Source organism: Dermacentor andersoni, chromosome 1 (genome assembly GCF_023375885.2).
Source record: "Dermacentor andersoni chromosome 1, qqDerAnde1_hic_scaffold, whole genome shotgun sequence".
Classification (NCBI taxonomy): domain Eukaryota; kingdom Metazoa; phylum Arthropoda; class Arachnida; order Ixodida; family Ixodidae; genus Dermacentor; species Dermacentor andersoni.
This window is the reverse complement of record NC_092814.1, coordinates 317,630,975-317,775,153: the sequence shown is the minus strand read 5'-3', so window position 1 is coordinate 317,775,153 and position 144,179 is coordinate 317,630,975. Positions and strand designations below refer to the sequence as shown.

The following is a 144,179-nucleotide window of genomic DNA, read 5'->3' as shown; positions in this document are numbered from 1 at the left end:
TCTCCTCCACGGTCGAGAAGTGAATAAAATGCTGGATGCTATGCTTCCTCATGATTCCAGCGATTCCGAGACTTACGTCGCAGATTTTACAGAGCGCGCCGAAGAAGCAAGACAGCTCGCGCGCGTTCGCATAACTAGCCAGCAAGACCGTGATGCCCGACGTTACAATCAACAACATCGATGCGTCGTCAACCAGTTCGGCCAAAGAGTCTGGGTTTGGGCTCCAGTACGCCGCCGAGGCCTCGCGTAGAAACTTTTGCGCCGATACTTCGGACCGTACAAGGTTCTACAACGCCTTAGCGACGTCAACTATGAAGTCGTTCCTGACAGCCCATCCTGCTCGAGGCGCCGTCAGGACCTGCCTGAGACTGTGCACGTGGTGCGCATGAAACCTTATTTTTCTGAATGACATGGACACTCTCTGGTTTGCTGGACACCGGATGCTACCCGCCGAGCATCGGGACGATGCTCCTTCTGGAGTGGGGCAAATGCCGCGACGCCATCTGTGCCCAACCACGCTGACGATGAAGACAATGACCTTGTGTGTGTAAGCGAGGCGCTACACACACTATTCATTCACACGATGTTCATTTGTTCTTTCTTGTAGAGTTCAAGTTTGGCAAGTTGGAAAGACCCTTCAGTACCCGTATGCCAGTGTTCGATGAGTTGTCTTTTTTGTGCGCTGCTGGTAATTCATACCGTACAATACCTTGGAGAGAAGTACAGCATCTGTGATTTTCCATAGTATCCGCTCGTCCGCCCTTCATGATTTTGATATTATTATTTTCACCAGGTGTAGAATTTGCGTCCACACGTGGCATAATTGTTTCACCCATGTGGTGAGTGTGCCGTGTTGGTCTTGTACTAGCTGGAGATTCGGAGATGTTGACTTGCGGGTATATTTGTTCAACTATGTGAAGCACAACGTGCAATATGGGTAGTTCTTGATTCTAGTCTTCACGTCGATGTAGGCTAACATCAGAAATCGAGAGGCCAGACTGGCTAAGAAAGTTTGAAATGTTGTCGCGAGCTTGTTGCATCGTTCTTGATTTGTTTCCCATAGACTGTAGTACTCGATAGACTGTAGCACTTCTTGCAGTATGCATGTGTTGTTGGTGAGGGTGGGCATACAACTCTCAAATGTACATCTAACTCTAACCTGGAATTTTCTGTCTTTCAAAAAGTTACGGTTCAACTTAGGTGCTCCACCACAAATTTTCTTGCTCATCGTTCCTCCTATTAAAGTAGCATGAGGTACTGTATTAAAAGCCTATTCACTCTCTTCATTCTTTCATAAGCCGTATTACACAATGCCCTCTAATAAAACTTCTGCTGCTTATGACCCACTCATATCTGCCAGAAGGGACAACTCGTGAAAAATGTTTTGTTTTTTCTATGTGCATGATGCAGTATGAGCATTCATGTCTTTTGACATTTATACATCTGTAGAACCAGCTATCCGATAGAGTACTTACTACGCCTGATAATGCTTATTTGTGCAGGGCTGTTGAACAATACATATGGACGCAATGAATGTTTTCCGCGTTCGAATTATCAGGAAAGATGCTTGTTTTGCAATTGCGCCCTTTCCTTTCAGTTGGTGTTATTATTTTTTGTTGCATTTTACATATGTATGCTCCCCTTATGCAACAGCCTTTGGAAGTTTATGGGTTCATTCAATAAAGGATGATGAACTAAATTTAAGTGCAAGAGCTTTTTTTTTACCCATGGAGTCCCATCGAAATGGGAGTATTGACCTGCATCATTTGCCAAGCATTGGCTCCCAGTACATTAAAATTTAAAAAATGCGACTGCTACGGTTGGCAATTAAACCCCTCACCTTAAGTTAGCAGCAGAATGCCGTAGCCACAGTGGCAGGCAAATAAATTGAAGAGCAATTTCGTTGTCGACAGATTTGTTTTTTTCTTGGCTGTATGTAGGTAAAAATTACAATAAATGATCACGACGTCGCAAAAAACTATTTCTGGCCCTTTATTTAATAAATGGCATATTGTGTATAGTCTAAATGCAGAAATTTCTTTTAAAATCGCAGGGTAAAATGTTCTAAGTAGCATGGTACTTTATTACTTATAAATGTAGTAATCACAGAAGATATCGCTATATCGGTTAACACGCCGATAAATGTGATCACAAACTTATTAGAAACTGCTATTAGAAATATGTAAGACATGGATGTTTCTGCACCCTTGACTAGCTGTGAACGTGCGAGTACCGTCTTCACTTAAAAGATTCACAGAAAGGAATGCAACTGGCTGACTTCACTCCGCAGTTTCGATTTACTTTTCTTTAACGTGTCGTCTTCTACCCTTTCATTTACATAAGAACCGGTTATTTGCCTGCTTTTCGCATTGATGCCCGAGTTTTACACGACGGTGCAGGAGGGTGCGTTGTCAATATGCCACTACAGCAAGTCAATAATGTCATGTAACTGTGTAGCTAAATTACCTTTCCAAGCAAGGGTTAATACAGAGGCAGTAAGGATTCAGTAAGTAACATATTCAAGGTTTATTGGTTTCTGTGCAGAAAAAAAAAGTTCATCATCTGAGGAGAGATACAACTTAACCTGCATGACATATTCTAAAACAAATTGACGACACTGCTTATTCAAGCCACGGAGTTATTGGTATCGTAGGAAATCCATTACGATAGCCTGCACATTTGGCCTGTCAAATTTAATAAGTGAGGTAAGATAACCTTTCAATATGCATCGGAAAATTTACACGTGAAAACCGACAAGGAAACGGTCCCACGTTCAGCGCAGTGTTGGAACATCAGATACTTTGCTGTCATGACATTTGCCCTTGTCGAGGTTTCAATTATTGACACTGCTCCGTAGGCGCGATTTTTGTATGCTGCTCACCAAAAGAAAACTGTGACAACCCCAAAAGACCCTGGCATCTCGTGGGCATCGAGCAATTCTTCTATTGACAACTCGCAAAGGTGTACGAAGCAAACGTGAACACGCACTGCATTTCCTACGTAGCGTGTCAACGAACGTATAGAAATGGGAGAACGCAATACGCAGTACAAGTAATTTATTCTTCCTTCGCGTACGTACCATATTCGGCAATCCGCGTTTCCGCGCATTGCGCTTGTTTGGGGAAACGTCATTTCGCAAAACAAACCGCGAAATAGCTCTTGGCGCAATTTCGATGGAAAATCGCAGCGATCGCTACGGCGCTACGACCAACGGGTTGGTCGCAGCCGAAAACAGGGTGGTTGGTACTGCGTCTGCGATTTCCGTTCCATGCGACCGAAATCGCACTTCCGGCTTTAGAAGCCAGCCTGACACCGCTTGACAGGGCGACAAGACGGGAACTTACTCCGCTCTCCTGACTGCTCGGATCCGACGCCACCTCCATTCTTGCTCGTAGGGTTCAGAAGGAAAGACGTAGAAGGATTTATCTTCCGTCATCCCGACGAAGTTGTGGCTTTTGTATGCGCAATAGTACCGTCGGCCTCCTTTTGTTTTCCTTCGAAGTTCAGCGCCCGCTTCGCCTCTACCAGTAGTCATTTTCGTTAGTTGGATCAGCTGCACTGTGCGCGTTATAACCGCCAGGGCAGCGCTGCATGCGCCGTTAAAATAAAGCCCCTCAATTTTTCGAAAGTAGCGCCATTCTTAGATCTTTCCGCCACCCCGCTCACCCTGGCGCGTCCTCCTCCACGCCTCCTGTCGCCCCAGCTTCCTCCGCTCCCCCATTGGCCAATCTGTGTCACGTGGAAGCAGGCGCCGCGCTTTTGTATATTTTTAGAGCGCAGCTCTTTGGCGTCCGTTCCTGGGTTTCGCGTCGTCGTCGGCGTTGTCGTCGGCCTCGTAACCAGCTCCGCCCCCCTTTCATCCCCCCAGCGCTAGCAGCGACCGACTGATACCGCTGGATGCCGCTGACGCCGCTAGAGAGTCAAGATAACGTGACTGCATAGAACACCGTCGCCGCCATGCAGAAAGAGGAGGAAAGGGTCCCCCCCCCCCCTGTTCTTGTGTGGCGGATAGGGTGCTCTTCAGTTGCCGACGCGCCGGTTATTTCACGTAGGCCCCGGCACGTCGACGAATACGTGCCCACCTTCCCACGGCTAGACCTGGTTCTTAGCGCTGCGGAAGCGAGGGTATCATATTGTTTGTGTCGGCATCGGCGGCGTTGTCCCTGAAACCAACTCCGCAGCTGGGGTTGACTCACTATCGGCGTCAGCGGCATCAGTCAGTCGCTGCTATCTCTTCCCTCCTCCCTTTATCGTGTTGTCCGCTTGCTGCGCGCGCTTCTGCCCCCATCGTTTGCCGCTGGGTGTACACGCCGCCCCCCTCCCCCCTCTTCCTGCGAGTCTCCGGTTGTCAAAGCGCCGGCTCGAACTTAATTCTTTTCTTCGCTCCTCCTCCAATGCAACCCCTGTGCGGTGGCAATCAGAGAGCCAGATCGGTGGCGGCGGATGTGTATATGTGCACCGCCCGAGCCGAAATTGCCGCTGCCGTTCGCCCTGTGCGGTGGCAATCAGAGAGCCAGATCGGTGGCGGCGGATCTGTATATGTGCACCGCCCGAGCCGAAATTGCCGCTGCCGTTCGCCACTGCGAAATTATCTTGCTGGTAGTAGCTGCCTACTTCGCCCCTACCGCACTCACGAAAGACGTCGTGCACTTCCTGCAACTCGCATTAACCGTCCATCGATCCACACCGATGTTAGTAGTGGGGGACTTTAATGTTGACATAAAGACAAACAGCAATTTCCTAACACTTATGCGGGAGAACATCCCGTTCCTCTCGCTCGTAACGCGTCCCACGGCTGTGACAACCTCGCGAGGCACTTGTATAGATCTCGTCTTTGAGAATCAAGCATTGGTGTACCAAGTCGAACATATATCAGTCTATTTCTTCGACCACAAAGCTTCCTTCATGACTGTCAAGAACTGTTAGTGGAGTCTTTGTTAAAGGAATACGTGTGAAAAATAAAAAAAAAATTCTGTGATAGCGCATACATGTGTTGCTCGATTTCTTTGCCTCAATCTATCGAAAAGGTGAAACAGCTTATTTGCTGCGCTCAAATTTCGCATTAGGAAGTAACGTAATCGTCGGTAATTTTTTTCCTTCCAGCGCGCGCCGGCCTCCATTGTTGGGCCTGCGCGACGAAAGTACAGCAGGCGGGCTGACGGAGTGCGTTAGCGTAATAGAATGTGTAGGGCCGAGAACATAATTGCGATGCGTTTTGAGCTCCACCCGAAGTTAGCACATTCTCAACGCTTTTGCAAGGCTCAATATGACTTACGATGCAGTCTTTTAGCTTCGAATGTACGCCCGCATGTACTGATTTGGTTTGTGGTGATTAACGTTTTTAACGTTCTGAAGCGACTAAAGCTAGGATGCAGGTCCTAGTGGATGGCTCCGGATAACTTTATGTAGCTCGCCTGGGGATGTTTAACGTGCACTTTGATCGTAGAGCCGTACGTGGGCCGGTAAAATCCTCGGCGTTTCATAATACTCGCGCGGGCGCGCTAGCGCTGCTTTAGAAGTTGGCGCCTCGGCGCGATTGTATTTCTTCAATAAATTTTATTTACTAGTTGTAACACCTTGTCATTATTTCGTATTATTGACGGCACCTCCAGGGCACCAAAGCGGCAACGGGAACACCAAAGCTAGAACCAGAGCTGGATGGGGCTCGCCGAAACCCGTGCATGCCAAGGGGGTATAAGATCGCGGACAGCCAATTTTGTATGCGAACACTCCCTGCGACGCCTGCATTATTGTAATGTCACGTGCTCTTCAGAGGCCTCCGTTAGCCATTACATGTGTGCCCTCCTGAAGCAGTACTTGTAAAAAAAAAATATCGTCACGATTACCAAAGCACCCCACAATGAAAAAAACGGCCCTGTTGCCAGGCATTGCTGACCGCACACAGCCATTCCGGCGGTGTGCGGTCAGCAATCTCTCACGCGCCGGCCGAACAAAAGTATCCTGCAGGTACGTAAATGAACCTACGAAACCACGTACACATATTTTCACGCTGTCAGCACCTGAAACTTTGGTAATTACGCGCGTGTTTGAGTACACCGCGTGCTTGCGTCGTGTTTCAGCAACATGAACTCTCAACGTCGCGAGCTTTACGCCTTAAATACGCCTTGAATAATGGACCTTTTCTCTATTTCTTCATCAATTCCAACACGAAATTCTAAAGGCCAGTTACCGACTGACGAAGAAAGATCTCGATTGAAAAAACTGCTCCGCAGGGCTCGAACGAACTTTTCTGTGGATTTCCTCCCGTAGCGTGTTAGCCGTCGTCTGCTACGGCAGGCCCACCACCGGCGGCGCCACCGTCGAGGCCGCGTCGAGCGGAGGAGGAGGGAAGTGAATGGCGCTACTTTGGGAGATTGAGGGGTTTTACGTTAAAATTACGCGAAAACTTCAGCGCTGGTTCCCCATAACGCAAGCGCAACCCGTAGCAACTGTGAGAGAAGGTCAACCTAGCGCGCCTCCGCCTACCCTCCTCCTCTGCGACCCTTCGCCTCCTGTCTCCTTCCCCGCTTCTCTGAACGCCACCTATAAAAACAGACTTCCCTCTAGGTGGCGTTGCTTTGCCGCGCGCTCTAAGCGCACTCACAGGCTGGAAGCGAAAGTGCCATAGAGATTTGCAAGAATATTGCCACCTGCCATCCACCTGCAGTAGTGGGCATCAGGGTTGCCAGATTGGGCTATTAATAGCCAAATCAGGCTACATTTTAAGCGGGTTGTCGTCGAAAATAGCGAGTTGGCTACATGGCTATATTTGGGCCACTTTTGGACTGATTTGGACTGACGTCAGCACTGACAAAATTCGGGAACGCCAGTTTAGGAAAACCCCTAGCTCATTGCTGCTACAAGGATAAGTAGGCAATCTTGAAGACTGTGTTTTTAGGCAATGAAGGCGCTGGGAGGATGGCGTTAAGTAATGGCGGCCATGTTTATACGTCATACCAGCGCTAAGCTCTCTTCTTTTTGTTTTGTGTTCGGCGTGTAATTCAGTAAAAAAAGCTGCGAGGCTGACAGCTGTCGAGTTCCTGTTCCGTGCCGGCTGCTATACAGCAAACTATTATGTGGACTTGCACAATAACTAGAGTATACACACCTATCTCGTGGCACGTCATTTTCACCCGTGGTCCAATGTTTATCAAGGGTTCCTCGAAGCCTACTGCATCGTTTTCCGGCGAATCATCGCTTTATTTATTTATCCAGTATGAATAAATGAATAAGCTTTATTTCCCTTTTTAAGAAAGGGTTGGGTCGGGAGCGAGAGAGCGAGTACCTTCACGAAAAAACCCTCAAGTCGCTTTAAACAATAAACGCGACGGTTCGAGTTTTTGGTACATGCTCAGCGAAGCGCAGTAGCCTCGTGTTTCGATCCAAACGAGATATACTGCTCTAGTATCACCAAGTATCACCAAGTTATGGACCAGCATCAGGAATGCAAAAGACAGTGCCGGAAATCCAATTCACCCTGCTGTCTGAGCTTGCTTCGTCCCTATACTTGCGCTGCCTCTTTCAAACGCGGGTGCCGAACGCATGTTCAACCAGGTTTTGTTGACAAAGAATGATTTGACAAACCGCATTTCGAATGAGACACTGTAAGCTCTCCTGTCTGACAGAGAGTGGGGACTACCGCAAAGATTTTCAGCCAGATGAACAGTTCCTGTCGCCTTTGAGCTCTGCAGTTCTAAGTGGTCCAAGTGGCAGTGGAAGTTAACTCAAATGGGGCTAGATAGTATATTTAATCTATTTGCGTAAATGCCCAGTGTGAGAAGTACCGACTGGGAATGGTTTCATGGTACTTCTTGAACGTTGTATATTACTACAATGATAAGCTCAGTGCATATATGAAAAACGATGTTCGTCCACAGTGAAGATGGCAAGCCAAAGTTCGGTGAGTGATTGCCTTGCCAAAGTCAGAATGATAACTCGTCGATTTTCATGGCATACTGCGACATTTTTTTCCCCTTAAACTATGTGCGTACGAGTAATTGCAATTATGGCTTACATTTTATATGGACGTACTTTATAATCACTGTAATTTCTCTTTCTTCGTCTAACCATTGATTACATTGTACTTTGCTCGCACGTATTTTCCAACTCTAATGAAAAAGAAAGCAGCGTTCGGTTTACGTAATAGGTGTTTGTAATAGTATTAGGTCCATATTTTATTATTTTTGTCCACGTTGCAGTGGTGGTAGGGAAAAAGCTCTTGCCAGTTTGCAAAGGTACATATAGTCTTCTACTGACTTCCTATGCTGATGTATAGTGCTTGAATTTGTTAAACAAAGGGGTTTACGCTGTACTTAACTTAATGACATCCGCGCGCAACCAATAAAATGTATTTTGTGTGTTCCCTAGTGGAATTACATTTCTTTATTATGATTTTTTTCGAGCTGCACTCTAAGAAAGGTACACAGCCCACCTCGGAAATTTGGCAACAGACGCATTCGTGCCTGCATTCACAGAAACTAACGTACACGTTTTCATATTGCGCGAATCTTGCCAGCGAATCAATTTTCAAATATTGCGCAGTTCAACTCTTTTCGATACTAAAACCACCTGGAATATTGCCAGCACCGTAATCGAGATGGCAATTAAAGCTATAAACTTTAATTCACCTCTTCTGTTATGGGCCAGCAGGTTGTCCTGTTTGTTCCCATTCAAAGGCGAATTGCAGTCACAACTGACGCTTTCCACGAGGAAAATGCGAGGATTTTTCAAGTTTTCTCCAGAGTCCAGTGCGCCTCCAAGCAGCAGAATTTGCTAACTCAACGTCGAGATGCTTTCGAGAAAATTAAGAAAAAGAGAGAGAGCGGGAGAGAAATAACATGTTTATTTGATAAATAAAGCTTAGGGAAGGCATCCCCATTTCCATGCCTTGAGTTCGGGCCGCCTCTTGGGCACTCGATAGTGACCAGCCGAAGCTGATCCTCGAGGTTGAAGCTGGCAATATTTTGTCCGACTGTTATAGAAAAATGCCTCCGGTAAATTAAGCGAGGCGTGAACTCAAGTTGGCTCCGAACGGGGCTCAGTAAATACCAATAACGCCATGAGTAAACCGGAAAAGAAATTCTTCGGTTTATTGCAACAATAAGTGATGTCCAAATCCACGTCTGAGTGGCAGCTCTCACTAGAATTCTTCACGCAGATCGTGAGGATATTGTTGTGCTGGTTGCATGAGGCGGAAGTAATTCTAGGGCCGAAAAAATACGCGGTGAAATTTGTACACCATTTACACCACCTATAAGACCTGCAGCACATCATCAAACGTGTTGGCTCTTTTTCTGGCTACTTTTCGCTCACTAAAAATTTGCGTCTGCCTATTTTTGGGCTACATTTTGAGATCACTTGGCTATTTTTTGGTGAGGCCATCTGGCAGCCCTGGTGGGCACAGTGCAAGAAATGAAGCAGGGAGGACAAAATGGAAGAAGCGCGCGTGCGACCCCCCCCCCCCCCCCCCCCTGCTCGATAGTCAGGTCTGGGTGGCGGCGAGTAGATGGAAAAGCCCCACAACCCGAGACTCTGGCGTGTGGACACTGGGCGTGGGCACTGGCGGTACAATGAGGATGGCGGTCCGGTGTGCGCCAAACTTCCGATTTCCGAGGGGTCATGCGTCGATCGTCGGCGTAATGCACTGGCTGCTCCGGCTGAAGCATAACAGGAGGAGCGGCAGGGGGAAACGCTGGAGGCGTGCGTCGTTCTTCGATGCATTGTACTGGCTGGGCTGGCGAAAGTGCAATCGGATAAGCGGCGTGAACAAACAGCGGGGTGATTGAGCAGGGAGTCTGAAGGCTTCCGCGTGGGTGGTCGCGCGCCGGTGTTCAGTCTGAGCAGGCACGGTGTTAACAAGGGGAAAGATGGACCGAAGCGCTTGGTGCACTTCATCTTTTACAACACTCGCAATGGAGTTCACAGTAGCCTGTGACACGCTGTAAACGTTCTGCATTTCTTCGCGCACAGCGGTGCGGATGAGTTCTCGGAGGTTGTCATCGTTTCCTCCGGTGGAGGTGAAAATATTGGAAGGAGATGTCGCGTTCACTTGCCGCTCGTAGAAGTTCAATCGCTGCTGAAGCATCTTCTCCATACCTGCAATCCCAGATAAAAATTCGGCGACACTCTTCGGAGGGCTCCGCACAAGAGCAGCGAAGAGCTGCTCCTTCAATTCTCGCATCAGGTGACGCAACTTCTTGTCAGCGGTCATTCCTGGGTCTGCTCGTCTGAAGAGGCGCATCATGTCTTCGACGAACGTAGTGACACTTTTACTGGGAAGCTGGACGCGGGCCTGGATCGCTCGTTCTGCTCGTTCGCGGCGATCAGCACTGGCGTAGGTGTCCAGCAGCTGGCGGCGGAACTCAGGCCATGACTTCAGTTGCTCCTCATAGTTCTGAAACCACGTACGCGCGCCGTCCTTCAGGCAAAAATAGGCATTTCTAAGTTTAGTCGCGTCGTCCCATTCGTTGTAGTCGGACACTCTCTCAAAGTCAGCCATCCGGTCTTCGGCGTCTTCGAACACGTCGCCATGGAACGACTTTGAAACCCGTGGGTACTAAAGTGTGTACCTGGTCGTCATCGTGCTATCCATACCAGTTAAGGTGGTTCGAATCACTGTGTTGTCTTCCGGAGGCAGTCCCCTGATCCTACGGCTGGCACATGGACGGGAGTCTCGATTGGCACTGGGCTGTTGGTTTCGCTTCCAGGAGGGTCTACGGCATGAGTGAGAAATATCCAGCTCCTCCACCACTTAGTCATGACATGCTTTCGCTCGACATACCGGTGGGGATCGATGGTTACATGGTAAGCGCTTTAGTGGATACCGCTGCGCACTTTTCTATCTTAAGCGGGAAGATGGCGACGCTTTTGAAGAAATTAATTACCCCTTGGCATGGCTCGCAGATTCGGACGGCTGATGGTCACGTCGTTACTCCACTGTGAACCTGCACGACTAGAGCTCGGATTCGAGCATCGACATTTCTGACGAGCTGTCTTGTCTTACGCGAATGCTACCGTGACGTCATTCTCGGGGATGACTTTCTGCAATAATCATCATGATCATGATCATCCTGGTTACGCCCACTGCAGGGAAAAGGTCTCTCCCATACTTCTCCACAAACTCCGGTCATGTACTAATTGTGGCCATGTTGTCCCTGAAAACGTCTTAATCTCATCCGCCCACCTAACTTTCTGCCGCCCCCTGCTACGCTTCCATTCCCTTGGAATCCCCTCCGTAACCCTTAATGACCGTCGGTTATCTTCCCTCCTCATTACATGTCCTGCCCATGCCCATTTCTTTTTCTTGATTTCAACTAAGATGTCATTAACTCGCAATTGTTCCCTCACCCAATCTGCTCTTTTCTTATCCCTTAACGTTACACCCATCATTCTTCTTTCCATAGCTCGTTGCGTCGTCCTCAATTTAAGTAGAACCCTTTTCGTAAGCCTCCAGGTTTCTGCCCCGTACGTGAGTACTGGTAAGACAAAGCTGGTATACACTTTTCTTTTGAGGGATAATGGCAACCTGCTGTTCATGATCTGAGAATGCCTGCCAAACGCACCTCAGTCCATTCTTATTCTTCTGATTATTTCAGTCTCATGATACAGATCCGCGGTCACTAACTGCCCTAAGTAGATGTATTTCCTTACCACTTCCAGTGCCTCGCTACCTATCGTAAACTGCTGTTCTCTTCCGAAACTGTTAATCATTACTTTAGTTTTCTGCAGATGAACTTTTAGACCCAGCTTTCTGCTTTGCCTCTCCAGGTCAGTGAGCATGCATTGTAATTGTTCCCCTTAGTTACTAAGCAAGACAATATCATCAGCGAATCGCAAGTTGCTAAGGAATTCTCCATTAACTCTTATCCCCAATTATTCCCAATCCAGCTCTCTGAATACCTCCTGTAAACACGCTGTGAATAGCATTGGAGAGATCGTATCTGACGCCCTTCTTTATTGGGTTTTTGTTGCTTTCTTTATGGAGGACTATGGTGGCTGTGGAGCCGCTATAGATGTCTTTCAGTATTGTTACATACGGCTCGTCTACACCCCGATTCCGCCTTGCCTGCATGACTGCTGAGGTATCGATTGAATCAAACGCTTTCTCGTAATCAATGAAAGCTATATATAAGGGATTGCTATATATAAGGGACAGGATTGCGCCTGTCCTGTCTTCTTACTGGTGACCGTCTACAAAGCGCAACCAATCTTTCCAAATACAATGAACCAACTTGCCCAACAACGCATTCTGCTATATATAAGTGTTGGTTATATTCCGCAATTTTCTCTATCACCTGATTGATAGTGTGAACATTGTCTATTGCTGAGTAGCCTTTACGAAATCCTGCCTGGTCCTTTGGTTGCCAGAAGTCTAAGGTGTTCCTGATTCTATTTGCTATTACCTTAGTTTGTACTTTGTAGGCAACGGACAGTAAGCTGATCGCTCTATAATTTTTCAAGTCTTTGGCGTTCCCTTTCTTATGGATTAAGATAATGTTGGCGTTCTTCCGAGATTCCGGTACACTCGAGGTCATGAGGCATTGTGTATACAGGGTGGCCAGTTTTTCTAGAACAATCTGCCCATTATCCTTCAACAAATCTGCTGTTACCTTATCCTCCCCAGCTGCCTTCCCCCTTTGGATAGCTACCAAGGCTTTCTTTACTTCTTTCGGCGTTACCTGTGGGGACGTCAAATTACTCTAGACCATTCCCTCTTCCATTATCGTCGTGGGTGCCACTGGTACTGTATAAATCTCTATAGAGCTCCTCAGCCACTTGAACTATCCCATCCTTATTTGTAATGATTTGCCGGTTTTGTCTCTTAACGCATACATATCATATTTGCCTATTTCTAGTTTCTTGTTCACTGCTTTTATGCTTCCTCCGTTCCTGAGAGCATGTTCAATGCTATCTATATTATACTTCCTTATGTCAGCTGCCTTACGCTTGGTGATTAACTTCGAAAGTTTTGCCAGTTCTATTCTAGCTGTAGGGTTAGAGGCTTTCATACATTGAGGTTTCTTAATCAGATCTTTCGTCTCCTGCGATAGCTTACTGGCATCCTGTCTAACGAAGTTACCACCGACTTCTATTCCACACTCCTTAATGATGTCCATAAGATTGTCGTTCATTGCTTCAACCCTAAGGTCCTCTTCCTCAGTTCATGCCGAATAACTGTTCTGTAGCTTGATCCGGAATTCCTCTAGTTTGCCTCTTACCGCTAACTCACTGATCGGCTTCTTATGTACCAGTTTCTTCCGTACCCTCCTCAGGTCTAGGCTAATTCGAGTTCTTACCATCCTATGGTCAATGCAGAGCACCTTGCCGAGCACGTCCATATCTTGTATGATGCCAGGGCTAGCGCAGAGTATGAGGCCTATTTCATTTCCAGTCTCGCCATTCAGGCTTACATATATAGCACTGTATACGCTTCTTTTGTCCTCCTAACCTCACTGAGCCCTATTATATCCTATTTACTGCTCTACATTTCCTCCAATAGCACTTCTAGACTCGCCTCACTAGATAACGTTCTAGCGTTAACCGTTGCCAGGTTCAGGTTCCAATGGCGGCCTGTCCAGCCGCCGACAGATTCTCAGCACCCTCTGCTGCATCACAGGTGTGACCGCTGCCGTGGTCAGTTGCTTCGGAGCTGCTGGGAAGTGAGGGCGGGGGGGTTTGATTGTTGTATTCATATAGAAGGTTGTGGCGAAGTACTGCACCAGGGTGGCCAATCCTGCTCTGTTGAGGGAGTGCCTTACCGGTTCTGGTCACCGGGACCAGGCCGCACTCCAGGCCTGTTTGTGCAATTTTATCAAAACTCTGATCTTTTTTAATCCGATGGAAAATTGCGCGGCACCGGGATTCGAACCACGGTCCTCTTGCACGTGAGGCGGATGCTCTACCTCTACGCCACCGCTGCACGTTACGGCAAGAATACGGCGCTGCTATTGACCTACGGGGAGGTGTAGTCACGTTCTCAGCCGACCGAGCAATCGCCGGATACGAAGACAACCGACGTGACGACGCCCTTTGTGTTTTCTCCGAAAGCGCTACGCTTCCTCCACAAGTCAGTGTCCTAGTCGAAGTTATGTGCGGTGGAATACGCGAAGGCGAAGTGCTCGCAGAAAGCAACTTATCCCATCTACTGACGCAGGGTGTTTGTGCGGCTAGGCGTGTGCTACAGCTTAGACATGGCTATTCTCAGTTGCTTGTCACCAACTTCAGTAACGAGCATTACCACCTTTACCGCGGTATTTCAATTGCGTTTGCCGACGAAATAGAGAACGTGGCTGAATGTTTTGCCTCTGAAGCCGGGGGGATGCCTGCCAAGTCACTGGGCAGCATCGACATTAATTCAGAGCTATCGAAAGACAACCAGGCAGTACTGCGCGAGCTGTTGCTTGAATTCAGGGCACGCTTCGCAAGTTCATCTAAGGTACGCCAGGCTTCTATCACAAAAAGTCACAGGATCATCACATGCAACGAGGCACGTCCGATACGCCATCAGTCCTACCGCCTGTTGGCGAAAGAACGACAAGCGATTCGTACGCCAGTCAAAGAGATGCTTGAAGATGGTGTTATCGAACCTACCAAGAGCTCATGGTCCTTCGTCTCCGGTCGTTCTTGTCAAAAAGAAAGACGGAACGCTACGCTTCTGCGTCGACTACCGCAAGCTCAACAACGTAACTAAAGAGGGCGTGTACCCAGTGCCACCTATCGACGACTCTTTAGACAGACTGCGGCGTGCCCAGTATTTTTTGTCACTCGATTTGAAAAGCGGGTACTGGCAGATTGAGGTAGACGAACGAGACCACGAGAAAACAGCCTTCCTGACTCCCGACGGCCTCTACGAATCTCGAGTGCTCCCTTTCGGCTTATGTTCAGCCCAAGCTGCTTTCCAGCGAATGATGGATACCGTCCTCGCTCGACTGAAGTGCAGACTTGTCTCGTGTACCTAGATGACGTAGTAGTCTTTTCTGAAACATTTGAGCAACATCTTCACCTGCGGAATGTGCTAGAAGCGATCCGATCGGCTGATCTCACGTTTAAACCAGAATAGTGCCACTTTGGGTATGAAGAGCTCAAGTTTCCTGGACACGTCGTAAGCGCCAGAGGAGTTCGAGTCGATCGCCACAAGCTTTCCGCGGTAGCATCAATTCCTCCTCCGGCCGACAATAAAGCCGTGTGGCGTTTCCTACTGTTGTGTGCGTATTATCGCCGTTTCATTGAAAACTTCTCTTAGATAGCGGAACCCAAAACTCGCCTTAAAAGAGATGACACGCCATTTGCTTGACGAATGAGCTACAGACGGCCTTCGTTGAATTACGTCAACGCATGCAGTCAGCACCCGCCCTCGCAGAATTTGACGACGACGCTGACACCAAGCTACATACTGACGCCAGTAACATCGGTCTTGGCACAGTACTCGTCCAACGTCAAGACCGCATTGAAAGAGTAATAGCCTATGCTAGCCTCTCGCTGTCCCGTGCTGAGACGAACTATTCTAGCACAGTAAAAGTGTCTCGCGGTTCTGTGCGCAATCACGAAGTTTCGCCCTTACCTCTACAGCCGTCCCTTCAAAGTGGTGACAACCACCATACTCTATGTTGGTTGGCAAACATACGTGATCCTTCACGGTGACCGACAAATTGGAACTTGCGGCTACAGGAATTTGACGTCACCATCATTTATAAGTCTGGCGACAAGCACGAAGACGCTGACACATTGTGGCGTGTACCCGCCGAACCTATCAGTCGAGACTCAGAGAAAGATGACGGCTTTCTGGGCGCCATTACTGCATCGGACTTGATCAGACAACAGCGTGACGAAGCTGAAATTCATTTTATCATCGACCACGTAGAGGGCTGCCCAACAACCATTCCACGCCATCTATGTCGCGTATTGATGTCCTTCTGTCTACGCGACAACGTACTTTACAAGAAAAACGCCCTTTAGAATGACCGAGCCTACCTCCTAGTGGTTCCAAAAGACTTGTGGGACGATATTCTTTTCGCTCGCCATGACGAACCAACATCTGGCCACTTAGGCATAGAGTAACATAGTAAATGACAAGAGTGGACACTCCCATAGGCGTCTGCGGCCGACTTTGGCTCTCAGCGCACGTAGCGGTATCGGCGAAACGCACCAGCCTCCAAGATGGTCGCGCACGCCGCCGAATCTCGGACGCCCTAATTTCAGTTTCGTTTATTATTATTTTTTTAATTGGTAACCCATAACGTTGCCTAAGTCGAGTGATTTCGTGCAGGCGCTTGTGCCGCTGTTTATATGTTGTGACCACGTGACGACGAGCGCGCAAAGGTGTTTCACTTCATGTTAGTTTCATTTAAATTCATATTTGCTATTTCAAGCTTATAACTTAGCGCAACAATTATGCCAACTGTTTAGGAAGTAGAACTTTATCGCTTATAATATTGTACGTCTAGTAACTCACGCCAAAAGGTGTATCGTAAATAAATGTGCCATGTTCCTTAAAATATAAATCAACTTGCTGTACAATCAAGAACACGAAAATAGCAGACAACAATTTATTGCCGCAAGATTGTAAGAGGCATATATATGAAAACGGGAAGAGAGAGCGAAATGCAAGTAATACGGGTGTCACACGGCGCACTTTTAAACGCGATCAAGCCTAATTCGATTTGAATTTCTCGGTCGCGATTGGTTCTTTTGCGCAAGCTGCGTGATGGAGCCAATAGCAGTCGAGAATTTCGATCCGGAGCGGACTTGATCCGGATCGAAAGTGGTCGTGTGACACCGGTATTATGGAGAATAGCCGGAAATTAATGGCGTGATGGCAATAAATTTGCACAAGCAAAACACATAGAACACGTGTTGCAACTATCCAGATAATGAAAAAAAGACTGCACATACACGCCAGCAATTAATTTGCTCAAAATGGGATTGCTTTAGAAGGCAAAAAATAGGACGTTTTTTCTTGTACTTCTGAGAAGGAGGGTGAATTAGGGTAGCAAAATTATGTGAACGGTTGCGTGCCGAAAGAAAATGGCAGCAAAAAAAATTGAGCACGCACCAGCATCCTCATCTCGAATGTGTAAGCCAGTGTGTCCGTCATTAAACAGCTGCCATTAGGCACTTCGTGTTGGGGGTGTTCACCTGCGGTCTTCGAAGCCTTGTAATCGTCTTCTGATAGTTGGAATTTCGCCCTTGAGTATGCATGATGCCCTCTGACTGAACAGTGCATTTTGAGGAAAAGGTGGAGATTCCTGCAATATGTAGAATGACAGACAGAAGGGAAGCAATACTGGAGGTTTCAAAGCTACTGAATGTAGACGCTACGTTCCTTCGTATAAGCAATGCTGGAGCCTGCAAAGCTTTAGAATGGAGATGCTGCGTTCCTTCATGTAATGCGTATTCTTGTTGTTGTTGTTGTTGTTGTTGTTAAGGAAGCACTGTTAAAATGCTAAGAAACAAGGAACTTTCTACGGTAACGACTTCATACACAATTAAACCATGAAAACACGTGTATTCAGCCCAATGCAGAACAGCCAACAGCGCTCGAGCGCACATAGCCAGCTACAGAGGTTGAGAGAGAGAGCGCATTATTGCCATACTGCAAATATTGCACGTGCACCGCTTTAGAAATAGCTACTTTATTTTTTTATTTTTATATTTTTTTTTTTTGCTATAGTGGAGCACCGTACTTTTTAAGCAGTCGCTGCGCGTAACATAAAGCTCTCTGCCCCGAATGGCATGTGTTCATAGGCCGCATTTCTTAACGAACCATTTTAGTTTATTTTCTAACTTCGTCATTGTATCGAACCTGCCTCGCAGCTCGGACCCTGCCGCGTCGCTGCTATCGCTAGCATCACCGCTCATTGCTGCGCATAAAAAAAAAAGAATGCGAAATGAAAGTCAGCGTAGCAAATGGGCAGCAGCTGTTCATGGCTGCAAGGCCGCCGTCACTCGTTCATGCGGCTAACAGTGACATAACGAAATGCGAAGAGAATGAGCCGTTAACGACGCGCAAAAGAACTTGTTGCGGCCTTACCATGAAAGGGCGACGAAGCAGACGCAGGCAGAAGAACCCAACAACGATCTTCAGGCGCATTTTACAGAAAAATCCCGGTAGGGCACGGCCTGACTAGGCTTCGCACGTGTTGGGTCGTGCCCACTGGTCGTGGCGCCTGTCAAGCTGCTAGCCGCAGCCACAGCCGCATTTTTCTTGATGTGCTCTGCCACCTAGCGAAATCGGCGAAGCTCCATAGCTCGGCCATAGAGGAACATAGTTAACGATAAATCAACATCTACGGCTGCGGAACTTGTGGGAATACGGGAGGCTGTCCGTTTTATGAGAACGCAGACACCCCATAAATGGACGATATTGTGCGATGCCAAATCAGCACTACAGGCGCTAAAATACTTTTTAAAGAAAGGACCATACTATCTGCTCGTGCTGGAAATCGTCGAACTGTATCACAGTGCCGAGTTAAGTGGCCACGTGATCACCTTTCAATGGGTGCCTAGCCATTGTGGTGTTTTTGGTAATGAACTCGCTGACAGTGAGGCAAGATCGGCCTCCTCTTCCTCTGATGAAGTACGGATTGCCTACTCGCGACCTGACACCAACTCCATGATCAAGGCACTTATGCAGGACCTTACAAAGGCTTACAGAGCCCACTCTGATAACATTCACAGACGTCTACATATGATTGACCCAGACGGTAAATTCTGTTTGCCCCCGAAGCTTACACGGAGCAAAACATCATTGCTACACAGGATTCGGCTCGGCGTTGCTTTCACCCGTCGCTACGCACACCTCATCGGCCAATCGAACAGCCCTGACTGTGTACGCTGCCAGATGCCCGAAACACTGCAACACATACTATGCGACTGCCCAGTATATATGCTGGAGCGCAAGACGCTAGACAGTTTCCTAGCCAGCGTTGGCAGACAACTACTGTCGGAGGAAGCTATCCTCGGCCCATGGCCTGACACTGCAATTTCAATGCGTGCAACAAAAGTATTGTTGAAGTTCCTGCAGGACACCAAGCTCGACCAGCGGCTCTAGCGAGGCAACTGTCTCATGTACATAAGCACTCACCACTTCTCTTATCATCATCATCCATCCCAATACTTTCACTCCCCTTCCCTCTTCCCCAGTACAGAGTAGCAGACTAGAGCGCACTAGCTCAGATCGACCTCTCTGTCTTTCCTATCAATAAATTCTATTCTATATAAGAGTGGACACTCGACCCGTTTCGCGGCCGAGCTACGGAGCTTCGCCGATTTCGCTAGGTGGCAGAGCACGTCAAGAAAAATGCGGCTGTGGCTGCGGCTAGCAGCTTGACAGGCGCCACGACCAGTGGGCACGACCCAACACGTGCGAAGCCTAGTCAGGCCGTGCCCTACCGGGATTTTTCTGTAAAATGCGCCTGAAGATCGTTGTTGGGTTCTTCTGCCTGCGTCTGCTTCGTCGCCCTTTCATGGTAAGGCCGCAACAAGTTCTTTTGCGCGTCGTTAACGGCTCATTCTCTTCGCATTTCGTTATGTCACTGTTAGCCGCATGAACGAGTGACGGCGGCCTTGCAGCCATGAACAGCTGCTGCCCATTTGCTACGCTGACTTTCATTTCGCATTCTTTTTTTTTTATGCGCAGCAATGAGCGGTGATGCTAGCGATAGCAGCGACGCGGCAGGGTCCGAGCTGCGAGGCAGGTTCGATACAATGACGAAGTTAGAAAATAAACTAAAATGGTTCGTTAAGAAATGCGGCCTATGAACACATGCCATTCGGGGCAGAGAGCTTTATGTTACGCGCAGCGGCTGCTTAAAAAGTACGGTGCTCCACTTTTGCAAAAAAAAAATGTGGCTATTTCTAAAGCGGTGCACGTGCAATATTTGCAGTATCGTAATAATGCGCTCTCTCTCTCAACCTCTGTAGCAGGCTATATGCTCTCGAGTGCTGTTAGCTGTTCTGCATTGGGCTGAATATACGTGGTTTCATGCTTTAATTGTGTATGAAGTCGTTACCGTAGAAAGTTCCTTGTTTCTTAGCATTTATAACAGTGCTTCCTTAACCAAAAAAATACGCATTACATGAAGGAACGCAGCATCTCCATTCTAAAGCTTTGCAGGCTCCAGTATTACTTATACGAAGGAACGTAGCGTCTACATTTAATAGCTTTGAAGCCTCCAGTATTGCTTACCTTCTGTCTGTCATTCTACCTATTCCAGGAATCTCCACCTTTTCCTCAAAATACACTGTTCAGTCAGAGGGCATCATGCATACTCAAGGGCGAAATTCCAAGTATCAGAAGACGATTGCAAGGCTTCGGAGACAGCAGGTGAACACCCCCAACGCAAAGTGCTTAATGGCAGCTGTAATAATGACGGGCACACTGCCTTACACATTCGAGATGAGGATGTCGGTGCGTGCTCAATTCTTTTTGCTGCCATTTTATTTCGACACGCAACCATTCACATAATTTTGCCACCCTAATTCACCCTCCTTCGCAGAAGTACAAGAAAAAAACGTCATATTTTTTTCCTTATAAAACAACCTCATTTTGAGCAAATTAATTGCTGGCGTGTATGTGCAGTTTGTTTTTCATTACCTGGATAGTGGCAATACTGCTTCTATCTGTTTTGCTTGTGCAAAGTTATTGCCAAGACGCCATTTATTTCCGACTATTCTCCATTATACCGGTGTCACACGACCACTTTCGAACGCGATTAAGAGGAAGCCTTAGCTCGGGCCCAACTCCGACGCGGCCTATTCAAATACATGTAAAACGCAAAAATGTTTTGCTGAGATAATGCCTAGAGCGATTTTAATTAAATTTATTGCATTTGAGAGAGAAAGTTACATTCTAGTGACTGTTCGAAGCGGAATTTCGATTTAGGACTTGAATATTAAAAAAAAAAGGATTCTCAAAAATTTGAAAGTTTGAAAAATATAGAAGCAGAAAGTTTACAAACGAATAGCTCTGCATCAAGAACAGATACCGCGGTTCTGTAAACGGCATCGACTAGATCATGGAAAGCGGACAAATTCTATATGTCAATTTCTAGCTATCGTGAATTCGTTACGTTGTGTACAAGGGGTATGCAAAAGCTTTATTTTCATATTACGAAATTTTTCGAGATTCATATGTAACATATCAATTTTGTCTGCTTTAGATGTAAGATTAGATGCAGTTCCCAGAATGCTGATACCATTTTTGATTGCTGAGTTACAGAGTTGTGAACTTTATAGTTTCGTTTCCCGAAAATTTTCGATTTCTGCCATTTTTTAATAAAATATTGACTACCTAACTCGAAAAATCGAGATCTACAGTCACTAGATTTTACGTTTTTCTTTCACATGCAAAAAACCTCCTCAAATTTGGTGCAGTGGTTGCCCAGAAAAACGAATTCTCCTTTTACATGTATTTAGATACAAACCCCGACCCTCAGTCCCCAGCAGCTGCGAAGCAACTGACCACGGCGGCAGTCAGACCTGCGACGCTGCAGAGGGTGCTAAGAATCCCTGACTCCGGACAGGCCGCCATTGGAATATGAACCTGGCAACGTTTAACGCTAAAACGTTATCTAGTGAGGCGAGTCTAGCAGTGCTATTGGAGGAATTAGAGGGCAGTAAATGGGATATAATAGGGCTCAGTGAAGTTAGGAGGCCAAAAGAAGCATATACAGTGCTAAAAAGCGGGCACGTCCTGTGTTACCGGGGCTTAGCAGAGAGACGAGAACTAGGAGTCGGATTCCTGATTAATAAGAACATAGCTGGTAACATACAGGAATTCTATAGCATTAACGAGAGGGTGGCATGTCTTGTTGTGAAACTTAATAAGAGGTACAAAATGAAGGTTGTAGAGGTCTACGCCCCTACATCTAGTCATGATGACCAGAAAGTCGAAAGCTTCTATTAAGACGTGGAATCGGCGATGGGTAAAGTCAAAACAAAATACAGTATACTGATGGGCGATTTCAATGCCAGGGTAGGCAAGAAGCAGGCCGGAGACAAGTCAGTGGGGGAATATGGCATAGGCTCTAGGAATAGCAGAGGAGAGTTATTAGTAGAGTTTGCAGAACAGAATAATATGCGGATAATGAATACCTTTTTCCGCAAGCGGGTTAGCCGAAAGTGGACGTGGAGGAGCCCGAATGGTGAGACTAGAAATGAAATCGACTTTATACTCTGCGCGAACCCTGGCATCATACAAGATGTAGACGTGCTCGGCAAGGTGCGCTGCAGTGACCATAGGATGTTAAGAACTCGAATTAGCCTTGACTTGAGGAGGGAACGGAAGAAACTGGTACATAAGAAACCAATCAATGAGTTAGCGGTAAGAGGGAAACTAGAGGAATTCCGGATCAAGCTACAGAACAGGTATTCGGCTTTAACCCAGGAAGAGGACCGTAGTGTTGAAGCAATGAACGACAATCTTATGGGCATCATTAAGGAGTGCGCAATAGAAGTCGGTGGTAACGCCGTTACACAGCAAACCAGTAAGCTATCGCAGGAGACGAAAGATCTGATCAAGAAACGCCAATGTATGAAAGCCTCTAATCCTACAGCTAGAATAGAACTGGCAGAACTTTCTAAGTTAATCAACAAGCGTAAGACAGCGGACATAAGGAACTATAATATGGATAGAATTGAACAGGCTCTCAGGAATGGAGGAAGCCTAAAAGCAGTAAAGAAGAAAGTAGGAATAGGCAAGAATCAGATGTGTGCGTTAAGAGACAAAGCCGGCAATATCGTTACTAATATGGATGAGATAGTTCAAGTGGCTGAAGAGTTTTATAGATATTTATACAGTACCAGTAACACCCACGACGATAAGGTGAGAGAGAATAGTCTAGAGGAACTTGAAATCCCACAAGTAACACCGGAAGAGGTAAAGAACGCCTTGGGAGCTATGCAAAGGGGGAAGGCAGCTGGGGAGGATCAGGTAACAGCAGATTTGTTGAAGGATGGTGGGAACACTGTCCTGGAAAGGTTGGCCGCCCTATATACACAATGCCTCATTACCTCGAACGTACCGGAATCTTGGAAGAACGCTAACATAATCCTAATCCATAAGAAAGGGGACGCCAAAGACTTGAAAAATTATAGACCGATCAGCTTACTGTCCGTTGCCTACAAAGTATTTACTAAGGTAATCGCAAATAGAATCAGGAATACCTTAGTCTTCTGTCAACCAAAGGACCAGGCAGGATTTCGTAAAGCTACTCAACAATAGACCATATTCACACTATCAATCAGGTGATAGAGAAATGTGCGGAATATAACCAACCCTTATATATAGCCTTCATTGATTACTAAAAAGCATTTGATTCAGTCGAAACCTCAGCAGTCATGGAGGCACTACGGAATCAGGGTGTAGATGAGCCATATGTAAAGATACTGGAAGCTATCTATAGCGGTTCCACAGCCACCGTAATCCTCCACAAAGAAAGCAACAAAATCCCAATAAAGAAAGGCGTCAGACAGGGAGATACGATATCTCCAATGCTATTCACAGCGTGTTTACATGAGGTATTCAGAGACCTGGAGTGGGAAGAACTGGGGATAAAAGTTGATGGAGAATACCTTAGCAACTTGCGATTCGCTGATGATATTGCATTGCTTAGTAACTCAGGAGACCAATTACAATGCATGCTCACTGACCGGGAGAGGCAAAGCAGAAGGGTGGGTCTGAAAATTAATCTACAGAAAACTAAAGTAATGTTTAACAGTCTCGGAAGAGAACAGCAGTTTACGATAGGTAGCGAGGCACTGGAAGTGGTAAGGGAATACATCTACTTAGGGCAGGTAGTGACCACGGATCCGGATCATGAGACTGAAATAACCAGAAGAATAAGAATGGGCTGGGGTGCGTTTGCCAGGCATTCTCAAATCATGAACAGCAGGTTGCCACTATCCCTCAAGAGGAAAGTGTATAACAGCTGTGTCTTACCAGTACTCACCTACGGGGCAGAAACCTGGAGGCTTACGAAAAGGGTTCTGCTGAAATTGAGGACGACGCAACGAGCCATGGAAAGAAGAATGATAGGTGTAACGTTAAGGGATAAGAAAAGAGCAGATTGGGTGAGGGAACAAACCCGGGTAAATGACATCTTAGTTGAAATCAAGAAAAAGAAATGGGCATGGGCCGGACATGTAATGAGGAGGGAAGATAACCGATGGTCATTAAGGGTTACGGACTGGATTCCAAGGGAAGGAAAGCGTAGTAGGGGGCGGCAGAAAGTTAGGTGGGCGGATGACATTAAGACGTTTGCAGGGACAACATGGCCACAATTAGTACATGACCGGGGTAGTTAGAGAAGTATGGGAGAGGCCTTTGCCCTGCAGTGGGCGTAACTAGGCTGATAATGAATGATGATGAATGAACCCGAGCTAAAGCTTCCTCTTAAGGCCGATCCGGATCGATATTCTCGACCGCTATTTACTCCATCGCGCAGCTTGCGCAAAAGAACCAATCGCGACCGAGAAATTCAAGTCGGATTGAGCTTGATCGCGTTTAAAAGTGCGCCGTGTGACACCCGTGTTACTTCCATTTCTCTGTTTCTTCCCGTTTTCTTGTATCTGCCTCTTACAATCTTGCTGCAATAAATTGTTGTCTGCTATTTTCGTGTTCTTGACTGTGCAGCAAGTTTATTTATATTTAAGGAACATGGCACATTTATTTACGATACACCTTTTGGTGTGAGTTACTAGACGTACAATATCATAAGCGATAAAGTTCTACTTCCTAAACAGTTGGCATGATTGTTGCGCTAAGTTACAGCTTGAAACAGCAAATTTGAATATAAATGAAACTAACATGAAGTCAAACAACTTTGCGCGCTCGTCGTCACGTCGTCACAACATATAAACAGCGGCACAAGCGCCTGCACGAAATCACTCGATTTAAGCAACGTTATGGGTCACCAATTAAAAAAAGAAAAAAAAGAAACGAGACTGAAATTATGGTCTCCGAGATTCGGCGGCGTGCGCAACCATCTTGGACGCTGGTGTGTTTCGCCGATTCCGCTAGGTGCGCTGAGAGCCAAAGTCGGCCGCAGACACCTATGGGAGTGTCCACTCTTTACGTTTACTATGTTACTCTATGACTTAGGCTCCTCACGAACGCTTTCCAGAGTGCGCGAGATGCATTACTATCCCGGGCTTTCGGTAAGTGTCAAACAGCATGTTAAAGGCTGCCATGAATGTCAGCGGCGAAAGTCACTGCGCATGAAACCCGCCGGGTTATTGCAACCCATCGAGCCACCTCATAAGCCATTCGACCAAGTCGGCTTAGACATTCTTGGGCCTTTTCCTTTGTCATCCGGTGGCAACCAGTGGGTGATTGTCGCGACTGACTATTTATTCCGCTATGCCGGGACAGGGGCGTTCCCACGAGCCACGACTTCTGAGGTAGCCCAGTTCTTCATGTGCCACATTGTATCGCGCCATGGTGCCCCGTCCACTCTAATCACAGACAGAGGGACGGTGTTCACAGCCCAGCTCATGCACGAAGTTTTTTCAGTTGAGCAACACCAGGCATCGAAAGACGACTGGTTACCATCCGCAGTCCAACACACTTATGGAGCGATTAAACAAGACCATAACGGACATGATCTCCATGTACATTGTTGTCCAGCACAAAACATGGGATCACATCTCGCCTTACGTGACCTTCGCATATAATACCGCCGTACCAGAAACGACGCGCTTTCCAATACTTCGTCTCCTTCACGGCCGCGAAGTTCAGACGATGCTGGACGCTATGCTTCCGTGTCAAGACGACGAGCATCTAACTACTGACGCCGAAGAATTTGCTCAGCGCGCTGAAGAAGCTAGCCAGCTTGCGCGGCTGCACATTGGTCAGCGGCAGCAAGCAGATGCACGGCGTTATAACATCCGCCACAGACAAGTATACTACAAACACGGCGACCAAGTGTGGGTGTGGACTCCCGTTCGGCGCCGTGGCCTTAGTGAAAAGTTACTCAGCCGGTATTTTGGCCCATGCAAAGTGCTGCGCTGCATTAGTGACGTGAACTACGAAGTCGTTCCGGACAGTGCAGCTTAAACACGGCGTCGGCAACAACCTAGCCCTGACATCGTTCACGTCGTACGCATGAAGCCATATGTTGCACGTTCGTCATTATTTTTTTTCTTCATTTATTCATATTCATATATTTGTGCTCATATATGCAGCTAATGCGGTTACCTCTCTGTTTCTTGAGACTCTGCACGTCACGCTTCACCGCTGCTGTACTTGTGGCTTTCCTGTCGCTGTGACTGTGTTCTTTGGGCGAGCATCTGCGCTGACCATGTTTCTTTTCTCCCCCTCTCTTTCTTGCACCGCTTCTTCACCATCGAGCCGATTGTCTCTTCGAGGGAGGGGGAAAATGCCACTGCAGTAGTGGGCACAGTGCAAGAGAAGAGGCAGGAAGGACAAGAAGGAAGAAGCGCGCGTGCTACCCCCGCCTGCTCGATAGGTCCCACCGCCTTGTTTTTCGGGAACCAGCTGTCTCCGTCAAGGCGTTACGCATTCTTCGCGGCGCTGATCCAAGCACCCTCAAACACCACACCGTCGTCTGGTTTCCCGCCCACCTGGGTCGGATCCCGGGCGCCCCGCCCAACCTCAACGAGACAGCCCACGACGCTGCGCGTGCGCTTACCGACCGCGCCGTCACCCCCGGGCAACCACGTCTCGATGAGTTGGAGGCGAACAGGGACGCCCCAGTAACCTACAATGAAATAACCAAACACTTCTACTTGGGACGACGTCTCTTTCCGCCCCCGCACCCCAAACTAAACAGGCCACAGGCGCTAACGCTACGCTTATTACAGACAGATACCTATCCGAACCCCGCCACCTTACACATCATCTATCCGGACGTCTACCCAGACGATGCGTGCCCCTCGTGCGGGGTCACGGCGACACTCGCACACATGCTCTGGGAGTGCAGAAACGCTTCGCCCGACTCTACCTCCGACAAGTGGGAGAAGACGATACGAAGCCCGCTCCTACAAGATCAGCAATGGGCCGTCCAGCAGGCTCGCGCAGCGGCCGCCAGGTACTCCCTGTCGGTCCCTGCGTGGGAGACGCCCACTGCGCGCTGACGTGCGTCCTGCAGGACTTCTATTAAAGTTTTTCCAATCCAATCCAATCCAGCTGTCTTCATTAAACGTTGCCAGTCCTCTTTGAAGACACGTGACAATATGAACAAATAAATTAGACGGGAAAATGTGTGCGATAACACAAAGGGCAGTGCCTTGCTATTTGAGACTCGAGCCGGTTGCCTAAAGACAAATACATACCGGAGGAAATATTCGGAACTAGATGAGGCATGTGTATGCTGCAGCGAAAGTCCGAAGACCCCTTGGTACATCCTAATGGCATGCGAAGGGATTCACCAAGTGACAACCGTTGGTAGCATACACCTTCCAGAAGCGCTAGGGTTTAAAGTGGACGGAAGCACCAATCAGTGCGCAGTCGAGATAAGCATGAGACGTTTACGCTATTGGTGAAAAAAGAGCAGGGGAAAGATCGATACGACCGTAGCCCACAGTCTTAGCTAGCGGTATAAGGTATATTTTGAAGCAAAAAAAGGACATTAAGGAGATATATACAAAAATGCTAGATAAAAAAGATGTACAGCATGCCTGATTCAATCAAGCTGGCTAGGCGACTCTTTTCTCACCGCCCCGTTTCAAAGGAAATGCTTTAGGTTATCATCATCATCATCATCATCATCATCGTCATCATCATCATCGTCATTATCATCATCTAATGGTGCTCCTTCATACTTTCATCGGCGTGCACTTCCGTTCACCACCTCCAGGCGCCGTCCTCCTTCGGCACTCGCTACCTTCGCGGTTTCAAACGTCGTATCGCCTATTTCACTGGCGAGCCAGGTAGGCTAGCGCGCAAAATTTGTTAAAGCGCATATCCGGCAGGCATTATACCAAATCATGACCGGCTGCTTACAGCTATGCCTGAAGACCACATTCTACCTGTACTAACAAATAGAACAGAAACTTGGAGGTTAACAAACAAGCTTGAACAGACGTTAAGGCGTTACGTTATGGGACCATAAAACAGCGGTGTGGATTAAAGCGTACACCGGAGTAGCCGATATTCTAATTCCAATAAGGAGAAAGTAATTGAGGTGGGCAGGCTGCGTAATGCGTAGGAGAGAAAACCGGTGGCATATTGGAGTTATAGAATGGGTTTCAATGGATGGGAAGCGCGATGGACGACAGATAATTAGATGGTGCGAAGAAGTTAGGAAATTTACAGGCATAAAATGAGGTCAGTGGGCAGAGGACTGGGCAATTGGGGATCGCTGAGAGAGGCCTTCGTACTGCAGCGGACATAAATAAGCTGATGATTATGACAAAGAACACGATCAAGATGAAGAAGACAAAATATACACCCCATTTTGCAGCCGAAACGTTCAAACTGTTGCTGAACGTGTGTCCTGACACGGATGCCAGTAAACAACCGCACGTGGAATTACCTTTGCCCGCCCCAGGAAAACGCGCTCGTATGTTGACTATGAAATGCGCGAGAAACAATCGCGGCTGGATACGCGTGCAAACTCGTTGAGCGTATGCTGACCTCCCGCTCCGAAGCGGCGACCTTGCTCTCCTCCGTCCTCCTCCTTTCCTCCTCGGCCGTGCATGCTGTTAAGCGTATAAGGGGGCGTCGCGCAGCGGGCAGGTAACCTGTGCTGCAGCGGCCGATTCTCGTCTGCGTGGGAACATGGTTAACTGGCTGTGCGTGGCACTAGCAGTCGCCACCCTGGTAGCTTGGTACATGTGAGTACCCTCTATAGTTGCGAGCGTTTTACGTCTCGCGACCTACCAGTTCTCAGTGTCTGGCATTTCAGGGATATTCAGCCATTTCCGCACTGAAATGGTCGAGTTTAAGTTCGCAGGCACGTCTACGCATTGGAGAGAGGGGAACAGTGCCGGCAGTTGGGGCGAGTTAGTTGATTACGGCGCGAAAAACATCGACACAAGCGGAGAAGAAAATACGCGATGTGACAACACGGACGTCATTTACAATTTGGCTCGTTCTAATTTTAGTCATGTTAGCAAGCATTTTTTTAGCAATTTTCGTCCCTCATACTGTCTTAGCCAGTGTAGAAGGGAAATTGTGTACCACGTGCGACCCTTTGCACATGATCGCTTATGTTAGCCTGAGTATCTATCTATCTATCTATCTATCTATCTATCTATCTATCTATCTATCTATCTATCTATCTATCTATCTATCTATCTATCTATCTATCTATCTATCTATCTATCTATCTATCTATCTATCTATCTATCTATCTATCTATCTATCTATCTAGAGATAAGGCGTTAATTCACAACCGCTATTGAGCGCTTGTCCTGAAGTTTCATTTTCCGCATGATTCTGGTGTTCTCACATTATTGTTCTTACGTTAATTAGTATAAAGTGTAAAAAGTGACACGGCATGGCCTAGCTCTAGGTCATGCAATCTATCTTATACAGCATAACGAGGATCACTAGCCCTTCTGTTCAAGGGCAGGCCATCAAAAGCACTTCGGACGAGGTTCTATTTATTCTCAACAAGTACAGTCGCGCTTTATGCACAGTACGAGCTGTACGGCGCAGCTTATAAGATAGCCGAGGTCTAGTGCGTCTAACTTCGCATAAACCGGATCAATGTGGTGTAAGGGCCGGGGTGGCCATTACACTAGCCATCACTTGCGCTTGGGGTCAACCATACGAAACCTTTGTCTTGTGTCCGATGTGCTCCGCCCCTGCGTCTCCATTGGACGCCCACCATTTACTTTGGACATGCGCGGGGACAAATATAGTTCGCAAAAGTGTGCTCAAAAGTGTAAACTTTAACAGTTATTAAGTTAAAGACTATGCAAGATGAACTATGGACAACGCATGTTATATGTCAGTGTTGCAGTATCTCTATTAAACGGGCCTGTATTCTTACATTTAGCTAGATTATGATGTTATGCCACGTGGCAAACCAAGCACAATAATAATACAGCGACAGCAGTTCATGCTTCACAAAGCTTCAGAACTTCAAACGCTTGCATTTGTTCAGAATGGAAGCATTTGAGACATAGCGGTATTTTGGAGGAAAGTGGGTTTTTATGAATATAACTCGAATGATTAAATATCACCAATATTTGTATTGCTTTAATAATTTTGTTTGGTGTAGTTAAAAGCAGCCAGCATATTGATGGTGCAGTAGAGAGAGAGAGAGAGAAAGGCAAAGGAAAGACAGGGAGGTTAACCAGAGATTATCTCCGGTTGGCTACCCTGTACTGGGGGAGGGGCAAGGGGATTCGATAGGTGAGAGAGAGAAAGATTTTAAAAAAGAAAAATAACTACACACACACGCACTTACACACAAACTGTTTCTGTGGGCACTGTCACGCAGCCCGCAAAGGCGTTCCTAGTGTTATGCAGTGTCACCGTACAATCCTGCGTCACACAGTGAAGTCACAATCTGTCAGAAAGTCCAGTGTCTTTTAAATGCCGCAGCAGCGCCTTCATAGCCGATCGCACTGATATTCGCGTAGGCCAGTTCCCAAGGATCTTGTTTTCTGTCATTAGGCGCTTGTCCAGTTTGTCTAGGGCGGCTGAGAGGACTGATCTTCGCTGGTTGAAACGCGACCACTGACAAAGAAGGTGCGCGATTGTTTCATTGTGACCGCAGAAGTCACCAAGTGGGTTGTTGGACATTCCGATAAGAAAGGAGTACGCATTTGGATATGATACTCCAAGCCATAGACGAACTAGAAGGGTGCAGTCGCGTCGTGGAAGCTCGGGCGGAATACGGAGTTGTAAATTAGGGTCCAGGGTGCAGTAGGCTTCTTATAAAGCAAGTATGAAAGCTTCGACAGGTTATCCTGGCGCAAATCAATTTTGTGAGCTTAAACGCATGTGTCCAACCATGCACTTCTGCCTTTAGAACCGATTCTCCTACATAATACAAGAAGCACTTCAGCGCTACTGCATATCACACAAGGTGTGCGAGAACAATGTGCGCGCTCCCGATTAGATTTCTGAGCGTTTGTGGCATCAGGCTCGGTTTCCTGGTATCATCAGGGAAAAAAGAAAAGCGCCTTAGGGGAAGCATTGGATATATTTTCAGTACTTTGTAACATATCGATTAGCGCGAACATGTATGTTAAAACGAAAAGTACTGAAGTATTAAGATGAAGGTTTTACTGCGTATATTTTTGCTGTCTATTGTTAAGACCAAAAGAAGAAAATACTGTGATTTTTTGACAATTAATGCTGACATATGTACAGTCACGTGACATCTGAGCTCCGACGCAGCACCCGTTGTGGAACTGCCCCTGGACTACAGGGCTACATTGAACCACGAAATACTGGTTTGATAAATACCAGTAATCGTAAAGTGTTTAGCTCTTGAATTTTTGGCATGTCGGCTGCGCTGTGCAGTGTTGGGGGCCCTTTTTACCACGAGCACTATGTTTCAGCTAATATTTCAAGCAACTGTGCGCAATTTTTTTCTTTTTTGGGTGAGCTTTCTTTAGCGTCTATAGCCACTGTTCCAAGGTTATCGCTTGGCTCAAGACGCGCCTGCATGTATTTCAAATATCCATAATGTTGTCACGGGTTCAATAGCAAATGAGCGTTATATTATCAGACTGCGGGCATGCAGCCAATGCTTGCATACATTCTCCATCACATTTGAGCGCCCGAGTTCGCGCTGCAATCTACGAGCATTCCAATCTGATGAACCGATGCGTTGATCCCTAGATCAGGTTCAGAGGTAGCACTGCTTTGTGAGTAGCCATGGCATTTGAGTGATTTTTTTTTCTAACGCACCATGCTAGGATTCCGCCGCAATCTCTCCGCACAGGAGGTATTGCTTCAGCGCTAAAGACTAGATCGTAGACGACACTACCAGCTCCACTAAGGCAATGCTCGGCCTAGACATTAAAAAGACTTTTGACAACGTCAAACACGAAGCGATCTTAAAAACAGTAAAAACATTAGGGCTAGGCCAATGCAATTACGCTAGAGATTTTCTTGCGGGCAGGGGCGCTCGCGTTGTCGTCGGTGACGAGGAATCGTCGGAATTTGAGACGGGTCCGTCGGGCACACCGCAAGGGCCCGTCATATCACCATTACTCTTTAATTTAGTTCCATTCGGTATTCCCGAGAAATTAACAGAAGTAGAAGGATTGCATCACAGTCTCTACGCAGATTACATCACCCTCTGGGTTCCCGGGGGAGGATGTGACGGTCACGTCGAGCGAACGCTACAGGCGGCAGTAGATGCGATCTGGGGATTACTTGCGAGGAACGTGGCTCGAGTGCTCGGCGACCAAGTCCGAACTCTTAATCTACAAACCCACGAGCAGAGGGCGTAAAACCCTGCGCGACAAGGGGCGGGAATACTCCAAAATACGCATTATATCGGCAGACGCTACTCCCATACTGCACGTAGACAAATTTAGAATCCCGGGGTTACACCTGCAGGCAAATGGCCATAACGGAGAGGAGGTGCGAAGACTTCGTCGTTCGGTCGATGACACGATCCGACTCTTGCGTCGCATCACGAACAGACGTTAACGTAGGCGTTCGCGATAAGCCGCATAACGTACGTTGCCCCCTACCTGAAGTGGATAGGGTCTGAAAAATAAAAGCATGGTCGAGTGCATGATACGAAAGGCTTTCAAGAGGGCAGTCGGCGTTCCACTCAACGCGAGGCACGATTCAAATCCACAGCACTGAGTGTGCGGAGGAGGCAGCCCTTTCCCGGGCCATTGCCTCTTCCAGCTGCAAGATTATCGTCAGCGACTCCAAGTCAGCTGTTCGTAATTTCTCTAAAGGGCGTATCTCCCCCGAGGCTTATAACATCCTGAAACGAAATTCATATCGGCGCCTCGCCATGATTATCTGGGCACCGGCGCATTCTTCATTGCCCGGAATTGAAGAGGCTCACTACACCACGCAAGACTTTTCCCGCCACGCTTTTGGCCACGAAGGCCTGGCATCGGTGAAGGATCGGATGGTTTCTTTCCACGAGATCACTACCCACTATCGCCTGAGCAGGAAGCATTACCTTCCAGGCGACAAATCGCTAAGTAAGGGACAAGACATCACGTGGCGGAGATTGCACACGGGCACCTTCGCCAACTTAAAGCTGTATTCCAGAATTTATCCTAAGGAATACTCTGAAATCTGCCCCTGGTGCCACGACAAATAAGCAGACATTAATCATATAATATGGGCCTGCCCGGCCAACCCCCAGCCACGAGGGCTCGCAATTTTAAATACCAAGGATTGGGAGGCTGCTCTGCTCAGCTCGGACCCAGACAAACAACATCGGATCGTCCAGCGGGCTGAAGAGGCCGCAAGAGCCTGTGGGCCCCTGGTTGCTCAGTGAACTTTTGATCCTTGTTGCCAATAAAGTTTTACAAACGAACGAACAAACGAACTATAAATAACAGAAATCATAAACAGATTTAAATGTGCAAATACGAACATAGCGCATAATATAGTGCACAAGGAAGTTTAGTAAACACAATATAAATGACATGTGACCAAAAAAAAAGAAAAAAAAACAGCAAGAAAAAAGCCAAAAAGAAAAACAAGCTAGCCAAACATTCAATGCATAGTGCTCGGAAAATAATGGACAAGAGAAGCAGTGCTGCAACCTGTTGCAAATAAGTAGTACGAGGTATCCCTAATACTTTAATCGGCACAAAGGAAATGAGATCAAAGCGACTTTTGAAATTCCTTTAATGAGACTGATTGCAGGACTGTGGGGCGAAGGGAATTCCATTCTTCTATTTTGCTAGGAAATAATGAATATTTAAAGCAATTTTTCTCGCGCTGTCATTGGTTCGAAGTTTTCTTTACAGAGGTGCGAGAGGAAAGTAGTTTTAAGGCCTGCATTAAAGCAATTACAGTGTAATTGATACAAGAATTTTAATCTCGCGATTCTTCTGCGTTCAGCAAGCTCAGAAAGTTGAAGATCAGTCAACAAATTTGTGACAGAATATGTGTGTCTGTATCTCGCTAATATTCATCCCGCCACTGTTCTCTGAACTTTTTCAATCTTGTCCATAAAAGATTTTTCGTGCGGATCCTATATAACGTTACTCTAACGAGGAATGCTCAAGGATTGCATACGCAGTTAACTTTGCCTTCAGAGAAGCATGCTCTAACTTTCTTCAAAGAAACCACAGTTTTCTCTCAGCGTTCGAGCAAATGTCATTAATGCGTGTTTTACAGCTTAGATCTGAAGATCTTGTTACGATAAGGTATTTAAAAGGGTTACCTTGTGTTAGATGATGTCCGTCCATATCATAGTCAAAAACTAACGTTTTTAGTTCCCTAAGTAAGCTGTATGTATGATGTCTTGCTTAAATTAATTTCCATTTTATTTTTCGCGCACCAGGCCGCGACAACCTACAGCGAACAATTTAGCGCGATTTGGACCTGGCAGTGTTTTACATCTGAGTAAATTAAACAATCATCCGCAAATGAACCTACGGTAATATTACGAGGAATCGCCTCTGCAACATCATTTATGTAGCACAGAAAGAGAACTGGACCCAGAACAGTTGATGTTGCATTGTCTTTTCACGCGCTATAAGCCTCACGATGTCTTACCACAAAGCCCAAATCACTGCATTACAGCATTTCCTTTCTAGTATTGTGCCTGTGTGTTTCACGTCTTCCTTTCGTCATTGTTTTTTCACGCCCTATAAGCCTCACGATGTCTTACCTACAAGCCCAAATCACTGCATTGCTGCATTGTTCAACTTCCACAAATTGCGTTTTGTTCGACAGGTACCTTTTTGTGCTTCCCACAATTTTAACTTCTAAATCTAAAAGTTTTACTATCAGTCCTTCATAAGAAACATGATCAAATGTCTCAGACATATCAAAGCAAACTGGGTCAATTTGTCATATTTCGGTAAATGATTTTGCATAGTCATGTACTGCTTCTTCGAGCTGAGTAACCGTTGATAGTTCCCTTCTATAGCCATGCTGTTTGGGAAAAAGAAGATGAGAATATTCAAAGTAATGAAATAAACTTCTTGATATAATATTTTGAAAGATCCTACAAGTACATGTGATATAAGTTGGTCTGTAGTTCAATCTTACGTCTATTTGCACATTTAAGAAGAGGTACTACGGGAGCGTTTCGCCAGCCATATGGTAATGTATGTTGCGAAAGTGATGGATTAAAAATTACCATAAGTACTCTGAGACACATTCTGCGTAGCGCCGTAAATTTTTAATTTTTTTTTTTTTCATTGCACTGCTGAGCTCGAGGTCTTGGGTTGGATGCCGGCCACAGCGGTCGCATTTCGATGCGCACGGATACGCTATCAAAACTAAGTGGTCAAAACGAATCCACAGCCACCCACTACGGCGTGTTTCACAATTATATCAAAGCTTTCACCTGGGAAACACCAGGAATAGAATTTGTGCCCGTGAAACACGCGACACTTAGAGCATAGCGACAGCGGTGAACCTAAACTAGCGGGTTAAGCAGGTTAAGCGCGCCTGCTATTTATACGTGACTCAGCTTACATTTGCGAGTAATCTGCAGTGCTTGGGTACATTCGACAATCTAAAGCACTATTCGGGTCACGCGCGCAGTCTGATTAGACGAGACTCTTTCGCTATGAAATCGACAGCAACAGCAACAGAATTCTATATAAATTTGATCGTCTCTTTCCTGCGACTTCGGCGTAAAGGTCGATGACGCGTACATGTGTTCTCGCTTACCCGCGTACTACGCAATGTGAAGAATATTACGTAGGCACGCATTCATTCATTTCCTTTCGTTTATTTGAAATGTTTCAGCCGCGTCTTGGCCCGTCCCGTGTTGTGGGCGTGGGCCATTGTACCACCCGCATCCTGGCCAAACCCCGTTGTGGGTGTATGTAATTGTGTGGAAGTCGTCGTCATTACAAACGACACGAGGACGCGCTCGCTTCTTGGCCGATCCCCCGGTGTTGTGCACGAATGTGCCATAGTATGGAAAGCATCGTCATCAATACGCGGCGATATATCTCAAAGAGCTATTTGGCGTTGGAGCGAGAGACCGAGCACATAAAACAATAAGCAAAACAGTGAGTAGTCATCATGTCGCAGTCCCAGCAATTTGGCTAAGCAACCTTTTATGTACGTGGCCTGAGGCCTTGGCAAAAACAAGTGCAGCTTAGCAGGCTTTTTGCTACGATGCTTCCCGACTTCATGGCCGTCCCGGAGACGAAGTTAGAGATCGAGGAACAGACCTCTATGTCTTACTATAATGTCTGCCTTTACCAGGCTGCAGGTTTATCCACGGACTGCAGCTTGTTTGTGAAAACGAGCTTACCGTGTTCAGAATTAGCTGCCATGTAACGTTGACAGTGAACGCAGGCGTATACGCTGCGATTTTGTGTTAAATCGAGTGACGTGGATAATCACCACCTATATGCATGTAACAATGTTAGAAAACGAATTAAAATCTTTGAAAATGTGTTTAGCCTAATTGACTGTCATCGGTGCACTGTACCAATGGGGGACTTCCAGTGATCAGAGTGATCTGAGTGATTAACTGGACAGGAGTGGCGTAGTTTTGTCGCATGTTGTAGAGAATGCAGGTCGCATTGACACTGACGCTTCAGGTCAAGCAACTACGTAAACTCGAATTCAGGGGAGCTCTTACGCTATCCTTTACCGCATCTACGTGTAGTCATCACTTCTCTCTCTCGTGGACCGCCCTGTAGTACTCAACCTGTTTCGTCCTCTGACCGCTGCATGGTTGTTGCAAAGATTGATGCGAAATGTCTAACTCATTTTCGACCACAGTGGGTACTTTCCAGAGGTTCATGCAACAGCTATAGAGATTGCCAAAGATAAGAGACACTCCTAAAACGCCTCTTTAACTTTTATGAGTTGCCATGCGAAATGACCGCCACGTACGTTCATCAGCGACATCGAGAATTCGAAATGTCAACGTAAAGACATGATTGGGTCCGCTACACAGGGGCACATATTCAATCTCGGAACATGCGGACATTGCCTTCTGAGCAAGCGACACGTGAAGCTTTGCTTGAGGAACGTAGTCGCGCACTGTCTACGACAATTCCAGAGATATACCGCAATGAAAGTATAGTAACCGATACAAGTGAAATTATTTCACAGTTCGAAAGGTATTATAATTAATTGTTTAGCGCTACTCCGGATGATCATGATGAACTCAAATTTAGTTTCGTGTCTCTAGTAAGCACTGTGCAGTGAAATGAATGTACAGCCATAAGAAGCCACATTACGACACAGGAAATTGAGCTAGCCATTAATAAACATCCTTCTTCGAAAACTTCCGGCCCTGTTGCAATCTCAGCTAAATTTTACAAAGCTTTCGAAAGAATTCGTCGAGATAAAGATACTTGGCAGGAGTGGTGATACGTTAGCAAGAGAAATATCACATAAAAGAAAGAGGCACGAGTTGTATTAGTGACACGTCTGTTTTTCTGTTTGAAAACGAGTTGCAAATGTTAAAAACGTCACTGTTCTCGCTCTAGGCAACACTGATGTACGCATGCGCATTTGTTCATTCTCCCTGCCCTGCTGTAAGAATAAAATCAGTTGAAGTTTAGCGCTCAATCTGTCGTTTCGTACTCTTCCTTCCCGAGTCCTTATTTTCCTTTTTTGGCGCAACAATGTATTCACGAGGATGGGGGCGAAGCACGCCGTCTCCTGTCGCAAGCAGGGCTCCGGGGGGAGGGTATGAAGGTGGGGGGCGCGTTCTACGCCGGGCGGCCCGGGTGCCCGCGCGCGCCCACCCGGGCCGCTGTATCTTGAAAGTCATCTGCGAGGGGGATAGAGTCCTCCGCACGCTGTGTTTTCGCGGCTTAGTCAGGGTGCGGAAACTAATATATGGGGGCGAGCTCCACCACTGGAAAAGCTGGCGCCACCGTCGGCGTGACGTGGCATGAGGGATCACGTGGACACAGCGACCGCGTCGGCTGCTTCGGAAGCGCCGAAGCGAGCTGAAAACGAAAGCTTAAAGTCCCACCTGCGTCGCCGTTTTGATTAAGTGGTGAGGCTTTACCGCCTTGGGTGTCCACTTGGCAACATCTGAAACTACTGCAATAGGTCGTGGCTGCCTTTGGAGGCGTGCAGCATGGTAGGCTATTGCTCGGTGCCACAGCGCCGGACGTACGCAACGGAAGCCCGGTGTCAGCCTTATTCACACGTAGCCGCAGGACAAGAAGCTGCGTGAAGCTTGGCTGGCGAAACTTAGAACCGGCAGACAGCCATCGGCTACAACTCTGGTATGCAGCAAGGACAAACGCGAGGAAGATTTCTGCTACGGCACCCGGACTGCGCAATGTTCGGTGAGTATCAGAAAACGCGCACTGAGACGCTCGCCCGCGCCCGCTGCCCAGCTAATGTCAGGACGGTTTGGTCTATGAACTTGTTGATGCTAGATACTGGCAAGTTCACTGGAACGGAGAGGGAGCGGTAAGATGCACATTAAAGAAAGGCATGGCATATGGTCATGTTTGTGTTATGAATTAATGCACTGGATTACAAAAAAGAAGAGGGATATCGCACGCTGAGAGGACCGATAAACATACAGTGCGACGCAAGTGGAGAAATAATATTGAAATGTCCAAGAATTTAGAAGACAAAAGAAAAATGAATCGTCGCGAAGGCACATCACAGTCGCCGTAGGCGTCGGAGTCTCTATAACTAAATTATTTTTGAACAGTTCTGATAGCGACCACGCAACAATGGTTGCTAGTGTACTGTCAAATGCTCATATGCTGCGGCCTAAAGCTCACGTGCGAGAACGCGCTCACAGCGAGAGCAAAACATTGTGCGCGGACATGCATGCAGATGCGCAGTCGGTCGCTGCGAACCCGTGCGATCGCTGCAATGAGGCTTCATTCTGCTATGCCCCATTTGTTTGCACAGACAACCCACCATAGGAACATATTTCACGTAGTTCACTTTCAACGTTTGCCTACCTTTCACGCAAGAAGCCGGTTCGGGAGACTCCATCGCGGTGACCGCGCATAGTGGCGGTCACTGTACGTATTCGGTAAAGAATCTGTAAACGATTCTGTGCTTTCAGTTTGCCCAAGATTATTATAACGACGGTCAAAAACTTCCCTCGTTTTGAGAGTATCTACATAAATGTCAAGGAGGGCTGCCGTGTGGTGTTTTTATTTAACGCCGTAAGCGAAACCTATGAGGAGCGCGCCGCAAATTCCCTCATTCTACGCAAGGGAGGCGCGTCCGACAGATGGCAACTCCGTAACTCCTCGCCCGCAATACCTCCCTTCGGACACTCGGTCCCATGCCGATACGCGTTGGTCGCGCAGCTTCCACCACTGGCGGTTGCCGGATATCTAACAGGAAATAATTCGCAAACAAAACAATGGCCCCATGACGTCACTGATGAAGTCAGAAGGTAGAGGGAGAGGGCGCGCCGCCGGGTGGAGGAGGCTTGCCGCGAAGCCCAACGTTTATAGATACACTTCAGTTTCAAAACTATCCGCCGCGCCCATTGAGAGCACCCGGCTCGCTGCGGTTCCTGCCACCGCGGCGCTGCCGTCGAGGGTTGAGCTATAGATGCAAGCGTCGCTTGCGTAGCGAGCTCCTAAAATACCTGTTCTTCAGCAGCTGCCTTTCGTTTTTCAAAATTTTCTGCGAGTTCAGCATTCAAGTTAAAGTTTGAACATTGTTGTTAACTTCGTTGGAAGACGTTAGTATGTTCACGCGTACGCGTACTAGCGCTGGTATTCTTACTGGGAGTTTTCCACGTTAGACAAGACTAATACGATGCACGCACGAAGCTAAGATAAACGACACGAGACAATCGGATAATAAAATTCAAAACGTAAAGAATATTATTTACATACTGCAGGAAGCAACTATGTTGTCCAACTTTAAACAAGTTTCGCGTTCTTTTCTGTGTGCTTTCATGCACAGTCATTCTCTTGACACTTCCTTCGTGCAAATAAATGCGTTCAAGTAACTAAATAAAAATTAATCACTTTACCAGATAATTCATTACAGTGCTGTGAACAGCCAACTGTGTTGGTGCCATTTTCAATAAGACTATAAGGAACTTTCCAAAAAGGATCACCAAATGCAGCTTCTTTGCTTGCTTGACTTACTGTCTTCTCAACGGTACTTATGCATGCAAATAATTTTCTGGATGAATATACAAGGCAACCAAAAACACGAGCGTGCCCAATGACTAGCAGTGCTTCTGCAGGAAGAGCATCCTGGGAACCAACTGCATCTTTTTTGCAATCTGCACAATCTGCAGTTGTGTTAACGTTAAATGCCATATCCCGTGCAGCTTCTTCTGGCGCCCACACGATATCGGTGGGATCATGGGGCAAATTGCAGATTGGGAAGTCACAGGCTCTTGCATGTCTATAAGCACTTGCTCTCTTTTCTGTGACCGCAGCCTTTTATGCTCAGAAGGCAGATAACTGGGCAAGTTTGGGAATTGCGTCGGAACGGCACCGACGCGATTCACGGCCTTACGACGGCTCACGGCCTTACGTGGACGGTGTAAAATTGCGGGATGGAAATCCCCCGCCGGCGCGTCGAACTCGTGGACGGCGCGATAGAGAGTGCGCGTTGTATGCGTGCTGCAAACAAAATGGCAGCAACTGTGAAACGTGCATTACATCCCTGATGCAGCAACTGGGAAGAGCAGCTGCCGTCGCTTAGGTCCTAGGGTTTCCGGCAGAAACTACTTTTCCTTTCTGTGACAGCGCGTTTTTTTTTTTTTTTTTTTTGGGGGGGGGGGCTCTAAAATTATCATGACTGCTTGAACGACGAGACAGCAAGTGCTATTTCGTGCGACCTGCGGAGGCTGGCGATTTTCGGGGAAGCCACCGTCGGAAAGGCGCCACCGTGTCTGCTGCGACGACTCCCTTTGAAAGGACGAAATCTGCCTGGCCCGCTGCGATGACTCACTTTGTGAAAACAACGATGCGCCGAGTCAACAGGACATCGGCGCCACCATGGCTGCGGCGGCGACTCGTTTTGAAAGGACAACAATACGTCAGTCCCCAGTCCGGCGGCGCCACCATGGCTAGGGGCGGGCGGCGGAGCAAGTATTGTTAGTGTGTACGGCGTCCCCGGCACGGTCTGTATGGAGCAGGGGAGCTCCTGGAAGATATTATGCGGTGCCGTCTCACGCAGCTGAGAAGTCGTCAGTGAATGGGCAGACGCGGCGGCCATTGTCTGCAGAGTGGACTCTGGGATAAAGAGGCGCCTGCTCGGGGCAGCACCGTGTCTGCGCAACCTTCTCACTTTGGTGTGGTCAGTGCAGCCTGTGCGGAAGTGAGTACGTAAACCCTCCACTCAAAGGCGGGTCGGCTACGATGTCTTTCGACGCTCCGAATTGGTCGACGATTGAACGGCCGTTTTCCCTCACCTAGGGATCTAGGGAGGACAGAGTAGGTATAAGCAGCCGTAGCGCGGTTGCTGAGGGTGCGTTCCTCTTTCAGTCATGCTAGACTGATGAACTATAACGTTCTTATGTAGATACTGTAAATAAATCCCATGTTCCTCGTTCTCGATGAGAACAAGTCGCTCCCTTCAACAACGTAAGTTGGACGACGGCATGGGCCAGCTACCATCTATTTCATGCCCGACCCCAAACATCACAGTGCTGGACTATACGGAGCCTGCGATCGTGCGGCGGTACTACGGGAACAAATGGTTACCTGTATTTGTATAATCTTCGTGCTCGGTGTGGCGTTCTTGCGGCTTTATTGATTACGTTCTCTAGCACTCATATTTTCCCAACACAGCACGACATGTTGTACTCGCCTATGTCGGTAAATATTGGGGATTGCCCTTTTACATAATAGTTTGTTGAAAATGATCACTTTGTAAAGTCGCAAAGCCGTCTGAAGTCATAGAGACGAAGTTTAGGGAAATGCATGTACTTACCATGAATCACATGCTGGTTGAACCGCCGTGCTCGAAGATCCCGTAGACACAAGCGCCACAACACCCACAAGTAATTTGCGTAGAAAACTCCTTGTTTTGGGGACCAACTAAATCAATCAAGCTTTGGCGGGAACCGGACATCTTTGTGTGTGAGAAAATAACAATTAATGCAGGGTCATTGTTATCGCTGTTATGTTATCGCTCCACGCAAGACACACTCGCGGTACCCGAAGTTTGTGGAGAGTTAGCGCAAATTCGGTACCGACAGAGACATCTCTAATCAGATTGCACGCGCCACGCGAGTGGTGTCCAACAATCGCAATTACGCGAGCACCCGCTATTGCAATGGAACGCTCGGCGACGCACGTGTAAAATACAGACCGACCAGACCACTGAGATTCGACACGGCAACCACCGATTGTGCTAACCGCTATAGTCACATAACTGTTGCTTTGCTTTCTCAACACAATTTGCCCAACGAAAAGTTTGCGTCTTTATTTAATTTTGTGGCAGTGTTCCTGCCTCTTCACCGTCCTTATAAAATACCATCCTCATACGAGGTCAACGCCTTGTCGCAACTTCCGGAAACGTCTCCTTGACTTGACGCTCGTTCGCAGCTCTATTTATTTCGTTGTGCCACATGTTAGTATATGTATTTAATGTTTCGGAGCTTTATGGAAATGAAGTCCTATTTTTACCGTCCTCGGTATTTTCTCGAAATTTATATTTATACGTCAAACCAACGGCACGGCGTTTCCTCAAGTGTAGACAAATCGAATCGACCTTATGTCGTGGCTTGCGTGCATGCAGCTGGAGTTGTCAGGTGCATGTGAGGCCAATATAGTTTGCGTGATGCAGCATCGCTCCTATTTTTTCTATGAGGATTGAAAAAAATTACGCGCGCTCTTCAGGTGAAATTATTTAATAGGTGGATTACTACATCACCAACATAGTTATGTCCACTCAGCTAATTCTTAATGTTTATGCAATGTTTCAAATGCTGAACATATTAGGCCTGGTTAGAATATAGTTTCTTCCACTTTGCAGGCATCCTCATGTTAGCGCCACTTTACAGAGATCACCAGAATCTTCTAAAAATTGTTTCCGCGTTCCTCATAGCTTGGGCGATCTCGTATTGGGCATGCAAGGCTTTCGGAAAAATACTGATTGCGACATGAATGTACATACGTCGTAGCGCATACGAGGGTTTAAAGTGGTGCTTAGTCTCAGCATTTCTGCTGAGCAGGTAAAACTTCACTACTTCCCTGCTTCCTTCAATTGTGCAATCTCGATCTTGCGGCCCTAAAGTAATCACTAGAAGCCTATTAAGAGAAGTTTCTAAGTTATCTTAAATCTTGAGATTTGTCGTGCAAGTGAAGTCTGCGTCTTCGGGTAATTTGCCTGAATAGATCGGACTGTGCTCGACATGCCACACTCGATTTCTGAAGGTGTCAGAAATTAAAAAAAAAAAAGCAACAACGTTGTGCACACAAATACCAGAGTGGGCAAAGAGCCTGGGCCTGTTTTCCGGCATCACAGAAGTTGCACAGCTTATACGGTGCCGTCCCTTGTTGAAGAAACACAGAGCACATGAGTCAGCGTAACGACAATTATTCTTTTATTTAATTACAAGATAAAAATAGGCAAATAAATAATGCGGTCTATATGACGCCGCTTGAGGAGGGGCTTGAGGAGTCTTTGGGCCTTCGGGTCGAGCATTAGTCGTAGACGGTGCCGGTTACACGTCCACCAACTGCGGACCGTAATTTGTGAACGACAAGCGACTTGTCCTGGTGGCTCAGTGGTTATGGCGTTGCACTGCTGAGCATGAGCTCGTGGACTCGATACCCAGCCGTAGCGGTCGCAGCGCAATTGGGTTGGGATGCGAACAAATCTTAATGCACCGACGATTAGGTGCCCGCTAAGGAACCGCCGTTGTCAAATCTAATCCGCATCCCTCCATCGCTGCCTCTTTTACATCGCCTGCGTTCTTTTGGTACTTCATTCAGTCAGTCAGTTGAACGTGACTCAAGCTGCTCTTTTGTCATTGACAGATGGCGCAAAAAGAAATTCTCCTACCTCGCGAAGATTGGTGTGCCTGGCCCTGAACCGAGCTTCATATTTGGAAACCTCCTGGACATCAAAAGACGGGTGAGTTTTGCTGAGAGTAGCCGCGCTGACGCCAGTGTGCCTGCCGGAATTGCTAGCACATCAGTCCGTCTCTAGCGTCACAATATTATTCAGTTTCGCATTGTATAACCGTGCGAGCGCAAATGGTGATTTAGTCCAATGTTCGACGTCGGGCGAAGGTGGTATGTGGTCGATATAAAACTAGTAATCACCTAACGTTGAGAGAAAAGGAAAGTATAATTCCCGTTCGCGACTGCCGTGGGTCCCTTGCTGACAATGAAGCGGAGCGCGAGAAGGTCCGAGTATTTATGCCGTATGGGGAGCAGAGTGCGCGTGCATATCTCAGGAAGATTACCCCACGTCTGGTTTATCGCGTGTGTTGCCGATTGAAGATATACAGACTGTAAGAGCAGACATGAAGGTAAACGCTTCTCTGCCGTGATTACGATAGAGAATCTGAAGAACGGTGATTCTAGGTGATTTATCGGTTTCTTCTAGTATGATGGTACATATGATCATGTGGGCATGGCTTGCGCACATTAGTGCCGTCAGGTACACTAGTGTGCCGATCGCTCAATTGGGCCTCGTTGTGGGGATTGCCGAAAGACTAGAGAGTGCCTAAATAGTTCACTATATCGTAAATGTTTCGTGACGTCTGGCACACCGATGAAGGTGAATGAAATTGTAAATAAAATTTTAAAAATGATACGGCACTGAAGTGGGAATTACTGGGCAAGTCAACCGGAATCGGCGATTGAACTGGAATCTTCGACGGGTCATGTACAGAACGGTCTTAACACGCAGATGAGATTCTCGATGATCGCCGACTCTGCCACGTGTCTCTCCCAAATTATTTGCCTCTATATATCGCGAAATGAAAACAGGTATAGAGCGGCACTCAAATTTCGCATTAGGGAGTTTCGTAATCGTCGGTGAATTTTTTGTGACCTCGTGCAGCGCCGATTAATTATGGCAATGGAATAAGCACAACTAGAAGCCCAAAGTAAAAACTAAACAGTGTGAAGAACAGCTCGTAAATGATATACACAAGAAGTATAACAATTGCAAATCACTGATTGCACCAAATGCACCAATGGAGAGCGAAGATGGTGCAGGTGCATTGGAGGGAAGGTGAAAAGGTGTCATCAGCGCTTTGTGCAGTCGGTATGCTTAAACTGTCCAAATCTTTTCAGCTTCCACTAAACTCTTTCTGGCTGCGGTACTATAAACTGTAGTCAGGAAAAAGAAAACCAAGTTCCTAATGCATCTTCGCAGAATGTGTTTAGTTAACAAGTTGGCACTTTCACTGCAACATTATGCCGGTGTACAGCATACGCGCTTGAAATAAATACATTCTGTAAAGGTGAAGGACTGGGCCTACAATAACAAACTTTGAAGTAGCATTTACGAATTACGTAAATTTTAGCTATTCTAGATGTTTTTTGTGAGTGCTACAAGTGTCTCAATTCCTTTTTGCTGATTTTCTCAGAACCCACTTTTCCACGTTTCTTTCATGCACCAACAAGCATAATTTTATTGATACGGGTACTTTTTATCTGTATCCGCTGACCGTATTTCACCGGCTAATAACTGTTAAACGTTATCGTTCGGCGTTCGGCGTATCGTTCGGCGTTATCGTTCGGCGCCTGCACGTATCGGAAGTTTCCCGAATGTTATCGATGGTTCTGTCGGTTTCCTGGTTGTCGACGAACCTTCCATAATCTGACTGCATACACCACACGAGTTGTGTAGTATTACTGGAAGGCGCGCGGGCACCAGTGAATATGCTGAAACTTTCGACGGCTGATATATGAAAGCCGACGTGCTGGATTCGCAGATGAGATTTTTGACGCTCACCCACTTTGCTTGCCGTTATCGTTGCGAATGAGTTGGTTTTGCTGGGCACATGTTCGCCTAACAAAGAGTTAAATTTGTGACTCTCAGTTTTTACTCTGCATCATTTTTTTACCGTCACTACTACGTGACAATATTTCCAGCACACATTTTTCAGTGATACTTTGCACGCCTAATTCTTACATAGTTGGCTGCGCAATGAGCTAGCAAAAATGAAATCGTACAATAGCTTTTGATACGATATGGCACGGTGGTGCAGGTGTTTGCTTGCAAAGCTATCTTGTAGACAGACGAAGCGCGAGCGCGGATGTCGATATTTTGTGCACTATTCTTACTTCAAAGGTAAAAAGAAACTGTTGCGGCAGGTGTACATTCGTTAATCAAACGTGTTTTTCATATCTAAAAGAGTATACAGATCACTAACTTATTGTTTCAAGCTTAATTTATAGCAGGCTGTTTTAGGTCGGACGGTTGAAAACAAAGTAGCCCAGCAACAGTGCGCCGCAGCCGAGGAGCGAGCGTCGGCATGCGTCAGAGCTTCTGTCCAGTAGGTGCGCGCCCTTATCCTCCAACCGACGCGAAGCGATGCTATCGCTTGTCGGCGCGTGCCGAAGCGTGCCGACGCATGCCAGTGGTTGGGCCTTTAGGCACCCGTTCGTGCGGCGAGCGTCGGCGTAACCAAGCGAACGAGCACAGCGAAGGATGAAAGAGCGAACGCGGAGCGCTGCGGGGGATGAAAGACGCGAGGAGGAAAGAGGAGGAGGGTGTGGCGAAAGCGAAAGACGTACTGCGGCGACGATGGCTACGAGATGGCGCCAGCGTAGCGTGCGTCTTCTGCGAGGTCTGTTTGCGGCGGCTACTGCTGTGAATCTCGCCTACGCGTCACCCACGCGCTGCCTCTCCCGGTCTCCAGATTAGCAAGGCAGTCGCGCCACACTTTGCTCCGTTTGCAACGTGCCGCACGTGACAGATTGTATGGGCCAGCCAGCATATCGCGAAAAGAAAACAGGTATGGAGCTGTGCTCAAATTTCGCATTAGGGATTACTGTAATCGTCGGTGAATTTTTTCATCCCACGCTGCGCTCGTTCCCTCAGTTACGCCGGCAACGCCGAAGCTCCACCTACACTTTCCTAATAAGATAACGGCTTAAAGTCTCTTATATTCAGTTCACTGCGCACACACTTAACAGCTGAGAGTACCGACACTCCTCTTCCCACGTGCATGCTTTGCCTGCAGCTGTGCTCAGGCTTACTTAACCGTGTCTACGTCGCATTTCTCATTGCGAACGCTCCTGCGAAGCCGAAACGTGTTTTAACAAGGTTTATCTAGGTGGGCTTTTTATCTAATCATTATTACAGTACTGAAATCGATGGCATGATGGAAGAATCAGTGTAGCGAAGAAGGCTTGGCTGATACGAAATGTCAACGAGCCTAGGACTGCAGAGCGCCGTCACTTCCTGTCGCTACGCAGCGTCTATATGTGTGGACACAATCTTCAAGTTACCGAACATGCCGAAATAGTGCCAGAATATCTCCTAGCATTAGCAGTACGGGAAACAGTGCGCTTGATGGAAGCAAGTCTCAACAAGCCAGTGTGAGAACTATGGGAAACGCCCACAAATCGGGAGCGATAACCAGAAAAGTGACTTCACCCTTGAGGGATGCGCTATTTGGAGCCGCACTGCACACATTACGCATGTGACAAGCTTTCGGACAGAAAAACGTTTGTGGTATATGCAGTACGACTCCGCATATATAAATTATTGATGGCGCACAATGCCTCTTTCTCTATCGCTTCCCCTGTCGTTTGCGCGGTCCGCCATCTTTGGATTCTCAATAATGCTCTCATTCACAACAGCTGTGTGGAAGGTGGATTAGTGTGCGAGCGAACCATGCTTTTTCTTACGCGCGATGCCGGCCTTAAGTTCTTGATAGCTGACGCGTCTTCCTACTTTATTTGCACAGCACGTTTTGTGTACATGAGCATTAACGCGGCCGCAATGTCTTAGGCTACTATGCTTTCTCATTCTAGAAATTCCAATTTTTTACGATGTAGAGCAGAAAAGACAGCATATGAAAATTGATTAGGTAATTCTTGGCAGCGGGCCTGTTGTGCAGACATAATTTACGACCACGCGTTAAATTTGTAAAAATGTATACCGATGGGTAGGACTGATAGGGACACAAGCATCCTCTACGCCAGTCTAAGATTTTGTATATTTATCACGAGACCTTGTCTGAAAAAAATCTATTAAGTATTTTTGCCTTCATTTTCTCGCAGGGTGCCACAGCATGCTTTGGAGAATGGATAAAGAAATACGGAAGTATTTGCGGGTATGTCTGTGCCTTCTATTTACCAACGTAATGCAATTTGTTCAGTGTAAATTTTTTAATCTTCTGTAAGAGAGTAGCTGTTTGGGCTCATTGGTGAAACATTTTTTTCGTCAAGGAAAAGCCTTTTTTTAGTGCACAATTCACAGGGAAGGAAAGAAGGCGGCAGGACAGAGCGCTACTAACAATACACAATGTTGCTGTGCGAGCACTAGAACGGAATCGTTGTTAATAGTCCTGTTACGTTGTCTCCCTTGTAAATTGGGCGCCAAATAAATCGTTTCATATAGAAAATAATTCTCAACATTGACCTCTTGCAACAGCCCGCCCATTAGAGACCCTCTCATGCTAACAAACGGAAAAAAACTATTTAGTGTTTTTCCAGTCTTCATGAAACCTTTGTTCCTAGGCCAAACCACATTCTCAGAGAATAGGGGAATTATCATAGGATGAAAAATCACAGTTTGTTCTACCCGTCGCGGTAGCCCAGTGGCTATGGAGTTGCGCTGATGTGTTCGAGTTCATGGTTTGGGACCCGGACGTAGCGGCCCCATTTCGATGAGGACCAAATGCAAAAACGCTCGTGTACTGAGATTTAGGCGGCACGTTAAAGAACTTCAGGTAGTCAAAATTAATCCGGAGTCACACACGTGCGTGTCTCACGACAAGATCGTGGTTTTATCACGTCTTATTCTTGTGCAGGGGTCTCGCAGAAACATTTCGTTCCAGTAAATGATACAGGGTGTTCCAGTTAAAGCTATCGAAGCTATTCAGGGAAATAAATTATTAAGAAAAACACTGTCAAAGATACAATTTTAAGATCTATGGTGTTCGGTCGCCAGGCCTCTGTCCACAGGACTGTATGTCGCGTAATTGTAACTTTCCGCGTGCTTTAAAATATTGTTTTCGTCGAGCAGCTTGGCAAACGTTGGCTGTGACACACAGTGCATATGCATACAAAATGAACACCGAAGTACGCAAGTTCGTTCAGCAGCTGCCTAGCATTCTCATGCGCCAAAACGGTCAGACCCGAGCCCGTCGCGTGCCCTCTGCAGAGAGCCTTCATATGCAAACCCAGTAAAGCACCACTTGACTGTGTTCTTGCAGGCTCCCTGGCTATGTGGGACGAGCAACGTGACCTCATAGTAAGCGGTGGCAGTGAGCTCGAATTACGACTCGAAAAAGCAGGTGCTCGAGAGTCTCGCCCGCTTCGCAGGCTGTTAGGATTGGGGGCTCAATCCCATCGCTCGTAGTCAGTAGTCAAGATTGGAGTCGGGCATGAATTAGAAGGTAGCTGGCCCATGCCGTCGTCCAACTTATCCACGCTGAGGACGTTGCTGAAGGGAAGGACTGCTTCTCATCGAGAACGAGGAATATGGGTTTATTTACAGTATCTACATAAGGATGGTGCAATTCATCACTCTAGCATGACTGCGAGAGAGAGTACATCAGTCTAACATGACTACTTGAGAAAGTGCACTGAGCTGTCGCACAAACGGTTTATAAACATTCGGCCCTCCCTCGATCCCAAGGTGAGGGAAACGTTCGTCCAGCCATCGTAAACAAGCCGCGTCTCGGCGGGACGGCTTACACACACACACTTCCGCACAGGTTCACGGTCCGGAGCCGACGTCAGACGGACTTCGTGGAACTCGGGGCTTACTCCAGGAAAGGCGCCTTTTATTCCCCGAGCTGACCCCCGCAGCGCGCCACCAGGTGCCCATTGTCTTGCATTTTGAACGGCGCGTGGGAAGGAGCCTCGCACTACGTTCCCTCGGGGACTCCCTCGTTCACAGCAGACCACGTTGGCGGTGGCGGGTTCAGGCACAAAGCCTGCTTCGTCGCACTCATCTTGGCTCCAGCGACGGAGAGTTGAGGACGCGCGTATTGTTCTTCACACACAGTCGACTTAGTGACGCCGTGGCTAGAGGTTTGCGGTGGCGTTACAGGAAAGTTGCCGCCGCTGTCGCAACTGGCTAGCAAAACTTGCACTTCAACTGGCCGTTCTTAACAAGGCACGGCATGTCGCGAGTCTATGCCGCTGCTGGCGGGCGCTATGATCCACACAGGTCCGATGCGCAGCTTCAAAAGGGAGGCTCCATGCCGGTGCGTGAACCCGTAGCTACGCGGACTGCCGGGGAGACACGGACGCCTAGGTGGCGGTTGACGAAGTGCGTCCCGATCGCTTCGCGCATGTCTCGACCACGGGCCGGGCGCAGGGGCTTGGCCTCTCGCGAAGAAACGTTACAACCTGTTCCGTTACGACGTGGGCCGATCCCGAAGGCTGTGCACTGTAACATTGCGCCTCAAAGCGGTATATACCACGAGGTTGTTCTCACTTTTATATTCAATTGTTGCTTTGACGCGTGCGCCAACCATCTCATAGCGCTAGCTTGCGCGACGGCATAGTGATAAGGTTGTTGATAGAGAGTTATAGCTGAGCGGATTTACGAGCCAGCGGGCCCATCGGGCGTGCTGAAACGACAGCGGAGCGCCGCACAAATGGAAGAGCTTTAGCTCAGTGATTCCTCGCTCGGTCGAGTGGTGTGCTTTGCTGTACCACCTGTCGAACAGCTTGGACTTACTGTGAAAAGGTCAGTACGCTTGCTGCAGGTTCTCTATCGCGGTCATCCAGTGAAATCTTCGCCAAACGTCCTCGTTACCGAAACATTTCGCAGGAAACAGAGGTGCCCGTCAGGGATGAAACACTTCCGAGACTTTTTCGCCTGCAGACGAGCCAGCGCCGCGCTTGACGACGCGGACGACATGCCACTGTTCGTGCGAGTAGTTACCATTGTAGAAAAATTCAGTTACCTCGCCTGGCCTCCACGTGGGGGTCATCGGCCCTGCTCTTTCTTGAGACTTGAGGTGGCTGCCTGACAGGGATGCCACGACTGCAACTCGGCTAACCTGTTTTACTGTGGAATAAACCCAGCCTACTCTTCGTTCTCAACCTGTCAAAACGTGTATTACTTGCCTCCGCTAAACCGAGCTCCGAGCTAGAGGTGACCAGGACATTGACGTTTTTTTTTTTTTTCTTTTGTCGAACACTGCCATGGACGACGCTGCTCCTACTCCTGCTGACAGAGAAGACGGTACGAATACGTCTACTGTCATCGCCGCAGAGTTTCAGCTTCCCAGCTTTTTGCACAAGAATCCTGGAATTTGATTTATACAGGTAGAGGCCCGTTTTCAACTCCGGCGCACTACCTCACAGACGGCAAGGTACCAGCACGTCGTCGCCGGGCTACCGTCCGACATCGCCGATGCCATACTCGATTTGCTAGCGGTTACTCGTTCGCCCACAGCATACGTCGACCTTAAACGCACGGTCCTGCAGCGCCTCGAGCCATCGCACCAGGGTATGCTTCAACAGCTCCTCTACAAGGAACACGGCGACCAACGACTGTCACAACTCCTACACCGGTTGCGTCAGCTGCTGGGTGGCCAGCTTCCAATTTTGCGCAAGCTGTTCTTGAAGCGCCCCCCACAGTCCGCGCACACGGTGCTCGCGAGTTCCGACGAGGCGAGTCTCGATCGGTTAGCTGCACTCGCTGACCGCATATGCGACTGTTATCTGCGTCACAGCTACTTATCACCGCTGCGAGAGTCTCAAAGCCAGGAGACCTCTCGCACCTGAGGAAACAGTCGACCGCCTCACCAGTGCACTGGAGAAGCTGAGTACGGGTGGCAACATTGGCGCCCAACTTCGGCACAACCATTCGCCTTCGCAGTCTCGCAGCGTACCGAGAGACTCGCCGCGCCATTTGTGTTGGTACCGCCGTCGCTTTCGCGATCAATCAAGTCGCTTCACCTAGCCCTGTCCGTGGGCGGGAAACGGACCGGCCAGTCGCTAATGGCGGCATGCCACATCGGCCCTCGCGCAAGTCACCCATTCTTCGTAGTCGACCGCATCACCGGCACCCGCCTCCTCGTCGACACCGCAGCGGAGCTGTCTGTTGTTCCCGCCACTGCCGCAGATCGCCAACGCGGCAAGTCCAGACCCACGCTCCGTGCGGGGAACAACACGGCCATCGCGTCGTATAGGTTCCGGTCAATGCCGATAGACATCGGACCTGCGCTTGCACAGCTGGGTGTTTGTGATCGCCGGTGTCAGCTTTGCCATAGTGGGAGCTGACTTCCTCAGACATTTCAACATAGGTGTGAGTGTTCGCGATTGGCGCCTAAAGGATTACGTCACATCCCTCGCTGTCCTTGGCCTGCAGTCCAACCTCACCTCATCTGGCATCTGTACGTTTCGGTCGGTCTCAACGTACGACAAGGTACTTGTTGAGTATCCGCAAACCACGAAGTCCCGAAACGATGCGCTGCCCATGAAACACAAGGTGATTCATGTCATATCTCCACCACCGGCCCACCTGTCGCTGCGCCGCCACGTAGGCACGCTGGACAGAGGTAGGAAGTCGCCCCCCGTGAGTTCGAACACATGCTTCAGCTCGGCGTTATTTGTCCTTCCTCCAGCAATTGGTCATCTCCTCACCATCTGGTTGCAAAGCAGGACAGTGGCGACTGGCGGCCTTGCGGTGATTACCGAGCTTTGAATGCCGTCTCTACTCCGGATCCATATCTCCTTCCCCACATACATGACCGCGGCGCTCGTCTTGCAGGAACCGAAATATACAGCAAGATCGGTTTGATGAGCGCATAGCATCAAATTCCTGTCGAACCCAACGACATTCCGAAGACAGCAATCACTACTCCATTTGTCCTGTTTGAGTTTCTCCGTATGCCTTACGGTTTGAAGAATGCGGCGCAAGCTTTTTTTTTCAGAAGTTCATGGACGAGCTTACGCGTGGTCTCCCGTTCATTTTCATCTACCTTGACCGCATTTTTTTTTTTTTTTTGCAAGTCGCAAAGACGAAGATCACAAAGAGTACCTTCGCCTTCTATTTCAGCGACTAGATGAACACGGCTCAGTCCTAAAGCCCCAGAAATGCATTTTCGGAGTTGAAGCCCTGGATTTTCTCGGCCATCGCATTTCACCTCAAGGCACCAAGCCACTGGTATCACGGGTGCAGGCAGTCGAGGACTTCTCTCCAACCTCCTTCAGAAAGTTGCGCGAGTTTCTGGCGCTCATAAATATTCACAAGCGCTTCATATCATCCTGTGCGAAAGTTCTTCAGCCGCTTATCGACCTCCTGCGTGACTCCAAAAAACCGTCTACCTTCCAGTGGTCATCGGAGCACGAACACTCCTTCCAGGAAGCCAATACGCGGTTGCTGAGTGCAGTGTTGCTGATTCATCCCTTGCCCTACGCGCGCACTCGCCTTATGGTACACGCGTCGACCACGGCAGTGGGTGCAGTACTACAGCCGTGCGATGCCACAGACGAGTCCGGTGGGTTTCTTCTCAAAGCCGTTCAAACCCACAGAAGCTCGCTACAGTACCTTTGGGAGGGAGATGTTGGCCATCTATTGCGCTGTCAGTCATTTCCGTTCTTTTTTTTTTTTTTTTTGAAGGCTGTAGCTTTTACATTCTTACCGAACACAAGCCGTTAACTTTCGTTTTCAAGAACAGTTCCTCGTAGTCATAACGTGAGTTTCGGCAACTTTACTTTATTTCGAATTTTCTACGGACATCCGCCATATCTCTGGAAACCGAAAATTAGGCAACTGACGCACTGTCGCGGATCGGCGCTACGCCTGCTGGCTCTGTGAATTTCCAAGCTCTAACCTCCGCCCAGCAATACGACCCCGAGCTGCGCCAATCGCGGGAAAAAGGCTCGTCGCTCCAGCTTGCGGAGGTGCCGCTTCCGCACACAACAACATTGGTCACTTGCGACACATCGCATGCAGCTCCTCGCCCGCTAATGCCCCATCAGTTTCGGCGGCCAATATTCGATACCCTGCACGGGTAAGCGAAACAGAGGCTTATCACAGATCGCTTCGTCTGGCCAGAGATCAAGAAAGATGTTCGAAGCTGGGCAAGAAATTTCCAAGTCTGTCAAGCCGTGAAAGTGACCCGACACAAGCGTTTAGCGGTGCAGCCGTTTCGACCTCCAGGGAGGCATTTCGATCACGTGTATTTAGTCTTGGTGAGGCCTTTTCCGCCCTGCCAAGGTTGCAGGTACCTTCTCACGTGTGTGGACCGGCACTCAAGGTGGTCTGAGGCGACGCCTCTACAAGGCATCATGGCCGAAACAGTGGCGGAAGCATTTGCTGCTAAGTGGGTGTCGCAGTACGGTTGCCCTTCGCGCATAACTACTGACCGAGGCTGATAATTCCAAAGCTCGCAGTTTTCAGTCCTGGCGACACTGCTCCGCTCGCGCCTGCATAACACCATGGCTTATCACCCACAGAGCAACGGCATGGTCGAGCGTCTCCACCGACAACTGAAAGCGTCTTTGACCGCCATGCCCCACAGACAGCACTGGGCGGAAAGGCTACCCCTAGTAATACTGGCGCTGAGAACAACAATTAAGGATGACCTAGGAGTCAGCGCTTCCGAGATGCCCTTTTGCTTTGCATCTCCAGGTCAGTGAGCATGCATTGCAACTGGTTACTAAGCAAGGCAATATCATCAGCGAATCGCAAGTTACTAAGGTATTCTCCATTAACACTTATCCCCACTTCTTCCCAGTCCAGCTCTCTGAATACTTCCTGTAAACACGCTGTGAATAGCATTGGAGAGATCGTATCTCCTTGCCTGACGCCCTTCTTTATTGGGTTTTTGTTGCTTTCTTTATGGAGCACTACGGTGGCTGTGGAGCCGCTACACATATCTTTTAGTATTTTTACACACGGCTCGTCTACACCCTGATTCCGTAATGCCTGCATGACTGCTGAGGTTTCGACTGAATCAAACGCTTTCTCGTAATCAATAAAAGGTACATATAAGGGTTGGTTATATTCCGTAGATCACCTGATTGATAGTGTGAATATGGTCTCTTGTTGAGTAGCTTTACGAAATCCTGCCTGGTCCTTTGGTGGGCAGAAGTCTAAGGTGTTCCTGATTCTATTTGCGATTACCTTAGTAAATACTTTGTACCAACGAACAGTAAGCTGATCGGTCTATAATTTTTCAAGTCTTTAGTATCCCCTTTCTTATGGATTAAGTTTATGTTGGCGGTCTTCCAAGATTTCGGTACGCTCGAGGTCATGAGGCATTGCGTATATACGGTGGCCAGTTTTTCTAGAACAATCTGTCCACCATCCCTCAACAAATCTGCTGTTACCTGATCCTCTCCAGCTGCCTTCCCCCTTTGCATAGCTTCCTAGGCTTTCTTTACTTCTACCAGCGTTACTTAATTGTGGGATGTGAAATTCCTTTAGACTATTCCCTCTTCCATTATCGTCGTGGGTGCCACTGGTACTGTACAAATCGCTATAGAACTTCTCGGCCACTTCAACTATTTTATCCATATCAGTAATGATATTGCCGGCTTTATCTCTTAACGCATACATCTGATTCTTGCCAAATCTTAGTTTCTTCTTCACTACTTTTAGGCCTCCTCCATTCCTGAGAGCATGTTCAATTCTATCTATATTATACTTCCATATGTCAGCTGTCTTAAGCTTGTTGATTAACTTCGAAAGTTGCACCAGTTCTAGCTGTAGGGTTAGAGGCTTTCATACATTGGCGTTTCTTAATCAGATCTTTCGTCTCCTGCGATATCTTACTGGTATTCTGTCCAACGAAGTTACCATCGACTTCTATTGCAACATCCCTAATGATGCCCATAAGATGGTCGCTCATTGCTTCAACACTAAGGTCCTTTTCCTGAGTTAAAGCCGAATACCTGTTCTGTAGCTTCATCCGGAATTCCTCTAGTTTCCCTCTTACCGCTAACTCATTGATTGGCTTCTGATGTACCAGTTTATTCCGTTCCCTCCTCAAGTCTAGGCTAATTCGAGTTCTTACCATCCTATGGTCACTGCAGCGCACCTTGCCGAGCACGTCCACATCTTGTATGATGCCAGAGTTAGCGCGCAGTATGAAGCCTATTTCATTTCTAGTTTCGCCATTCGGGCTCCTCCACGTCCACTTCCGGCTATCCCGCTTGCGGAAGAAGGTATTCATTATCCTCATATTATTCCGTTCTGCAAACTCTACTAGTAACTCTCCCCTGCTATTCCTAGAACATATGCCATATTCCCCCAATGACTTGTCTCCAGCCTGCTTCTCGCCTATCCTGGCATTGAAGTCGCCCATCAGCATGCTGTATTTTGTTTTGACTTTACCCATCGCCGATTCCACGTCTTCATGGAAGCTTTCGACTTCCTGGTCATCATGACTGGATGTAGGGGCGCAGACCTCTAGGACCTTCAATTTGTACCTCTTATTAAGTTTCACAACAAGACCTGCCACCCTCTCGTTAATGCTATAGAATTCCTGTATGTTACCAGCTGTATCCTTATTAATCAGGAATCTGACTCCTAGTTCTCATCACTCTGCTAAGCCCCGGTAGCACAGGACGTGCCCGCTTTTTAGCACTGTATATTGTTGCGACTTTGAGGTGTCCCGTAGCGCTCGTCACCCGTTTCGTGACAGAGCGTTGGTAGCGAAGACTCCGAGTCAGGCGTCCGTGAGAATAACAAAAGGTACTTTATACACTATATACAGGTCATTATACAGGACAAGATCGGATCGGCATGGTGGCCGAGAGCTAAGAGCAAACGCGACTGTTCCCGCACGGCAACGCCCAGCGAGACTCCAACGCGTAACACTTCTCACTCCACTCGAGAGTGGTACTCGGCTCCCGGTGGTTCGGTGGATCCGGTTTTCCAGGCGGCGGCGTCGGGGCTTATAAAGCCCCGAGAAACGATTGTCACTAAAACGGCCTAATACAAAGCCAGCACTCGACGGTCGTCCGAGAGGTCCAACCAGAGACCACGCTGGCCACCCGCTTCAAGTTGGCCGCGCGCGGTAACCTCCAGGGGAAAGGAAATACTGCGCCGGGCTGTCTAACACTTTGTTGCACGTTTGGACATGTCGCTCGCCGATGCTCCTCCACAGGACGCCGCTGCCTGTCGGCGCAGCATCTTCACTTGTCAAGGGAGCGTTAGGGCGCTGGGCCTTTCGGCGCAGCCCCGGGTTTGCCCAAAGGGCGTTGGCAGGATAAATTCCGGATCTTGTAGGTTCGGAATCCGGACTGGTTGTACGGGCACAACAATATGCTTCTTTTGCCCTCCTAACCTCACTGAGCCCTATTATATCCCATTTACTGTCCGCTAATTCCTCCAGTAGCTCTGCTAGGCTCGCCTCACTAGATAACGTTCTAGCGTTAAACGTTGCCAGGTTCAGATTCCAATGGCGGCCGGTCCGGCCGCCCAGAGATTCTTAGCACCCTATGCTGCGTCACAGGTCTGACCGCCGCCGTGGTCAGTTGCTTCACAGCTGCTGGGGATTGAGGGCCGGGGTTTGATCGTTGTATTCATATAGAAGGTTCTGGCCAAGTACTGCACCAGGGTGGCCAATCCTGCTCTGGTGAGGGAGTGCGTTACCGGTTCTGGTCACCGGGATCAGGCCGCACTCGAGGCCTGTTTATGCAATTTTATCAACACATGGACTTTTTTTAATCCGGTGGAAAATTGCGCGGCACCGGGATTCGAACCACTGTCCTCTTGCACGCGAGGCGGACGCTCTAACTCTACGCCACGTGCAGCGGTGGCGCTGCACCGCTGCTCTGGCAACTACAGATTAATGGCGTTCTTTTGTAGTACCCACGTTGTTGCCTCAAAAGACGGCTCCACTACCCGTCGCAAATGCGCGCGGTCGCCGGGCCTTTTAACACCATCCCTATCACCATATTTTTGCACGGAAGCAAAATTCCAGTCGTCAGCTCACTCCGGTCCTCGGCTTTGACCTCTATGATTCCGGCTCCGCCGGCCCCTGGATTCGCATAACACATCAGAAGGCATCTCAAATGCTGCATCTCATCCGCGGGATTTCTCAAATGTCAGGTGGTCCCACAACCACCATCGCCCGCCTCCACATACGTACTGTATTGCAGCCAAGATTGATAAGCCAAGCCCTGTTTCATCACATCACAAGCCCAGAGTGGCAATGATTGGAATCTCTCAACCGAACAGCAATGCGTGTTATTACGGGTCTTCCCCAAATTACTCCCATCCACGCCCTACATGACCAAGTGCAATTAAATACCCTGGACAAACTAGTTCAACAGCGCCACCAAGCTCGTTCCGCAAAGTGCCATAATAACCCTGAAGCCACAGCCCTCGAGAAGTATATATGCCAGCATATATATATGAGAAGTATATATGAGAAGTGCCGATGCCAGCAGCCATACGGCATCACCGTCATCGCATCTTTGACCAGCTCCCACATCGCTTGATTGCCTTCGTTTACTCAATCTTAATGCACGAAGTCTCACCAATAAATTTCCTGCCTTCTTATCACTTATTCACTCGTACTGTCCTCACGTTGTTGCTATCACTGAAACGTGGCTACACAATGGGATTTTTTACTCGGAATTCACTCCACCGGACTATATCGCAATTCGGACGTACAGACAGAACAGTAAGGGGGGCGGCGTCGCCCTTTTGCTTCGGTCTGATCTTAGGTTTTCCGTTCTTCCAGCTCCTCTAGATACTGAGTCGGCCTGGTGCAAACTTTACTTGGAAAAATCGCATTTTGTAATCGGCGCTTTCTATCGCCCCCCGGGAACAACGGTGGACTCGCTTCAAGCAATCGAAACGTTCATGCACATGTACAACCTAGGTTCTTCCAACTTTATTTGTCTGGGCGATTTCAATGCACCGGGCATTCATTGGCCCTCTCTATCGACATGCGGTCATGATGGCTCTTTCGATAAAGAACTTTTAAATTTTAGCCTGAATTTGGGGCTTACTCAGATCGTTTGCGAGCCTACCAGACAGAATGCTCTTTTGGACTTGGTCTTTCTTAGCTCGAACCTCACCGCGAATGATTACACTTGTGAAGTGGTAGAAGGCATTTCTGATCATAAGGCTGTTTTTGTTTCCCTTCCGTGCATTGTTCCTAAACCATCCTTTGTTTTTACTACATTTCGCGATTTCAATCCCGCTGACGACACCTCTATTTTAGATACATTGGCTGATGCCTTCGACACCTTTGAAACACTCAGCATATCAAGTGACGTGAATGTTCTCGTGACACATTTTGAAAATATTGTCATGTCATGTATCGAACACTTCATTCCCATCAAAACAAAAAAGAAAAATACTAAAATCCCTTGGATGAACAGAGATATACTACATCTTTCACGTCGTGTTCGCAGGCTTAGACGCTTGAAGGACTCCCATAACCCCGTACACACTGCTAGGTTAGCTAAGGCGAAGGAGGATCTTTGTACAAAAACCAAATCAGCCAAAGATTTTTTTATAGCGTGCAGCTACCGCTTCTGTTGAAAAGTAACCCGGGTAAATTCTGAATCCATTTTTCCTCATGACAGCTCTTGTACATCCTTATGTGTGAAGAACGAAATGACTAGTGGTTCACTATTAATCTCCAACGCCTTCAACGCATACTTTAAGTCCGTTTTTACTTGCGATAATCATATTGTTCCTCCTTTTCCAAACATTCATCCGACTTGCCCCATTAATGATGTCTTAGTTAGCGCAGAAGGTGTCTTAAACCTCATACTAAATCTTGATACAAAGAACCGTGAAGGGCCTGATGGAATCCCGAATTTGTTTCTCGTTCGGTATGCCTTATGGACTTCACGACACCTTACTCTTATCTTCAATAAATCACTAACTTCCGGCATAGTACCTTCATCATGGAAGATGGCTAAGGTGCTTTCGTTACATAAGTCAGGTAGTAAGCAGCATCTTTCTAACTATCGGCCAATATCTTTAACACCATATTCATGCAAAATACTAGAGCATATATAATATACAAACACATTATGGAATTCCTTGAATCAAATAACATTCTCTCTAATGTACAGCATGGATTCAGACGCGGTTTTAGCACCATAACACAACTTGTGGAGTTCACGCATGACATAGCTTCTAACCTGGATAAGGGATTTCAAATTGACGCTATATTCATAGATTTTTCCAAAGCTTTCGATACCGTACTTCCCTCAAAACTACTGTCCAAACTAAATGCCATTCTTAACAACCCTCAATTAGTGAACTGGGGTGCTATGCAGGATGCGCCGAGTTTCTCGTTCACCCGAGTTTTACCCGAGTTTGCTCGACGGCAGTCAGTGAACGGAGATAGCGTGAAACGCGCAAAGGCTGCAGGCAAGAAAATACGTAGACAAAAAAGCCGCGTATGACAACATGAGCGCACCCTGCGCGGCACGCTGCTTCCACGTTTCAAGCGCAGACGGCTGCACAACGAAACTCGCCAGCGCCGCGTATTGTTATCAACGGATTATCGCAACTTAGCAATACCGTGACTGTCCCGCTGTCTGTCTGCAGACTTGCCGTGAGCCGCTTGCCACGCCTTTCCCGGGCGCGTCAAGGGCGTGCCTCCTCTTTCGGCAACTATCTGTATATCCTCGATCGAATGCGAACAGGGTACATGCGGCGCATTCTTGCGCCTACGCTTTCGCTCAAACGAATACGTTAAAATACCACAAATAAAATAAAGAACATTTTTATTTCTTTAAGTGTCTGTTTTTCGTTTTGAATGCTAGAAATTTGTGATGACAAACGGAGATCGAGCAAATTATTAAATTTGACACTTCTTGCCGCGTGTGGCGACAGTGAGGCGAAAGCTTGGAAGCGGATACATTGAAGTGGGTCGCACGCACGAGGCAGTTCATACGGTGAGAAGTCGCCTAGGTTGCTATTCTCAATAATGTCAGGGATCACCACTCTTTCTCTATTTGGAGAATAGAAACGCAGCGCCGTGGTACGGCTGTTCATCGCAGGCGCCTTAAGGCCCCCGCTTTACCAACTAAAAACGATACACTAGTCATAAGTACGGGAGCAACGGCTGTCGATGCAAAATGGTGGTCCGTAGTGCCCGTAGTGACGCAGTTTAGTGAAAATGTACCAGTTTATCTTTGTGCGCGAAGCCTCGGCGATGCATTGCGAAGAAGTGCGTGCTTCCCATCGACACAATTCATCGCTTGTCATCGCTTGTCATCGCTTGCCCAGTGAAAGTGCCTCTGAGCGCATGTACGCAGTATTTGAGTGTTTTGTGCGCACCAAGGTGCTTGCGGATTACTTATGCTGGAGCCAGCAGCGATCGCAGAAGGATATCGTAACGTCACCGCAGCAATCGCATTTTGGCAGGTGAGGGCTCTTGTGTGCGGTTATGAAATGAGACTTCGAACTGAGGAAGGTGGTGGAACTGTTGAGTGTGCAGTGCTCGTGATGAAGAAATGCTATTGCACTGGGTCTAGAAGAGCGAGCGATTCTCGGACGCTGATCGTGTTTACGACGTTGTGGCTCCGATATATCACCGATGACAGAGCAGCCATCTCAAACGACTGCTGCGATACTCACTCCTCAGCGTCGTCGTCACCCTCGGCGCATCGACGCTTTGCAAGCAGCTACAGTGACGTGCCGATAATTATTTACTGTGCGCTACGTCGCCACAATGCAGGCAATGAAACCGTGCTGTGGGGCCATCTCAGCCCGAGAAGCCAGCGACAGTCAACGCTTTGTTTTTGATAGTAGTGCGCAGTACATCACCGATGACAGTGTGATGTGCGTGTCTTATGTCGGTGGTGAATATTGTTGATGCCTCTCAGCTCGGCACCGCGTCGCTGTTGCCGAAAGATAAGTTGGGCGTGGCCCAACCGTGGTGGGTGCGCGCACAAGAGTTACATGCCTCGCGCGGGGCGTGACCTCTGTCTTTGATTGACAGGCGAACTCGTGCTAAACTCGTACATCGCGAAACCCCCTCCGAGTTCAACTCGGGAACATGGCGGCGGCAGCAGCAGCCTGTGTTATTGCAGCCAGCGGCAGCGAGCGTGAGTATGACCGTCTGGACCCGTTCGCGTACATGACCGCCGTGGAGTTTCAGCGTCATTTTGGCCTGTCGAGGACATCAGTGCGCTGGCTGTGTGACGAGCTAGGCGAAGACTCTCGTCTGTGGAGACAGCGTGGCGGGCTTCATTCGCTCACCGTTGAAGAGCAAGTCCTCTGCGCCCTCCGTTTCTACGGGACTGGGAGTTTTCAGGGAAGCGTCGGCGCCGAGCGTTACATTGGACGTCATCAAACTATTGTGAGCCTCTGTGTCAGAGATGTCTGATGCGCTTATTGATGCGGCAGTGCGGAAGCGGTGGCTGGCTTTGCCGAAGACTGCGGCTGAACGGGCGTTTACAAAAAAACGCTTCTAACTTCGCGGAAACATTACGAACGTAGTCGGGTGTGTCGACGCAACGTACGTAGGAATTAAGGTGCCTTCAATGTCAGCGTTACTGTGATTAGCATTGAAGCAATGTCTAGACGCACCATATTGCCAAATTTGTCACTTCTCTGTAGCCGACTTAAATTTTGTGTTTCCGACGTCACACATGCGGCAGGCTATGATACTGACTTTTTCGCTGGTTGCTGACTTTTTACCGATTGTTCTACTTGTCTATCAGGGTGCCTTCCAAATGGCTCGCTTTTTTGGGGAAAGAGGTTAATGAAGTATAGATAGATAAATGGATATCACAAATTGTGTGAAGTACCCTGTGAATGCTAATCTCATAAAGAACTTGGGTTTTTTTTATGAGATTACTTAGTACTTAGTACAAGTTACTTAGTATGCATAATGCTGAATTTTGGTCATGCGTCATCTATTGGCCACACTATGAAACAGCAAGGCATTGCACAATTCGTTGCAGTGCGAGATGCGGATGTCGCACCAACTCGGTTGTGCCTATGCATTTATCGCGAAATGAAAATGCATTGAGAATCTTAGTGTGCTGGCTTGCATGAAGAAAATACTTCAGAGTGTTTGCTGTGTTCACTGTTGGTGCATGTGCCAGTGGTTCAGTGTATTTCTTCTGGGGGGGGGGGGGGGGGGGGCAGCGTTATTCTGTTTGGACAAATCGTATATTTTCGTCTCATAATAGGGCTCTAATTCTTCAGCAGTAGAACAATGCAGATCCAGTGCTCTGCAGAACTCGGTGTGCGTGAAGATGTAGTGAACCACCAAGGCAAAATTACATATCGGGAGAAATGTGGTGCAGATGCCAATGAAAAGTGGGTCTTTAACCCGCCATGATAAAAATAAAGATTGCAGAGCGAATAGACCTTTTGTACAGCTTTAGAGCAATGATTACACAAACTGTGACATGCTCAAACGTGTAAAAGCTTGCCGCAATGCGAAAGTAGGATGAGCAATATGCAGCATATTTTGGCATTGAACATGTCTTGTAAATGCTATTTTTGTTGTAAGCCTCAAGCCTCGCTGTCAAGCCTTTCCCTCCGGCACTCCCTTTGCTGAAATGCAGCACTGTCTTTCTATTGGTTTCATGATGATGATGGTAACGGCAGCAGTAAGGCTGGTTAATGCTTGACCCTTTGATTCCTGCGAGTTGAGTGGTACAGAATATGGCACGTGCATACACCTGTGCAGCAAAATTTTATGCTTGTGGTGATTTGTTGGAGAGCTAATTCGTGTTGGGACATTTCAAAGATGTGCGCCATTGTGGCTTAATAACTAGATCATTGGTGAGGTTGAAGACTCGTTCGATTGGTATAGAAGCTTGAAGCTGAATTGCACCACAATTCGACGGGACACAAAGAAGAGAAATACACACAGCAGAACGCTCTGCTGTGTGTGTTACTCTTCTTTGTGTGCCGTTGAATTGTTGTGCGGTCCAACTTCAAGTAGAGCATTGGGCCTCTTTGGTGCAGGACTGAGGAAGAGAAATACACACAGCAGAACGCACTGATGTGTGTGTTACTCTTCTTTGTGTGCCGTCGAATTGTTGTGCGATCCAACTTCAAATAGAGCATTGGGCCTCTTTGGTGCAGGACCGAGGAAGTGTGAGCTATTCGACACCATGGCAGTGCCTTGCCACACAATTATGGAAGTCTGAAGGTTTGCAAACAAAGCTTTGCTTTCAAATCCACCTGCTCATGTAATACAAGCACTGATTGAAAGAACCATCATACAAAAATAATGGTGAAATGAATGGTCTTTGAAAATTTGTATGTTGACACTAATGACATAATAGGTGCCACAGCAAACTCGACAGTTGTACTGGATAGAGCACTTTGTTTCCTATGTGAAGCACAAGCTTTCATTACATGCTGTGCAGATAACCAAGCTCAGTTTGTTTTAACGTGGTACACAACATTCACTGTTATCTGTTTTTCATTCTAAAGTGCCAAACACCACCTCTTTTTCAAGGATGTCATGGGAATATTTGGTGAGAACTGTTTACAGCCCCTCATAATGGAAGTGTGGCCAGCCAGCTTTGCTTGGGTACCTTTATAGATTTCTGTTCCTGTCATTGTGTGCTATCAAGTTGCTAAAGTCTATGCAACCAGTGCAAGGCATTACGTGATTCTATAGTCGGATACAACTTTAGGAGGCCGCAGAATCTGCACTTCAACAGGAGGTGAACACAAGCCTGCACCAATGGGCACACACTCTACACTGACGTCGTTCCGCTGGACGCACTAATACCCGCTCATTGGAGAGGGACTATTATTTCTTTAGACGTGGAGGCAATGGGCTGCTGCGCTTTAGTCATCTGGGCGGGGCCTCTCCTGTCTTGTGAAGTTGTATCCGACTAGAGGATGCCGCTTTTCATACAACACAAAAGGACAAAGTGTAAAATTATTTGGCCTATGAAATGGATACATCACAAGTGAGCTATGCATGCGCTTAAGCTGTGTGAAAATTAGTACATGCAAATATATGACATTGTTAAAGAATATGTGGTATCGAACGTGCATGTAATGGCACGTTTAAATTGGGGAGTGTTGCATTCATGTGCACAGTCTATAGGTGATAGCATTATTAAGGCCATGCCGTTTCCTGTCTTTTCATTGTGAAATACACACACCGTTCATCTTGTGGCTAATCAATACCCGCTGTATTCTTGCACATAGAAAGAACAAACAGCACAATGACGTATATGCTGCATTAGTGTCTTTTTCATTTACACGGTCCAGGTTGTCTTATGTGTTTGCCCATTTTGAAGAGACATCAAGTGCATGTTACAAGTGTCCCAATATGCACAGCACAATGTTTACTGCAATAATTTTATTCATGCTCTTGAATAATAAACATAATAATAAACTGCAAGCTCCTTTATAATATGTCTTCCGGGGGCTCGACTGGACAGCAGTGAGGGCACCGATACTGCTGTAGCAGAGCAGCCCTCTGGACTTATGCCACACTCTCAAGAGCACGTGCTTGGCGCTCGCTTACTGCCACCAGGTGGTTGAGTGCCTCCAACAGCAGAATGTTTTGCTGCAAAAAAAGTGGATTGTTAGAATGAATCAACCGCGTATAAACCATTATTTAGAAAGAAAAATGCTCGTTGTACTATTGGTACTAAGTGCCGTTAAATGTGAAAGCCTTTAGTGTAGTATGCATAATAAAACAATGTGTCGGGACAACGTTGCTTTATCTTTTATAACTGGGTTATCTTTTTCAGAGCCAATTGTCATGTTGATTAGTGTGTCAGCAGCTGAGGTGTTCCCGCACCTTCACGAGTCTCTACTGTCAGCACCGCAAACCTATTTTTGTTGACTGCAAAACAAATGCCTCTCCCTACAACCCCGTCTTATGCGAGCTGATTGCATCCTATGCCTACAAATATCATATTTTTGTCCCATTACGCAATTTTCTACCATCCTCGGCTGCAGTTCTCTCTCCTTGACATCCATTCTGTCACGCTTATGTAATCACCTGTTATAAATTGGCAACAAGTGATTGAAGATGTGCATGGCCTGCCCACCGATTCCATGTTTTTTTTCTTAATCTCAACTAGCATATCAGTTGCCACGGTTTACTACGCCACTGTCTTCCTGCCTTAATGCTATCTCCAACAATTTTTGTTACTTCGCTTTCTGCACAGTCCTCGACTTCTCAAGTTTCCTTGTTAACCTCCAGGTTTATGTCCCATATTGCATAACCGGTAGAATGCAACGATTCTAAACATTTTTCAAGGATATCGGTAACGTGGCGATCACGATTCGGTAGTGCCTCCCATGTGCTGTTCAATCCATGAAATTTTTGTATAAGTTTCCTGCTTTATATCAGTACCTGCTATTGATATTTCACCTGGATAAAGATACTCTTCCATAGATTCTGCGGGCTGAATGTCACTGATGAACTTCTGTTATATCACGAAGTTAGTGAAGGTTACCTTTATCTTTTCCATATTTTCGCGGGCCCACGTACATGTAAAAGGACGAACACTCATTGGCTCTCAATGCCTTTTTTAAACTGCAGGACATTCAGTTCCTTACTACGAAAGTGACTTAATCCGTGCACTAGTATTATGCTAAATATGAAACAGTAGAAATATACTTATCTGCAGTTTGTCGATGCCTCCGTCACTGTGTTGGTTGCGAGATCCATCGTCGGCACCACATCCTTGTCGCATCGTAGCTATATCGGCTATCTTCCTTTTGCACACACTATGCAATATTCGTGACACTCGCAGTCACGCAGAGTGGAGGAACTCAGCGCACTCACAGAAGCAGCACCGGATAAGTTGTTTGTTCAGGATTGTGCCGTGAACAGTAAGTACGCGTTGCGATCTGTAAAATCGCCTAAGCTATTCGCAGTCTTTCGGGGTGCACGGAAAGATTGCTCACAGAGGAACAGAACTATCCAAGAAATAGTGGTCATCGTCGAGCCTGATCACTACGTCGCGCACTGCAAGCTCGTTGTACAAGTTTGTTTACACTGGGCCTCTTCGATGTTTAGCCGCCATGCTCGCCCGATGAATGTATGTGATGACGCCATCACAGCGTTCCCTCGTGGTATAATGTGAAGCGTACTAAATTACAAATTAGTCGATACACATTCAGTGTACATCTTGTAAGCTTTAAAATGCTTTTAAACCACGTTAAACTAACTAATAATATTGTATTAAATGCATTTGTTTTATAACTCACTTGTGCGTGTAATGCACTCGGTGGAACGACAAACAAATGAAAGAAGGCGCGACCATGCACCGACGGTATGATCACGTGAGCCCCAGTTTGTCGACCGCCCAGAAGGCAACGCCCAAGGAATGATAGCCACCCAGAGTGAATCTAGATAAACCAATGAAACTGGAGGCTTCTCGAAAGATAAACTGTGTCTCGGTACCATTTGTGCTTTCATCTTGGGGTGTCGCCAGAGCTCGTGAAAATCCCGAGTTTCGCCAAACTCGGCGCATCCTGCATAGCACCCCTGGATAGAAAGTTTTTTGTCTCACCGCACTCAATTCGTAAGCTTTAACTCCATCAATTCTTCGGTGGTGGATGTGTCATCAGGCGTCCCTCAAGGCTCGGTCCTCGGACGTCGACTTTTCTTACTATATATTAATGATTTGCCACATGAGATATCATCAAAAATTCGAATGTATGCAGATGACTGCGTATTGTATGACATCATTTCATCTCCCTCTGAGCATGTTCGCCTTAGTGAATCATTCGTCAGATTTTCTAAATGGTGTGAAACATGGCAAATGAATATTAACTTCCGTAAGACTGTCGTTATGTCCTTCTCTAATAAAGCTAACCCGTTCCTTTTCAGCTACGGATTTAATGATAATTTAATTCAACGCGTTTCTGAATATAAATATCTTGGTCTCACGTTCACCACTAACCTGTCCTGGTCAAAGCACATAGATTCCATTACGACTAAAGCTCTACAAAAACTCGGTTATTTACGTCGTACTCTGTCTAACTCTACGAGCGACACTAAATTGCTGTTATATAAAACTATTGTTCACCCTATACTTGAGTATGGTAGTATCGTTTGGAATCCCTACAAGCAGTACGAAATAGACGGAGTTGAGGCCATACAAAGGAAAGCCATTAGATTTGTCTACCGACGTTATGACCACCAGTTCTCACCATTGTCAGTCATGTCTTCACTCAACCTGACATCTCTCGCCGAACAGCGACACGTTAATTCTTTAAAATTTTTTCATGGCATTATTCACTCATCTTGTCGCCTCTCCAGTAATGAATATATCACCTTTGCAAAAATCTCTTCTAGTAGGAGACATCACGCGCTTAACATTACACCATTTTTTGCACGCACTAATACTTTTAAGTATAGCTTTTTCCCTAAAACAATTGAAGCATGGAATTCGCTACCAGGAACCAACCGTTATCTCCCATTAAATGAATTCTTGTCTGTACTCCCTCAACACTGCGCCTAAACTTTCTTTGTTGCCTATTGTATTTCTTTCTTGTATTGTATTATCCACTCCTGCTATAGCCCCAGCAGGGGCTGCAGTATGTGTAAATAAATAAATAAATATGTGTCAAACGGTTCGGTATTGCGCCGCGATTCCTGCGTGCGACGACCACCATGGCTTTATCAGTAAGTTAAAAACAATCGGCCTGTGACTCGCATACACACAGGATCTGTTGGCCACCTAGGTGAGTCCAGTGTGACGGCGAATAGCGCATCAACTGCGAGCTAAAACCCTTTCCGGAGACATGTAGCGTATGTCGACGCTAGTGTCAGTGAGGATCACGTCACCACGGGTATCGCTTGTCCGGAATTATTGGCAGAAATAGCAACCTGATCGTACGCTTGCTCCCCTGCCTGGCCGTCGACACAGGCGGAGCTCGTGGCCACTAAAGATGCAATGTCCATCCTATGTTCGCTCCTTTTGCCGTCTAGTAGACACACTGACATCATCACTGATTCCTCAGCTGCCATCTGTAGGCTGTGGCAGGTTCCGAATTCTGACGTTTTGGCGCAAGAGATTCAGGACACACGAGCAATTCATCGTTACAGTACGTGCGCAATGAATACGTCGCAATGCTGCATCGCATCCCACACAAGCCTTGGTGAATGAAGCAAGTCACAGAAAAACACCTCGTCCCCTTCTATCGGCCCCCACCTCTCCGGAGACAAGGCTCCTCGCAGACGAATGAAACCTTCGGCGCGCCACGCGAGCACTTCTTCCACCGTGTGGCACCGACCTCCCTGGCGGCCTAGCGCGCTAGGAAGAGGTCTCGCTACGAAGGTTACTCCTCCGTGTCTCCTTTACCGCTGCGGTAACCTGGCCATGGCCGGCACAATTCCATGGCCCCGTCAGCGATTCCATCCCCTTCTGTCCCTCTCCTGTCTGCGAGGGGGACACTAGGCACCTCCTCTGGACTTTCCCTTCTCTACACGCCCTTCGGCAGAAACGCATACTTTGATGTGGACCAAAGCCAGGTCGTCCACCGGATGTAAATAGTGCGATGTTGGGGCCCCACCACCGGACCCTGCTGGACTTCAGGGAATCCGGCGTGTATCTACACTTGTAAATATGCCAACAGGCACGTGGTCGAAAGAAAGAAAAGTACTACTAACACCGCATTCTGGCACACATACTAAAGACATCTTCATGGGCTATAATTACAAAACATGTAAGATATTGGTAAAGTAAAAAAAAACAATATGTTTTATAATACAAGAAAATGACGCCGAGAAAGTGGGAGACCACAAAAACGAGGAGCCTCTGCTGCACAACGCGGGGTGCCGTTCAGGGGACGCGAAAATGTTGACGCGTAAAGTTATGCGGCGAGGGCGTTCTTTGAAGACGCTTGTGTTGCGAGAGGGCTCTATTGCTGGCCACTCAATAAAAACATGGACACATCACACCCGATGACTGCGGACACTCGCTGTCAAAACGCTGGTGTGAGGAAGCGTGGCAGCAGCAGCGAGTGAAGTGACCTTCGTGCTGTCTACCGCTTCAGTACAAACTGAGCGGAGAGAACACAGCGCGCACAAAGGCATGGGCCGTCTGCAGATCGCTTTCAATATAGGGCGCGCAGAACCGCGCACGGCTGCGAAAAGTACGAAGTTGGTGATTGAGTATAACGTCGCTCGCCTTTCCTCCCGCGCCGCCTCCCCGCTTTCCTTACTTGCGCGCGCGAGATTGAGCCGAATAGCGAGAATACGAGCGAGAATACGCAGTTGCTGCCGGACAACAACGCCGCCCCCCCCCTTCCTCCCTTCCATTCCCCCACGTCATTTCGCACAACGGAAGACAACGCGTTTGCTCTCAATTTTTCCCCCGTTTCACGTGCCAGATTGGTATATAGGACAAAGCGGCGACGCCGACGACAAAAGTGCCCTGGAGTGTCCATATAATTGCTGTCGCAATAAAAGAAAGGAGTTCGCCTTCGCTACATCGGCGTTGTTGGAGAGCCAGATGAGCGCCGCTTTCGAGGTGGTTTGGCGGATGGATGGGGCAGGACACTGCCAGGTCAGCTGGTCAGGCCGCCGTAGGCAGGATGAATGGGCAGCCATAACCGTGGCGATAAGGCGTTTGCACGGCAGTGGCGACTGCAGAGAGCCCAGCTTTCGATCTGATGTCAGAGGCTCAGTGACCCCGTGCGCCTTCAGTGTCCACGGCGATCCTATGAAGCAATTGATACGACTTCTGGTTACTGAGGACGTGCTGGTGGGCGAGTTGGTTATACATGATTACAACGAAGGTGCCAAATAAAACAACGGACGAAGGAAGGAGATACGAGACAACCATTTGTCTCGTTTCTCCGTCCTTTGTCCGTTGTTTTATTTGGCGCCTTCGTTGTAATCATTCTTCTGGTTGCCTCAGTGAGCAACAGGCCCCACGAACGCAGGTGCATGCACACTCCTGCGTGTATCAGCCACCACTGCGCAACACTCTCTTACCACGCAATGCTGATCTCCGTCCACAGCGTGCCGCGAATAGAATGCGCAAAGCGTCCTTCACCCCCGCGCGCCAATGAGTTAAAGGGACCATTGTCCACCCGCGCTTCACAACTGCGAAAATTAGCAATCCCATTTCTCGGCAAAGAATGAAAAACGAACAAACAACAGAAGAACCAACATGTTGAGAGTATACGTACAAGTGAGGGGAAACAAAGAAAATGTAATAAATTTAACTATGCAATTGTACGTGCGGCCATTACACACTTTCAGATATTGCAACGTAATTGCACTTCGCTTGCGCACTAAACCAAAAGAAAGTGCACACTGCTCAGACACTACGTAAACATGACTAGCAGCAAGCTTGGCTGGGGCCTGCTTCTTTTCGTGTCACATGAGAAAGGACATCACGTGACGTTTCAGTGGCTGCCAAGTCACTGCGGCGTCATCGGAAATGAAGACGCCGATAAAGCCGCTCGGGCAGCTCTTGAAGACACACAGGAAGAGGCCATACCACTCTCACAGTCCGACGCAGCCAGCAGACTTCAAGTGCTTGCACGGGAGATCACGCTCTCTCTATGGTACACACCAAGCAGCCAGACCAACCGCAGCAATCATCAACACGACCTGTCTTCCTTGATGCATCTCTGTATGCCAACCGGACTCCGCCGAAGTGAGGCCACCCTGCTTTATCGCTTATGGCTAGGGGTGGCCTTCACGATATCTTACTCGTTTCGCATTGGAATGGCCGACAACGCTCTCTGCAATGCCTGTCTTTGCGAGGAGACGCTGGAACACATTCTGTGCGACTGTCCTGAATATAATGTTCAGAGACAGTCCATGGCGTCCGTTCTAGCGCACCTTGACAATAGACCATTGTCAGTTGCAACCATTTTCACATATCGCCGACTGAAGACATCGCAGCTGAAGGCGACGAAGGGACTACTTCGGTTTATGAAGGATACGGGCTTGGACAAGCGGCTGTGACAGTGATGTCACGTACCGCACAAGAGTGACAGACTGTAACCAACGATGTGTGTGCCGTGTTATGTGCCCTCTATCTCTTCTCCCCATCTTTCATCCCCCCCATCCCGCTCCCATGTGTAGGGTAGCAAACCGGTTAGGCGAAACTGGTTAACCTCCCTGCCTTCCTTCTCCACTTTTTCCTTTCTTCCTTCGTGTACTGGCCGTAAAGAAACTAGCCCACGAAGGCTAGTGAAACTGAGAGCCTTCGTTTGCGGATAAGAGTCCGCCGTCCGGGGACAAATCGCACAGTTGACCCTTTCTCAGGTTGTACCGGTACCTGCTCCGAATGCGGTCCGAGGTCCCGGATGTTCCCCGTTGCTTGCGCGTAATGTCACTGGGCACTAGCGCGAGCTCGCAAGCAGTCAAGGACGCTCACTGTCAATCAGTTTCATCACCGTAGACGGTTTGCCACCCCGTGATTTCCTCGTTTGATAGGCTTGGCAACAATCACACTAACGAAAGAAAATTTCGCGATTCATGCAGGGCCAAGTCCCGATTTGGCTCAACGTTCGAAAACTCTGGCTATTGAATTATTTTTTCCGCTGGAGTTTCATTAACGTGCGCCCAAAGCACGGTACCACAAGCCTTTTTTGCATTTCACCCTCAACAAAATGCGGCCGCCGTGGCCGAGATCGAACCCATGACCTCGTCAGCGCAACTCCCTAACTACCGTGGCAGGCTGCGGACTGTAGCTGAAAAGGACGGCAGGCACAATGCCTGCCCACGTAAGAGTCTTCGGCATAGAGACGCTAGTATGCCCAATGCACGAGAAACTCTAAACCCCCGTTCGCTTCTCTCTTAGGCAACCAGAACGACTGTTCACATTTAATAAAGAAGTCCTGACTCGATTCTGCCCCCATCACTGTTAGCAGTTTGTTGCGTATACTCTTTATTTTCATGCTGTCCACTTTGTAAATGTGTACGCCTGTTTTTAATTACTGGTTATGCCCGCGACGCAGGTTTTACAACGGAGCCATCCCCTTTCTTCTCGTCGCTGACGTAGACCTGCTGAAGAAGGTGGAACTTGAAGACTCCCACGAATTCATGGAACGAGGGGTGAGCTCCCTTGTGGCGCTTCATTTCGGTGCGAGAGATGCGTCGAGGCTCCGCACTTACCGTGCAAGAGGGAAAAAGTGCAAGAGGAAAAGGGCCGGCCAGTCGCAACTATACACATGATGGGCGAATTCTTTTTGATTTTATCTAGAATGCATGCAGGAATATTTGTGCAGCTAGGCTGCTGGAAAATCAGGCCGATGCAGGCGTCCCCGCCCACGCTCGAATTGACGTGGCCAGAACCCGCACGCGGAATCCGCATGCTTATTACGCGCGTCGCCGCAGCACCGGAAACGAAAGGGTTCTTCTCTACACCTCCTTCACGGTGAAAGTTCATAGAATACGAGTATCGCACCTCTGTTTATCGACAACAAACCGACGAAGCTACACCTGGTTTCTGCGAATCCACAGACTACACCAGACGTCCAGCGAACCAGACCAATCCAGCCCACGTTGAACGAGTTCACGCTGATTAGACTAGGCATACGACCACCAACGAACGGATGAAAATACCACCCTGCATTTTAAATCCAGCTTGCGAGTGAATAGAAAATGCGATACCCTCCTCCCCCCCCCCCCCACACACACACTACTACGTGCCTGATCATGATGATTCTGGTTCGTAAAACCCGAGAATCTATTCAATATTTTATTTAGGTTTTTTTTTTATCCTATACACGAGGCATAAAATGACGCAGTTTTTGTTGCGATAACACTTGTATAGACATTCTAGGCGCATTTGCGCCGTCTTCGTCCCCGTCGCAACCGCCGTGATGTTCCGTATAAAGTTTAAGGGCATTGAAATCGCGGCCGCGCACCCTATGCTGTTGGTGCGCGTCATGGTGCGCGTGAAAGTGTGCGTCGGTGGTGGCTCGACCTCGCGCGCGCAACGGAAGACGTCGGGGAGGAAGTGCGCCGCCTTGCATCGCGCGCAAGGTTACCAGGAAGCGTTCTACTGCGGCTGCGGCTAGAGTCACTGGAAAAAATTTCAAAGTACCGCATTCGTTTTCCCCGCGCCGCCGACGCGTTCATTGGCCCAACCGTACCACGTGACTTTGGGGTGCCATATACCATCCAAGCGCCGTGTGGGCCGGCTGAGTTATAGCGTAGGCAGCGCAGGTTCCCTACGTTTTTTGTGTTCCGATTGTCGTGCTCGCATTTGACTGCAAGGAAATCATGCCTGGCTGCTGCGCCTTCAGATGCAGCAACCGAACTGAGCCTGGAAAGACTTTTTTCTAGATTCCGACCGGGAAAAATGACCGCGAGCGTCGTTCTGCGTGGTTACACAGAATCGGCCGGGGGAACTTCAAGCCTATACAAAAAACGCCCGCGTTTGCGAGGTATAAGTACACCTTGCTTGTGCTTTACGGCACTGTTTTAGAAGATATTTAAGCGAAGTGCACGCGGTGTTAGCGATGCTATAATAGGAGTTCATTGCAGGGATCGTTCGCGTCTTGCACGCTTGACGCGGGTACACGTGTACGCGTTTGTTGCTCAACCCACGCGAAGGCACACTTGTCGCGCGAGAATTCCGCGTCCTCACGCGCACCAAGTACTCGCATGATTTCTCCGCGCACGTGAGCGCGCTCTCGCCTCGAGTCACCCGACCCATATGGCACTTGTTTTTCGCAGATCGTGACGATCGCAGTCAATAAAAACATGGTCAATATGAGGCCCATGATACTTCCTTTTTTCCACTTATCCTTTGCTCATTTATAATACGCATTTCGAACTTGAAACTAATGGCCAGGTGATATTCACAACACATGCTTCAAATTTTAAGCTTGTAAGCCGAGCATATGCAATGAACTGAAGTCAGCACACATATTATGTTTTATGTTAAAATGCTACGGTGCATACCCAAATAATGTTGTGCTTGATGCATAACAAGAAATACAAAACAATAGAACACCCAGTAGCTTTAGTTTCACTGTGTGAATATGCATGTTACATAAACCACTCTAAAAGCCCAAGAATTTTATACATCGCCTATGTAACTTCGAAAAAAAAATGCTGCGTCACCAGCGGGCATTCCTACTTTTTTTTTTACACAGGCAGCAAATCTTGGCAGTCTAAGAAAACAGTCATAAATAAGTTGAGAAGAGTAGCCGCTCATGAACGCACTAGACAGCCGCGTTCGTACATCGCCATGTAGCAAACTCTCCCTCATTATCAGTGTACATAAATACATATATATGTTGCTGTAATTACGCAAATGGCTCATATTGGCCTTCCACAAGATTTAGTGTGCAAAATGGTCATCGAAGTTGGTTTTTACGCCTGCTGTGCACAGATCGTCTTACGATCACGGCCAAACACCGGTGCGCACACGGCAGTCGCAGTGTGTCGTGCTTATACGGCGGACGAAGTCGCTCGGAGGAATCGAGAACGCGCGGTATCCGTTTACAAGTTAAATGTATCCGATTTAGCTTGTGAAATTATACAATGAACGTACGTGCCTGTGACACTGTCAGGTATCAGTTTCGTCCTGCTTGAAAACATTCAATAGAAGCCGACGGCGGTCCACGATGTTCATGCCCAAAAGCACAAGCTTGCCTCATTCCGGCTCGAAGTGATGAAATGTTTCCTTCGTAGCTCGCTCCACGGAAGGAAAAAAAGCGCGTGCTTAAGCTCCCGATAGCAGCGCTAAGCTGCTGCCCACAATCGTAGCACAGTTCCAGCAGTAAACACGATCGGCGTGCAAAACAACCACCGGCTGCATTACTTTGCACAAAATAACATATTATTTTCGTTCTTAGCAACCATTGTCTCCGGGCACAAAGTATTTGTACTTTAGTAAACACTCGACCCGATGTGTCCCCGAATATCAAGCTCTTCCAACACGGCGACCTTCCCGCGACGCGGTCGGCTTGGAAGGTATATGGCGGTGGTCGCTCAGTGTTGATAGTCAAATCCCGACCTTTACGGTACTCTGAAATTTTTTCCAGTGACTCTAGCTGCGGCTAGCTGCGGCTGCGTATGGCGCGGCTGAGCGCAGCCACGAGGGCCTTATCTCGAAAGCGATCTGCGCTGGGTACAGATCCGAGGGTTCTAGGCGCACCGAGGGCTGAGGAGCATGCGCTCGCTCGCTCGCTGCTGCTGCCTCCTTCCCCACGCCAGCGTTTGACAGCGAGTGTGCGCTGTGATCAAGTGAGATGCGTTGATGTTTGTCTGTGCGCGCTTAACACCATGATTGTTAATTTAGTTAGTAAGCGAATGTTTACAAGCTTACACGGCCTATAAAACTATTATCCTTAGTTCGTGCAGCTTTCAAATAATTTGCTGTCGCAGTCTATGCTGCGCCTGGCAGGCGAAACTGCGACTTCTTATTGAAGTAGAGAAATGCACTTCAAGTTTAACCAGACTACTTCAGAAATACTTTGCTGCAAAAGCACCTCAGTGCGTTCAGGAGAAGCGAACTTATTAGCAATCAAAGATGGCCTTTGATCTTCTTCGCAGTGCTCTTGCTTTTTCTTCCTCTCCCTGCAAAGGCTATGGCGGTGCTGGGCGTGCAGCGAAGCGCACTGATGCAAATACCCTTCTTGATTGACGTCAGCTATGAGCCAATAGGAGCCGTCAATGCGAATCCTGTACGTGACGACATATGCAAGCCGCCGGCAGCTTCGAAGAGGGAAAGAAGAAGGACTCGTTTCAAAAGAGTTTTTGTGGAAAAAGTGACTTCGCGCTGAGTTTGTGAGCTCCACTCGCCTCGCACGACTGATAAATGTGGCTGAGAGTTTCACAGCAGTGTATACTACCCTCAGACTGCGTTTTTCGACCAAGCCCGAGGGGTGGTTCAGGCCCGCTATAAGGACCCGGAAGCACACTGAGACAGTCTGCTTGAAGAATAGCCTACTTGTTATTTCAATGCAATTGCGCTTGCTAAAAAACATTTTTAAATTCTGTACTGATTAACGTAACATTCCGGTGGCCGCTATTCTGAGCCTGTTCAGACAGCACGGTTTCTACAGCGTTGTTTATGTTGTGCTTGCCCACTCTGTTCGACAGAATGTCTTCGAGATCGAGCCATTGCCCGATTTTCGTCACAAGATGATCATCACTGCCCCCGTGAGTCGCTGGCGGGCGATGAGGGCGGTGCTCAGTCCGGCCTTCACCACTAACAAGTTGTCGAAGGTGAGCACTTCCTAGGTTCGAGAAAATCGCCATGATGTTTGAAAACCCCAGTGTTGGTATAGTTAGCCATATACTCAACAAATTCCCCCTGGTCTTTCGCTGAAACACTGGACCAGTCACTACATTGAGTAACCACTGTCAGTGCTCGTATGCCCTTGCGTTCCGAGTTTGTATGCACCCTTTCATGTGTCACCGCTACCAAATGAAATATTATGGGAGGCATACGGCCAGCTAACAACGTGCAGTGTCTGTTAAATGTCTACATGTATCTAATTATCATAGCAAGAGCTGATACGTTTGGTTGGCAATCATAAAAGGGTGTTGCTTACGGATAGTGGCTGCATTTGCGCAACAAATCGCTTGTGCAGGCCTTAATTGGGGATTTCCCGTTCACTTCTGCAAGCGTGTGTCACCCATTGTTGTTGTTGACTTTTACTTAGATGAAGCTTGTCATCTTTCTTATTTGCAGTGGTATCAATTGACGAAATCACCGCCTTTTCACCTGTCATCTTTTAGTAGAGATCGTTCATACCAGTGACCTCGTCATCAAGCATTGAGGCACTGACATGTAGGCTTTTACCGCAATTTTCGACTCATTGGCGATGGTATGGAGGCACATATGGTGACGTGCGCGCTGCAGACACGTTCATCGTTCTGTATCTGCAGAGCTCACGGGCCTTACGAGCTCCGCTTGCGCGTCTAGTTGCGATTTATAGTTGACAAAGAAAAAAGTGCTTCCTTCGCCGTTTTACGCTTTCGGCGTTAACAGTGTTGCGAACTTACTGTGTCCTTAGATTAAAACTATGAATAATTAATAAACAAGAAATGTAGATTCAAATTCATCTCTGCGAACCAATGTTGAAATTAAGCATAAATGCGCAAGCATGCACCTTGGCTCAATTACTGCATGTAAGCGCAATTGCATTTACTGCATTTGTGCGCAATTTAAGCGTGCGCGCGCACACGCACGCACGCACGCACACACGCACACACACACACACACATACACACACACACACACACACACACACACGCACACACACACGCACGCACGCACGCACGCACGCACGCACACCGTAGCATCGAACACATACGGAAAGGACGCGAACGCGGTCGCAGATGCTACATTGATCGGTAGGGTAGGGTGTTGGTGGGAAGGGGAGGAGGGGGGTGTCTTGAGTTCTGTGCACTCTGCCAAGACGTGCGGCAGGGTGTCCTTTTCTCTTCTGCAAAAAGGACAGAGCATATCGTATTCCGCAAGGTACATGCGATTCATCAATACGGGATGCGCAAGCGATGCCGCCTGCGCTCGATGCAGGATCGTCTGTTGTTGCCTGGTGAGTTTGGAGTGCGGTTCTGGCAGTCTGCACCTTTCCTCTCGGTACATCCGGGTAATGTCCCGAAAGCTAGTAACCGGGTGTGGTAGCTCTTCCGGCTCGTGCTCGGCCCGGATTGTCATTTCTCGGACATGGTAGCCGGCGATGGTGTTGCCTGCTACCTGCGAGTGAGCCGGGACCCACACGAGCTCTATGGCCCTTCCCGGAGGCTAGCGCCTGGATAGAATGGCTCGGGCCGCGGAGGAGATTACCCCCCTGCGGAAGCTTCTGTAGGCTGTATTTGAGTCAGGGACTACGGTGTCCACGCTCGGCTGTGCCAGTAGATACACTCTGTTTCGGCATTTTTCCACATTCTTATATGACTAAAGAAGAGACCTCCTAACAATATAGCACATAGGGCTACTTGCTATACTGCGATATAACTGGGTACTGCGAAAGCTAAGGACGAAACAGAAGGGAACCGCTTTGGTGTTGCGCAAGCGCTTGTGTATCTCGGTTTCCTTTTGTCTCGTCTTTGGTTTTCGTTTGACTAAGTTACACGAAAAAATTTTACAGCGCTTTCAGAACCGTGAAATTCTAAATTAAATAATCAAAAAAGCCTAGAAAGTTTAAAACATTGCTGCACCTACTGTTGTCAATAACACATATCATCGTTAAGTACAAGCATGTTCTTGAAAGATATGGTTTTGAATGCAACAACAAACATGGAGCTGCCGTTTATGTGGCAATGATGCCTCTATGTTTAGCTTTTACAATGTGGCTTCTAATCCGACATTAAGTAAACACCTTCATTGTCTGTCAGTCGGTCCATGGGAAAGCACTCCTTGTGCGTTACGCGCCACGAAACCTCTGCTGACGCTCTTGCAGGCCATGAGCCTGAACGAAAGATTTTAAATATTTCTATATATATATATATATATATATATGTATATATATATATATATACGTGTATTCTGACAAAGGCCGTGCCACGGCCGAAATGCTACAACATTAAAAATGAAATTTTCGTAAGTGTGCTCCTTCGTTTATTCAACCATATCTATATATATATATATATATATATATATATATATATATATATATATATATATATATATATATATATATATATATATATATATATATATATATATATATATATATATATATATATATATATATATATATATGTGTGTGTGTGTGTGTGTGTGTGTGTGTGTGTGTGTGTGTGTGTGTGTGTGTGTGTGTGTGTACGTTTAAGTGTTTATCACTGTATGTGTCATAATCATCACCGAGCACCTCGACTAACATGCCAGGCGAACAGCCAGGCCAACATCTCCTGCGTATCATTAAAGCTTGCTTCTCTCTGTCTCTCTCATAGTGCGTATTAGAAGAAAGCCAACTGAGAAAAATTAAGATACCCATGATGTCGAACAGTCTTGCCTGCTCAAATATATCAGAGTGCCCAACACACGTTTGCATTGAGCAGAGAGACTGGCCTTGCACGTGCATCCTGCCTGAAACGAAATAGACTTATGTGACGCACACAAATTACATTAAAACCACGCTTATTATTCACAAAGTGAATGCGCTGGCTTTCACATGCACATTGAAAACAGGAAACTGAAACTAACACGTTGGTGCTTTTATGAAACTAGACCGGTGAACTAACGCACCTTAAGCCCGAACAGTTATGCAGGAGATGTGGTTTCAAAGCGTTGCACGTTCGCGAAATAGCCCTACAGCACGCGAAAACGCTAAAAGTGCTGGAAACAGGACCCGCTAGCACACCTCCTCGTCTCGCTAATATCGTCTAAATCGGTACTACTAAAGGGTTTCCGTTCACTCTGGCATTTTTCGTCAATCCACAACTAAGCCGGCGAAGGGAGCTATGGATCTCGTCGTGAATGCACGCTGCGTTCATTTTAGGCTGATGCGTGAGGGTGACTTCGCTTTGTTAACACCTTAGCGCTGCTGATTAACTGCTTGGTGTTAATTCTAGTACATACCATACAAATTACGAAACGTTAGAGAAAATACTGATCGTGACAGTACCGGTTACGCTGCAAACTTGAAGATTCATACTACGCGGCGGTCCTCTTACGGCGCATGTCTGCAGGCAGAGGTACTCGATGCGGACAGCTACACTTACCGTCTCTCGTATTCCGCAGCGTATTACATGGTCAGAATTAGGAGTAGCCTCTCCTTCGACAACACTTCTCTGCGTTTCCTTAGCAAGGTCAAGGATCGCGCTTAGAGAGAGAGAGAGATGCGAATGAGAGAAAGGCAGTGGGATCGCGCTTAGTGATACTTGAGGCCCGTAAGGTGCCTGCTTCTGCCGCGCCAGTGCGAATAGCGTTGGATCAAGGCACATGTATCTACAAAATGAGACACGACGGCTTACAATTTCACATTTTGTCTTTTTCTCAGGTAAGAAAATTTTGACAATGCATGTGTTAACCCATGTATTCATAAATGAGCCTCGACTGGTAATTTTTTCTCCATTTCAAGGAGACAATAAATTCTAATGGCATCTCCCTTGGAACCGTGAGGCAACAAGTAGTCAACCAACCTATTTTATCTAATCAGGTTTTACAATATATCTGTCGCTGTATAGCATCTTACCTCTCTCTATATTTACCTAATTTTACACATCTCTATACCTGTAACGACTCCGGCTCTATCAATCTCTTCCGTGCTTTTTCTCCACCAATATTCTACACGTCCCTCACTTATCTCGACTGGTGACCAGTTATTGCTTCCATCCACTTTGAATCCCAGCGCTTCTGAAAGGCGGTCATTCCGTATACGGGTCTTGCTAGGTCAAAACATGCCCTTACGACATTCCCTTACGATATGCTGAGTCATTTCCGGATTTTTGGTGTTGTCCGTTGTGCTCAGACACACTTCCCTGAATTACGAAATTATATGACTGTCAGACTTGAAGACGGATGTCTCGGAACAGAAGCACTCCAGCACAATCAAACAAAGTGAAGCTGTCGTCAATTACGATTGTCTTGATGTTCCAGATACAAACGTATACTATCATCGTGATAGTGGAAATGATAATGAATGAAGTTTGTGTTGATTATGCGTTTGCTGACTCTAACTGTTGGTGAAAATTGTGCCCGCCACTGTGCATAAACTGCCTGTGCAAGCACAGCATTTTTATTAAAATTGCTGTTAGTGTAACTTTGAATACCATGTATACAGGGTGCCCCAGCTAATTTTAGCCAGAGTTTAAAAATATGCAAATGCCACGTAGCTGGACAGAACAAAGGTAATGTCGTTTGCCGTCGCTTGTAAGTACTCAAAATAGTTTTTTCATTCTACCAAATAGATAATTAGTCTTAATTAATCAACTTCTCAAATATTATAGTGAGATGAAAAATGTCAAGTACAAAATTGTAGAGCGACATGAAAAACTCCCGATACAGCTTTCTGTTACTCAATACTTGCTACATAAAAGTAATGCGACTGACCGCACGAGGCACCTTGCGCGTATTCGCGGGCTTCTTTAACGTTCGGAATAACTTTTGCATAGCACGCATTGAGCAACGGAAAGCTGTATCGGGAGCTTTGCATGTCGCTCTACAATGTTCTTATTGAGACTTTTCATGGAATTATAATATTTGAGAAGCTGAGTAATGAATTAAGACTAATTATCTAATTAGGCGGAGTGAAAAGGAGTAGTTTGAGCATCTCCAAGCGACGGTAAGCAACATTACCTCTGTTCTGTCCAGCTACGTGGCATTCGCATATTTTTAAACTTTGGCTAAAGTTAGCTGGGACACCCTGTATACATGATGTATGCATGGCTCCCAATCCTACAAGGGGCAGTTAGATGACAGGTGAGGATCTGAGGAGGAGAAAATTGAGCACCGACGTTGCCCTTCGTCAGCCCTCTGAATTAGATTATTTGCTCTGTGGGTTGGACTGCGCGTGTATGGTTCCTCGGGCGCCCGACGCCTACCGCATCTTCCCTTGATGTGGTCAATCTTTCGCTAGCAGAATCCAAGTTCACAATGTGCCTCTATGCTTGCCTCGCTTCTTTTGGGATTAATTTCGGCATTTCCCGGCAAGACATTTGTGCTTGCAGGCTCCAGGCAACACCAGACCACTAACGAGCCCACCCCCACCTCCCCCTCAACAAATGAGCGAAAACCTTGTTCGCATAAGCAGAAAGGTTCCTTATTGCAAAGAGGCTCCAGTGACAAGTCGACGGCCAACCGCGTTTTGTAGACGATGCGTGTCTCATTAAAGTGGTCAGAGTGATGCCGATTTGTGTCGCATTGGATCGCAGATCTTCGTCATCATGGACAAGTGCAGTGACACCATGATGGAAAAGCTCGAAGAGAAGTGGACAGGCAGCCCATCCGTGGAGATGACATCGGTCTTCCGACGAGCCACCATCGACACCATGTTCAAGGCGGGCTACGGTGTCGACCTCAAGGTTCAAGATAGCCCGCCCGGGGGATTCTTCGACGAGCTGGGCACGGGCGCGGAGCAGCTGTTGCGCACCGTGCCCATCTGCGGCGTCAGCTTCCTCGCCAGTGAGTGCCGTTCCATCTCCTGTCCGCGTTTCTTAACCTCGTGGCCCAGCCGCGGTTCCTCAGAGGATATACGGGGGGATCATCTTTAAGTTTTACAGAATTTTTCAGTATCGTCTGTTGCAGGTAACATAATTCTAGTCCTTGAGCTGAATTTTTCGCAGAGGCGGACATTGCTTGCACGAAAAAGCTAAACACATATTCAAATATTTAAGCAAAAATCACTAATTAACTTCTTAATTGATTACTTTACTGAACATATGGCAATTTACGAATTGTAGCCGGTGAGTTTGCATTGGGTATACACTTGGAATAAATTTCCAGAATGACACCAGTTTGGAGATATGCGCCACCAAACTCAACGCATAAACATAGAAATGGACAGTTGTTCCCTTTACTTTTATAACAAAACGCTTTTTTATGCACTGATGCACAAAAGTAACTGAAGCGCCTATGTATTTCATCCCTCACTTTGGGAAATAATCGCTCGAAACTGGTGTAATCCTGGATATTAATTTCAAGTGGATACTTCATGCAATCTCACCATCTACAATTCGTAAATGGCAATATGAGTTGTCAAGTAAATAATGAAGAAGTTGATTAGTGAGCTTTCTTTAATCAGTTGAATATGTGTTTCGATTCCTAGCGCTAGCAATGCCCGCCTCTTAAAGTAATACGCCTTCATGAATGAATGAATTAACCTTTATTGAAGGAGTGACTTGTCATTAGAGGCGGGAGGGTCCTTTATTCCAGAAACCCTCTGGCCTGGACCGCCCCTCGGACTCTGGCGACCTCCAAGCCGTACCTGATGGACCAGCGCCAACACCTCAAGAATAGGAATTCTGCTATCTGACTCAGGCGACTTATAGAAATTCAGTAAAACTTAAAAACAATCCCCCCGCATATGGAGTTGCGCAGCTGTACACCAGTTCGCGGATTCGATGCCGGCTCGGGTGGCCACATTTCGGCCGGAACAGAATTTATAAACGCTCGTGTGCCCTGCTTTGCGTGCACGCTACAAGGAGCCCCAGGAGGTCAAAAAATTATGCGACGCCTTTCACTATACTGCGCCGCTCATAACGCACAGCTCAACTTCGGGACATTAAGACCCAAATTCATTTTAATCTGGAGTCCCTCGTGTGAAGTTCTAACGCTCAGGTATTTGAAATTAACCAAGAGCCTTTTACCGCGGCATCTCTCATGCCTCCTGCGTTGTTTCGGGATGTTGAGCCCCATTAATCAATCGAACGTTATCGCAGTAGTTACCGTGGTCAGCGTAAAAGGGAACGTCCGAGGGAATACACGTTTTCGTATAAAGTTGGAACCGCATGACGCGTTTTTTGGCGCGACTGACACGCGCCGGAGGGGCCGGGGCGTCATTTAGACGAACGTGCCCATGAAAATGGCGTAGCCGCGTCATGCTGTTGGGAGGAGAAAAGAACGCGTCGCGTCGCCTCGCGGTGGCGCGTCCGCGGCCACCAATGACAGTGCAGCACGAGTAGCACGTCACGCCAACGTCGCACAATTATTCCCCGAACGCCACCAGATGGTGTTGCCCTCCGCGCATCTCAGTAGTACAGCAGCAGCTCAGTAGTACAGCAGCAGGTCCCAGGTTTATTTTATGTGGATGACATTGTGTTGCTAGCTAACAAGCAAAGTGATTTGCAACGTCTGGCTAATATCTGTGGACAGGAAGGCAACAATTTAGGTTTTAAATTTAGTGTTAGAAAATCAGGTGTTATGGTATTCAATGAAAACAGTGAACAGACAGTGGAGATACAGGGTCAGGAAATACCTCGGATAAAACAATATAAATATATTGATATATGAGTAAACGAAGGCAATAGATATATGGAAACACAGGAAAAAACAATAACAATAAAGGGGAAGCGAAACGCAGCCATAATGAAGCACAGAGCGCTATGGGGATACAATAGGTACGAGGTCCTCCGAGGTATGCGGAAAGGTGTAATGGTTCCAGGACTTACTTTTGGAAATGCGGTTGTTTGCTTTATATCATGGGTACAATCAGGACTCGATGGGAACCAAAGGTCAGTATGACGCCTCGCATTGGGCGCTGACGGGAAGACTACAAATGAAGCTGTGCAGGATGATATGGGCTGGACAAGTTTTGAAGTGAGGGAAGCTCGCAGTAAAATCGATTATGAAGAACGACTGAGGAATATAGAAGAAAGTAAATGGGCTGGGAGAGTGTTGAGGTATTTGTGCAGGAAAAGCATTGATTCACAGTGGATGAAAAGAACTAGGAAGCTTACCAGCAAGTATGCGGCCTGTAGGGTGAGCAACACAGCAACAAAGAACGTCAAGCGGAAAGTCAGAGAGGCTGACATAATCTCATGGGTGGCGGAAATGGAAAATAAACCTGTCATGAATAACTACTTAAAAGGAAAAAAGAAATCAGGAAAGAAACAATTTATGGTAACTCAAAGGGAAGCTCATTACTTTTCGAAGCGAAATCAAGATGCCTTAGAGCAAGCACCTATAAAGCGAGATATAAGAAGGAAGAAGAAGAATGTGCTTGCTGTGGTAAAGCTAGGGAAACGATTGAGCATGTTTTATTAGAATGTGTAGACGTCTGCCGTGCGGTCGATTTAGGCAGTCGTGCGGCTTTAGGCGATTTAGGCCTCCTTGAAGCCCTTTGGTTCAACGAGAGCAGGGGAAAAGTAAACATGTCCTCAATAGAGATTAGTAAGAGGCGATTGGAATATTGGTGGAAGAAAAGTAGGGAAACTACAAAAAAAGGAGGTGTGCAAAAACAAAGTTCACAATAGGAGGTCAGAAAATTTGGTTATGGGAATTCATTGTGTGTATTTTTTTTTCCTTTTTTAACCTAGGTAGGGCATTAGGTAGTATAATAGCAAGAGCTTGGTGGCGCAACCCACCACCCCGTTCCAAAGGGGACGCTCATAACATCCATACATCATAACATCCTTGTTCTATATAGTGTGGGTAATGCGCGTTTGGTAATCGTGCAAACTCGCCGTTTCTCCTGTCGCGCTCCCGCACTTATCATGGACAAAGCCACCTTCAATGGGGCCCTCTTCGCAGAAGTTAACCAGCATCGCGTCCTGTGGGATTTTCGTAAGACAAAAGTCGCCTTCACAGGACGCAATCAATCCTTGGCGGCAATGTCGTATATACAGAAGGCGCACATTTCAAACGAAACACGAAAACTGTAGTTGGGTGTGAAAGGTAGGTCTGTAATGACCCACGAGGTGGCTTTATTAACAGTGTTTCGTAATTTTAAGAGTATATTACTTCCGCGAAAATACACCAATCCCTGCTCTGGGGATTTCCCTTGTCTGCCAACCCCGGCAAACTCGGCGCGGCAGGCGCTGACCCACCGCGTTCCTGCGGGTGCTGACACGTCAGCGGTGGCGCGGGCGTTGGCCGTGCGCCGGCTTTTCGTGAGCGAAAAACGCGTCATGCGGTTCCAGCTTAAGTCTTACATTGTATTGCCTGAGTAAAACCTGGAGTGCTGTAGAGACGCGTGCATAACGCGTACGGTGCTCTACCAATGAACTACGGCGGCAGCTGTCTGGCCGCTCACTTTCTTAAGAGGAAGCTTTAGCTCGGGCCCATCTCCGATACCACCTATTCAAACGCAAGTAAAACGCAGAAACGCTTTTCTGAGATAAATTCTGGACCAATTCTAATGAAATCTGATGAATTTGAGAGAGAAAATTTAATTATAGTAACTGTTGGAAGCGTGTATTCGATTTAGGGCCTAAATTTTTTACAAAGCATTTTCAAAAATTTCAAAGTTTGAAAAAAGATAGAAGCAGGAACTTTACGAATTCGTATCTCTGCAACAAAAACAGTTATCGCATTCCTGTAAGATGCATCTATTAGATCATCCAAATGGGACTAATTTGATATGTCAATTTATCTCTTACGTGAGTTTGTTGCACTGTTTACAAGGGTTTTGCGAAAGCTTTATTCAGACACTACTCGGATGTTTAGAGGCAGGTGTAACATATCTATTTTGACCGCGTTAGATGTACTATTAGATGCGGCTTACAGAAATGTGGTATCGCCTTGTATTCCTGCGTTACAGAGTTGTAAACATGATAGTTTCGTTTTCTCAGAATTTGCAATTTTTGCGAATGTTTGATAACAAATTTAAGACATAAATAAAGAATTTACAGCAAGCAGTCACTACATTTTAACTTCTTTTTAAATGCAACAAACCTCATCAAGTTTGGTGCAGTGGTTGCCGAGAAAAACGATTTCTCCTTGCCTGTGTATTCAGATAGGAGCACTCGAGCTAATGCTTCCTCTTAAGGTATTTGCGTATGTGTGCTAAACCTAGCCCGAGCAGTGTCAGCAGCCAACCCCACACCATTTGTAGCGCAAAGCACGCATCACGTGAAGGTCTGGCTTTAACACAATGCGTTGGCGGGCTAGTTGGTGCGAATCCATGAATACTTTGTTTAGCGCAAAACGACAGAGACAAGAAAGACGACAGGACAAAGCGCCTTGTCCTGTAGTCTTTCTTGTCTCTGTCGTTTTGCTCTAAACAAAGTATTCATGGTCTGGCTTTGACAAGCAGCAAGTTGTCTTTCCTGCCTGTTCAGTTAATTTATTTATTATTCATTTAAAAATGTCCCCACAGGCCTCGTATGAGGCATTGGGTAAGGGGGGCGTTACAGTAGGATAAGAAGAGTATACAGGGCATATAACAAAACATAATAGACATACATTATTAATAGACAGTGGGAAAATGTATGCACCTCTTATGCAAGCATTAAAGCATTGTACAAAAATAACAGGGTCCGTAATGTACATATTAGAAAAAAATTCCCCCTTTTGTTTTAGTTCTACAGTTAAAGTTCTAAATTTCTACGTTTCAGTTAAATAAATCCAGTTCATGTCTGCTGTTTTGTTTTATTTCTTGGTCTGTTTCTGCCAAACAATCGAGCACCTCGGTTCCCCTAATTCTTCTCGCTTATTATATGGGCATGACATGAATGAACAGAGTGTATCTGGTGCGCTTGTTTTGCTGCTGTCAAAAGGCCAATTTGGCAATGAACGCGAGTTTGGTACTAGTACGCGAGTTTGTACTAGTACGAGTTTCACTTTTCCATAAGTTTTATCACAGCTCGCTTAATCAACCACCCTATATCCTCCCCGCAGCCCGAACATCTCATCGTACACGGCACACTCTTCAAGTGGGCCGCCGTCGCATGCGCACTGTTACCTTTTCCGCTTCATTCTTTTGCCATGCCGCTATAGATTGGAACAACCTGCCCCACCAAATCGCCGCCATCATTTGCCCTTGTATGTTCATGGAGGGTGTCACTGCGCACTTTTCACAATGAAAATGACTTGTTTTAACAGACTTATATACTCGTGCAACCTTAGTTTGTATTATTTAGGTCTATGTGTTTGCGCTGATGTATGTAACACTTTAGCTCATGCAGTTCTTGTTGTTTGCGTGTTCAGTTATGTATTATGCAAATTATGTACTAATGTATTCCCACCCCTTATGTAATACCCCTATCAAGGGGCTTTTAAGGTAATAAAATGAAATGAAATGAAATGAAAAGCGGCGTACCTAATATAGCACTTGTGAGCCTTGTGTTTTATGCAGCAAGAAGAAGCAGGGGATAAGCAGCCGAGTCTTTGCTAGTGCGCCAGTTTACTGAGAGCGAGCAGGCAGGCCACCGTGCAGTGACTGTCAAGTATCGACGAAGTCGAGGCACTCAGAATTGAATGCCGCGGAGGTCGTCGTTTAGCGCTCAACGCACGCCATACGTAGATAGCTTTCTCTTCTTCCTAATCAGACGTGGGATCGATTGTTTTTGCGCAAGTATAATTTGGACCTTGACGCGCACAAAGTCACAGCTTCGCACTTTTAGTGCATGCTAGGTGATCAAAAGTACTCGTAGTCGCGAGCCCTCCATTGCGGTGTCTCGTAGCTCCGTACTGCTTTGAGACATTAGCCCTAGCAATGAATTAGCCGCGTAAAATACGGCATAGAACTTCACTTCTTCCTCCATCCGGCTAATTGAGGAAGGAATAAATTATAGAACCCAGAGATTATGGAAATAATGTGTCGTATAACGAACTACTGGAGCGTAGCTGGACACTGAACATGTTGTTCCACTGGGCCAACATTGGTGTTTATAGGGAGACAAAACAAAAGCTTCAAACGGCATATCTCTGAAAGAATCGCTCATACATCAAACATTTGAAACAGCAGGTACTTTTAGAATAGGCGAACGAGATGGAACGCAGACTCCCTGTTTTATTCTGCCGAAAAGCCGTCCAGCAGGTTAACATTCACAGACACTGAGGCAACCACATAATCTGCAAAAACATGTTTCCAGACTGCTTCCCGGAGTTCTACCACTTCTGGTACTTGCTATCTTGGCTGACGTCCCGGCTCGCGATGCCCTTCTTCATGCTGACTACTTTGCTCATCAGCCCGGTCTTGAATGAAAGGAAGGCACTGAATTTGGTGAGTGTACTTGAAGGTAAATACACTGTCAGCACTCCGGCTGCCGTTGAGACAAAGATGACGCCGCGTTTTTCGCGTCCGCGCGTCGTACGCTTGTGGTGCGAGGGAAAACATGAGAGGAGCGGGGAAATGTGCGCGCGCTAGGACAAGGACATAAAGGAAGGGGGGGGGGGGGGGGGGGGGTGCAGAGTGCGTCTCCGCTTCTACTCCGGCCGCGGCTGCGCATGGCGCGGCTCGGCACGACCCACAGGCTCGCTGGCCCGATATAGCTGACCGCTTCGTGTACGCTGGTCTCGAGTGCCTGTTTCGCGTTAAAGCCAGAGGCTCCTGCCGCTCTTCATCACGCCAGCTTTCTGACTGCAAGTATCCGCGATCATCGAGTGAAATGCGTTCATGTTTGCTAGTGCGCGCGTGACACTGTGCTTCCTTATTTAGTTAGTAAGCGAAATGTTTACTGTTGTTTTTCCAGCTAACAAAACTACTCACCTTAAGCATATAGCCGATAATAATTTGCTATCGCGATCAATACTTCGCCTCTCGGCGGGAACTGGAACTTTTTCGTTCCATCGCTCGTTGCGTAGTCCTTAACTTCTTCTCAAGCTTCATTGTTAAGCTACAAGTTCATGCTCCATATGTTAGTTCCGATAGAACGCAATGATTATACACATTCATTTTCAACGATAGCGAAAAACTGTTGGTCATGATTTTTAATTGCCTGCCGTACGCGCTCCAACCATTTTCTTTCTGTAAGTTTCCTTATCACGAGCAGGGTCCCTTGTAAATAATTGACCTAGGTAAAAGTACTCCTGCACAGATTCCACAGGCTGACTGCCGATTACAAAATCTCGTTCTCTTGGCAGACCATTTAACACTTTTTTCCTCAGCATATATATCTTCAACCCTAGTTACACTTTCTCGGTTAACGCCCTCAATCATTTGTTGCAATTCGTCTCGAGCACTATTTAACTGGACAACGTAATGAATTTTAGCGCGATAGCGTTAAGGGTCCCATGTCGCAGAAAATCTAGCGTCGGGGCCTCACGTCGACTGTCGTTTCGGCAAAAATCATTTGGGACTACGCATACCCAACCACGCAGGCCCTCCATGTAGCGCAAGGAAGTTACTGAACTAACTGAATTTCTCAAGGTAAAATACGTCAGAATAATTGTAAAGTACGAGTTACATACAACCTACAGACATGATAGCGTCGGACTGTAATTTGAATACGCGAGAAAATATCGTTTTGTTAGGCGGAAATTGAAAACACGAACCCCTTTTCCAGCGTTTCTATCATTAACGCGCGCACGGAAGCGCGCCAATCTCAAAGGCCATAAAGCATTCATGGAGCGGCCATGGCCTCCGAGATTTGCGCGCACCGGCGCGCGCAAATATCAAAGGCTATAAAGTGAGGTTCTTTGCAACACCTCCCTATGGCGCATGCCTCCGCCGCATGCGGCCCACGCAAGAGGCCGCGTTTCTACCAGAAAGCACGCCTTCGTGCATAGCGTTCGCCGCCAACGTTTCACGGTAAACATTACGGTTACATACGGTTCATACGGTTACATGAGGTTACGGCTCCTCCCCGCTTTCCTCCCTTGAACGCGCGAGATTGCACCGCTTTCGCTGGCTCGTCCTCGCGCGGTTTCACTCGCACATGTAGCAGACGGCGCGCGGTAACCATGTTATCGCCCTTGGACTTCACACGGAAGATCACGGCGACGCCGACGGGAGAAATGCACCTGGAGTGTCCGTATAATTGTTATCGCAACAAAAACCACCTGGAAATATATACAAGTAGCATATTAGTTGTTTTTGGAATTTTTTTTCTTGGCTCCTGTACTGCTCACACAGAAGCCCACACACCATCTTCGTCTTAGCGCCTTTATATGAAGGTTCATTTGAACTAGAGACCACAGAAACGATGTGGAACCCAGTGGTAGCTTCATGGATGACATTTATGAACGTTTATCAACAGGATGTAGTACTTGCTTTCACCGTTGTGCATCCCTGTTTGTAGGCCATCATCATGCCTCATCACACCCTTATGTCCCCGTTCCCCGTCCCCCTGTTCAGTGCAGCAGGCCGGAGTGTGCTAGCTCAGACCGACTTCGCTGCCTTCTTTCAAATAAATTATCTCTGTCTTTGGAACAACGTAATGCATAAATAGAAACTTGATAATTAAGAAAAAAATACGGCCACGTCGGCCGCATTTCGATGGGGGCGAAATGCGATAACACCCGTGTACTTAGATTTAGGTGCACGTTGAAGAAACCTCAGGTGGTCCAAATTTCCGGAGTCACCCACTGCGGCGTATTTCATAATCAGATTGTGGTTTCGGCGCGTAAAACGTCGTAATTTAATTTTTAAGGCAGAAATAGTTTCCCCATTTATAGATATACACCCATATTACAGGCCAGTGCAAATTATGTCTCCCCATTAATGTACCTGCAAGTTTCATCGATATCTTAGTTATCGTAATTATCACTGTTTTCTAGTGCAACTCTAGTTTAGCGTTACCGTGCAAGAAATCGCTACGTTTTGTTAGCTTCTTTAACATTTGATATTCTCCAAGGTTGGCGTTCCTTTCGCCATATTGGCGTAAATTACCTGTGGGCACGTCTTTGCCTCTGAGGGAACGACAGCATAATATTCATTGATGTGGCCGTTTGCACAGCCTCCCTGCACAAGGTGTCTCGATGCTCCAAGACAAGGTTGACAACATTTACGCAGGGGTTGGGTTTGAGTCGCAGGACAGGGCTTTTGCCGAAACATTAGAACCAGGACATCCAACCAGCGATGTCTTCCTTCTCGAACTTTGGGGCTTTGTATTGTGCTCCGTCATATTGTTATTATGTTGAACTATAAACCCGGTCAACACCACACTTCAGTGCATGTTTCACATAATTATTTATTCAAGCGCTCAAATAACATTATTACGGGGGAAAATACTTACAAGATATATATATATATATATATATATATATATATATATATATATATATATATATAACACAGGCTAGAGCGATGCCACTAATAGACGCCAGCGTCACATCAACTTCCTCTGCTCCTCACAACCTCTTTTCATAGCGGCACAAACTACTATGTAACATTGACTCCCGGTGGCGGAAGCGCCGTCTCGATGCATTTTAGAGTGTTGAACCGGTGTTCGATTTATGAGGCTTCAATAGGGAAACGTGTACAATGTCAGTCACTGGTGAATCAGTGGAAGACTCGGAGTCAATGGTGAGATCTCGTAGATTAGTTCGGTCACTTGGCACAGGACCCGGTAAGCCCTGATATAGCATGGCAGCAGTTTCTGGCACAGGCAGATTCAACGCGAAAGCAGCCAGAGCAGGACAAGGAAACCAGGACTGAAGCGAGCATCCCGATGGTGACGGTCATAGCGAAGCTTTAGGATCATCTCAGACGCCACAAGTTGATCATGGCCGATGCGACGCGCGATGGCCGCGCAAACAATGGCATCATGAGCATACAAAGTGGTGGAGTTGGCATCGGAAGGGAGCAGAGAATCGAGAGGTAAGAGCGAGTCGCGGCCATAGATCCGATAAAAAGGTGAGCAGCTAACTTCGTGGCGGGACGAATTGTAGGTAAACCTCACAAATGCCAAAGTACAGTCCCAATCCCTGTGGTCATCGGAGACGTACATGGAAAGCATGGCGGTGACTGTGTGGCTGAAGCACTGAGTAAGTCCGTTTGTCAGGGGTTGGTAAGCCGCGGCTAATTTGTGAGAAGCAGAGCCAAACACTTTTGAAAGAAAGCAACGGCCTTAATCAGTGAGTAGCTGGCGAGGAGCGCTATAGTGCACGATCACTTCGTGAAGAAGGAAATTGGCGACATCACTTGCACAGCTAGTTGATGGGTTCGTGTAATGGCATAATGCGACGCACAGTTCATCGCGAGGCCACCCATTTGTTTCCCGAGGACGACGTTGGAAAAGGGTCAAGGAAGTCCAAGACGACACGAAAAAAAAGGTTCACATGGGATGTCTATCAGCTGAAAGTACCCAGCGGGAAGCAAAAGAGGCTTCTTGCGGCGTTCGCCGAGTTCGCAAGCCGCGACATGACGTCGAATGGAACGGTATAGCGCAGGCCAGAAAAAGAGTCTGCGAACGCGATTGTAAGTGCGGGAGACACCCAAATGGCCAGCGGGGGGAGCACCGTGCAACTGCGCGAGAACAGTAGAGCGTAGATGCTGGAAAGCAACAAGGAGCAGTTAAACCCCATCGAGTTGCATGTTGCGCTATAAAATGTCCTCTTGTAGTAGGGATTGGTGGAGGGAACAGTCGTGCTCTTCCGAGGTGAGGCGCTTTATAAGAGATGGTAAAGGTGGGTCGCGATGCTGTTCGACGGCGACGTTGAGGAAGTCGGTGATCGAGAAAACGCAGGCATTGGCTGCAAGTTCTTTGGGACCGGGTGGATGGATAGGTTAGCGGGAGAGACAGTCGGCATCCTGATGCAGCGGCCCAGATTTATAGGACACAGAGCAAGTGTACTCTTGTAAATGTACAGCCCTGCGTCTAAAACTGTCCATTGGGCCTCTGAGTGAGGATAGCTAACATAAAGCGTGCTAATCTGTGACGACAGAAAAAGGTTGGTCGAACAGGTAAGGCTGCAACTTAGCAATAGCCAAAACGAGAGCAAGGCACTCATGTTCGGCTATTAGGCAATTCTGCTCTGCGGCAATGAGAAGGTCGCTAGGGTAAGCGATTACGCGATTTGCGTCCCCTTGATGTTGGCACAAGATGACGCAATGCCGTGGACCCAGTGCGAACTTCCGTGTAAGAAGATGGATCAAAATGGCTAAAAATAGGTGGATTTATGAGGCGAGCAGTAAACGTTGAAAATGCCTCAGCTTGTTCGCGTCCCCCACGGAAAATGATGTCCTTCTTGAGGAGATCGGTGAGAGAGCGAGCGATATCGGCGAAGTTCTTAATGAAGTGTCCATAGTATGAACACAGCCCAGGAAACTTCGAGCATCAGCGGACGAACGAGGCAATGAAGATTCGCAGACAGCGCGTATTTTTCCAGGCTCAGGCTGCATGCCAGTACCGTCGACCAAGCGTCCGTGTACGCGTATTTGACGACAGCCGAGTTGGCATTTGGTAGAATTTAGTTGTAGGCTTGTCCGTTGAAAGACATCAAGAAGGGCCAAGGGCCGATGGAGATGGCTCTCGTACGTCGGGGAAACCAATTAGGTCCTCAAGGTATCAGAAGCATGTGAAATATTTAAAACCACGCAGAAGAATGTATATTATACGTTCGAACGTAAACGGGGTATTACAGAGTCCGAAAGGCATGACATTAAATTGGTAGAGGCTATCTGGCATGGCAAAAGCCGTCTTCTCGCGATGCTTTTCATCGACAGCAATTTGCTAGAAGCCCGAACATAAATCGATTGATGAGGAATAACTGGCACCGCGTGAGCAATCCAGCGCGTCATCGACACGCGGAATGTCGCGATGTCGCGTACGCCAATTTGTGATGCAGGTTCCTTTCTTTCTTTAATCTTTCATATCGTTTCCTGAGGCGGAGCCTCCGAGAAGCCAATTAAGGACAAAGTCGTTGGTTCAAAAACGCTTACAAAGCTTTTAATACAACTAGTGCGAAAAGAAACATATTAAATAAACACTCAATGAAAAACTCACAGTAAGAAATTATTACCCTCAGAGCTAGAACAGTATCAACACCACGTGAGTTAGGGCAGACTACGAGTGTGGACGCGCGCAACAGTTCGACGTGGATGGGCGGAGGCAAATCGACGAAACAAGCGGTATTCGTCTCACCAAAATGTCGACGGGGAGGACCCATGAAGGGGCGACCAGAGCATAGCAGCTCCGGCTTGGAACGGGGACGCAGGCGGCTTGGCGGCACGTGCAGAAGGAGGCGGCGTTCTGGCCATGCAGCTGGGCGCAAACGCGGCCCAACTGCTCACGCTCAGCCTACGGGTGCAGAATTCACAAGCCTCAGGCAGCAGTCCGTGATCAGGTGGAGTTGCGACGCCCGGGAACAGGCTAGCAGGTGGCCCCGGTCAGGTGAAGCCCTGGAGGATCGGGTCTGGAACCGGACGGCCCGTCGGTTGACCTTCTCCCTGCATCGCTTCCTGAAACTCCCCCCTTCTGCCAGTGCGTCTCACTTTTTATGCCGCTCTGGCCCACTTTTTTCTGCCGGATTTGTGGCACTCGGACACTGTGTTCACCAGCGAGTGGTGGTGGTGAGAACTTTTATTTAACAGAGAGGGTAAAGCTCCTGGGCTCCACTAAACTAGGTATCGTCCTTAGTCCGGGACGTCATTGGTCGAAGCCACTGCTCGAGCCCGTTGGACCAGAGCTAGCCGCCTGGTTAGCTCAGATGGTAAAGCAGCTGCCCACAAAGGCGGTCGTCCCGTGTTCGAGTCCCGGACCAGGACGAATTTGTCTTCAAGTGCGAGGCTCTTCTTTTGAGGAACCCGTATGGGTTTCCTTTGTAGCAATTGCTACGAATGGGTGGATGTGTGATTTTCTCTTTATTAATTACTTCTCTCCAGCTTGCGGGTTTCCGCAGAGCTATTACATCAAACTCTTGCCTTTGCTTCGAGTTGTTGACAAAAGAGACTACGCACCCTGCCATTTGCTAGCCACCTGGTTAGCTTAGATGGTCGAACGGCTGCCCCGGAAAGGCGGTGGTCCCGGGTTCGAGTCCCGGACCAGGACGAATTTTTCTTCAACTGCGAGGCATCTCTTTCGAGGAACCCATATGGGTTTCCTTTGTAGCAATTGCTACGAAAGAGGGTGCCTGATTTTCCCTTTATTAATTCCCTCCACTTCTCTGCACCTTGCGGGTTTCCGCAGAACTATTACGTCAAACTCGGAATGCAGGATAGCTTCTGATTCTGTCGGCAGGCCTCATCCATGTGATATGTAGCTGGCAAATCACCACAGTGCTGGCATTGCCCATTTATTTTAGGATCGAAATGTTTAACTATAGCTGGGCAGAGCAGCGCATTAGTTTGAAATCGCGGCAGGACGCGTTCTTCTGTTTTGTATTGGCCTTTCGCAAGAGAGGGATACACCCGGCGCTGCTCGCAGAAGTAATCCCGGATTGCACTGAACCGTAGTAGAGGGGTAGGACATTCAGGCTGCTTAGGGCAACGGGGAGGCTCCCGGAGAATGAGTGCGCGGGCCGCTGCATGTGCAGCTTCATTACCTCGGAGGCCCTGATTGCCTGGAGTCCAGATTATTTGTTTTGGCCCGGGATACCCGTCCCTGATTCACAGTCTCAGAACTTTGTTGGCTAGCAGAGAGATTTCCCCTGCCAAGTAGCTTTCACGAGGCCCTTCGAGTGTCTGCGAGTATGCATGTATATCTTGGGTCTGCAGCCGCCAAGGCGACAGCGATCTCCACTGCTTGGTTTGGATTCGCGGCTCTAAATGTGAGTCAATCCACCTGAGCTCCCTGATGTACAACCGCCACCGGTGTAATATCCCCCGGGCGATGGTCCGGCTACATCAACATAGTAAACCCCAGAACGGGAGCCAAGCTGTCTTTCTTGTGTTTTGGCAAGCGCCTGTTTTCTTCCTTGATATGTTTCCTGCGTCATATTACGAGGGAGTGGGGGTATTCAGAGTTTGGTGTGCCAAAGCTCTGGGATGTGCTGTATATGTTCAGGTCCGCAATCGTGTTGGATGCACAGGCGGTCCAGCAGGCGACGCCCCGGAGCGGTCTGCATAAGCCGTGTGTATTGATTTGTCAGGTGCTCCTCCCCCTGAGCTCCTGAACAGAGTTAAGGACCCCCAAGGCAGAGAGTTTCTGATTGAAAGTGCTGATGGGCAGGTCTAAGGCGCGTTTGGTTACTTTCCTGAGGATTGCATCAGCCCTGGGGCCCTATAACGTAAAACTATTATAATATGTTTTTATTCCAATCTCCTGACGTCAAATTTGCGTAACCGCCGACGTAGGCATCTAGCAGCCACCCGCAGGGTTGTCTGAACAGACCAATCAAACGCTCTCCTCGTTCATAGAAGGTCACTTTCTTTTGCTTGAAAAACGAATAACATTGCCTATACTGAGCGGCTTGTCTTATCTAATTGGCTGACAAGAGGCGAGGAGCACGCTTAAGTGCAGAGGGATTCGATGGGGCCGAACCAGTGCACTGAAAATCGATAACCGGATCAAGAGGGTGGTGCCTGCGTCATTGATTGGTCCGCTTTCCCTCACTTAGCTTGCGGTGGCTGGTCGAAAATCGCGGCGGCTTGCAACGGAAGTTTAAGAATGACGCTGAAACGGATCCTTAGCTAAGAAGAGTTAGCGGAAGGAGGTCGTAAACGTGCCGAAAGTGCTCGAAAACGTTACACGACCGCACAAAAAGTATTATTATACGCAAATAAACCCATGCTCTCCGGCAGGTGCGAGTCGCCAGTGCCTGAGCGATCGGAGGCAGCCATCTTTTATTCCTTTCGGAACGGGGCAGCCTGCGGCTATTCAGAAGAAAACAGTTTTGTTCGGCATATTAATGCATCTTTAACGCGTACATGTCACTTTGACGCGGTGAGTATTTGCGGTTTTGTGACGTCGCGTGAGAGGCAGGTGAAGTGGGTGCAGAGCGAAAACTTTTGGCCAATAGCCGAGGGCTAATGAAAAAAAACAGTCGAATCAGAAATAACTATTTTTCTTTTGTTCGGTCAAATCATGCATAATCAGCGTGTACACGTCATATCAGATGGGGAGCTGTCACGGTTTTCGTGACGTCGCATGACAGACAGGTGAAGTGGTGGTGGTCCAAAAAAGTTTTTGACCAATCGCGGAGTGCTGACTGCAGAATTAGAATAGAAAAGTTCGGAATAGTTTTACGTTATAGCTCCCCTCCTCTTGTTTCGTTCTCCTCGTGTTTAATCAATTCAAATCATATTTTATTCTCCAGCAAGTATCTGGATGGTCACCTGGGCTAAAAGCTGTGCGAACAGCTTGACGAAGGCCCAGGAAACCCTTACATGGCAGCAGCAGAACGAACGAAATAAGAAGTAGTCATCAAATCAAATCAAGTACAGCAATCAAGTACAGGAATAACACAGAACTTTTCTTAAACGACATATGAAGAAATACGGATTACATGTTCACAAAGTATGTTCGCAGTTGTTTTCGACTAAAACCAGCAGTATCTTTACGTTTATTGAGAAAAAATGGCAGATTGTGGGCTGAGGATTGCAGCTTGTAATCGGTTCTAAAGTGTGGTAAGGACCAAGTGTCAGTACAGCGAGTGTTAACTATTGGTGTACGAAATTCAAGGGAAGCAAGTTGTATCAGGAAATTACTCATACCTGGGGAAGAAAAGCATATTATTTGTAACAAACGAAATTCATATATATTATCTACACGGATCAAATTGAATGATGCTATTGTGGGATTAACACTCGGCGTTGGTTCAATGTTAACGATAAGGCGAATAATTTTCCTCTGCAATACAAGAAGCTTGTTCATATTTCTTTTAGTTGTTGCCCATACCAGCGTACAATAGTTAATGTGAGAAAGAAATAGGGCGTAATAGTCTTAAATAAAGTCAGTCTTAAATATGGAATTGAGTAAACAATCGTGCTAATTACGAAGGCATGGGCGAGCCGAAGCGCTTCCCTACCACGTAGCCTCCCGCGCTTGTTTTGGACTCGGCGGATCATCCGTCCTACCTGTTCCCCAACTTTGCGTAACTTGCACAACGTAGTTCCGTTTTTGGTCCTGTTATATATGAGAAGGCGCCAAATTCGGATCTCAGAGACCACCCGGCTGGGACCCCCTGATAAAGTCTAGCCCAGGGTCGTCCTGTCTTTTAAGTTTGCCCGGATATGTAGGAGTTCGGGCTTAGCTGGAGCGCACTGCAATCCGCATTGAGTCGCATAGGCGTCCACGATGGAGGCGGCCTGCTGGAGACGGTCTTCTATATCTCCTATACTGCCCTGATTTGTCCAATTTGTGATGTCATCGGCGTATAGTGCATGATGTAACGCCTCCACCTGCGCGAAGGCCCGCGGGAGCTTCATCATGGCTATGTTAAATAGTAGCGGGGAGAGGACCGCCCCTTACGTGGTCCCCCGCGTACCAATTTTAAATGGACCGCGTTCCTTATCGTGTATGCGGAGGATCGCCAGCCTACCTGAGAGGAAGCCTCTGATGTATGCAAAGGTTTTCCTACCTCAACGAGTGTCGCTTAAGTTGGTCAGAATGCTCTCATGTTTAACATTATCGAACGCACCTTTAACGTCGAGCGTGTGGCCCCTGGGAGTTCCGTGCGTTCTGGCGATTGAGTTACTTTCTTTTTATTTTATCACCTTGCGCCGCGAGTACTCGTGTTTGACGCTCTCCGACGTCGTCGTCTTTCACCTAGCACGGGATTCACCTCCACGCACGCACTCTTTGTGGTCCTCTTTTCATCTTCCAACCACGGCACAGTCTCGCGCACTGCATACATCACAAACAAGCACGACTTTTTTTTCAGCTTGTTCAGATGGTGACAATCTACACAGAACGTCCAGGTATTGTTCTCCTTTTAAAAGCGATGCTGTTTAAGCTGGTAGTTAGGCCGGCGAACGTGTGCAGCAAAACCTCGCCGCCATCGCTCACCGCCATGCAAAACCTCGCCGCCATGCACGGTGACGCCATCGCCTCACCGCGCAGTACGGAGGCCGCGCATGCGCAGATGCGGATGTAATGGTGTTTTTCACTGGTCGATTCGGAGCAAGATTTCTTGCTCCGTGGCAACGAATCCGAATTTCACTGGTCGATCTGGAGCGGGTTCGCGCTTCCCGCTGGTCGTTTCGGATCAACTCGCTCCGCGCCGGATCGCTCTCACTTGCTCCGTAACCGAGGCGCGGATTCGGGCGGAAAAAGCTCGCGTCACTTCCGTCTTCAAGCGAAATGGGTTCACGGTTGGCACGCACAACATTGTGTTGCTTCACAATATGGCTGTGTTCGGTGCTGCTGCAGAGCTCGCGTTTAGCGATGAGAGCTCGGACGACTGCAATTACGAGGTGACGCAGGTGCCGTACGAAGTCTTCTATGCACGTTGTCTATGCACAATCCTTGCGGGCACGGAATGAAAATGACGGACTCTGCCACTGCCGCGGTCAAATTACGCACGGGGGGCTGCGGGGGACGGCGACTTTGGTTGCCGTGGAAGCGTACAGAGCGGAAGTCGGGCATTGCTTCCGAAACCGATTTGTGTCACGTGTACGTAGATTTCCTGTGTGAACCCCCGCGGAGCGTTTTTGCGCTCCACTGGCCGATTCGGATTTGTGAAACCCGAGCGCTCGCTCGAGGATTTCGGCGGCCGCTCCAGATCGACCAGTGAGAAACGCCATAAGCCGTAACGTCACTACGGGGGCATAAAGGCAGCTTCACTCCGCCGCCGCGCCAGCAGAACAGCCGGGTCTCCGACGAAGAGAGAGATGGGGTGACAGAAGAAGAGCGTCTCTCCCGAAGAAGAGGAAGCACGGCGCGAAAGCCGCTTTGTCGCTACTCGAGAACAGATGCGACGACTTCGGTCCGATCGCGAATATCGCGCCAGTGAGGCGGCGGCGAAACGTCAGCGAGTTGCAGAAGATCCGGAGTTACGAGCTCGCGTTACCCAGAAAAAGCGTGCGTACAACCAAACGCGTCGACAAAACGATATGGGCATGGGCGTCACGGAGAACTTTCAGCGGCAAGTTCGCAAATCCATGCAAACGCCAATGCGTTCTTCATGGTAGCAGGTCGGTATGTAAATGACACCTCGGCTCTTTTCAGACATGTCTTGTCGGAAGAGACGACACATAAACTTAGCCGAACCAAGAATAACCTAGGTGGGGCCGCCAGCTGTTTGCCCAGTCTTCGCGCCACTAGTGCGAAGCTGCCCCATTCTTTATTTTTTTTTTGTCCAGGACGACGGGTGATGCTCACGGACTGCAGGAGGACTTGACCATGTCCACGGCGAGCATTTTATCCACATCTGTTTGTATAACCTGGCGTTCAGCTGTTGACACGCGAGAAGGCCGTCTGTGGATAGGAGCAGCGTTGCCGGTATGGATCGAATGGGTGACAACGTTGGTTCAACCTAGCGGATGATTGCCAAAATCAGATCGTGGTAGGACACCAAGATGCGGCGGAGTGTGTCTGCATAGGCGGGACGTAGCTACCATGTTAGCAAAGAGGTCTTGACAAGAGCTGGGTGGTGCCAAAGATTCAGCTGAGTCAGACGGTAGATCAGGTGTTAACGCAGAAACTTCACAGTCATTCAATGGGTGCAACACGGCGACTGTTACACCTTAAGCAAGAACCTGTGTAGACAACCAAAAGATCAGGATGGAGAACCACGCACGATTGCTGATAACTGTGGCACCAGCGCTGGGAAGGGCTATTTGTCGTGTAAGAAGAAGGTCATATAATGCGGCTACTACATATTGGCCATCGCGAAAACGTGGGAAAGGAGACATGGGGACAGAGGTCGCAGCATCAGGTTGCAGCTGGACAAATTCAATGCACCGAAGTCGGCACTGGTCTGTGGCAGTGTCGGCAGAGTACTCCGGCAGCTCGAGGCGGAGAACACCGGTTGAACAATCAAATACTGCAGAATGAAATGTCAAGAAGTCTGTTCCAAGAATCACTTCGTGAGGACGCCTGACAAGAACAGTGATGAGGATGAATGTTACGCTACCAGCAATGGTTACGCAGGCGGTACACATTCCTTTCACAGCTCTGGTGCTTGCGTTGGCTACTCGGAGGCCGGCGACTCGGCAGGCGTCAAAACTTTCTAGAGACGACTACAAAGGTCTGAGCGCATTACTGACACTTGAGCTCCGATATCAATGCAAGCTCTAAGAGGCACACAGTCAACAAAAACTTCGATTAGGTTCGGTCTGAGAGTAATAGTCAACAGAGGTTTTGCAGCGCAGGTCTTCAATGCAGCCTCACCCCTGGGAGCTGCATTGCTTAGTTTCCCGAGAAGCGGCCAGAATAAGATGTGGACGGGGACCGTCGTGACGGATGCGAACGGGACTGGCGGCGTTGCGGTTAGGGCGAACGGCTGATAGTGCTCTTCCGTCTGGTAAGGTCGACATTGTAGGGCTCAGCGAGAGGGGACAGTGGAAGAGGTTCTCTTTTGAAGCGGCGGTCAGCGTACGGTCGAAGTGAAGAGGACCAGCGGCTGTGGCAGTGGCGGGAGATGTGGCCGACCTGAGAGCACACGGATCGAACAGGTCTGTCGTCCGGCCTTCGCTACTCAGCTGGGTTCCTGTAACTTTCGGTTGAATTTGGCCTGGGTGCTACAGTAGCAGCAATGACAGGAGCGATAGGGACAGAAAGCTGGCCAACGGTTGGCGGAATGTGTATATTTCCAATCTCTTGGCGGACAACGGCTTGAATGAGTAAGATGGTTAAGCTGTCATGCGACTGTGGATCGTGAGTGCTCGGAGCCATGACCTCCAGCTCGTGACAGATGATCTGCGTCAAACTCGGTGATGCTAGTTGTTGACGTAGCGTTGGTAGGTCGTCGCAGGAGGAGGTGGCACCCCTATCGGGAACCCGATCTAAGCGCTGTACAGTACGTTTGCTTTTAGCTTGGTGGAAGCACCGGCCCTCCGTTATGATGGACTCAACCATTGCACAGCTCTTGCAAAGGAGGAGGATAAATGCGTCGTCTGCGATGCCCTTTAAAATGTACGTGGCCCACTTTATCTGCCTCTTACATTTTTTTATTTATTTCAAATACTGTTCGCCGTCCTGGCCGTAACAGGGTGGGTACAGCAAGTTTGCACATAGCATAAAAAATGTAAACACCTTACAAACGTAAATAGGACATGAAGCAATGAGTGTTGGAAATACAATGCAAAACATGTAACTAAATACAAATACAATATTTTGGCTAAGAAACACATGTTTGTAATATTGTGGCAGTGATATCGGAAGCAGCATAAAAGAAAGACTAAAATATGTATTCTAGAACAATGTGACAACGTTTGCACGACACCACTAAGATTCAGTTTCATAAAAGGTTTTTAACGGGTTGCTCAAAGCTTTTAATGCTACTCGACAGCAAAACAGACGCCGGTAAACTGTTCCATTCCTTAATCGTTCGCGGAAAAAATGAATAAGCGTACACATTCAGATATGCTTTTGGAATTGAGAACATGCAATGATTGCTTGACCTGACGTTTCTAGCCTGCCTGGGAGCAAGATAGGGTGTAGTTTCAATATTGAAGTGTTCTTTTGATAACAAAAAAAAAGAAAATTAAGCCTAGCCAACTTCCGCCGTTGAGCCAGTGGAGGCAAATCAAGCAACCGAAGCATTTCAGAAACAGAGTCAGTGCGATAATACCGGGAAAGAATAAACCTTGCGGATTTTCTCTGTATCTTCTCAATGCGATTTATTAAGCCTGATTGAAACGGATCCCAAATGACGCTGGCATACTCTAACGTCGTTCTAATGTAAGTTAATTATGCAGCTAGCTTGGCGGGTGTGGTTGCTAGCTTTAATTTTCGGCGAAGGAACCATAACTATTTTTTTTTGCAGCTCCACAAATTCTGTCTACGTGTGATTTCCAACTTAAGTCTTTCGAAATTGTTAAACCTTGGTATTTTATCGTTTGAGCTTCAGTTAAAAATGTTGAATTGATCTCATAATTACACTCGTTAACATTCTTTGTTTTGTTTGTAACTCTGGGCATGACTGATTTAGATTCGCTAATTTTCATTCTGCATCTTGCGGCCCAGACTTCTACAGCTTTAAGGGCTTGACTAAGTGACGCCTGATCGTTTTGGTTATTGATTTCACGATATAATAAACAGTCGTCTGCAAATAACCCGATGATTATGTCATTACTTATGTGATGAGCAACATCATTTATGTAAACTAGAAAAAGAAGTGGTCCTAAAACGAATCCCTGTGGAACGCCTGAGGTTATTTTTAATTGGTTAGATTTGTTACCATTTATTTCAACGTATTGTGTCCGACCTGTAAGATATGAGCGGATCCACATAACAACATCATAATTTATATTCATTTAAATCAGTTTGTTAATTAATTCGTTATGTACAACTAAATAGAAAGCCTTCGAGTAATCTAAAAATATAGCGTCGACCTGCTTCCTATCGTTCTGTTCTGCTTTTCGCCAAAGAGCCAGAACGTGCTGAATGTGCGAGACGTACGATTCCGTGGACATCTGGGTTCGAGACGCGAGCTCTTTCTGGGCTGGTAGCTGGCATTCAATAGGCTTCCCAAAAAAATCGCGTAGGTTCTCTTTGCAACTGTTTCAATGCGGTCATATTCTTGCATCTCAAATCGTAGCTTTGCGGTTCCTCGCAATAAAAATGAAACATTCGCCACCATAAGTGTGGAATCCCACCTGTCGTGGCTGCTAACGAATTTGTACCACGCCAACCGTTCTTCGACGTCGACGTCGGCGGTGCCAGTGAAGGTTCCCGGGTCAAGTGGGCAGGAGTGAACAACTTGCGGTGCTGTCTGAGCTTGTGAGATAGCGTCGTTAGCCATGGCAGCAGAACAGACGTCATGACCACTACATGCGAAGGTCCAGATCTGCATTGTGGCTAGTTTACCACGCAGCTTCACCAGATATTATGGGGAAGAATGTTTACAGAGGATAATACACAGGGAGGACATATATACCGCTGATCGATGCCAGCGTCAGATCATTTTCCTCTTGTCTTAACAACGACTTTTCATAGCGGCAAAAACTACTAGCTAGCAATATATTTGTGTCGAACCAGCGCTGTGCATGTATTCGAGTAGGTTGCATTTAGCGATAAACTGCGAGCTTCAATGTACTGATTAGATGTCCTCTGATGACACTTAGAACCGCTAAGCTGGCTTAGAACTCTCCAGCACGTCTGACGTTACTTGCTGGCTGCCTGTGCACTCTTTCTTCGTGTTTTTATGAAGCAGTTATTCGAAGCACTGCATATATAATCCGATTTTCAGAATACATGGCTAAGGCGATGTATTGTGACTAGTGATAGCCACAATAGGCTAGTGATATATCAATCACAATATTGGCTAGTGATATAGAAATTTATTAAAGGTGCCGTTACTTGTTCGGTAATTTTTTTTTTTTCAATTTAGAAAAAAAAGGAAAGGGTCGGTATGTACAAACGCGGATTGAGGAAGGCATAAGCGTTGAAAATTCCTGCAAAATCCGAAAGTGCAATGTGAATGGAGTCATAGGCTTTCGAGTTCCAGCTCAGAGCAACCAATCTTTCTTTGCTCAATGTAGTGTACGAGTTCCAGCTACAGATTCGTGCTATATGAGGTGAGTAAAATTTTCGCGAAGCAGTGTCTCCGCATCAGGGCCCTTATACTAAGCTATACGATGCGGCTTGCGGAGAATTCATCTTGGCTTCCGCTCATCATACACTTTTATTAATTTCTTTGCAGCGTGAAAAGGCCGACGTGTTGCAACTGCTGCTGAATAAGGAGAGCAGGGGGCAGCTATCCCTACACGAAGACCACGGTGAGCGACACGCTGTCAATCCGTCTTGCCTAAGTCGCACTGTCTTTTCTCTGATATTTCGTTTATCTTTTCCAGCACATGGTAGCCAACCAGAAATGTCCTATATGACATAACCAGTTCGTTTACCGCATAAGTATCCACTGCTGTACATAAGTGGTGGGGATGGCAGGATAAAAGCTGCATTAACGGCAGCCTGACATCCCCTGGTCAACCTCCCTGTCTTTCGTTTTGCCTCGCTCTTTGCTATATGGGAAATAGGTGAGCAGCACGATGCATTTTCCCTGAGACGATGTTCGTTGACACACTGCTTCATTCATTATATTTAGTGACGAGTATTTTCTCGTCTGAGTGGATGTATGGCGTTCGGCTCCTAAGCGTAACTGCCGATGTTAACGGTGCCGCCGAGGTAGCCCAACGTTAACACGGGGGAGTCCGTCCCTACGCGCCGCTATGGAGGAGGGGATAGTCCCTATTTCCCCGCAGCATGACGTTGCAGTTGCCTCAAGTCCCTCGCTCTAGTCCACGTTGGCACGTGCCACGAGGTGACCGATTCCGTAGCTGTGTGGGAAGGCAGCGACTGAACGGACACTGAGAGCTCGAACTGCACGGTGCCAAAGGTCGATGCGTAGCAGTGACGTCTGGAAAAACCTCGCTCGGGCCATGCCAGAAATCGAGACAACTAGCTGAGGTCGCAGCGAGTGATGCCAAAAAAAAGCTACTGCAGGACAGTGAAAGCGGTCACCGCCAAGAAGCATCTAAGTGCTTTAGACACGCTAAATTTTACGCGTATGTGGAATGCTTGAACGGATCTAGGACATTTTTTGTCCTACATAATATGTTCGTAATCCGCTTGTAGCATGTCCCACACTTGTGGTGCATTGGTTGCGCCACAAATGTGGTACACACGGCAACATACTATATGCTTCTTATACTTCGGACCGACATATAATTCCTTAAAAGAACTGCGTGCTATTTGCACGGCAATAATGCAGTCCTGCCTACAGTGCTGCTGATTGGCGCGGGGCGCCACAACCAATGTAAACATAACCTTGATAGCAACAGAAGAGAAATACATAAGCACACCTAATAAGTTAGTTTACCTGAAAAACACGACACCATTTAAACACAGGCACCACATTCTTACCATGGGAGAACTTAATTGGTTTCATCTTGCCACTTACACTTACAAAGAAAAAAAATAAAGGTACATATGGAATGACTTGTAAAAGAAAATGCTTGGCAATCAATAGTATCGAAACGAGAATAAACGAAAGATCAGGCCAGATGGTGATACGGCAATGTTCCAGTAATTCGGAAATCCGTGGTGTTGTTCCTGTAACATTCTGGTGACAGCGGTCTCAAGTTGCTCCAAAGCAAGCTGACGGATCACCTATCAGTGGGCGTACGGAATAAGCTCATCAACACAAAGGTGTCGAGGCGCGTCAATTTGAAGAGAACCAGGTGCTCAAGCAAGCCTTCCATCAGGCGAGCAGCCTGCTGCTGCAAAACACTTTCACAAAGGGACAAATGAACAAGTTCACTCTTGTGACGACAGCAAACTGGGCATGTCTGTCCTGCTTTGCGCTCTATATTCAGAAAGCGTCTGCGTCAACACCGGCCGTGAGAACGAGCAGGCCGAGTCGAACGACGCCAGGTGAAGCTTAACGCAAGAAATGGAACCGACTGTCACCAGCATGCAGGTCATAATCCACGTGGCGATTACGCGTGATTCGCGCTAAATGCCAGCTCGTCATCGGAAAGCCAGACCCCTCCATTTTATATCAACCAGCGACGTCTCGTTTAAGCCTCTACTGTCGGCTTGTACGGAAACACCGTTTATCATACCGCATAAATAACCGCAAAGCTCACTGCGCCTCGTACTAACTCATCGGGTCGTCCTTTCTAGTCCCCGCATATTAGTTAAGTGGATGCACACAACGGACCGACCTCGGCGGACGAACTTGGCGTTGCTCATCCGCCGCCCCATCACGCCGCATACGAGGGCGCCGTGGACAAGCTGCTGGCGGCGCGATTCGTTGCTGCCCAGCCACGTGACGCTTGTCTGCGTGCTGAAACAGCGATCTGCTCGTCGAGCCAATCCAGCTTAACGAGAGAAAAGTACCCTGTGGTCCCATCAATTGCATACGATGCTTTCAATGACGACTTACAGGTGCCTCACAAAATCTAGGATAAAATATATGTCTGTAAGGTTGGCGTACTATGCTTGAGCAATTACAAATCGAGTATAACAACAAAAAAATACCGACAATGCAGAAATACCAAAAAGTTCTGAATAATAAGGCCTTATAGCCTCATTCTGTACTGAACATTTTCTGCTCTGTTAGACGCAACAAACTTCTCACGCTTGGTGCCTCAGCTCACATATGCTGCTGTGCTCCTCTTGCGTTTTATACAACAAAATTATAGGCTCTAACTACCAACAAAGCGTTAATGTGTGCAGTACCGTTTTTCTTTTTTCTTTTTTATCCGCAACAAAACAGGTTTTGACGGACAAACAAAGCTAGCGCTAACCAAGGACGAAGTCGTGGCGAACTCTGCATTTTACCTCATTGCTGGGTACGTATTAAACAGTCAACACATATTTGAATTTAAGGATGCTAAGAACTTCTTAACTGCATGCAATCTACTTATGTTCATTCTCAACTTTATTGCTATTGTTAGAAAACATTAGCTCGGACGCGTACTTTCTCTATATGCACAAGAAGTTATCCGTAGCGTAGCGTTCTGTGCAGAAACAATTCTTAAGGCTTACAATGCTCCTCGCAATGTAAGCATTCTTATAGCACAGCATATCTTTAAGTGTACTTATGAAAACCCAATCAGCCATGATAAGAAAAACAAGAGTTAGAGATGATCGAGTTCAATGCCTTGTGCGTGTGTGTGAGTGTGTAAGAGAGAGAGAAATGCGTTGGACCTAGAAGAGACGCTGACAACCTTGAAGAGTAAACAACCAGGAGAGGCTTGTTGCGACTTTGAGGTGGTCCCGTAGCGCTCGTCACCCGTTTCGTGACAGAGCGTTGCCAGCTCTTTAGTCGGTAGCGAAGACTCCGAGTCAGGCGTCGGTGAGAATAACAAAAGGGGCTTTATGCACTATATACAGGTCATTATACATGACAAGATCGGATCGGCACCGGGGCCGAGAGCTAACAGCAAACGCGACTGTTCCCGCACGGCGACGTCCGGCGAGACTCCAACGCGTAACACATCTCGCTCCACTCGAGAGCAGCACTCGGTTCCCGGTGGTTCGGTCGATCCGGTACTCCAGGGGGCAGCGTTGGGGCTTAAAAGCCCCGAGAAACGATTGTCACTCAAACGGCCCAATACAAAGCCAGCACTCGACGGTCGTCCGAGAGGTCCAACCAGCGACCGCGCTGGCCACCCGCTTCAAGTTTGCCGCGCGCGGTAACTTCCAGGGGAAGGAAATACGGCGCCGGACTGTTTAGCACTTCGTGGCACGTTTGGACATGTCGCTCGCCGATGCTCCTCCACAGAACGCCGCTGCCTGGCGGCGCAGCATCTTGACTTGTCAAGGGAGCGTTAGGGCGCTGTACCTTCCGGCGCAGCCCCGGGTTTGTCCAAAGGGCGTTCGCAGGATAAATTATGCATCCTGTAGATCCGGAATCCGGGCTGGTTGTACGGGCACAACAGCATCCCCGCCATCAGACAAGGCGCCGGGAAGACGAGCTGCCTCCACGTGGCTCGGATGCCAGGCGCGCACGTTCGTCAGGCTCGTCCAAATTCACGTCCAGTTTCCGGACTCCAAGTAACTTCACGTGCCCAGGTCCCACTCGCCGGGACAGGAGCTCGGGTCACAGCGTTGTCGCCAAGGCGCCTCGACCAGCTCCGCTCGGGTCGTTCCGATGCCCTTGTTTCTCGCCACTGGTCATGGTTGGTCGTTCTGCAGCCTGCAAGATCGCGAGTGGAGCGCCACCGCTGACAACTGGCTCGGAAAAAAGGATACAGCGTGAATTGCAGAACATAGGCGAAAGGCGCCCGCGCAATGGCGCGTCGAATTCCACAAATCCCCACAACTTTGAACTATAAGTACGTGCACTGATGTGGCTGCCTCGTTGGAATTCCCTGCAGCACCACATATGTTCCCACCCTTGTATCAAAACAAGCCTCGATATGAATTTCGTCAAGCATCAACGTCAAGGTGTGTTCATGTGGCTTCAGATGTTTAAATCTCTGGGAAGCATACTGAAGGAAAGTTGCATCGCAAGAATCACTTTCTGGGCACATTTGAACAGATGAGCACACTTTCCTGATAGTGCTCGGATGGGCCAAGGTTAGTGTACTTGTCCCTCTCAAAAACTTATAGGCGTGCAGCGATATTGTGTGGAAAATGCATAGAAACACCATTACCTGTGTGCTGTACTGAATACGCTCGGCAGAAAGCAGTAGTAGATGTTCCTTCATAAACTTTACAGCGCCTTTCCTGTCTTGATTAGTGCTTCCTTCCAATATGTCTAGAAGAGAATGTATTGTAAGCGACAGGTGGCGAGAACTACAGCGCTCCTCAGACAGCATGCACAGGTTGTCCAAAATTTTCAACAAGGAGCTTACTTTGCGAACTGAGTCCGGTACAACAGCATTACCAAGGTTATTGATCGCGGAGCCTTGATAGCAGGCAGACATTTGAAGGTTTTCGAACACCGTCAATGACGCCTTCAACCAAGGTTAACGATCGGCGGTGATGTTCAAAGACATCGTGCACTTTTCTTTATGGATCACAGTCCACTTCACCGACACTGATGTCACTTGCAAGCGCGCCTTGAGTTCTTCGAGGGACGAAAAATGGTCTCTCTCCTGCTCCGCTTCATGCGAAGCCAGTGACTTTTCGACAGCACGGGCCAGTTGGGAAGCTTCTAGTCGGCTCCTCTTATTATCAGGTGCTTCTTTCGTGCTGTTGTCTAGTGCTAAAAGCTACGAAGGACAGCTGGAAAAAACTCTAGGCACAGATCCACGGGGCGACCGCGGTACTGGCAGTGCAACTGTAAGAACATTTCCTGTTCTTGGATCCGTATATGAAGTCGTGCTCTCGATGCATGAAGCGTCGAAATGATCCGCGCAAACCTGCAGCAACGTACAAACGTCTCGTAAACGCCTCAGAAGCCACATTAAAATAACGTAATGCTCTCCCCTTTGTGTAAGCGTGTTTACAGTCCGTGTGGGCACAATAAGTCTATCTGGGCTTCGGAAGTATCACAGTAAAAGTACTTAACAAGTACGAGCAACTAGGAGCACGCAACAGGACCGTCAAGAATTCTTACCTTAGTGTACGAAGTGGGCGCGAAGTGCTTCCTAGGAATGGCGCGTAGCCACTTCTTGAATGTGTCGTCATCTTTAGGGAAAGAAAACACTTCTGTCCTCTTCCCCGTATCGTAGTTGCCGGTGCACCCCGGCACACAATTATTTGCCATTTTAGCACCCACTGCACAGCGTGCACGGGAACAAAATTGCTGCAAAACAACAAAGGGAAAGGATAAGCGCGACCACACCGCTCCAACCAACCGGTCCGCGCGCTTCGAGGAGCGTGGAAGAACGAGGCTAAATTCATGTCGCTGACGCTGCGGCTTCTGGAAGTGTCAGCCCGCCGCATATGACGTCAAAATTTTGGGCACAGGCCTGAAAGATGTTCAGGGGGTAATGGCCCGGCAGGCCAGTGGAAACGCCACTGTGCATGTGCGGTAGGCTGATGCGGCCAGCGTTTTCAGGGAGTGAGCCGCCGACTTGCTGGTCTCGTCTCTCCAGGAGAGCGCGCGCAGCGGATCAGCGTTTTCGCAAAACAAACATGGCGACCACCCACACGAACAGCGGCATGTCGTCGGCGCCGTCTTCGAACACAGCGCTGGCTCGTCTGCAAGCAAAAAAGCCTCGGAAGTGTTTCATCACTGAAGGGTACCTCTGTGTCCTGCGAAAGGTCTCAGCAGCGAGGCCGCTTATCGATGATTTCAAGTGGAATACCGCGATCGAGAAGCTGAAGCGAGCGTACTGATCTGTTCACAGTAAGTCGAACCTTGTTCGACAGGTCGCGCAGCAAAGCGCTCCGCTCTCCGCTCGACCGAGCGAGCGATCGCTCAGCTATAGCTCTCTCTATAATCTGAACGCTATCTAAATAATTGTGCCTATCAGTAGGCTTCAGGTTTGCAGCAGTCGTTAGTTTTGCCGGCGAAACTGACAGAATCGCGTCCATAAAGTTTACTGTTTTTAGAACAGTTATATGAATGTAAGTTCTTAAAATATGTTACAAAAGTTGCAAGTCCTGTCTGTCTATGCTGCCAAATTTTGAAAATATCGTCGATAAAGCTCTTACAGTATAACGGTTTCAGAGACTGGCTACCCAAATACTCAGTTTCAAGAACAGTCATAGAGAAAAGTACAAAATTAGACCCTATGTTTGTTCCTATTGAGGTATCACTGACCTGATCATATTGTTCGCCGTGAAGATTAATGTTATTTCACTCTAAATTTAGTTTCGAAACCGCAGCTTTGCTCAGAGACATGTGAGTGCAGTATTGGTCATAGGGGTGAACAGTTGAACGCCTACCATCATCATGAGGGACATTCCTGTATACGGCTACGACGGCCGTTCCGTTCACTTGCGCTACCCTAGTGGTCGTGACGCCACGGTTATAATGCTGGGGCTGAAAATGCGATCTCGCTGGTTTGATCGCTGAATCTTTCACCAGTGTCACGTCTTGGCCAAAGTATGCAAGAACCAAGTGCAGCGGTGTTTGCTAACAAACTTTATCTTCGCTTGACGTTTGCCGTGTTGCTGTAATTTGTCATTTCCTTTCTCCAGATTAATAGTTCATGGCTAGCAATGCATATTGCGTAGTGCTCCTCCCACTAGGGGAGAGTCCCTGTTTGTTTCTTCTTTTACTTCCACCGAGACTGCTATATATGGACAGAAAAGTTCGTCTTTCCTTCGTGCATGCAACGCTGTGAATACGGTAGTGGCAACGACACAATGCGTGCAAATATTTGAGCGCTGACGTCATTCTCTGATGCGCGCAGTATGGAAGCTACCCCCAACACAATGGGCATGACTCTGCACATCGTTGCACGCCACCCAGAGGTCCAGGACAAACTCCGTGCGGAGGTACTGCGTATCCTCAAGAGAGATGTGAGTGAAAGCTTTATTGCTCATGCCACTGTTTGAAATCGCGTGGTTGCGTGCGCGTAGGGGTCATAACCTAGAAATGAAAACTCGCGCAAATCTGCTCAACTTTCAGAAAACACAAATCGTAGGCAGTGAGGCTTCTTAACCCGATCGTTGCGGGTGTCCTTACTGACTCAGCCGTTGTGAAGCACCGCAGCAGGAAGCGAGGGCTTCTCCGACTCTGCTGTATTCTTTACCCTCCCTTACGTCAACGCAGATGTGTCTCCAATATTTGTACTATGTCAGCCGAGAAGCTGGCGCTTCGAAGGGGCCAAAAAAACGTCACATGACATAAATGAGAGGACAACGGACAGAGCGCCAAGCTGGCATTGATTCATTATACCTCATGTGTGCTGTGTGTTGTTTTCATGGCGCCTTAAAAATAGGTATAATGAATCAATACCAACTTGCTCAGCAAAAAGTCCTCTTAGCGCTTCGACCCTTCGTTGAAGCGCTAGCTTCTCTTGATCAGTGTCAGAGAAGGTTCACGTGCGGAGCCTAGCTTTCGCTAATTAATTGGTGTCGTCCTGAACGAGGATAAACTAACAACGATTTATTTCGGTGCACTGAAACAAGACAGAACAGGCATTTTTAAGTAAAGTGGATATCGCGATTTTTCATTAGTCAATCAGGAGGATGCGTAGTATGAAAGAGCAGATATAAAAGTACAGAACACTTCAGGGGCTCATATGACCGTACTATCAAATTGGCCATAGATAGATCTGAGTACCTTCTCTGCTACCCGCCGTGGTGGCGTTGCTGCTCTGGCGCTGGGCTGCTGAGCTCGAGGGGACGAGATCGTATCCCGGCCGCGGCGGACGCATTTCAACGAGAGTGAAATGCAAAAACGCTAGTGTCCCGTGCATTGGGTGCACCTTAAATAACCCCAAGTGGTCAAAAATCATCCGGGCGGTCCCACGACGGCGTACCTCATAATGATATACGAGTTGGCCCGTAAAACTAAAAACATGTTTTGCATTGTGTGCTATCAAGCCAAAAGGAAACATAAAGACTGGTTGAAAGATACTTGGAGAAAGGGTGACACAAGCTCTATAACAACTAACAAAGGTGTTAGCCGTAGCAGAGCGCGTATCTCGCACTTTTCCCTGACCTATTGTGTCTGCGTTTCATTGCGACAGCGATTATGTGGACATTCTTGCAAGACTTCTTGCAAGACGTAACGAGCCGCATGGTGAAGCACACGCGTGGCACTTTCGGTGGACCTCGTCAATGACACATGCGAGCACTTCATGCACTACCTAAAGGTGCAGCATGCTTGTCGCCAGTAAGAGTTACAAATGTGTAACACATGCCGAACACAATTAGGTTGCACAATTACTTTCCCCTCTCAGCCGGGGAAAGCAGCACTGGCGGTCGACCGCCTTGCTCCCGCCGCTTCGCGCGTCGCACCTCGCTTCTCGCTTGGCGAGCATTCTCAGCCGTAACGTACTTCCAAGCCCTACCGCGCAATCCGCTAGTCTCCGGGCAAGCGTCCCCCATCCCCGTCTCTCTCGCTTCGTAGTCGACTCTGTCGCCACAACCACTGCTGCCACCGCGTGAGGTTAGCGACGCACCACCTGTTCATCTGGCTGCGCGCGCGGCTTGTTCCCCTCTCCACCTGCCGCTCGCTCGGAGAAGGTCAAGTGATTTTTTTCAACCCCTCGACTAGACGCCGCGTTTTTTTCAAGGCCATCGCGCAAGAAGCCACTTAAGGCTTTCGCCTTGAAAGGATCTGTTCCTCGCGGGAAGTCACTCATTCGCCATTCCAAACATTTTTACGCATTTATGGGTGCATAAGTGGTGTTTGGTTGCCCCGTCTTTAACACGCTCACGTTTCAGGGGAAAGATTGAATCATTGGTGGAGATCAGTGAAGGTACCTTGTTTGCCGGCTTTTTCTGGGAAGTAAAAATCATGATAGCTGTCACAGGTGATGCAAAAGATGCATTAAATAAATTCCCCAAGCTATTTCTGTCAAATTCTCTTGCCAGATATTTCTGTGCGTCCAAGGCTGTCAGAATTATCACACTGTTTTCAACCACGCCTTTTCTTATCGCACGTCTAGTTAGAGCTCGTTATCCTTCGCTATAAATAATTTGGAAGCCCCAACGTTAGGGCTGTTACCCTTACCTATACAAGCGAACACCCTTAAGGGTGTAAACTGTTTAGGCGTGTATCTTTTTTAACGTGCGGCTACGCAAAAGAAAAATAAATTAATGTTCTGCACCACCACCACCTACGCTGACGAGTTCCGTGTGGGAAAGTTGTGAGCTTATATCACCATCATGATCTCATGTCGATGGATGTTTTCTTCATCGATGCCTTGGCGCTTGTCTGTGGCAATTTCTCTGAATTAAATCGTCTAGTAAGGCAACGTCTTACAATATTTCCATTAAGCTGTATCATGTAGGCATAGAGCAGGCTACAAAATTGCGCGGTTATTTCTGACCCACATGTGCTAGGCGGTGCGTTTACTGAATGTGCGGTTCCGAGAGCACAGTTACTGCTCGAAATGCAATTCAGTCTTCCGCCTTTTGCGCCATTGCAGCGGGTGCGACTGTGAGTCACTCTTTGTGAATTAGCAGCGTAATGAATTAGGCTAATCTTTTGACTCAAACAGTATACAGCGCGAAATCGGACGAGGACGACGAAGGACGTGACTCTCATGTTCGTCTTCGAGACCAAACAGCGGGATTATTTTTGGTATAGGCCGGTGCGTACGGGAAATCGACTGGCCCAGTCGTCACCATTGCCCACTTGGTGGGAAAATGATTTTTTTTTTTTTTCTTGGAAGGGATGGGGGGGGGGGGGGGATGAAAAAGCGGCGGTCCTACGCAGAATCTTCGCTAGCTTCTTTTTTTAACGATACATAAACCGGTAGAGTATCCGTCTCCAGTGCAAGAGGACCGTGATTCAAATCCCGGTGCCGCGCTATTCTCCACCGGAAAATACAAAAAAAAAAAAACCGTGTGTTGAGAAAATTGCACAAACAGGCCTGGAGTGCGGCCTGATCCCGGTGACCAGAACCGGTAACGCACTCTCTCACCAGAGCAGGATTGGCCACCCTGGTGCAGTACTTGGCCACAACCTCCTATATGAATACAACAATCGAACCCCGGCCCTCAGTCCCCAGCAGCCGCGAAGCAACTGACCACGGCGGCGGTCAGATCTGTGACGCTGCAGAGGGTGCTAAGAATACCTGGCTCCGGACAGGCCGCCATTGGAATCTGAACCTGGCAACGTTTAACGTTAGAACGCTATCTAGTGAGGCGAGTCTAGCAGTGTTATTGGAGGAATTAGAGGGTAGTAAATGGGATATAATAGGACTCAGTGAGGTTAGGAGGACAAAAGAAGCATATACAGTGCTAAAAAGCGGGCATGTACTGTGTTACCGGGGCTTAGCGGAGAGACGAGAACTAGGAGTCGGATTCCTGATTAATAAGGAAATAGCTGGTAACATACAGGAATTCTATAGCATTAACGAGAGGGTGGCATGTCTTGTTGTGAAACTTAATAAGAGGTGCAAAATGAAGGTTGTACAGGTCTACGCTCCTACATCTAGTCATGATGACCAGGAAGTCGAAAGCTTTTATGAAGACGTAGAATCGGCGATGGGTAAAGTCAAAACAAAATACACTATACTGATGGGCGACTTCAATGCCAGGGTAGGCAAGAAGCAGGCTGGAGACAAGTCAGTGGGGGAATATGGCATAGGCTCTAGGAATAGCAGAGGAGAATTATTAGTAGAGTTTGCAGAACAGAATAATATGCGTATAATGAATACCTTTTTCCGCAAGCGGGTTAGCCGAAAGTGGACGTGGAGGAGCCCGAATGGTGAGACTAGAAATGAAATCGACTTCATACTCTGCGCGAACCCTGGCATAATTCAAGATGTAGACGTGCTCGGCAAGGTACGCTGCAGTGACCACAGGATGGTAAGAACTCGAATTAGCCTAGACTTGAGGAGGGAACGAAAGAAACTGGTACACAAGAAGCCAATCAATGAGTTAGCGGTAAGAGGGAAACTAGAGGAATTCCGGATCAAACTACAGAACAGGTATTCGGCTTTAACTCAGGAAGAGGACCTTAGTGTTGAAGCAATGAACGAGAATCTCATGGGCATCATCAAGGAGTGCGCAATAGAAGTCTGTGGTAACGCCGTTAGACAGGAAACCAGTAAGCTATCGCAGGAGACGAAAGATCTGATCAAGAAACGCCAATGTATGAAAGCCTCTAATCCTACAGCTAGAATAGAACTGGCAGAACTTTCTAAGGTAATCAACAAGCGTAAGACAGCGGACATCAGGAACTATAATATGGATAGAATTGAACAGGCTCTCAGGAAAGGAGGAAGCCTAAAAACAGTGAAGAAGAAACTAGGAATAGGCAAGAATCAGATGTGTGCGTTAAGAGACAAAGCCGGCAATATCGTTACTAATATGGACGAGATAGTTCAAGTGGCTGAGGAGTTCTATAGAGATTTATACAGTACCAGTGGCACCCACGACGATAGTGGAAGAGAGAATAGCCTAGAGGAATTCGAAATCCCACAGGTAACGCCAGAAGAAGTAAAGAAAGCCTTAGGAGCTATGCAAAAGGGGAAGGCAGCTGGGGAGGATCAGGTAACAGCAGATTTGTTGAAGGATGGTGGTCAGATTGTTCTAGAGAAACTGGCCACCCTGTATACGCAATGCCTCATAACCTCGAGCGTACCGGAATCTTGGAAGAACGCTAACATAATCCTAATCCATAAGAAAGGGGACGCCAAAGACTTGAAAAATTATAGACCGATCAGCTTACTGTCCGTTGCCTACAAAGTATTTACTAAGGTAATCGCAAATAGAATCAGGAACACCTTAGACTTCTGTCAACCAAAGGACCAGGCAGGATTCCGTAAAGGCTACTCAACAATAGACCATATTCACACTATCAATCAAGTGATAGAGAAATGTGCAGAATATAACCAACCCTTATATATAGCTTTCATTGATTACGAGAAAGCGTTTGATTCAGTCGAAACCTCAGCAGTCATGGAGGCATTACGGAATCAGGGTGTAGATGAGCCATATGTAAAAATACTGGAAGATATCTATAGCGGCTCCACAGCCACCGTAGTCCTCCACAAAGAAAGCAACAAAATCCCTATAAAGAAAGGCGTCAGACAGGGAGATACGATATCTCCAATGCTATTCACAGCATGTTTACAGGAGGTATTCAGAGGCCTGGAGTGGGAAGAATTGGGGATAAAAGTTGATGGAGAATACCTTAGCAACTTGCGATTCGCTGATGATATTGCCTTGCTTAGTAACTCAGGAGACCAATTGCAATGCATGCTCACTGACCTGGAGAGGCAAAGCAGAAGAGTGGGTCTGAAAATTAATCTGCAGAAAACTAAAGTACTGTTTAACAGTCTCGGAAGAGAACAGCAGTTTACGATAGGTAGCGAAACACTGGAAGTGGTAAGGGAATACATCTACTTAGGGCAGGTAGTGACCACGGATCCGGATCATGAGACTGAAATAACCAGAAGAATAAGAATGGGTTGGGGTGCGTTTGGCAGGCATTCTCAAATCATGAACAGTAGGTTGCCACTATCCCTCAAAAGGAAAGTGTACAACAGCTGTGTGTTACCAGTACTCACATATGGGGCAGAAACGTGGAGGCTTACGAAAAGGGTTCTGCTGAAATTGAGAACGACGCAACGAGCTATGGAAAGAAGAATGATGGGTGTAACGTTAAGGGATAAGAAAAGAGCAGATTGGGTGAGGCAACAAACGCGGGTAAACGACATCTTAGTTGAAATCAAGAAAAAGAAATGGGCATGGGCCGGACATGTAATGAGGAGGGAAGATAACCGATGGTCACTAAGAGCTACGGACTGGATTCCAAGAGAAGGGAAGCGTAGCAGGGGGCGGCAGAAAGTTAGGTGGGCAGATGACATTAAGGCGTTTGCAGGGACAACATGGCCACAATTAGTACATGACCGGGGCAGTTGGAGAAGTATGGGAGAGGCCTTTGCCCTGCAGTGGGCGTAACTAGGCTGATGATGATGATGATGAAACCGAAAAAAAGACGGATGCTATCGCGGACGTTCGCCGCATTGCGGCGAGGGTATTTGCAATGCGCAAACTACAAAATTGCTGTTTCTGGTATTATTTCAGTTTGATAATTACCTGATAACATGAAAATATCTAATACGTACGTTTACGATTATCTCGAAATTACGCTCGTAACATTCCTTCGTAGACGTCAGCGCAAAGATAACGCCCCGCCATTAACATGTGACTGTGGTTAAATGGACAAGAAGAAAGGGGGTTAACCGAGGGGCCCGACTTTTTATTAGTCGTATCATAAGAAGCCAACATACACTGTCACCAAGAACAACGAAGGTTGTGCGATCGTTCCCCACCTGCGGCAAGTTGCTTTTTTCATCCACTTTCATTTCCATTAATTTATCGTTTGTTTATTTCATTTATTAAGCACAAGTAATTTCCACTATGTTGTTCTTGGTGTCAGTGATTGTTGGCTCCATATGATGTGGTGAAATGGGCTATTTAGAACTTTTTCGCTTTTCTACATTTAAAGATATTTCGGGCCGAACCATTCATGTGGTGACGGATTAGCCAGCGAAGCTGTCGATCGTAATCCAAACAACTATGGCCGAACTGCGTGCCTAACAACATTCCCATGAATTTGCAATTCGCCCCGGTGAAACTCGAGGGAGGTGGCAACTCGCGCTTCTGCCGCTTCGACGCAGACTCGAACGACCTAGCTTGACGCTTACGAGCGGCCTCCAGTGCGCGACCTTCATCGTTAACTTGCAGTCGACGCCGATGATTAGACTCTAGCATCTGCTCTCGCTGACGTTCCTGGAGGGCAAAGCACTAACCGCATTCTCCGCTTTCACACGGGCACGTTGTCGTTGGCTATAGTCGTGTCTCTGCTGTCGACGCCTCTCCTCGTACTCGGCTCGTCTTCTCAGTTTTCCCATTTTTGTTGAAGTTGCAACTGTTGCAATGGTCTACCTTTGCAATGCACAATCCGGTTCTTACCCACCACGGTGGCTACCGTGTCGTTGTATTGAATGCAGACGACAGCAGACGCAGCCGGCAGCAACAGCGGCCAGTGCGGGTGCACTCGCCCACTGCGCGGGTGCGGCGCGCGTGACATCACGTGTCCTTTCTTTCTTCTCCGCCGCACCATCGTTCGTTCTCGCCTATTCAGCGTTCGCGCCGCCATCTTTTTTGCTCACTTTACGGAGGTTAGCCAGCCCACGCATATGGCTCATTCGAGACCACGCATATGGCTCATTCACACAGGTTCGTCAGGTAAACAGCTTCGCTGTAAAAATCCGAGGGCACCTAAGCACTTCTTCTGAGCTGTGACTGCGAAAGCATTAATGTACAACTGAATGCCGCTGAGCGGTTAAAACGCAGATGACAGCTTGCGCGGCCAAGCAACGCGCGGATAATACGGGCTTCCGAGATCAAGAGCGAGGGTCGCGGTGCGTCCCGGCGATGCCCTCTCCCCTCACGCAATACAGCGGCAGCAGATGTTTCCTTGAGCCTGCTCTGATACGTCGAGGCTCCAGCCAGTAAGCGCGAGCCAGCGTCACAAATGCGCGAGGCTCGCTCGTGACGTGGCGTCGCAGCTAGTGGTAAGTTTCGCTGCTGCAGACGCCACCGACTTTTTCGCTCACCGGGCCATTTGACGCTTTCGCCTCAAAAAGTACATCCGTCTGGAAATCGAACCCATGCTTTTTGGGTGTGAGTTAGCGACGTTGGAACGTGTGAGGTAGAGCGGTAGACGTGTGAGGTAGTCTTGACTCCTTCATCAAAGACTAACTTTTTGTTACTTTCATGGTATTTATTTCAGGCGTGCATGACTCCTGTGGGAAACAAACACCTAAACGAGCTAAGAAGTATCTTCTAGTTGCACGATGAAGAATAATGCAGTTCAGCAGCTATCCGACGGACGTTATGACACGTTGTAAAGCACGTTCAATTTCCTTCCAAACACTCTTGTTTTTGTTCTTTTTTGTCTCAACGTGTTAGGATATCGTGCTGATATCATTCTGGACAAATTATATGCAAACCTTGGCTCTCTGACAAATGGGGAACCTGCGGTTACTGCTGAAAGCAGCTTCCTCTTCAAAACTGCTGGTGAATGCTGCGGTGACCAAGGAGGCTGGTGTTGACATTAGCAAGCATGCTCGCGTCTTCTGCAGCATGTACACGCTGCAGTTTACTCCCTACAAACATGTGCAGTGCAAGATGAGTGTAATACAGCGCTGGTACCATTCATGTTCCTGCTGCCAAAGACGACGTCGCTGCTCCTATTTTCATGTGAGAACGCCTCCGTGTACCATCAGCTGCCCCACTGCCAGAGCGGTCGCAGTCGATCCACCTTGTCAGTGCAGCATTGCTTTGAAATATAGATTTATTTGCATTTGCGCACTTATGTTTGAGGGCACACAAATTACTATGCATATGTATGCTATTAAATATAAGCTTAATGCAGCGGCATGTTTCAAGCATTCCCGATGACGCAATGTGGGTAGCCAATCAAATAGCTTGCCCGACTGACGTCACACGCACTCACTTAGTAGCAGGCAAAGCGGCGGCTGAAAACTTAGGGGATCTGCGCCGCTGCGATTGGCAGCGATTTAGATTTTTAAAACCTTATAATTAATTCAGTGATCAGAAGAGCCTATCATAACGTCATCCTACTATCGTGAGCAATATGAGCGAGAACGCAGGAGCGCGTGTCAGGTAGCCTCGAACCCTGCTATAGGCGATTCGAGGCGGCTGCCGCCGGAAACAAAGTGGAAAGGGCGACGCTGTTCTAATAATCGTTGGCACTCCCATCTTGCGTCTCTTTATACAAAGTGCGGAACTTCGCATCGCCAGCGCCCATTGATAACGCTGTTTGATATTGCGGTCACTGGTAATTTCGTGCACCTAAACGTGGGCAATAGTAGCACTGTTTTAATGCGTAAGCATTCTAGAGCTGCTTCCCTGCAAAATTTGTTCGTCTGCCTGTAACGCGTGACGCGATGCGCTCCATAAGGTGTACATGACCTCCTATGGGGGTATGTATGAAAAAATGTATGAAAATGTATGAAACGCAGCAACGGGCGCCTAAGAGCTCCGCTCTAAATATAAAGAAAAAGCAGGAAAGAAAAAGAAATGACTCGCTGTAAGTCACTGCTACACATAACCGTCTTATCGGCTGTAGGCGGCCAGTTAAATGCCGTAAGCTCCCGTGTTAGACAAACGCAGGCGCGGGGGGAGTTCCAACAGCTAACGAAAGAGCGCCCCCTTTCCCCTCTGTTTTGGACAACGCCATCCGCGTATCGCTCTGACTCGGTTTCGAGGCTATTTGCCACGCGTTCGCGTGTTCCCGCTCATACTTACGTTTATGCACAATTGACAAATCGTTTCAGTGTCTATTTAAGTGTAGTAGCGTGCCTGTATAATTGGGCTCAAACCATGAACGAAGTGGGCAAGAGAAAGTAGCGGTAATTCCGCCCATTTGCGGCGTCTCACACGGCTTGAAGTCCTGGGTCTCCTGCAATCACATTGGAAAGGGTAAGGTAGGCCATACCGAAGCCGGATGCACAAGGAAATCGTAACCACTGAAAGCCACCCACGCAATTTCTCTAAGGCAGTCCTGCACTATCTACACGATGCAGTGCTTCACGCTTTTCTAAGATTAATATATCATTATACCTTCCCGAACATAATTAAAAAATGAAAAATAATGAAAATTGCGCAGCTTATATATCGTATTTCAAGCAGAAATAATTTTGTTCTTGCATTTCTTGTTTTTTTAATGAAGGTTACACGCCCTTCTTGCGTTCCCTTTTTCTTTTGTGACGTTGATTCAGTCGCGTGTGTAGTTTTTATATATGTAGACGCTTTCCTTAAAAAGAACTTGCGGTTTCTCCATAAAGGCGACGCATTGATTGCGATAGCAAATTATTAAACAAATATGCGAAGTGAGGTTAACAGATTTGTAGCGACCGTCAGTCACCTCGTTGTCCCCGCCGTGGGGGTCATTGCACCCTGCTCTTTCTTGGAAGCGAAGCGGCTGCCAGACTGGGGCGCCACCACTGCCACTCGACAAACCTGTTTTTACTTTTGAATAAAGCCATTCTACTCTGCGTTCTCATGCTGTCAAAATGCGTATTCCTTACCTCCGTCAAACCGAGCTCCTAACAGATTTAATACCCCTGTCAAGCGGGCAAGTTAAGTGCACTTCCGAAGAGTGCACTTTCCCAAATCTAAACGTCGCAAGGGGAGTGTACTCGCAGAAGAGTGCACTCTGGGCAGAGTGCGTTCACGGAACGCACTTTGCTGGTCGAAAGCGCAGCCTCGCCGCCAGCGGTTTCAACGATGCAAAATGTAATGCATAGAAAAAGGATACAGAAGTTCATTCTAGCTGTTAACCAGCTTTTAACAAAATAATCAGAACAGAACTCGCTGATATTCTGTTCTAACCGGATCAAATGCCGCCTCGTCGCACGCCACCATCTTGTTCTGAATTGACTAGACATTCGTCTTGCCGAGCCTTGACTTGTAACACTATTATGATAAAAATATTTTCGTTTTTTGTTGAGTAAGTATAGATTAAGATTGCTTTTTATTTATAATACAACTAAAGTAATCGCTTTTTAGAAGGTTTCCTTATTTTAACCTACATCTTCAAGAAACATAATTTTAGACTGTCGCCTTTTTTTTTTTTTTTAGTGCGAGTGCGCTCTGTTTTCCCGTTTAGCACCGCGTAGCCTAAAGTGTCACTCAAGGTCCCGAAGTGTACTCCTGTAAATGCACTTAACTTGCCCGCTTGACAGTGGTACTACAGTTGTAAACATTCGCTTACTAACTAAATTCACAAGTAGGTTGTCAGGCGTACACAGGCAAACACGAACACATGTCACTCGATGACCGCAGACACTCGCTGTGAGAAGGCTGGCGTGATGAATAACGGCAGCAGCGGCGAGCGAATTCCCCTTCGTGCCGCCTCTCGCTTCAACGTGAACTACATCTCCCAAGTCCTTTGCAGAACAGCAGAAGATGTTTGACCTCTTAGCCTATATGAAAGCCGAATGGCCCTCGAGATTTGCTCATCCGCGCTGCGTCCCCTGCTCACTGCCATGGCAATTCGCGGTATACGACCTACATGCGCAAAGATTCTAACCTGTCAAGTATCTGCTGAATTATGTCATGCACCAAACGAAAAGACACGTCTCTAATATCGCCAATAATCAGTGAGTTCCCCCCGGATCTGGATTCCTCTGCGCAGAGATATTATCTGTGCACGCCTCGTACATTCGGCCGTGCCACAGAGTGCCTGTGAGATGGAGTATAGGCGCACGAGAACACAGCGCACACGAAGCCATCAGCTATCTCGGGTCGGCTAGCCTTGGAAGTGACAGCGGAATACCGAGATATCACGCGCACGGCCGCGCTCAGCCTTGCCTTGAGTGGATCTTATTAAACTTTTGCGCGCACAAAGACAGGACGTCGAACGAAGAAGGGACACACACTTGCGCGTGTTGTGTATCCCTTCTTCGTTCGACGCCCTGTCTTTGTGCGCGCAAAAGTTTAATAAGAACCATGTACAACCAACTCGCCCAAAACGTAACGCCCTTGAGTGGAAGCGGAGAAGCACTCTATCCTGACTCTATCCGGAACACAGTGTTCGTCATTTTGGAACCATATATTTATCCCTGCGTCAAATAGAACTGCGAAATGGGCTTATATACCTAATTCAAGCACTTCTATAAATTTCAGGGCACGTTTACGCAAAAGAACGTCTCGGAAATGCGCTACCTGGACATGGTTTTGAAGGAAAGCATGCGATTCTACCCTGGAGTAGTGGGGTGAGTTTTTTTTTTTAAACACACGTCACTGTAATGCGCCGACTTCAAGGTCACGAACAACGTGCGCATGATAGCTAGTACATATTTTCAAACGTAAGAAAACACCATAGTTGGTCGAGACCGAAGGAGACGTGATGTCACTATATCACACCTTGTTGAACACCCGTTGGAATTTCTATCTAGAAGGGCGATAACGTATACGCCCCGATAGTATCCACGTCACTTCATATCCAAGTGATTAATAAAGTCCCAAAATTTTACACGTTTGTAAAATCGCCTTCATAACAACACAAAAAGCGAGGTAGGTCATTTCGTGTAGTGCTGTATAGGTGATTGGTACAGGGGTGATAAAGTAGAGAGACTGTTTATAATAATGGATACATTATCTTGTAAGGCAATGAAATTTCAATTCATATAATCTGTGCAATGTCATGTACTGTATATGCACATGCCACTGCAAAGGAGAGTCGAGGTATATGCCCTAAAATTTAGTGTTTCTAACCCTTCTAAACGTGATATTAACAAATTGTTCTTTTCATTAATTGAATTCTGTTCTTGAGTGCAAAAATGATGTAACTGGCCTCGGTTGCATGTGATGAAAGTTTGTTCGACTGTAGCCGCGCTGACAGCCTTTGTAGTGGGCTACCCTCTTAGAGAAGGTTTTTTTTTTTTTGCTTGCCGTCCCAAAAATGTGTGTGTCGTTCTCGTCATGCACGTTGGAAGGCAGTCAAGAGGCTCGGCGCCAAGGAGCCTATTTCCATGCGTAAATACATCTAAAACCGACAAATAATCTCACAAACGCTAGACCCATCTGAATGAGATTTGTTGCATTTAAGAGAATTAAACGCCACATAGTTCAATCTAAGAACTATAGGCGCTGAGTCAGCGCAGCGTATCCACTTGGAACGAATTCTCTGGACAGCACAAGTTCCGAGATATTAGTTTTCAAAGTGCCCGACGAAAGGTATTGGCGTTCCAGTTACTTTTTAAAGAAGGTGCTGTTTTATGCATTGAAGCAGGAAAGTAACTGGAACACCAATTCATTTCGACGGACACCTTGAAAATTAATATCTCGGAACTGGTGCTGTCCACAGAATTCGTTCCAAGTGGATGCGCACAAGTAATTTCCCCTATGTTCGCCTTGGTGTCTCTGCTTGTTGGCTTCTTATGGTATGATTAATAAAAATCGGGCCCCTCGGTTCCCTTTCTTCTTGTTCATATATATATATATATATATATATATATATATATATATATATATATATATATATATTACCGTGACACCTAAAGTGCACGAAATTCGTACATTTTACAGCTCTTTTTAATATGCAACCAGTTTGTGAGCGATATTCTGCAAAATCCTCATGAATATTGCAAGAAATGCATTTAAACTGTGCTCTCTCTCTCTCTCTCTCTCTCTCTCTCTCTCTATATATATATATATATATATATATATATATATATATATATATATATATATATATATATATATATATATATATATATATATATATAGTTTTGGCGGCGAAAAAGGTGCACTGGCTCCGTTGGCATAGCACAAAAGAATAAACACGACGCACGTGAAAACATGTTCTTTATTACTTTCTAGCGTTTCGGCAGGTGGGCCAGCCTTCGTCATTATGTCAGTACATACGTATAAAGTAAAAACACGACGCACGTAAAAACACGTTCTTTTTTACTGTCAAAGGTTTCGGCAGGTGGGCCAGCCTTCGTCAGTACGGATATACGGACGAAGGGTGGCCCACCCGCCGAAACGTCTCACTGCAAAAATGGACGTGTTTTTACGTACGTCGCATTTATTCTTTTGTGCTATACCAATACAGCCATTGTGCTTTTTTCGCCGCCGCAGCTATACATATATCAGTGCACAGTGTAAATGCAATTTTTGCAATATTCATGAGGGTTTGGAGCCTATCACTCAAAAATTGGTTGTATATTTGAGAGAGGTGCACAATGTTTGAATTTTGTGCGCTTTAGATGTTTCAGTAGGTGTAGCTGACAGAATTGTGATATTCGTTTTATCGAAGAGTTACAAAGCTGTAATCTTGATGCCTCAGTTTATTTTTTAATTTTATTTCTTTATAATGTCGACACTTCTTGTGAAAAGATATTGATATTTATTTCTCTTGCTTTAAATACAGCAAACCTAGTCAAATTTTGTGCAGTGGAAGGCGAGCTACAGGATTTCTCTGTTCCCATGCATTGCAAGAATGGAGTTCACAAGGCAAAGCTTTCTCTTTTCAGAGAAACTGCACTACTTGTAGTGAGTCGATCAAAAGTGGTTCCAGAAACAACTACATACCCTTGGCAATGAGAAAAATAAAATCACCTTCGGTAATTTTATCGTCGTTCATCATGCTAGTGGCCGTGATAGCCATTGCCAACCGGTCTTGGAAGTTTCTTGTTGCGCAAGCTTTCCTTGGCAGTTGTTTTCTTGTTAACTTGCATGCTTGACTGTATTTGGCTGCGATGAAGATGGCTAAAATGAAAGTGCGCAATCACTGGTGCACCTTCACTTACTATAGCACTACCACTGTATACAACTATGCAGTTTCGTGAGTCGACAACCTGAAAGGGACTACGAATTTAATGGCATGAGAATCCCGAGAGGCCTCAGCATCATGGCAGCAGTGTCCTGCATCCACCAGGACCCAGAACTGTGGCCGGAGCCAGACAAGTTTGACCCCGAAAGGTGAGCAAAACACAATTGAATGGTTTCACGATCTTCTGCGCGATACGAGGTGCGTTAAACAACTTCGCTCGGCTCTCTTCCCGCTCGCATTGAACACGTGGGACGAAAGGGAGACGTTCTAACTTGCGGGTAACACATGCCGCGGATTGGGACAGCTGGTGGTGCTTGGTCCGCTGCTGGTGCCGGACGATAATGAAAGGCGCACTCGTGTCTCCCGTTCTGTCCTTGGCGTGGCGCCTGCAGCAAACTGTTCGCGTGAAGTGAAACGACGATGAAGCGCAAGCGTCGCAGATGCGTGTGCAGCTAACAGTCCCCAAGGCGTTAGGTGGGCGCTTGACACGAACATTCTGGGTGATTGGCAGGAGGCTATTCTACTTTTGTGAGTCTATGTAGCGACGGTGATGAGGCAACAACGGGAAAATGAATTGGAGCACGCTACTGTTTATTGAATGAACTTGCGTTCGAAGAAAATCAACGACTAAATGACGACAGGAGCGAGAATTGTTGACAGTCATCGAATTTATTCATCAATTGCCCACTGTTCAAGATGGACCGATATTGCACATACTGAACAATAGCTGTTTATTTATTCGTGAACGGACCACGACGCCATCACCTCATGTCATTTATACCATTCATGACAATCACTTCATGACATGCATGTCATTCATGTGATGCATGTCATGTCATTTTATTTATGTCATGGATAAGTTGCTATATAACTTACTAAAAACGCAACTGACATGAATGCCAATCATGTCATGACATTCATGTCGTAAATGAGATGACTGCAAGGGTTTCAATTACATTACATGCATTTCTTTAACTAGATATATTGCTATGTACGTGTGCTTGTCACGTGTACATGTGTGACATCAATGCCTTCTCATGTTACTCTCAGAATAAATGTCCCAAATGGCATGGTCTGTATGTCAAGCCATGACATGATTCCCATTAATGTCATGACATGAATGAAAAAAGCGAGATAGATCCATGACATGCATGAAAGCATGCACGACATGACATTGCAATGACAAGAACTTATGCCTACCCAGTGTACCAAGCTGTCTACTGATTTGGGCCGATGACTATATGGTCGTGTTTGGGATGCAGTCATGGTCATTGGATCGTTATTCCAGCTTCTTAATCCGACTCTCAGCTCTGATTCTAGCGTGCCATTTGCGCTCGAGCCAGATGGCGTGCGTAAGATCCCGGCATCTTGGCGGGTGGCGGTTGCATCCGTTCAAACAGCGGTTGAAAAGCAGGTTTTTCTGACGAGCTTTGATTTCCGAGCGCCCGACAGCAACGCACTGGCTCCTAGTTCCTCCAAGAGCTCGTACCGTACTTTCACCGCCCTTTTCGACGTAACCGGGCCGCTTAATGAAAGATCGCAGCGTGCTGTTTCCTGGTGCGCATAGTGCCCCAGCACGACAATGCTGCACCGAATTCCACTACGACAGCGTCACCACGCCTTGGCAAAGGCAAACAGCTGCACAACACTACTCGTCCGTATGGCTATAGAAGGACTCGGGCTTCGGCTTGTGCTACGGTGTCGCCGTCAAGTCACCGACTTGTGTTCTCTAAGTGATACAACTTGCTGCCGTCAGTAAGCACTTAGCTTCTGCGCTTCTTACCTCTCTCGCACCTCCATGCCACTTGTCTGCATCCACTCTATCGATCCTAGAAATCGTGCTATCGTCGTTACCTTAGTCGTCGTCTTGCTGCTGTTTTCAAACACAAACGCACTCGTGTTAATTCTAGTGCACTATACTGACGTTAGCAACACAATTAGTGGATTTACACAAACACACTGGCCAACCTGGGAACGCTTTGCGGAATCCCAAACACTGCGGCATGACCAGCTGCCTGCCAAACGTTTCGCATAACGTCGATTCCCACAGTGCTTGGAATCAGCGCAATTTTTCGATAACGCGCCATTTAAATAAAAGCGATAAATTGGCAAAGTAACGAAGCTGTTTAAAGCAAGAAGGACGAAGTTTAGGCAAATCCATGTACTACAAGTCTTTCCCATGCAGGCTGAACTGCCCAGCTGGTATCTCCCGTACAAACTAGCGCCCCAGCTCCCTCTAGTAATAGTATGAAACTCTATGCTTTGGTGTATCCATAAACAGAGGAAAGAGCTACTCAAGGACGATTTCGAAGGGACAGGGAAGCGGGATGCAGCAATCGTGAAACAGAGCACATTGTGGATCCAATAAATGCGAGGTATTTGGAAAAGGGGTAATGGTGCCAGCGCTAAACATTCGCAAATGCATTTGCGAAGGTTTTAAACTAAACATAAATCAGAACTACTTCCGGAGTTGGAGATTAATCAGAAGCTGTTCGGCCGACTGACTTCAGGGGCCCATGGCAAAACCATAAATGAGGCAGTGCAAGGTGACACGGGTTGGGTTTTTCTTGAAGTCACATACGCGCAGATCCAGATTACGCATGAAAACAGACTAAGGAACATGGATGGAAAGAAATGACCAGCAAAAGTGCATAAATTTCTGCATTTCAAAAGCATGGGCATGGAATGTAGAAGGAAGTCAAGAAAGTTGACAACCAATTACAGGGCTATTGAAAGTGCAAATAGGCAATAAGGTGTAATAAAAAAAGAAAGTGCAAGGAACGTCGATGGTAAATCGGATGCAATGGGTGGAAACAAAATAAGAGCGCAGATATTTACAAAAAACGGCAAGAAAGAAGTCGTCAGGGCGAATCTGTAGATAACGCTAATGACATTGTCCTGCTATATGACGCCCGAGCTGGCAGCCTGAGCCCCAAAACATAACGGAGCAAATATGCGCCGCAGGATCGCGCATGCGTGCGCTGCAATAAAATCCCGAACACTATTGGGCACATCTTAATAGAATGCCAAGATCCAGCGAGACTCATAAGGAGCGCCCACCTTACAGAAGCGTTGGGATTCAAAGAAGAAAAGATTAACTGATCAGCAGTCGAGATAAGTACGATAATATTAAAGTACCGGTGAATGAAAAGCAAAGAGGGGATTGATGGAAGCGGATGAATTGCAAGCGTAGGTACAGTGGTACAGTGCAGTGACATAAGTTATAAATACTAAAGTTAAGACCGACATCACACAGGCAAAAGGTTAGATAGCGGTAGATGTACCATGACCTGAATAAATCAAGAAGAATAGGGGACCATTTCTCTCCGCCCCGTTTCAAAGGAGATGCCAATAAACACCGTCATCATCATCATCGAAGCGTGCGAGAAGACCCTAGCTGCATAGACGCCTCATGCATGCGGCGTCTAGACGGTCCCAATGCTGTGTTTCGCTATATTGTTTCACTGCTATCGCATTCGTTTTGATAGTCATCTTGAGATGGTTCGAGCCAGAATTTTTAAGTAGAAATAGTCGGTGCCCTTAGTGAAGCACCAGCTATTCAAAAAGCGAAACATAAATATAGAGAGATATACAATTTATTAGAAAGGCAGAGGGGTCAGTCTCAGCTGCAACCCTGCACAGGGGAAAAATGAAAGGGGACAATAAAGAAAGATGAAAAATAATGTGTAGAGGAAGAAGGGATGCATATATACACTAACACAGTGGTTTCCTTAAAGCCTTATGTTTAGTTCAGTGATCTTCAAGTAGTCCAGAGCAGCCTTTGTAGCTATTGATGCTACTGTACGGTCACACATTGCAGTCAAAATGGTATTTTCAAACAATGTTCGCCTGCTAATGCCCGCTAGCACAGAAACCAGCGTCTTCCGCTGTGATTGGTAGAGAGGGCAGTCGCAAAACACATGTTGGAGAGTCTCGGGCACTTGCCGGCGTTCACAGTACGGGCTGTCCGCACGGTCGATTGAGATGTGCATAACGTCGAGCGAAGGCGATGCCCAGGCGAATCCTATGAAGCATGCTTGCTTGGCATCGCTTGAAACATAAGTGTAGTTGTATGAGCAAGCTATACTCCCACAATAGCAATAAAAAAAATCCAACCATTACCTAATTGACAAGAGGCTTGGTGAACCATTAGAAACGTCCTAAAAACTGTAAATGCCGCTCGTACTTAGTACTCCACAAAAGAATCAAAAACACTAGAGATGGTTGGCGAGGCCTCCTTGAAGCTCCCCTAACACCATGGCAAGACGTCATGGCATTTGACGGCGTCTTCTCGAATTTAATTTGTTTTATCGGTACAGATGAAGTATATTGTAGCGCCAAAATGCCAAAAACTGGACTTAGCAAGTTTCGAGAAGCTTTACTTCAGCAAAATGGCTCCGATACGAAAAAATACTTTGATATATGCGTGACGTCACGCTGACGTCCCAGCGCCAAGGTTTCGGCGCGAAGGGCTAAGAATTTGAACTGAGACGTTCGTATGTTTTGCGAACAAACCTTTTGCCCCAATATAAAAGAGAATAGAGGTTTTAAAGAATAACCTGTAACTTTAAGCTCATTTAGTGTTTTGTCTCTTTAAGCTTTGACATTGAGCAGCGTTATCGGACATGCTCAATGCGGTGTCTCAGCCTTGGCTCGGCGCTGCATGCCAAGCGATTATTTTTGAGGGCTGCCTTTTTCCACTACGCACAGGTTCAACCCGGAGAACAAACCGAACATCCACCCGATCAGTTTCCAGCCGTTCGGAAAAGGCCCCAGGGCATGTCTGGGGCGAAATTTCGCTCTCCTCGAGATGAAGCTTATTCTGTGTAAAGTTCTCGCCAGATTCAAGCTTTCCGTGGATGAGGAGCACCACGAGGTGAGCGACAAAATTCTCACGCCTTTGCTCGTCGGCATTCACGTTGTCGTATCACGAAAAATTGATAAAAATAGGCTACGTTTCTTCTCAAAACATCCTCGTCCATCTTTCGGTTTGAATTTCGTAACCAGGCAACCAGCACCTAAGCGAAATTAATCAGCGTAAGGTTTTCCTGCCTAGGTAGCCATAATAAATAACATCATGTGTCTTATAGCTTCCGTACGCAATAACAGCGTGTGGTTCTATGAGATCCTATGTAAAAACTGTTGCTTCTATATATGGCCACAAGGGATTATTGTATGTGGCTGGTATAAGCCCCTATCGATGGTCCATACAATAGTTACTTTATTAGAAGAATGGCACAGGCATATTGCCTTCCGAATGCAGTCGGACGTCTTAGCGAAGTCTCCAACAGGAGACGTTTGATACGCTACACAATTCCAAGAATGCTTGCCTGCTCGGTCAAGTGTATGCTTCACACCAGTGCGCTGTATTGGTACAAAAGAAAATTTAATTACTGTCTTTGCTATTCCAGAATGGGCTTCAGCTGAGCTCTGCTTTCATTGCTTCTTTCGTCCCAAATGGAGTCTGGATGAAGCTGGAGAAGTCAGAAGTGTGTTCAGAAGACCTGTGATTAGCTTTATTCTATTTAGTTGTCATTAGAGCCCGTGCCATAGTTTCGATTAGTTTTGTTTGGTCTAGATTGCTGTGTATCCTTGTTTCTTTCACGTTATGTATATTGTAGCTTGGTTTTGCTCGTACCTCCTTTTTTTTTGTACTTTGCTTTGGTGTTGTACCCTTCTATTGTGTTGTAGTTTGCTTTTGTTTTGGAGCTTGCTTCAGTTTATATCTGGCTAACCTTGCTTTTTTTTTATTACTTGTCGCGGACTGCCGGGTACAGCCCTACAAGTCTTCATGGCTTGGGCTCACCGGTTTTTGAATTTGTACTGCATTCATGAAATAAAGTATATTATTATTATTATTATTATTATTATTATTATTATTATTATTATTATTATTATTATTATTATTATTATTATTATTATGAGTTAACACTTTTTTTTTCATTATACTGGCGGCCAGGTTACTTTGCATCTCGATACGAAGTTGCTGTTTGAATTAGTCAACGCTCGAAAGGTGCCCAAGATAACATCATCCAATGCAATAAACCTAATTGTACGTTCTTCTCAATATACACATGATCAGCATAGACATAATTTTTTCGAGAAGTCTGTCAAAGCTTCCTAGACGGAGCAATAAAACTGTAAACTCGTAGTTTCTTCCAAGTCAGAATGTTATCAATAACGGACACCAGAAAACAGGTCGTATGCTTAATTTTTTTTTCGCTAATTAAGTAATCATAATCATATGTTTTTTCGCTAGTCCCGTTCGGCGGCCCTTGACAATGGAACTCTCATGGGTGCTGTCCATTTGATAAGAAAGCAGTTTTCGAGCAGCCCAAAAAGTGCTTCCCAGGCCCTGGGGCTATACAGGAATCCTGTTACATTTTTCATGGAAAACTCAAAATTTGTGCATGTGGTTCTCCACGCTCGGGGAACGCAGACAATTACGTGTGCAAACACTTTGGCTCATGAAGTTTGGCAACGTGTCCCAATCTATATTACGCAAGACGAACCATCTAATTACTTCTATACTGCTTATTTAATGAAGTACGCAGTCTTGTCTACTCTTGGTAAGCCGGATAGTATCGTCAATACGCATGTACAGTGTGTAGATACACTGTGTCGCCAGAAGGCAAGAATGACTCCCATCGGTTAGGCGTCATCTTGATCGCCTGCAGTTCACTCTCGACAAAGGTAGGTGAACATTGGCACTGAATAAACTTAGTAGTTTCCTCTTTATGCATGCGTCACAGGTCAGCACCACCGCGAGCACTGCCGCCTGTCAGGTTTTATCCCATGCCATGTGAATGTGTACGCCATGTTGCGGACCACCATTGGCCTTATTTATTATCGCCTGGCTGTGGTCTTCCATATTGGTGGCATAGAGTAGTAGCTTCGGCGGGCGTAGGCTTTTCCATGGCGGCACGCGAGGTGAGACGCATTTTCGCTTGAAGTGCTTGTTGGGGCGCATTTGTTGCCTGTGTTTTGAACGTTCCCTTCTCTTATCATGGCGTTGCAAGAAAGTCGCTGCAAAAAGAAATCTCTGGGCACTTTGCTGAGCTAAACTGCGATAGGCGAAAGCCTATCTATGACTGCCTCTGTTGCTGTTGCTGTTTGAACTGTTCTGCGAACGAACGCCGCCGTGGCCGCGAGCATGGGATGCAATCACAGCCATATGGCTCAAGGTTTGTCGCCGATGTGCGCGTACCCCCACGCGCATGTCCGCGTTCTCCTACGCGCCCACTCGCACAGGGCAACTGGCATGGCGCCTCCTCTCCTTGCTCCCCTCGCCGGTGATCGCCGCTCTTCTGCGTCCACCACGGACTGCGCCCGGACACTCATGAGCCACTAAAGGCTTACTCCTTAATATGGGACTCAGGTCTGGGTGGATTGGGTACCGGGCCACGCGGGCAACCAAGCGGGCGTTGTGCAGTGCTACTCGTACTTGCCCCTTCTTCGCTGGAAGATCAGGATCGTACGTGGGCTGAGGCATGTGCCACCCAGGACAGGACGCTAAGATAGCCAATCCAACGAAACAAACACCCATTAACGATTGGTGCGCCAGTACTCACTGACAAAGAAGCGATGGCCTTTGCGCTGGAGGAGTGGCGAGCGTACGTGCCTGTACTTGAGGCCATACGCCTCATGCCCTGGGCTTTCCCAGGCCTCCAAGATGCCCGCAGTCGCCAACGTGGTACAGCAAAAACTCTAGAGAAGTGGATCTGTCCGCCCTCGGCGGTGGCCAGCGCTGCCCTATAATCCCTCTAGGGCATCGACCTGAAGACTGACGTGGCTAGGGCTTCAGCGGCGGTGCGGGTTCACCTACATCACCCTCTCCTCTAATACCCTACCCATCTCCACGCGCCAGAGCATATACCACAGAGCCATCATTCTTTCAATAAAATTCATTCATTCATAATCTTGTATAATCCGGTCCGCAGAGTGCTCTTGGCTGCCGATAATCGATGCTTCAATACGATACTTCTCACTACAGCTAAGAAGTCAACTTTGTTAAGAGCTTTCCTCTTGGCGGCTCATTGTATATTGTGACGTCCTTCTTAAACAAAACAGCCTTCATCCCCTCGCCTTATTATTTACCTCTTTTTTTTTCGTGTGCCCGCCGTACCGTGAGATCAATAGAATGATCGCGCTCTTTTTGAACGTTTGTGTTAATAATCATTATGCCGGGCAATCGGCGATTGCTTTGCCGCTTCTAGACTGCAGTCATTTCCGCTTTCACCAGATCAAAGTCAAAAGAAGCTTTGAAACTAGGCGTTTCTTTTTTAATAACTTTAAGCACTGTCGCCATGTTTGATAGGAGTAGTCTCAATGACGGAAGTATACCTGATAAGCACTGAGTGACCCCTTTGAGCCCTGGGATCTGACTGCCGAAAACTTTCTTTCAGAATACCATTTGTTTATTATTTTCTTAGTACTGTCGAACAAAATCAACTTGAGAATTAGGACACCATCACACGCAGTGACACACCAGCACGCCACTGCATTGACAGCACGCATCATTATCTAGAGGCCAAAAACCCGGCGAGGTCGGTAGCCAGGTCGCTGATCCCCATTCTCCTATCCACTGGTCAGGAAAGTGTTCATCGAGGAACTGCGGGCTTGCACGGAAGAATATAGGACGGTGCTTCATAGTATTGAAATTATACCTCCACAGTGTGAGATGCTCAGAGGCAGCTCTGGCACAACACAAACTCGGACATAACACCTTTCGAAACGTGATCTTTATATCTGTCTTCTCTTCAAGTTTAATGAATAAAGGATAGACTGAGAAAGTGTGTGTTGGGAGGGGGGGGAAGCCACCCTGAAGAAAGCCACATGACGCATTAGCTGCTTGCCTGACTTAGCACTTGCGTTAGCATAGTCACTTTCAACAGTTATCTCACCAGAACTACTGTGCGGTTCTTACAAAACTACGCTATATCAAAGCAAAGAACATTCTGCAAAACTTCGGGCAGAACTCACCTACGATGACTGTCTATCCACGTATGCGGACACCCGAAACGTATAGTATGAGGTGCGTACCCCCCTGAAGATGGTTCCTCTCTGACACTTCCCTTTGGACACGCGCGCTATGGAGTGGTGCCACCGCAAAGTCCGCGCCAACGTCCTTGCGTGGTCTCCGAGATCGCGCAGCCTCCGAGATTGTACCGGTGGCGGGACGGTGCATATGAGGCATTACTGCCAGCCAGGTATTCATATCTTCTAATAGCACCTGGCCCGATTTTCGAGCTCATTAACACCGCTTTTCATGCAAAAAATCAATTCCTCACTTGTATCTCTGTTATCACTACTTGTCCATAGGTATGCTATAGTCCTAGTCGCGTCTTTTTCCTTTCCATGTGCCGCTAATCCATAAATGCTCCTTACATGTCTCTTTTGCCCTCTGCCACTTCATAGCTAGCCTAATTATTATGTCTACACTTCCGCTTTTCCTTAACCCAGTCTTTTTGTTGCACCCCTACTATACAACATTGCCACTAACAGGCGGCTGCTCCTAATCTCGCGGATGCGTTTAGGCCCAGGCGTGCAATTTATTAGCTCCGTTAATCAGCTGGCTTTGAATTTCCAGCCATTGTTCCTGCTGGTGGCCACCTGCATGTCTATGTAACAAATTTTAACTTCGCTGCATACACCTCTTGCGCGCCTTTTCTTAACTCCGTGTGGTTTAATTCTGCTCCTTGTTGGTGTTTCGCAACACTCAATACTTAATCTAACTTCCTTATTGCCTGAACCCCGCTGAGAAGGCCACTGCCCCTGCCGTGAATGAATGTAAAAGCGGTGTTGCTACATTATCGCTAAAACGTATCTCGTCACGTACAAAAGCGCCTTCCCGGACTGCTCGCTGCATTTATGGGTTGATGTCAATGAACGTAAAATTCATTGCCTTAGCTAGTGCCCAAATTTTCCTGTTTACCGCATGCACTGCCATTTCGGTTTAGTGCTCCTGCCTTTGAGCATTTGGCACCGTCGCGCAGTGTTATTTTCACTTTCTTTGAAACAATCCGCCGATCGGTGACCCCTCTAGCTATTTCTCCCTCGATCGGTGTCCCCCGTTCCTTCAGTATGCCAATCACTCCACCCAACATCACCACTAGGGGCCTCTCCTCCATTCTGTCTCACATGTGTTGCTTGGTTTTGGCTATCACTTCCCAAATCGGTTTCACCTGAAACTGGCTAATCTGGACGCGCTCGCCTCTATTATCAACGGTTTTACTTTACGCCTGTTTGCATTCCCTAGAACGACAACTCGACGCTTATTCTCCTCCTGGCCGCCAAGAGTTTGCACTTGAGGCCGCGATGCCCCCCTCCCTCCTTCGTCTTATCCTCACCATTCGCTTTGTTCTCTTCTTCCGTGGCCGGCACGCCAGTGGCAGCCTCTCCGTCACCGTCACTGACGTGTCCGCCACCGCTTCTCCGTGTGGTGGTTTCGTCCTCCTTTGCTGCTCGCGCTTCGAAGTCAGCCACATTTGCTTTGCTTGTCTCGAAGCGTTCACCATTGCGTTGCGGAATGGCGGGCTTCATCTTCATTAATAGGCTGGCTAGCTTATTTTTTACCACCTTCCTCTGCTTCTGCTTGCTCTGGAGTTCCTTTTCCAGCTTCCCAACCAGCATAGCTAGTTTATCCTTCTATCCTTCTTCTCTCGTCGGTGTAGTCGCGACCCTAGCACACGCATATTACAAATAAAATCTACCCCGTTTGCATCGCTTACCAACTGCATCTGGTTTTCGTCCAACGCATAGGAGCCCTCGCACTCAGGACAACGCAGTTCTGGCTTCCTCCTAGTACCGACAATTCTTTTGTACTAACAAAGCGCAGTAAAACTGTGACCATAGTTTTACAAAAGAACTGCATGTGTCGCGTGCACAGACGGCACTGTTGTAGCGCCCCGGGTTTACATGGATAGGATGGAAAGGGCGCTAGAAGAAATTATTATCGAATTTAATCTATCATACAAACCGTCGGGCCGACAGTATAGCAGCAGCTCCAAGGTTTCTTTATTGCGGATGACAATGTGTTGCTTTCTAACAGGCAAATTGATATACCATGTCTAGCTATTATCCGTGTACACGAAGGTGAGATTTAGAATTGAAATATAGCGTTAAAAAATCAGGTCTTATGGCATTCGCTGGAAACAGTGAACAGACGATGTCCATACAGGACCAGGAAATACCTCAGTTAAAAGAATACAAACACCTCGGTTTATGGATAAACGAGGGCAATATATATATGGAAACACACGAAACACTAATAGCAAAGCGGAAGAAAATGCGCCCATAACGAAACACGTAGCTCATTAGGGATACAATAGTTACGAGATGCTCCTTGGTATGTGGATAGGTGCAATGGTTCCAGGACTTACAACGGGAAATGCACTTGCTTTCTTGAAGTCGTAGGTATATTCAGGACGCGATGGCAACCAAGGGCCCGTGCGGCTCCTCGCATTGGTCACTCATGGGAGAACTACAAATTAAAACTACAAGTCTACAGGTTTTGAAGACACGGAAGCTTGGAATAAAATTCATTTCGAAGAACGATTGAGGAATATAGAAGAAAGTAAATAGGTTGCAAGAGTGTTCAAGTATTTGTACAGGGAAAAAATTTACTAACACTTGAGGAAAGGAACTAGAAAGCTTAACAGCAAATATGTGACCGGTTTATTACGCTGCATGGCAACAAACAACGTTAAATACATGATCACAAAGGCTAAAATAGTCTCCTTGGTAGCGGCAATAGTAAAGAAACCTACTATCAGCAACTATCGAAAAGTTAGAAGCGAAATCAGGAAAGAAACATTTTATGATAGCTCAAAGGGAAGCTCTTTACTTTTTGAAGCTAGATAAGAAAACCTTAGAACGCGTAGATGTGAAGCGAGGTATACCAAGGAAGAAGAATCATACGCTTCCTGCGGTAAATCTAGAGAAACGATGGAAAACCTTTATGAGAATGCGAAGGCATCTACCCAGGCGCTAGTTTCGGCTCCGCCATGGCCTCCTTGTAGCCCTGGGTTTCCGGGATAGCAGGGGGAAAGTAAACATATGGGCAATAGAGATTGATAAAAGGTGATTTCAGGTTTGTAGGGAAAAAAGTAGGGAGACCACAAACAAAGGAAGCGTACAAAAACAAATGTTCCGATAAGTGCACGGAAAGCTTGAAGCTGGTAATTTTTGTCGGCTAAAAAAGATTGGTAACCCAGTAGGCGCAAACCACCGCCCCGTTTCAATGAAGACGCTCCTATCATGTATCTATGCATCCGTCCGTCCATCCGTCCTTCCGCCTAGGATGACACAATCGGAACTAAATTTAGCCTCGCGTTCACAGAGGCACAGCTCGGCAGTGCTTTTGTCGTTCCGAGCGAGCATGGTCGCGTTTCAGAGAGCTTACTCAGGTATAGTATGTTTAATCCATAAACCTAAAAGCAGCGCTCATCAGGAGTTATAATCAAAAATGTTTTGCACATAATTTAACCTTTCTGCGCGGTTCTGGCACCGCACGTTCGACACGTAGGGTCTAGAAGTAACGTGAACAATTACGGGCAGCAAGACAGAGGGATGCCAACTCGTGCCCACAACCTCTGACCACGGCGAGCCAACTACCAATAAGGAGCTAGCACGATTGGAATTTAACACTGTAGGACCCTTGCTAGCGGCGTAGTAACATGTGAAGTTTCTAATACGTTAAAAAATGTTGTGCGTTTACTTTGGTATCATTATGTATATGCATATACCATGTGATCTAGCTAACGTTAGCCAAGCTATTCAAGGAAAAAGACTATAAAAATCATCGTACGAGATATGTGTATGAGACCTGTGGTGTTCGGTCGTCAGAACTATGGTGACTCAGTATCTTAGGCATTATAACAGTACCTTGCATCGGCATTTTTAAATTTTTTTTTTGAACAGCTTGCCTAAGGTTAGCTTGGACACACTATATAGAGGAAAGAAGCCATTACTCAATCATGCATGTCTCACGCCACGCATGACGAACTCGAAGTTAAATCTATCCTAGCGTCTGGTGTTCAGAGAGGTGTAGCTCGGCAGTACATTTGTCCATCCGAGCAGGAGTGGTCGCGTTTCAGAGAGCTCACTGTGACATAGTAATTATAATTAATCAAATTTGCACTGGTGCTCACCGGCGGATATAGAGCTCGCAAGTCAACTATTTGTTCCAGAAATGCCACGCTTGCTCGCCTATGGCCCCCTGCGTCCGACACCTGGCTACGGGTTAGAAATGGCATGAAGAGACTTGGGAACGAAGACAAAGCAATATTCAACCCTTTTGACCACAACCTAAGGTGTCCTGCATGCATGCATGGATAACTTACGCCAGTACAAGCGTTCGGCTGACTTAAATCTTCTATACATCTCCTCCATGGCGTGGTGTACCTCTAAAACAGCGAACACGTGGTAAACGCACTATCGGCACAAATCTAGCTGTACAAGGCCCCTGAAAAAAGATTACATTCTTCTTTAGAGGCTTTGTGTCGTGCATCTAAATACAGTGCGAGCACTTCTCCAAACTGGTTGAATGCCGCAGCATTTGACATTTTCAGACACGACGAAAATCATGCCACTTGCGTGTACATACATTCCACTGTGGTACTCAAAGTTACGATCTCGAACCGCACCACCCTGGTGTTCCCTAGCGGGATAATTGCACGAACGTACATTTCCGACCGAGGGCCTTGCTCGATGGGCATCGCACCGCAACTAACTTGGTTTACAATCTGCAAAACGCAATAGAGAGGAGGTGCCTGCAAATACATGAACGTCACGCGCGCTCTGCTCCCTATAGGGGGAGAGCTCCACCATTGGAAAAGCTGGCGCCACCGTCGGCGTGACGTGGCATGAGGGATCACGTGGACACCGCGGCCACGTCGGCTGCTTCGACAGCGCCGAAGCGAGCTGAAAACGAAAGTTTGGTGCCAGAAAAAGTGCACTCGTCAAAAATAAAAGAAAAATATAGAACAGACGTTTCGGGCCCCGTATGGGTCCCTTGATCACCATGAAGATGTAAGCATGGGCGTGCGGCTATTTATGGGTGAGGTGGCGCAGCGGTCGGGTGCATATTTCGGGAAGATTACCCTGCGTCCTGTTTATCGTGTGTCTAGTTGATTGCATGTAAAATTATTCTAAAAGCAAACGGGCAGATAAGTGTGTCTCTTATGCAATGATGGCTGCCGAGTCCCAGTCAACGATGTGTCCAATTAGATCGTGATGTTCCGCCAGGGCGTTCGCGGCTGTGTGGCCCTTGGCGGCGTAGTCAGGTGTTGTTTCAAGCGCCGTTTAAGATTTCCGCTCTCGCCGATGTACGAAACATGACACTCCTTGCATGGTATCTTGTATATCATTCCCAGGTAGTCCGTGTGTTTCAAATCGTCTTTTGCGCGAACCAGCTATTCGCCAAGTTTTCTGGAAGGCACGTGTGCGATTTCAATACCGTAGCCCTTAGATATTCGTGCAAGGGCTTTCCCTGTTCCCACTGCGCAGGGTACCGCGTCGCGCTTCACTGTTTATTTCGCCGTTTCCCGGCGGGCCTTCGCTGATTTCCGCTCCTGCGTTCTGAACAGTTCAACAGGTTCCTTTTCACAACCTGTAGCTCTTGCCTACGTTTCGTGGGGCTGGAACAGACGCCGAATGCCCGGGAAAGAGTGCTGCTGCCACGGATCGCTTTTGCCCAATTGGGTGCACCGAGTCTAAGCTCAGGTACTTTCCTGTGTGTGCGTTGGCTTTCTGTACACACTAGCCCTCAAGTGGCTTGAAGTCCTTTCTATGAGGACATCTAGGAAGTGAATTCGCCAATTGTTTTCCCCTTCAGCCGTGAACTGTACACTAGGCTTGAAGGAATTTAGGTGCTCGAGGAATTGTGTTGCTTGCCGGCGAGGGATAATGCAGAAGCAGGCGTCCATGTATCTTAGAAATAGCTTTGGTCCCGTCGCGAATGAAGATAAGGCGGCACTTCCCAGATCCTCTAGAGCAATGTTGGTGCAAACGACGGACACAGAGCCTCCCATCGCTGTGCCGAATACTTGTTTGTAATACTCCTTGTTAAAGACGAAGTAGGTATTCTGAAAGCAAAATTTTAGAAGGCGGCCAACGTCGTGGGATTCGAATGGCGTGCGTTCGGGCAAAGAAGAGTCAGCCTCGAGACGTTTCCTCCAGCACTCGTCCGCATAGTCAATAGGCACGCATTTAAACATTGACTTTTCGTCACAGGGGATCATGACTTCGTCATCGTCAATGCAGGCGCTTCTTATTTGCTCAATGAAATGAGCGGAGTCTATGACGCAAGTTGGCAAGAGTCCTGCAAGCGGTCTAAGAATACGGTGCAGGCAGCCGGGCAGCTCGTACAGCGGGGAGCGTGTGTAGTCCACAACTGGTCGTACCGGGACGTCCGGCTTGGGAATTTTCGGCCGCTCAGCCACAACGGATCGGCTCCCGCACTCTACGAACTATGAACTTGTTGATGCTAGATTCTGGCAAGTACATTGTAGTGGAAAGGCAGCGCCAGAAGCACATTAATAAAAGGCATGGCATATGGTAATGTTTGTGGTATGAATTAATGTACTGGATTACGAAAATGAAGCAGCGGGAAATCGCACGCTGAGAAGACCGATAAGCATACAGTGCGACGCAGCCTTAGAAATAATATTGGAACGTCGAAGAATTTAGAAGAATAAAAAAAAAGATTGAGTCGCCACCACAGGATATCACAGTCACAGTAGGCGTCGAAGTCTCTCTAACGAAATTATTTTTCAACAGCTCTGATAACGTCCACGCCACAATGGTTGCTTGTTTACTGTGAAATGCTCAGATTCTGCGGCCTAAAGCTCATGGCACGGTGCGAAAACACGCTTCCTGCTAAATGGAAACATTGTGCGCGGACATGCATGCAGACGCCCAGTCGGTCGCTGCAAACCCGTGCAATCGCTGCATTGAGGCGTCATCCTGTTATGCTCCATTCGGTCACACCGTCAGCCCACTATAAGAACATGTTTCACATAATTTGTTCTCAGCGTCTGCCTACATTTCACGCAAGAAGCCGGTTCGGGGGGCTCCATCTCGGCGACCAGGCGCAGTGAACGTTCACTGTACGTATTCGGCAAAGAGGTAGCGTCTGTAAACGGTTCTGTGCTTTCAGTTTGCTCAGGATTATTATTCTGACAGTAAAAAAACTCCTTCGTTTTGAGAGCACTTACAGAAATGTCCAGGAGCGCGGCCGCGTGGTGTTTTTATTGAGCGCCGTAAGCCAAAACTACGAGGAGCAAGCCGCGTTATACCTCATACTACGCAAGGGCGCGCTTCCGACAGATGGCGACTCCGTAAGTCCTCCCCCCAATACTGTGCATGTGCGAAAAAATAACCGCAATGCGCTTTGCCACCTCTAGGGACTTTTGTTCGCCTGTGCATGGGCACTTCGCTGCAGAACGCTGTTTGCTCTGTGCGTCCCTAGGCGCATCCAAGATGGCTCG

General features: G+C 47.4%; 1 protein-coding gene across 2 annotated transcripts; it reads left to right on the top strand.

Moving 5' to 3' along the window:
* The first annotated feature begins 28,667 nt into the window (after positions 1–28,667).
* On the top strand, positions 28,668–133,550 carry LOC126548137 (cytochrome P450 3A24-like). Of its 2 annotated transcripts, XM_050196253.3 has the most exons (14): positions 28,668–28,794; positions 44,008–44,104; positions 48,220–48,272; positions 72,995–73,091; positions 77,097–77,222; positions 82,842–83,091; positions 89,442–89,572; positions 105,979–106,054; positions 108,556–108,631; positions 113,096–113,204; positions 125,037–125,125; positions 127,698–127,838; positions 132,400–132,565; positions 133,101–133,550. In XM_050196253.3, the coding sequence occupies exons 1-14, from the start codon at positions 28,739–28,741 to the stop codon at positions 133,197–133,199; spliced, it is 1,566 nt and encodes a 521-aa protein (XP_050052210.1). In that variant the 5' UTR covers positions 28,668–28,738; the 3' UTR covers positions 133,200–133,550. The 2 variants fall into 2 exon arrangements, with proteins under 2 accessions (XP_050052210.1, XP_054919406.1); XM_055063431.1 differs by lacking the exons at positions 28,668–28,794; positions 44,008–44,104; positions 48,220–48,272; positions 72,995–73,091 and adding an exon at positions 76,042–76,238.
* The last annotated feature ends 10,629 nt before the right edge of the window (positions 133,551–144,179 follow it).

What these genes read in the sequence shown, in the direction of transcription:
- LOC126548137 (XM_050196253.3), top strand. Translation starts at nt 28,739, where the DNA reads ATGGTTAACTGGCTGTGCGTGGCACTAGCAGTCGCCACCCTGGTAGCT. An exon ending in ACCCTGGTAGCTTGGTACAT is followed by an intron (nt 28,795 to 44,007) that starts GTGAGTACCCTC and finishes TGTCATTGACAG; the next exon opens with ATGGCGCAAAAAGAAATTCT. An exon ending in TTCTACCCTGGAGTAGTGGG is followed by an intron (nt 125,126 to 127,697) that starts GTGAGTTTTTTT and finishes ACAACTATGCAG; the next exon opens with TTTCGTGAGTCGACAACCTG.